This window comes from Euphorbia lathyris, chromosome 8, assembly GCF_963576675.1.
Source record: "Euphorbia lathyris chromosome 8, ddEupLath1.1, whole genome shotgun sequence".
NCBI classification, from domain to species: domain Eukaryota; kingdom Viridiplantae; phylum Streptophyta; class Magnoliopsida; order Malpighiales; family Euphorbiaceae; genus Euphorbia; species Euphorbia lathyris.
In genome coordinates, this window is record NC_088917.1 from 13,533,291 (window position 1) to 13,677,469 (window position 144,179).

A 144,179-nucleotide genomic window follows, 5' to 3' on the forward strand; every position below is an offset into this window, starting at 1 on the left:
CGACATCCACAATTTGTATACACAATTTGTTGAAGGAGTTTATATAATCTCGAAGGGATTCATTCGCCTTCTGCTTTAATTCAAAGAGCTTCCTGGATTTGACCACTGGAGGGATACAGCCAGCGAATTTAGCACAAAACTCTCTGCTTAGTTGGTCCCCAACTATCTATCGAGCCAGGTGGTATTGATTGGAACCAGCCATAAGCGGGGCCTCCTAACGTGGTGACAAACATTTTGCACAGCACTGGTTCAGTTGCACGGTTGAGGCAAAGCAATATTCGGTATTTTCGGACATGGGCCTCTGGGTTGTCAACACCCGTGTATATGGCGAGATTTGGTATTTTAAAATGCCTATCCGTTTCCTCTGCTTCAATCCAAGCCGTGAAGGGCGAATCTCAATTGGCGAACGGATTATGTCTGGCATTCTCCTCATTCATGCGAAGCACCGCAGCTCGAACTCTGTCGTCAAAATTCTTCGGATCTGCCCTTGGGCGACCCCTCCGTGGAGATCTGCTTGGAGAAGATGATGAACTAGATCCCGAAGATGGATCTGAAGGTGATCGTCCACCACGTCCGCCTCCGTTTCCACGTCCGCCACTTCCTCCACCTCCACCTCCTCCACCCAGGGGAGCCTGACCGTTACCCCCTCTAGAGCCTCCCGAAGGAATGTGTCCATCATTCCTGTGGTGTGGTGGTGGTGGTGGCGGCTCGCTTGGATGTGGCGCGTCTACTGGCCTTTTGCTTTGTCTACACCCAGTAGATGGGGGTGATCTGCCCTTGCGGGAGGATCTCGGTCTTCGGGGCGAGGGCGATTCGGACCGCCTACTTTTCTCTTTTCTACGCTTTTTGTGTTTTCACCCTTCCGATCCACCCAAGGAGAGATTTGACCGTGGTCGCCTTGGGATACCTGATCCGCCCAGATTGATCCCATGGCTAGTAGATCCACCAGCAAGAGTTTGATTTTTCCTTTGACTTCCTCCTGCGCCAACAGGGAATAACTCTCGATTGATCGGTCGTTCTCCCAACGCCGCCGTGGTAGTTACTATAGATTCTGTATTGTGGGCTTGGAGAAACGAAGAATTATGTGCGTTTGGTCCTAGATTCATCTGGGGCTAAGAAGATATCATAGATGAAGGCGCTAAGCTCCAAACCGGAGGAATGGTCATGAACGACCGTAGGCGGTCACCTGTTTTAGAGCCAAACTTTTCCCCTATGGCTTCTGCACACATGTTGATGAATGCGTCCGGGGGCATACTACTTTCAGCTTGTGTTGTGGGAACATTCGGATCAGTGCGGCCAGCACTAGTTATTGGCGGTGTTTCAACCCCTGAGGAGGGGTTATGATCTCCATTTGTCATATTTCTTCTAATCGTGAATGAAAACCCTTTATTTGTTTAAGGATTCCACGCTCACCGCACCAATTGATGACAAGTAGAGAAATTCTGATCAACTTCCGTCCCTGTGGGGGCGTCGTTGGGTTCGACGGGGGGAAGCTCCGATGCCAAAGTCAGTAAGGAAGAACAAAAGGGCAAACTGAATTGACCAAGGGTAAGGGAATGTGTGTGTGTACCTAGATAGCCTGAGACGTAGGCTATATATAGCTAGAAAGTTGTAACCTTCAGTAACTAGAAAGTCTCCATTAATGTTCCATTAATGGCGGTTACAAGTTATCCTTAAACTGGCGGTTAGCTAATTGATAGCTCATTAATGGTCTTTATGGCTAGGTCGGCTCAGCCGTTATAATGGCGAATGAGTGTTCAAGGAGATTCGCCTCATAGGTTCGCCAGCGGGTCTCCTTTGATGGGTCCTTGGAGATCCGGTGATCCGCCAGTCGGATCTTGTCAATACGCGGCGTTTCCTTAGGTGAATATCCCCCTTAGTCCTCGGGATAATATCTCAATGTTATCATCCTCAATACCAAAGGCTTTGAGGCAAGGTTCCGGGGATTACCCCATACCGACACCAAGGTGGCCAAAGCATCCGCTGCCTGATTCTGTGCTCGAGGAATGTGATAAAAACGACACTCGCTGAATCTCTGTGCCAGTCCCTCCAATTGGTCTAGGTATGGGCGCAACCTTTCTTCCCTTACTTCCCAGTTTCCCTGTGCTTGTTCGATAATCAGTTTTAAGTCGCCCCAGATTTCAACATATGATGCTCCTAGTGTTGCTAACGACTCTAACCCGTAGATGCACGCTTCATACTCGGCCATATTATTGGTTAGAGGGAAGGATAACTTCTTTGCCATTGGGACCCTTTCTCCTTCTGGTGAGATAAGTAGCACTCCTACCCCGGCTCTATTTGAGTTAACCGCTCCATCGAAGAACATTTTCCACGGTATAACTTCGATTGCGTTCAAGTGCTCATCGGGGAAATCATAGTTTATCTCTTCCTCTTCCGCATTTAGAGGCTGATTGGCCAGAAATTCTGCTACGGCTCTCCCCTTAATAACCTTTTTCGTTACATATTCGATGTCAAATTCGGACAAGAGCAACAACCATCGGGCTAGCTTCCCTGTTAGAGACGGAGTTTGGTACAGATACTTCACGGGATCCATCCGGGAAATAATGATCACTTTGTAAGATTGAAAATAGTGCCGCAGTTTCTTTGTTAACCATACTACTGCCACACACGTCTTTTCGATCATGTTATACTTAAGCTCGTATTCCAAGAACTTCTTACTCAGATAATACACCGCGTGCTCCACACCGGTGTCCCCTTCTTGGGCCAGCATTGCCCTAATAGATCGCTCCTCGATTGCTACATAGAGGAGAAGCGGTTTTCCAAGTTTAGGCGGTTTTAAAACCGGTGGATTAGACAAATAGTTTCGGACACTCTCCAACGCTTGCTGGCACTTATCATTCCAAACCGTGGGTTGATCTTTCCGTAGCAGCTTAAAGATAGGCTTGTAGACCGCAATGAGTCGTGATATGAACCGACTGATATACTGAACCTGTCCCAGGAATCCTCTCACTTCTTTCTCATTCTTTGGCACCGGTATTTCTTGTATGGCCTTTACTTTATCGGGATCCACCTCAATCCCATTGTTACTGATCACATAGCCTAAGATCTTCCCCGATGAAATGCCAAAGAAGCACTTCTTCGAGTTCAATCTTAGCTTGAATTCTGCAATTCGGGCCAAAAACTTCTCAAGTGCAGCAAAATGCCCCTCTCTCGTCTCCGACTTGACCATCATGTCGTCCACATAGACTTCCACCTCTTTGTGTATCATATCATGGAACAGTGCCGTAGCCATTCGTTGATAAGTTTCCCCGGCATTTTTCAAACCAAACGACATTACCCTATAGCAGTACGTTCCCCACTCAGTTGTGAACGAGGTCTTTGCCTTGTGCTTTTCTGCCATCTGAACTTGCATGTAGCCCATGAAGCCGTCAACATTCGTGTGCAAGACGCTCGATGATGCACTGTCGATTAATACGTCGATGTGAGGCAATGCGAATTCGTCTTTGGGGCAAGCCTTGTTGAGATCTCTATAATCGACGCACATTCTCACTTTACCGTCCTTCTTCGCGATTGGCACTACATTTGCGACCCAAGGGGGATAGTCAATTACTTCGATGAACCCTGCTTCTAACTGTTTCTTCACTTCCTCTCTGATCTTATCCGCCCATTCCGGCCTTATGCATCGGAGTTTCTATTTCACGGGATTAACATCGGGGTATGTTGGAATATGGTGAGTTACAAGACCTCCCACACGGTAGACTTAGCTTGTGTTTTCTTCAACTGCTCAAGGACTTGATCATCGGGCTTGGGAGCCGATCCTTCTCCCGCCTCAGTTTCCACCATTGGTGCCTTCCCCTCGGCCACTCGACCTGATCTTGTCATAACGGCAATCTCCGGCTCGTCATCAAATTCATCCCAAATATTAATAGGAATTCTCCGATCGGCATCCTCCTCCTCCGAGGAACTTTCCCAAATGTCCACAACCATCAGATCCATTACGTGAGGGACGTTTGAGTTCAAATAAAAGGGATCCACCGATCCATACATGGCCCAGCCTATCAACTCATCATAGTCCCTAAGGGACACTCTGTTCATCCTTCTTGCGCCATCGGAATTGCGCCTCTTTGTATGCACATGAGCTGCACCTTATCACTCATTGTCTCTTGACACTGCTCATAGTGGTACCTCCACCTCCTAGCGTAATCCACAAACGGTTCCTCGGGGAATTGCTTGATCCTATCCAGATCGTCCAGGGATCCCGTCCATGGAACATACATCTCATACCTCGACACAAACGCATCCCGAAGAGGTATCCAATGACCCATTTCTTCCTCTGATAGGCATTGGTGCCACAACAAGGCTTCTCCCATGAGAGTTTCCGAGAAGTGTTCATGTAACTCACATTGAGGGAACCCAGCGTCATACATATGATTGCAGAACAAACTTGCGTGCTCCACGGGATCCCGATATCCGCCATACTTGGGCATTGCCAACACCGCCTCAGGTGTTTCATAAGAGGGTGAGTCCGGTGTTTGCTCCGCAAGCATCCATACTGTATATTCCTTAATGAATCTCTTGGTCATTACGGCCCAATCGCACTTGATACGCATCGGGAGAGACATATACCACATCAGCGGCTCCCCCATCAGTGAATTGCAAAACAGACTGGTGATCTCTTCTTCGTTAAAACCCAAAGGCCCCATGGCTGACAAGTAGAAGTGAAGGTGTTCCATCTGATCCTTGTTGCCGTTATACTTACTGACAGTTGGCAACGGATGCTTAATAGGCCCAATTTGCAGCGTAAAACACTCTGCGGTCCTATCCTTAGCTTTCTTGTACTTCTCTAGGAATAAATCGGACAACTGTTCCCAATCATGCTTGCAGGAGTCAGGCAATGAGTGGAACCATCCCAAAGGCTCGCCTATTAACGAATGGTGGAACCACTGAGCAATCTCATCCACCCCAAAGGATTCAACAAACATATCATGCACATACTCACGCAAGTGCACATCGGGATTCTCTCCTCCACTGAATAGACTCAATTCTGGCACAATAGTTCGAGACGACCCTTCCTCGGTCTCTTCAGCACTATCTTCATCATACGGTGCTCCGCCATCTAACCCTTCATCCATCGGTTCACCCTCCTGCTCCTTGCCAAGGAAGGACACATATAAACCATTTCCAACATTACTCTTCTCATCGGAGTCCAACAACTCCTCTTTATTTTCCCCGAATGATTCCATGACTAAACTTGCTCCGAGCCCAGACCCGATCATGCTCACCCTATGGTTAGGTAATGGATTATGCCTAGTGGAAGGGTTCGCTGACGAAGGATCAGCTATCTTCTTTTCCTCAATCAAATCCTGAATCTCGTGTTTCAGTCTCTCGCAGTTCTCAATAGTGTGCCCATAATTACTGTGGAACTCGCAGTATCCCCTAGCTTGCATTGACGGCGTAGGCGGCGCTTTGCTATAAGGAGTGAGGGATTTCAACAGCCCCTTTTTCTGCAATCGTTCGAAATCTTTTGCGTAGGTCTGATCAAACTTGGCGAACTGCCTCTTCTCGATGGCATTAAGATCAAGCACTTTCACTGCGGCCGATTCTGTACTCACGCTTGGCCCTCCGACACTATATCCAGACTTTGTCTACTTGGTATAAGCTTTCTTCGGCTCTCCGTCCCCCTCGACTGTCAAGGCGCAGCTATACATCTGATTAAAATCGGTAAAAGGCATATACCGCAGCTCATTCTTAATATATGGCAACGTGTTGCCAATTACCATTCGGATCTGATCCTGCTCAAGCGGCTTTTGCTTCATAACTGCCGCCTTGGCTCTCCACCTCCTCACAAAATCGTAAAAAGACTCACTAGTTTGTTGCTTAGTGCTTTCCAGCTCCTTTAGAGTAACCTCAAGCATAGTGTTGAAACTATACTGAGCGATAAATGATTTCGCCAACTCTTTCCAATCTCTCTTCGTCACCAATGGCAACACGTGAAACCACACGAGGGCAGCTCCCTCCAGATAGGTATTAAACAGTCCCAGGACTTGATCCTCAGTCATGATCGTTTGTTTCATTACTGCAACATATTGATTCATGTGGGCAGTAGGATCCCGAGTTCCATCAAACTTCTTCATGTCAGGGAGCCGAAACTTCAAAGGCAAAGCAGTTGCCGATAAACAATTCTTCAAATTATAAAAGTCCTGACTTCCGGAGCTTCCCCCACGCAGATCCTGCACCTCCTGAGTAATGTGCTGTTTCCATTCCTCTTCCTTAGCTTTCTCCTTCTCAAGCTGTTTCTGGATGTAATCCTGTTAGTCATCCTCGTTCCCGAAGCGGGGACCAGTGTTCACTTCATTCTCAGCGTGCTTACTACCACTATTGTTATCCTTCAACGCCAGCTCAGCTAACTGGGCCAAAATTGCGGCCAACTGATCATTAATGTTGTTCACAGAATTTTCTAATTCAGCCACTTTTTTGTCGGTCGCAGACATACTGGAAGAAGACTGAGTATACTCGGACGAAGGTGATTCAGAAGCCACAACTGCCGATTCGAAACTGTCAATCTGTAGCTGATCAAACTGCCTGACTAGCCGGTTACTCTCGCGAAACCACAACCGCTTAATGATGAAGTCTGCGTGGACAGCATCCATTAGTATGTATGCATGATTCGTGGTGTGTGCGTTTATTTATTTATGGATATATAAGATAAAAAGAACAAACGTCAGTCTAATTACACGTATCACAACATCTCTCTTCCACCCTTATTCCTCCACACACTCGACGGTCCAAGTCTCTTTCCTAGGATTTTGGTTTGGGGCTCACATTGCGGTCCAGGGGACGCGTGATGCTGATGATTATTGCGGAAAAAGGAAAATCATCCATCAGACAATACAGTTTGTTTTGACGTATCAACGTTCAGTGACTAAGATATCGACCAAATGGATTGTCCTTTCGAATAACTCGTCTTTTGTTATTTCGCGAGACGCATTAGTTCGGGTTTTGACACCCTTTGAGCGCATCTCGGATCTTAGACGTGGTACGAGTTATTCTTTTTAGTTCAATCGTTCGTTATTGACAATGACTCGTTCCCTTTTATTCGCGTGGGTTCGTGTCTCGATTTTTGGATTACGACGGGATCTTTTGGATCTATCGAGAGACGTAACCACGTGTTCGTTTAGTGATGAAATCACTTTTTGGATTTTATTTTAGGGAACGGACTCATCGCGTAACGTGTTTGTTTTTAGCGTTAAGAATCCGTTTGCTCATTTTGGCTACGTGAGAAGACAACGAGTCTTATTTGAGCGCACGGTAATCTTTCGGCTAGCCACAAATTTTTATTTCTTCCAATTTACGGGATATATCATCCTAGCGTGGTTATAGAGAATCAATATTTCATTGAATCGCATGCTTATTCGAAGCAGGGATATTACCGTTCTTTTTCATTTAGGCACGAGTTAAGCAAACCGCATGTCGGGCCATACTTCTTGTAGTTTTGGTAACGGTCGAAATGATCGAGCCATTAGGCAAACCCACAGTCTCGTCCATATGGTGCGATAATGCGGTTTCTTAGCTTAAGTCGGCTTCGTGATTTTAAACGGCGTATATACCAGTTCGAGGCACGTATTTAACGGCATTGGTTCATTTTATTTAACTACCCTTGGGATAGACATATATCGTAGATACGGAATGATTTTGGTCGTTTGTTTATTTTTGTTTTTCTTAGTCACTTTTGCGGATACATCCATTTCTCTTAAGAACAACACAAGGCATAATGTAAGAGCTCACTTTTTATTCGGAAGGGACGGGCCACGTTTATGAACCTCTTTACGTTACAACGGGGTCGTTCAAAACAGAAATGTTCTTCGTTTTCGTTTTGTCATAATTTTGCTTTATCCCAACGTATTTTAAAGAATGTGAATAACGACTATCGTTAATAGAGTCTTTTGAATCGAGATATAACTATCCTTAATACCAAACTGATTCACACTAATACATGCTTATGTCATAACGCATTTCCTGAACATGTGCCTTCTTCGGGACACGGAAAGGGACCAGGCGGGTCGCACAAGTCCATTCATACGAGATGACTAAGTCTTCTTTAGTTCGAATCGTTTCGATGCTTTGGGGTAGTTTATATATCCGTTTAAGAGTTATATTAACGCATCGCTTCATTTCCTTTACATATTTTAGGATTTAGACACGTATCATTGCAATTTGAAAACACGAACTGATTCATTTATCACATCAAAAATATTAACGGGTAATCCTATGGCAACTTTTAAGGCTACTATATGCTGACACGGCTGATCGCGGGACCTCACAGGACCGCACAAATTCGCCCCTAACGAATGGATGGGGACCCTTTGGCGCCTTACTGTAAAGGGGAACTTACACTAGCCTCTTTCGAGCGACGAATGGACTCTCGCTAGAGGTTTCGTGAAAATTACCCAAAAGGTTTGCAATAATGCGTATGAATGCATACGAAAAGAAATAATACGATTCGTCCCCGTTAAGGGCTTAATACACGCCTTCCAGAATCAAATTTCTCGCTTCCCCAGTAGAGTCGCCACTTGTTAGACAAGGTGCCGACGGCCTCGCCCGGGTGGACCGGGGGGTGGACACCTCATGGCGACGTAAGCGGTGATTGGCACCGAAAGCAACCAATCGTGGAATCAAGCTGCTCGGCAGGACCGGAGCTCGGAGTATGGAAGAGTCGCCACCCACGAATGGGAAAATGAACACCGATCCCTTGCGGGAGACCGGTGAGGGTTCGGGAAACTTAGGTACGGGCCGAGAAGACTAGCTCCTTTCCGGAGAAAGGCTACTAGGCACCCCGACATCGCCCGATTATGAACCACCGGCCTCCTACTCAGCGTGTTAGTCGATAACGGACTAATCGCATATTTCTTTAAGTTTAAAATTCATTTGAAACCTTTTCTTTCTCGCTTTGAAAACCGTTTTGAGCATGTCTTTAAAAGCCACTTTAGTAAAGAATCACCCATTTTGCATAAATTTAAAATACATAGGAGAGAGAGGGGGAGAAGAAAGAATTGATTTATTCACAATGTGATTTTATGCTTTATATCGTATATTACATCTATGCTAATCTCACTCCCAAAAAAAACGAGTTTATTTACATGGTTCGTACCTTAATCGCCGTTGGAACGATTTAGGTACGTTTCAAAGCCCTGTTAATGATGATCCCTCGAATCGCCGTTGGAACGACTTGAGCGTTTGAAAACGTTGAGCAAATAGTTTTAATCTAAAAACGTGATTAAGCATACAAGTCAATTTATTTTGTAAAAAACCATTTAGTTAGGAAAGCAATTCAAAACTTCATTATTTACAACGAAACAATTTACAATGTTCGCTTAATCCGTCGTTAGAACGGATTAAGGTTTCAACACGTGATGTTTTGGAAACGGTTTAACAATGACAAAAAAAAGTTATTTACACTTTAGGAATATCTAGAAAAACTCTTAATTTACACAAACAACTTGAAATCTCTTTTTGTCTTTTATTTTCCCCTTTTCACTCAATTAACCTTCACTTGAACATAATTACAACAATTAATGAATTAAATCTCAAATTCACCCAACTCAAATACATTTGAAAGAGTATATATATAAGTATGAAAATAGAGTAAATATACATAGATATACGTATGTACAAAAAATGAGTAATAATGCCCACTAAAACAAAATAGAGAAAATAATACACATTAATAAGTAAAAATAGTGATGAAAATACTACTAGGTATAATATGTTTTTATTCTAATTAAAAACATGTAAAAAAAATGAATAAGATTCATAAATAAGAAAATAGTATTTAACCCCTCCAAAATGGTTCATGATAAGTATATATAGAAAATAACCCCTAATAACCCCAAAATAACAAATATATATAGTTTAAATGAATTAAATGGAAAATCAATAAATGTACATATAATCTTATCAAATCAAATTAATAAAAAATAATATCTAAACATGTTAAATAAATATATCCCAAAAAATTAAAAATAATTTGAATACATATATTACATAATTATACATGTATATATCAAGGACCAAAAGTCTAAAAGTTGAGAAAGAAGGACAAAAACAGCTTTTTTTACATTTCAGCAGCTTTTCCGACGGAAATTCCGTCGGTAAACTGCCTTTTGTGACAGAAAATGGAAAATAACAGAAACAGTACCTAACATTCCAGATTTGTTCAAACACTTTAAATTAGATCTATTCTATCGTTTTGGACCTCCGAACTACCCAAATAGGATCATAGTCTATAACGGAGACTCCTAAAACGATGTTTTACTTTTAAAACGTTATCTAGAAATATCTTCAAAACTTATAATTACAACATTTCTTAATCCCGAACTACCTTTGAATCGGATCACGGTTCATATTGGGATGTTAAAACAAGGTTTTTTATTTCAAAACAAAACCGAACGTTTATTTAATACGAGACAAAAATTAAATAAATACGGAAGATTAAATAAAACGTGATAAATAAATAATTAACTAAACAAATAAAATTATAACATAAAAATAAATAAACAAAGAAAATAAATTAAATAAAATAAAACGAGTCTAGTCCTCGGATAATACATCAAGATTGGTATTGACAGTTGAAGTCGGTTGATTCCCCGAATCGTGATTTTCCGGTGTTTTTGTGTTTTCGGTAAAATATTTAACTTTTAGGAATTTTCAAATTTTTAGGAAAAAAAATGTTTTTTCCCAAAAAAATCACTTTCTCTCTCTAAAAAATGTTTTAGAGTGAGAAGCTCTCAAAATTCCTCCCCCCCTCAAATGCACGGGGATCCGTGCCTTTTATAGGCACGGATCCCAAAAAAATTTGGGCGTAGCCCAAAGGGCGTCGGGCTATGCCCAAAAATTTTGGACCTACGCCCCAACCAGCGTTGGGCGAACGCCCAACTTGGTTGGGCGTGCGCCCAACAGACGTTGGGCATTCGCCCAACGATGTCGGGCATTCGCCCAACGGACGTCGGGCGTTCACCCGACGGGTGTTGGGCGTGCGTCCCGCGCTGCCGGGCGCGCGTCCAACTGCCGTCGAGCGCGCGCCGGCTGCCGCTAGGCGCTCGTCCAGCGCCGCTGAGCACCCGCGAGCCGTCCACTCGACGACCGCAACCCCTACAGACCCTCTCGTGATTCTTATTATTATTTTTGCTTTAAATTATCGGAACCGACCGCTTCAACCGTCTTGTTATGGGTTTTCGTCACAGGTCCTCCGACTCGGTGTCTACACTAACCCTGCAGGAAAAGACAAGCAGCTGATTGAGGATGATCCATACTCAGCATCTGCTGACCAAGAAACAGCCGCTGAGTCACTACCTCAAAGGCTGACCAAAGGTAAAAGTGAAACCCAAATTGTTTTCACTGACCAATCTACACCTGCAGAGATTGTTGAAACACAACCAGCTCAAGACATCACTCTACCAAAAGAGATCAGAATACCAAGAGGACACTCAGAGAGTGCCATTCTTGATGCTGCTGAAAACACCCTGATGACAAGAAATCAACTCAGGAGATACCTCAGCAACATAGCATTCGTCTCAGTTCAGGAACCAAAGAACTTCGCTGAAGCTGAGTACGATGAGTTCTGGATGAATGCAATGCAAGAAGAACTTGATCAGTTCAGAAGAAATGAAGTATGGGACTTAGTGCCAAAGCCAAGAAGCCAGAAGACCATAGGAACAAGATGGGTCTTCCGCAACAAGCTGGATGAACAAGGGAACGTGGTCAGGAACAAAGCAAGACTTGTAGCTCAGGGCTACAGTTAGTAAGAAGGTATTGACTACGGTGAGACCTTCGCCCCAGTGGTAAGGCTAGAGGCTATAAGAATTTTATGTGCGTATGCAAGTTATATGAACTTTAAATTATTTCAAATGGATGTTAAGAGTGCATTCCTTAATGGAGTTATAAACGAGGAAGTCTATGTTAATCAGCCTCCAGTGTTTGAGGATCCCAAGTTCCCAAACCACGTTTATAAACTCAAAAAGGCTCTGTATGGTCTCAAGCAAGCACCACGTGCTTGGTATGAGAGGCTGACCAGTTTCCTGCTGACTAGAAATTATGTCAGAGGTAAATCTGATACAACCTTATTCATCAAGAGGAAGGCTAAAGATACCCTACTGGCTCAGATATATGTTGATGACATTATTTTTGGTGCCACTAACGAGTCAATATGCAAGGAATTTAGTAAGCAGATGCAGACTGAGTTTGAAATGTCAATGATGGGGAAACTCAACTTCTTCCTTGGACTTCAAATCAAACAAGGGAAAAATGGCATCTTCATCAGTCAAACTAAGTATGCTAATGAGATATTGAAGAAGTATGAACTTGAGAACTGCAAGTCAATATCTACCCCTATGGGCACTGACACTGTCCTCTGCGCTGACGAAAATGGTAAGTCAGTAGACAGCAGATTGTACCGAGGTATGACTGGCTCTCTACTCTATTTAACTGCTAGTAGGCCGGACATTCAGTTCTCATTATGTTATTGTGCTAGATATCAATCTAACCCTAAGGAATCTCATTACATAGCTGTAAAAAGAATCCTTAGATACTTGCAAGGCTCAGTGAATGCAGGTTTGTGGTATCCCAATACTCATGATTTCACATTTATTGGATACACTGACACTGACTACGGACGAGACAAGCTTGAATGAAAAAGCACCTCAAGAGGATGTCACTTCCTTGGAAGCTGTCTTGTGTCCTGGTTCAGTAAGAAGCAGGCGTCAGTAGCCCTGTCAACCACTGAAGCTGAGTACATTGCTGCTGGAAGCTGTGTTGCTCAAGTCCTATGGATTAAGCAACAGCTAGAAGATTATGGCGTTCAGACTAAAACAATTGAAGTCAAATGTGACAACAAGAGTGCCATTGACCTATCAAAGAACCCAATCCAGCACAGCAGGATGAAGCACGTCAGCATAAGACATCACTTCATCAGAGATCATGTACTCAAGGGAGAGATCAAGCTGACCTATGTCCCAACGGATGAGCAGCTTGCTGATATCTTCACAAAGACACTGGCTCGTGAGCAATTCAACATACTTAGAGAAGCCATTGGTATGTTTAATCCTCTTCAGTAAATTCCAAGTATAATATGTGATACATGCATGCTGAGTTGATTACCATGTTGAGTGATTTATGCTAAATCAATATCTATTACATGCTGAGTAGATATACACACTGAGTGATTAAACACACGAATTATTCCTTGCGTAGAACTAACTACTCAGAACATTAAACGTTTGAAATCCTTAACACTGAGTAAAGATCCGTTGCAAAATTTAATGCAAAACACGCAAATTAAATAGCCACCTAGGATGACATAAGCGCAATAATTAGAATATACATGCGCTGAATGTGTCATAAATGCCAGAATCTTTATCGATTGAGTATCTCGAGGTCAAACGGCCACCTCAACGCTTCAGATCAACTCGACATCTCTATAAATAGTGGACGAATTCCCACTCTTACCTCTTTACGCTTAGAAATTTCTGGTATTCAAATCCTCTTCTCTCCAAAATTCCCAAAACTTCTCAAATTTCTCTGAAAATCATGTCGGATTCTCAGAATCTCTCCAGAGGCTGTTACAACAACGATAACCGCTCCGATGAAAACCCTCAATCTCCTGCTCAGCAGGAACATAGTGAGACTCCCACCAAGTCTCAAGAAACTAGTCAGCGTGACCACTCAAAGGTCACTACACCGAGGAAGAAAACCAAGGCTGACCAAGCCACCTCCTCGAAAGGGAAGCAAAAGTAAGACAAGGCAAAGAAACCCGTGGAATGCACCTACTCTATAGTCTACGAGAGTGTGAGGGGATATAAGGTTGACCACTCTCGATGGTTTTCAAAGGGGTTTGTGGAAGCTGACCAACCCTTCTGTGAGTGGATCACAAAGAACGACTAGACCGAGCTGTTCTCAGTTCGAGAAGCTACCTATCCTGATTAGTGAAGGAATTCTACGCTAACCTAAGAGTCGCTGATGATAACCGGGATTACATGGTCACCAAGGTTCGAGGGAAGGATATCTTCATCAACCCTGCTTACCTTGCCTCACTGCTCAAACTGAAAAACGAAGGAGCTCAACTCAGAAAATCAGTTGACCAAGATAAGATTGAGTACTCCGCTGAGTTCTGTAAACCTCCTGGTCATGTAGGGGAAATTTCGAGTACCTCCATGGGTCAACATCAAAAGATGGCCCACTACATACTGACCAATTTCCTCTTCCCTAAGGTCAACTCCACCAACTCAGCGACAAACTTTGAGCAGTGCTTCATCTGTCACATGCTGACCTATAAGCCGATCAACATGCCTGTCTTTATAATCGGTGGGTTTCAAAGAAGTACTGGAACCCTTAGGTTAGGCTCCATTATCACCAGAATCCTCAAAGATCACCGGGTGAGCTTGGTTGAGGAAATCCACACTTGGGGAACAGAAATCACTGCAGCTGCATTATTTGGTCTATTCTACGATCAACCAATTGTGTCCAAGAAAGGAAAAAGGGCCGCTGCTCAGGAAACCAAAGGGATGCAGACCAGAAAAGGGAACAAGGGAAAGCAAGGTCAAGCTGACAAACAGGACAGGAAGAGAAAAGCCGTTCAAACCTCTTCAAAAGACGATGCTTCTCCACCGAAGAAGGTTCGGTTTGTGTCCAGAGGAACAAAGCCTCAAGTTGCACAAGGTCAAGCTGAGCCTAAGTCGGCAGAAAACCTCAAATCCGGGTGTCGCCTCATCAAGAAAAGACACAAAATACCTTATTCCCTGTTTGCTGATATAATTTTTGAATTTGCCCCCAACAGAAGCACGCAGAGTAAAAGTCATCTTGATACTTCCAAGGGTCTTGCTGCTTATTTTGTTTGTACTAAAAGTTTTTCAGTCATCATATAAAAACTTCTTAAAATTAATTGGATTTTTTGGAGTGTTTCTTCAATATATTGAAGAGAATGGCAAGCTGAGCCTGAGGAAGAAGGAGAAAAAGAGGACACTGATGAGCAACCACTAAGAAAGAAGAAGAAAATCTCTTCTGAGTTAAGTCCCATCAATGCACCTCCCACTGACTTCGTCATTCCTGCTGACTCACACTTTGCACGAAGTCTTGGCATTGACATTGAGCAATCACAGGGTGAACAAGATGAAGAAGAACTAGGTGGTCAGTTTGATAATGAGGAAACAGTGCATGATGAGCAACATGAGCCATCAGATGTTGAACAACATGAAACAACCTACACTGAGCAGGTTGAAGAAGAAGAAGCCGAGCCAACAACAAAGGAACACACTGATCAAGGGGCAACTTCACCCACTGACTTTATTGAGTCCATTCCTGCTGACCCCTCTCCTCAAAAGACTAAGAAATTAAGGAGACTTAAGAAGAAGGCACACAGATCCCTTGTCATTGACCTTATGAGTGACTCACCTCTGCGGGATCAGATCACTGACCTATCAAATATGCAATTTAAGTTCTTCTCAAATCCCATTGAGTCTCCACCAGAGCAACAAGAAAAGCAAGCCTCTGTTTCTAATCCTAAGGAACATGCCGACTCAACTGCTCCCCTAAGCCAAGATGATCCCGAGCAAGTGCTCGAAGTTCCTGATCCTCAACATGTTGAGCCAGCTAAGGAAATACCTACTCAGGTCAGTGCTGAAATTCTTCAACCTCCTCAAACCAGTCAGCTCCAGTCTGACTCTGAGCAAGTAGATAATTCTGCCGATCTTTCTCTTCCACAAACATAAGTGCAGAATATCATCCAGTTAGCTCCTGCTAGAAATATCCACTCAAGACCATCCGCTGATCATGCTGGCACTTCTAATATTGAGCAGAACCAAACACCTCCACAATCCGGTTCTACTCGTATTCCGGCAACTGAGCCAAATAATGATGGATCCTACTCTTATTTGAATGCCTCTGAGTCTGGTCGAAGAATCATTGACTCAGCTCACGGTCTACTCCAGGACCTCCATCAAACAAATACCGATGCCGCTGGGTCAGTTCCTGTTGAGCCAACTCAGATTTCGTCTGTCACTCAGCTTCTCACAGAAATCAAAGGTCTTAAAGATCTTCTGAGTGTCATGACTTCACTTCAGTCTCAACAGCCCAGACAGGAATCAATAACAAAGCTGGCCGAACTCCAGCTGACAATGGTCAATCACATGAACTCTCTACAAGGTCAACTTCATCAACTGTCAGATGCGAACACAATGTATGCAACTTCTGCTGAAGTTCATCAACTCTTCAACCAGCTTCACACTAAGCAAGCCAGAACAAATGAGCAACTCTCTTCCTCCTCCCAATGCTCCATTGAGCAAATTAGTGAGGCTGTTCGTCTACTCAACTTGAGTAAGGAAGAGATTGAAACTGACCAACTCAAGACGAATGAAATTCTGAAGTACTCTCGAGTCACTTTCAACCATGTGCGCCACTCAAATGCTCAACGTCAGTATTTTGACTCAACTTTGCTAAAGATGTTTCATCAAGCCTTTGCCATGCTGACTGACAGTATAACCTGGGTTGGAAAGTCTCAAGCATACATCCTGAGTATGCTCAGTGCCTCGGCTATCAGGATTCCACGTTCTGTCTTGGATGAGGGTGTTCCTGTTTTTGATGGCATCAATGAAAGCACGCGCAGGCTTAAGGCATTCTCTGGCCGCTTAACTCGTGCTGCCATTGACGACACCTTCATTCCTCCTCCTTCCGATGGTGGCAAAACGGGGGAGAAAGAACAAGCTCAAAGAACTCAACAATCAAGGGAAGTATCAGGAAGTCAGCAGAAATTCAAGGGAAAGGGAAAAGCTAAAGAGCATGAAGCCCAACTCAACTACAAGAAAAAATAGCTTGGCTAGGATTGCTAGACTTAGATTTAAAAAAAACACTTGTAGTCTTTCCCTTATGTATTTTGTTGTGCTGACCCTGAATACAAAACTATGCATGCATCTACCTTTTCAAAATTGACTAATCTTATGTGATGCTTACTTATGTTTTGTGATAAATTCTAACGCATCTTCATTAAATCAACTGTGTTAATTGTCTACATTGCTCTATGATTGTATGCTGTGTTGATCTATAAGTTGACCTCTTTTATATGTCTTCTTAAACACATTGAACAAAGACATACTCAGCGCTCTCTGATATCTAAATCTTCCGCATAAACTGAGTTAAAAAGAATATGTTCCATGAGCTGACCTAGTTCTGAAAACTGACCTTAGACTTACTTGATTAAACCTTGAAATGTTTAAAGTAAAACTAAGTCAGTAGCTCAACCCTTACGGGGGAGTATCCTGAGTAATATAAGGTCAACTATCATGGGGGAGCTCAACACTGAGTTCTTCACTGAATATTTTTGCCAACATCAAAATGGGGGAGTTTGTTGAAACACCTTTCCACATGATTTTGATTTGACAAAATTATTTAAGTAATTGATAAAAAATATTCTAACACATCAAAATTTAAATGCTTTGATTTATTCACACTAATATGTTTGTTCAATGTTGAGTTTATTGATTTATAAGACATTAAGATAAAAAGCCTAAAGGCCCATAAGTGGAAGTCAAGCCCAAGTCAACACATCAAGACCTCACGGCCCAAGAAGATAAAACGCAGTCGTATCAAGTGAAACGACGACTCAGCATGAAGAAGGATCGAGAAGCCTTCTAACAAAAGCTTCAAGAGGAAGCTGCTGAGTTGAGCGACAATGCAGTCAGGTTAGTGGGAGAACAGAACCAACTTATAGACAAAGTATTTCTACTTTGGGTAAAGTTCAGAAGGCACAGGAAGTTGTCTGGAAGACTTTGCCGTAAATGTCGAAACATTCTGTTTATCTGACGAAAAGCTGCTGAGCACTGCCGTAGACAGAAGATGCAAGAATCTCATTGGCCAACGACACTGAGCATATCCTGAGTGACAACGACAGGAAGCTGTTTGCCTCCAACGGTTATTTTGAAATTCGAAATTACCGGTGCTTGAAGTGTCACTATATAAAGGCCTCTCAATTGCTTAATTCGATGCAGATCTTCAATTAGTCGAAACGCTGCCCAAATTCATACTTGAAGTTCTGTGAGAAAAGCAAAGCAAAATCTTACACCAATTTCCAATCATTGTGTAAAAGTCTAGAGTGATTTCAATCATCTAAAGTGTCTTAGCAATCGTTGTTTAGGACAAACACTTTATCATTTCTAGAAGAATAGAAAGGAGAGGCTGAGTATTCGGTTATAGTACTCAGCGGTAGTTATAAGAGTGAGTAGAGGTATAGAGGAAGGTACTCTTGTATACTCAGCTTCTATTGTAAAAGGTTTCATGCTCTACCTTTAAAGAGCTCAGTAGAGAATTCAAAAAGCTCGGAACGCGTTCCGGGGACTGGACGTAGGCGAAGAGGCCGAACCAGGATATGTCTGCTGAGTAACATATTTCTAACCCTTAAACTCCTTTATATATTGCTTGCTATAAAACTGACTAAGTAACGAACTCACACTGAGTTGAGTGCACTAAGAAGCTGAGTTCAGGAATAGACTCTAAGTGCTATCTCCTGACTCAAGGAAAGAAACAGACTTAGTCACAAGTTGACTAAGCTTGTGTCTTAAAACTACTTAGCGCCGCTGTGTAAAGCTTTTCTTAAGAAAAGAAGTCAGCCTTAACGTGACAAAATTTTAAATAGTTCCTACCCCCCCCCCCCCTTGGAACTAACCTTGTCACGTTATAAGGGACCAACAAGCTCATCCTCAACTGCTTTCAAACCCTTGTACCCACTTCTGCAGCTGATGCAATTTACCACTTCTATACCTGAATCATCACATCAAAGCGCTTGGATTTAAGCTAAAATGGACAATATCTATATGACATTAACAACATAAATGGTCCAAAATTTACTCAACAAATTACATGTCCATGAGTTGGTCCTGGGGAGGAGTTAGAAGAGTAGTCCAGTGAACTTCAATCCCCAATTTATTTGTACATCTGAGTACTTCTTTAACCATTTTCTAAAGGCAAACGCTATATCTTCCGCTGATGGTTTTGGGGTTGTTTCGGAGGATGGTAAGTTTTCGGTATCCCTCGTGGAACTTCCCCAACCATTTTCGCTACATCGGACATTTTCTGCCTCTGCTCAGGAAATACACTCTCAGAGCAATAACAAACCATCATAACAAGAATAACTGCAAATCCGAGAACGCAACCGGTTAGTACAATCCATCATAAGAGCAATAACTGCAAATACGAGAATGTAGCCGGTTAGTACAATTCCGAGTATTGCATATTCATTTAGTTTATTCAGTTTTCGTGATCGCGATGGTTGAAGAATTGGAGGTTGAAGTGGAGAAAATGCACTTTCTGATGAAACATTGTTACCGGAAAACTCCGAACTTGGAGGCAAAACTCCGGTGAGATCATTGTTTGATAGATTAAGAGATTGTAAACTAGGAACATCTATATCAGGAATAACCCCTGAAAGAGAGTTGTTTGATAGGTCCAAAGCTTGCTTATCTTCAACTGGTTCAGCCATGGTGACTCTAAAGAAGAGAGTTGCAACGAAAATGATCAAAATATTCATTTTCGAAACACCAAAATATCTAATATAAATCCTGCTCAAATCTACATGAATCAAAGGAAAATATGGATCAGAATTAGGCAAACTAACAGAAAAAATAACGGGGGACCTAATGTTTACGACCAGGAGTAATTTTACCTCTAACATCCAAAATGGTACAATTTTACCCATAACGTTGACAAGATGGGTCAATTTCACACCTCATTATAAAACACAAATATTTTGTTTCTTATTTTGCACCAATTGCATATCCGTTGTTTCTAAAAAAAAGTTTTTATATTTTTGTGATTTAATAATAGAATTGAAAATTAATTTTCTAAAATTTGATGAAATATTTAAATTTTTTTGTCCAACTCGTGCAAAATGTAGTATATTTTTTTAATTTTTATTTTATTTTTTCACGTCTAATAATATGTTTGTGATTTGTTACTAATTAGTGACAAAATGACGCACATATAAAGTGTAGATGAGAAGATTCATTACTGAGAAGACAATTTAATGAATTATTTGTCAAATTGATTCAATTTATCAATGTTAGGGGTAGAATTGCTCTTAGCTACCAACATTAAGAATAAAATTGCACCATTTTAAACGTTAAAAATAAAATTGCTTCTATCCCTAAATTTTAGGGGTACTTTTACATCTTATCCCAAAATAATATACAAATTGTAAAATTTCTAAAAAAGATTGATTTTAAAACTTAATTAGTTAAAACTAGAAACTCAATTGTAATTAAATAACCTTTTACTGTTAGTTACTGTTGGCACTAAAAGAAAATACCCTTTTTCTGACAGAATGTTGTCGGAATGTAAACTTTTCTTTGTTTTATTTCTTTTATAATTCATGTTTAACTTTATGGGTTAGGCTATCTTACTTTGTTTTTAACAAAGTAAGCTTTACTTTGTTTTTTTTTTACCATTGGATGGTGGAGTGAAAAATTCATCCAATGATGAAAATTGACAAAGTAAGGCTTACTTTGTTAAAAACAAAGTAAATATAGCATCTACCATAAAACTTAATAACTCTTAAATACTAATTTAAGAAAGTAACTTAAGTAACTCTAATAGTTACAAGTTAATTTAATGGGTAAATAATTTATTAGTCCTCTAGTTTTTATTTAACACACTGTTTAGTCCCTTTATTTTGAAAAACACATTTTAAAGTCCTTATCTTTTACCAATATTAACCTTGTGGTCCTTTTATCTATTTTTTTTAATTTTTAACCGAGCATATCTTAGCTTTTAGGACAACCACAGTACAATATAAGTTGACCATATTACCCTGTTATTATATATATATCTGTTTATGCTAAAATATAACGATTACAAGTCTAAAAACACTAGACAAAAGGACAAAATGGTTAATATTGGCAAAAGCTAGAGACCTTATAATGTGTTTTTCAAAATAGAGGGACTAAAGAGTGTATTAGGTAAAAAATAGAGGACTAGTAAATTATTTACCCTAATTTAATTTGCCAATAGTTACTTGTTGACTTTTAAAACACTCTTACCTAACTATTTTGATAGGCGACAAAAGTACAACAAATTAATAAATTACAAAGGAACATGAAATTTTATATTCATAAAATTTTATAATAATGCCTGAAATTGACCAACTTGCCAACGTTAGGAGTAAAATTGCTCTTCGCTACCAACTTTAGCGGTAAAATTGCACCATTTTAGATGTTAGGAATAAAATTGCTCATGGTTGTAAACGTTAGGGATATTTTTACACCTTATCCCTATAATTAATAAATTATACAAAAATGAAAGAGGCTTCGCTCACTATTCTTCTGTGCTAATTTAAATATAGATTAAACTAAATTGATAAGGACTTCACCTCAAATTAAAAATATTGATTCTCTTTTCTTCTCTCCTTCTCTGCAACTCATTGACCAATTTTTGTTTTTGTTAAGATTAGTAGAAGGGGTTCTTATATATACTATATAAAACAAAGTAAAACGTGTACGTTTTGTTATCTTATCGTAATAAAGGAATTGATTTAATGACATGTCGGTTAAATTCTTCGAATTAATTGCATTCTTCATTTTGGTTTTAATTTAGTATTAATTAAAATTAATTTAATCAGCATAGCTGGGATGTTCACCGCTTACTCTTCTTCGCTAACCAAATTTTAATAAAAAAATTACAATTAATTTAATATTAATTACAATTTATAATTTTTTGAATTAATTGTAATTTACTGTTTTTTGGGGCTAGCATTAATTGCAATTAATTTAATATTAATTGAAATTTATTTAAATGATTATTTTCATTGTAAGGAGTTTTTGATTGAATAAAAAATTGATTTCGCTTTTCCAAAGTTCTGTTGAATTTTAAAGGTTATTCGTGCACTAGATCAATGTCCTTTAATGTGTTCTTGTTATTCCTATATCTCTGGTATTAGTAGAATCAACATATTTATAGAAACATAACTTTATAGCATTCAACTGAATCAACAGACTGCTAGCAAAACCAATTAATTCTGTTCTTGATCTCTCCATGACTCTCTGTCTCACTTTGATTTTTTTTTGTTTTTGGGCCTTTTTTTCCTTGAAGATCACACAATTTTCTCTTTAGAACCACTCACCTTTGGTTAAAATGCATGAACGGCCACTGAAGTTTTATACAAAGCGGGTGAGGTTGATTTTCTTTTGATAAAATTACTTAATTTTATATTTGATTTCAGTAAAATTCACAAAAATATTATTCATTCCCTTTCAAAATAATTGTCAAATTTTAAAATTTTTTCTTATTTCATAGGGTTTAGGTACAAAAATACCCCTAATGTTTTGAGTCAGAAGCAATTTTACCCGTAACGTTTAAAATTGTATAATTTTATCCTAACGTTGGAAGCCAAAAGCAATTTTAACCCTAACATTGATAAAATTGGGTCAATTGGAGAAATAATTCATCAAACTGTCTTTTCGGTCATGAATATTGTCATCTACACTTTACACATGCGTCATTTTATCAATAACAAATCACAAACATATGTTGGGATGTGAATATATATATATACACCAAATTTATAAATATTAATCTCCAATTCTATTATTAAATTATAAAAAACATGAACTCTTTTTTTTTATAACGAATTGATATGCAATTGGTGTAAAATAAGGAACAAAAATATCTGTTTTTATAATAGTGTCTGAAATTGACCCAAATTATCAATGTTATGGGTAAAAAATGCATCATTTTAGACGTTATAAATAAAATTGCTCATGACCCAAAACATTAGCTTTATGTAGCAAATAAATGTTAGTTGTTGGCTGATTATATTAGCGATTATATGGTTACCTTTTTTATCAACTGATTTAACTAAGTAATTGTGTAAACTTATTTAGTACAACTTTACAAATAATGACATTGTAAAACCTTTATTTGGAGTTTTAGAGCTAAATGGTAGTAATCAGGGAAAAGACAGTTTAATTTCTATGTATATCACAATGTAATATTAAACCTAACATTTTCTATATGATGTAATTTTAAGTTTTATTAACAAAAAAAATGAATATTTTTTTCAAGTGCCATTCTGCAATTTTCAACGTTTTGTCCACTTAATAAGACTTGAAACTATACATTTTCTATTAATGAAAAAACTCATTTTTCATTAATGAGATTTGAAATTGCACCATCTGATAAACGTTAGATTTAAGATTTCAATGTTAGATACTAAATTTTCCTTTCACCAATAATCATAGGGCTTAAATTTGTAACTTATCCCAAAAAATAAGGCTGTGAATGAAAAGAGAAAAAAGTTATGGGTCTAGGGAGTAAAACTTTAGAAATAATAGGGGCAACAAGGTGAAAATACAAGTTCTTTTTTTCTCATGAAAGGAAAAATTTATTGAAGAATAAAGAAACAAAGTTGAGGTTGGAATCTGATTCTTGTTAGTCTGCTTTGTTTGTTGGAATCTGTCTTTTTCTCTTCTCTTTTTTTTCTTTTTTTTTTCTTAAGCCAACTGTAATACCTGTCACCCTATGAAAAGAGGGGAGAGTGACAGCTTATCGTAGGATGTCTACGTGGCATCAAAGATTTTACACGTGGTGTTGTTCTGGTAAGTATGGTCCCATGAAAGATCATGCCACCAATAAGATTGCTTGCTATTAAAACAATCAGGAAACAAAATAATATATACACATATAGTTAGAGAGAAATTCTAAGTTTTATGCGTAAGTTTATTAATCTTGTTCTTTCGAATCAAGAAATTATTCAAAAGGTAATAGGTATGGATGATGATGATAATCAAGATCCAAATAATAGAAACTTTATATAACATGTTTGTTTAAAGAAGTTTTTTTTGTTGGTCTAACCCTTTTATTTATATATATGAAATAACAGATTAACATAGGCTCTGATATCAATGTAAGAAAATAGACAGTCTAGACACAGCGGAATAATAAAATTTTATCTATTTCCCTTTTCCAAGATCTGTTAATTGTTATTTCTTATAAAGAGGGATAGAATGAAATACCTTTTCTGAAGAACTATCTACAGTTGCAAACGAAGTGCCCACAACTCTTAATCTGTATATCACGAACAACAAAAGAAACAACACATAAAGGAAAGACGGTTAGTAATCAACCTTAATAAATAGCAATCGCAATGACTGCCTCTAACAGAATCGATACGAGATCAAAGAGAGAGTAAGAAAGATTGTAATTAGCCGAGACGGTTTCGGAACGGTTCCTCTTGCCTCCTTTTGTGTTGGTCGAAATTTCTAGGCTAGGGAGTCTATTATAGACTTCTCAAAACCCTAGTCCTAGTTGTGTTAGGTAATTAATTAATTAGAATCTTATTCGGAATAGGATTACTAATTAGATAATTAAATAAACATTTTATTATTATCTAAATAATAACTAATTATATCTAGATAATTATTATTAATCAAATTAATAATTTAATTATTATTAGGGATAATTAATTAGAGTTTCAATCGCATAAAACTTCTAATTATCAGATAATCCTTTAATTTAATTTATAATCATAATCTAATTACAATTATTAAATCAAATTAATTATTCCTAATATAATTACAAATTTTGGCCCCTATGTTAGTGTCTCACTAATTATGCTTTTGTCCTCTGGTTCCAAGTCCCATATGCGACCCATTAGGTTCTTTATTGCCACTAGCCGTATATATCCTTTGAGATTAATTCGTCACGATTAATTCAACATATATATAACGGAGTACCGTCGCGAGCTGTTACTAGTAGAACCTATGATATTCCCCCAGAGCAATTAAGAAGTCAGGTTGATAATTGACGTTAACCTTTCCGTATTAGGTACAGTATAATACGATCCTTCATCAACTATATCCTTTCGGTCAATTCCTTATAACCATGGAACGTGTCAAGGTTACATATAACGAAGAGTCCGGTTTTACTTGTACAGGTTGAATTCACTCTGAAAAATAAGTTAAGTGAAATGTTTATTTCTACTCTTAACTCTATCACCTTGCAAGGATTTCAGTTAATTCACCACAAGCGGCCATTTGGATATATCTCCCACTTATCGGGAGTGACGAATGCTCAATCTGACATTAACTATTCTACAATTACTTTGTGTGATACCCAACCCTGCTCTCACACATCCCAGGCTCTCACCTGTTGGATCGTGCTCGCAGAATCAAAGTATCAGACTCCATAATCCAGAATCACTAATTAACGAATGTTTGAGTCTGAGGATTAGTTATACCTACTAATACCAATGAGATGAACAGTTGACACTTTTAGATAAATTAATCCATGCTGTTATCTCAACTCGGGTCCTAATCCTAATGAACTCCTTCACCAGATGCATGTAACTGTCTAGATGTCTAAATATCTAAAGCTTGTGAGATCAGCTTTCTGTCTCGATAGAAAACACTGTTACATGCAAGTCTCAACAGTAATATAGGGTAAATTTCATCAATGATGTACAACCTTTGCCCTATTTCACACTTTGGTGTACAACCTTCAATTTGTCTCACTAATATGTACGACCTTATAGATGACCTCCCATTATGGTGTACAACCGGTTAAAATGATCGGTCAATATTTGGTCAACGCGCCATCTCATCATTTTTTAACTTCCAAAAAATTGAATTGTGAGACCACTAATTAAAATTACTTTTATAACCTTTTGTTTTCCCCTAATTAAAAACCCATCTTTCTTCCTCCCCCAACTTCTCACTCTTCCACTCTTTGTAACTCCTCTCTCTCTCCACTCTCTTTATAGTATATTCACTCTTCCACTCTCTATAACTCCTCTCTCTCTCCACTCTCTCTATAGTATATTCTGCCATGTGCAAACCCAATTCATATTGAAACCCCAGATTCATATTGCCTGGTTTTAGTGATCAAATTTCACACCTATCTAACCCAATTTCATCATCTTCTCTTTTACCTGTATGCGGGAGCTATGTTGTATCCTCCACTGAAGATGTTAGAACGTCGGAGATGTAAACACTGCCTTCGTTTCGGACCTCTACTCCACTGAAGAAGCTATTATGGAACGTCCGAGATGCAAACGCCGCCTCCATAGCGAACTTCTCCTCCACTAAGGACGTTGTTGCAGAACCTCGAAGATGTAAACGCCGCTTCCGTATCGAACTTCTCCTCCGCTGAAGAAGCTGTTGCAGAACATGGGCGATGAAAACTTATTTGAAATTAACAAGGGTTGCTGGATATAGAAAATAAATGCAAACTTATTTGAAATTAATAAACTTAACATCTTAAAAAAAATTAACAAAAATCTCAAAGTAGAACTGGTTAAAAAAAATCTCAAAGTAGTTGATTGATTGAGAGATGTATAAAAATTAACAGAAATAAAAAAAAAATTTATTTGTTTTATATAAAAACAAAAACAAAAACTTAAAAGATGAGTAGAAAAAAATGCTTAAAATCTGTATGAAACCAAAAAATAAACATTCTATGGAGAAATGTTTCCAGATCCACTCAAGAAAAGTAAATTTAGAGAGAGATGAGTGAGAGAGAGAGAGGAATACAGGAAAAGAAAAAAATTGAGAGATGAGTTGTATAAGGGTATTTTAGTAATTATATTAGGAATAAGAGTATTTTTATAATTGTAGAAAGAGTGGGTCCCACTTTTTAAATGAGTAGGATAAAAAATGATGAGGTGGCGCGTTGACCAGGCGTTGACCGATCATTTTAACCGGATGTACACCATAGTGGGAGGTCACCTATAAGGTCGTACATATTAGTGAGACAAATTGAAGATTGTACACCAAAGTGTGAAATAGGGCAAAGGTTGTACACCATTGGTGAAATTTACCCCAGTAATATGTCAACCACTATAACATATTACTTGACTTGGGTTAACTTTAAGTTTATTGATCTTGTTATAAAGTATAGTCTCACTTCATGCTTGTATGAACACTCTATAACTGCTTAAACAAACTTAGGATTACTTCCTTTATGAAAGATTTGTGTCTTTATATATAGTTACATTTTAATGCTATATATCTGATTAAACAAATGATTAAATAAACAATTATTCATTAATATTTATATCCTAAAACAATTGTCTTTAGGACACTAAACTCCAACATTCTCCCACTTGGACTAAAGCCAATTGTTTCTGAAAACATTCCCATAAGCATTCGCATGACTATCATGAACCTTTTAGGGTAAGGCATTCTTTTAAATGGATCTATAAGATTGTGCCTTAGTGGGCACTCTTTTAATTCTCACATCTACTCTTGTTGTTATCTCTCGGAAGAGATAGTAACGGCTGGAGTAGTGTTTGGACGTATTATGAGACTGCGGGCCCTTAGCAAGAGCAACAACCCTATTGTTAATCTCATTAACAATGTCAGGTACCACGCCTAGTTTATTGATGAACTTCCATTCCAAACTTCCTTTTAGCTGCTTCCGAAGCTGCTACATATATGTATACTCTGATTTAATTTACTGGCTCGGTCACGATTTCCTACTCGGAACTATTCCAGCTAACCGTACCTCGTTCAGAATAAACTTGTATTCTGTAAAATTATCTTTATCTGTTTGATGACTTATATCTGAAAGTCTCCAACTTTCAATTTATCATCTCCATATACTCGAAACATATCTATAGTTATTTTAAGTACCTAAGAATGTTATTGACAACAATCCAGTGACCATCACTTAGATTGACCTATAATCGACTTTGTCATGCTTAAAGCAAAAGTGATGTTAGGTCTAGTGCAAAAACGCTTTGACGACTTTGTCAACGTATTTAGACTGGGAGCGGTCAAGCAGTCTTCTCAATCTATCTCCATAGATCTTAATCCTTAAGATGTAAGCTGCTTCTCCTAAGTCTATTATGGAGAATTTTATCTGATAACCAAAATTTTCACCGATTGCAGTATAGCTACGTCGTTCCCATTAGTAGAATATCGTCGACGTATAATACTAAGTAAACGACCAAACTCCCACTAGTTTACATGTAAAGGCTCATACGAGCTCCCACTAGCTTACATATATAGGTTTACAAGAGCCTTCTCATAAGTCATAGGTTTATCGTCTAACACGTGAACCTCTTTGTCGTCTCCCACTAGAAATCCAAATCTCTTTGGGATTTGATGAACTCGACCAGACCTATGAGTTAGTAATGTCACCAGTGTCTCATCTTATGAGACAGATTCGGGTTCCACCATCGCTTCCGCTATTTCAGCCAATCCTTCTTCTTGAACTTCTTCAAGTTCAATCACGCTTTCTACTTGTGTTTCTAGAAGAAACTCTTTCTTTAGAAATACAGCGTATTTGGATACTATTACTTTCGATCATCCGAATGATAGAAGTAATATCCTATTATTTCTTTCGGAATTCCAATGAAGGAATATTTATCAGATTTAGGGTCTAACTTAATCTGATGCTATGTATTTAACATGTGCTGAACACCCCTAAATTCTCATGAAAGAGAAATTGGGTTTCTTTTCCAATGAAAAATTCAAATAGAATAGAACTTGGTGTTTTGTGGATACTCGGTTCAAGGTAAATAGGGCGGTTTCTAGGGCGTAGCCTTAGAACATCTTTGAAAGAGAGGTTGTGCTCATCATGGATCGTACTATATCTAATAGAGTACAATTTCTCCTTTCAGAGACATCGTGGTGTATACAGAGGAGTCCATTATGAGTGAATCCATATTCATTTAGATAATTCAAAAAATCATTTGAAAGATATTCTCTGCCTCGATCTAATCAAAGTACTTTAATAGTCTTTCCTGTTTGATTTTCTACTTCATCCTTGAAGCATTTGAACTTTCTCAAAAGCTTCTAACTTATGCTTCATCAAGCAGATGAATCAATATCTGGTATGATCATCTTATGAAGCTAATGAAGTAACTGAACCTTTCTCTTACTTGTGTTGACATATGACTACATACATCTGAATGTACTAGTCCTAGAGTGTCTGATACACATTCTCCTTTATTGCTAAAGGGTGTCTTTGTCATCTTTCTTTTAAACAAGACTTACATGTGTTCATTGATTCAAAATCAGCTGAGTCCATAAGCCCATCTTGATGCAGCTTAAACATGTGTTTCTCGTTTATATGGCCTAGGTGACATTCCCACAAGTAGGTTGAATTATCTATCTCTTAATTCCAAATGTAAAAGCACCATCCTGACCTTTCTCCTAGAGAAAGTCTAAGTACTTCTTACAGTTCCTCTTCCAATTCCTTTCTTTACCATATTGGTGGCATTCCCTTCTTGCTTTTATTGACTTGGGTTTAATGCATTTGTTCTTCTTGGAATCTTTAGAATTGGGAAACTTCCTTTTCTCTCATGAGATCCCTCAATAACAAGTGCTGACATCACTTTCTTAAGATTTGGGCTCAACTGACTTGAGCATATTCAGAGCTCTTCTAGAGAGGTCTCTGATTTTATTCATCTGACAGTTCGTGATAAACTTATGAATAAATCTCTGGGAGGGATTGCAGAACTAAGTCGACACTTAATTCATTATCCATTACAAATCCAATACTAGAAAGCTTTCGTGATGTAGTCAATCATCTTGACACAAAGTGCCACAATAGAAGAACCTTCTTGCATCTTGGGGCGAAACAATCATCGCTATCTCATAGCTTTCGAATTTGAGTCTGTTTCTCAAAAAACCTCCTCCAAGTGCATAACCATGGAATACGCATCCATGTTCTCATGTTTCCTTTGTAGCTCTAGTGTCATAGCTGCAAGTATGATACATCATGTACGTTCGTCATATGATTGGTGCTTCCGATAAACATCAATCTTCTTGACATGAACATCATCAACAAGGACATTGGGTATCAGCGTATCTTAATACATACCCAACCTTTTCGAACTTCAAAAATATTTTGATGATGGGTATCTATGTATCTTAATACATACCCAATCATTTCGAATTTTCAAAACAATTTTGAGTTTGCCAAAATAGTTGGTGAATTTTGAACTATTCAATTTGTTATCGGTTAAAATATTATGTAGATCCATTTTAGATATGATGATTCAGAATATTTACTTTAACTTGAGAGTGAGATAGAGTGACAGATGTTATTCATTTGTTTTAATGCATTTCAATTTAAATATAGGACTTTAGTTGTTTAAATTGCTCCCACTATTTTACCAAATTAATAACCCTCTATATTAATTCGAAGAATTTTACAAACTCTTTAGTGAGCTAGGATCCTATCTCATGAAGCTTACCTTGAATGACTCAAACAAGTTCACTCCCCTTAATAGGTAGATTCGTGTAATCAATCACATCAATCATGTGATTCCTAGGTTGTTGGGTTACTAACCACATTAGTAACTAATATGTTTTACTATTAATCCCAACCATATTGCCCAATGGCTTTAAATAATCCAGACGACTCGCCCAATTACTCTCAGCCACTTTAAGTCATTAACCTTATATATTCGTGAAAACATTTTTCGAGAATTCAGGTGTTATCCATAAGACCCAAAGGCCCCCAGATACTGCCGGCTGAATTATAATATTAGGGGGGCAACTGATTTTATAACTTGCTTATTGACTTAACTTTTGTTTAGTGAGAGATTTTTATTTTAAGTCTCATAATCTAACCTAGTTTTGATTTGCTTTAGCATACATCAGACACATACAATTTACATTGGTAGTTATGGACATATCATCTAAATTATTCCGTCGAGCCATAAACGGAATAAAAGGTCAACCCTAGGGAAATACTAACTATTACATATTTCTCCTTCAGGTCCTCCGTCTTTTCCTTGGCGCCTTGATTTACAACAATATTTAATTTCTATACTACTTTAGAATACTTCAACTAATTTGAAGAGATTTAGATGAGAAGAGAAATACAATAGAGAGTAGATAAGGCAGGACTCGCATGTCCTATTTTCAAAATACCAAGAGACTAAATAACAATTATAGAGGGGTCTAAATATGTCCATAACACCAAACATGCAAAGACTCAATTAAATAAATTTAATTGGTTGATTACACAAACTATTTATGTAATATTTTATTTGTGCTCAATTATTTTACCAAAATTATTTAACGTGTTTAATTCAACCGTATCACATACAAATAATTAAACATCAAATAACTTTGCAAAATCAATTCCAAAACACAAAACTTTTAAGACGAGATATTATAATTTATTGTGTTTAATCATTTTACCAAAACCGTTTAACGTGATTAACTAATACATCAAACATGATTATTAAGCACAAAAACCGGTTTGCAAAATCAAATTAAAACACATATAATTACCATATCCTTTTATTAATTATAACAATTATGTATTAATAAACTTATATGGGCTGATTCATTGTTCCAAACTTTTAATTTTGTATCAATGAAATAGTTCATCTAATTAACCGTATCAAATAACTTTAATTAGACAACTCAATTCAGTCTATACAATTTTAAAATAAACAACGATTAAATCATGTGGATTAATTAATTATATATATATATATTTATATTAGTTTTCTGAAACAAAAATATTTAGAAATATTAAAAACAGAAAATAAACGTTACGGGGGACGAAAACGGGGTTCGTCCCCATCGCAGATCACATCCGCGACATTGGATGTGTTGCTGCCAAAAATAAGCAGCAAAGCCGCCCAGCTTTGATCTTGTAAGTCGGACACAATAGCTATTATGCTACTGTATCCCAAACTTACAAAACCTTTCTTTTATTTATCTATTTGTTTATTTAATTTAAAAGGAGTACCTTAATTAAAACAATTTATTTAAGAACCCACAATTTAAAACTCTTTTCAAAAGCAAGTGGCATGGTTTACGGAAAATCGAAAACTCTTTTCAAGTTGTTTATAAAATTCGAAATAAGGGTTTACGAGAAAACTAAAGTAACCCAAGCAATCCATATATATACATATATACAGATAAAACCTCTATCTAGGAATATATTTGGGATCGAACTATTTGTATAATAATTGGGAGGTTATTATTAAATAGAATTCGGTATAATAAAAAATTTCAACACATATAATTTTAAATTTTAAATAATACCACTTGAAATTGGTTAAGGTTATCATAGGCATACATGGTTTATATATAATGTATAACAATAGACATTAATGGAATAAATTAAATATTTAGAATTTCAATTTAGAGTTTAGGTTTTCAATATATAGATAATTGAAAGAGTTTTATGGGAAAAATATAAACATCAATGAAAATACTAAATATTTATAATTTCAAGTTGTAATTTGGGTTTCCAACTCGTAAATAATTTCAATAGTTTTTTTTTAATATTTTATGATTTAGTTTGAATTCTTAATATATACATATAAATATATAATTATTACTATATGGAGACATAATTTCTAAAGGTGGGACTTGAAAAGTGTATAACAAATAACGTTTGGGAGGTTATTCCTATTTATAACTGGCCCAAGTTGGGACCGAGTTTTTTTTATAACAAATAGAGGTTATTCCTATATAGAGTATTCCTATATAGAGGTTTTACTGTACATATACAAATTTATATTATATATATATAACTATTTCCAATATATATCCCTAATTAATCGATTCTAACCGTTTCGTTTAAATCGTTTAACAAAATCAAATTTTCAAAGATTAATCTAATTAACTCTTTTAACGATTCAAACGGTTGAAACCCTTAATCCACAAAACATGTATATCACATATACAAACATCGTTTTAATCAACCGTTTAATTCTACAAATCCCTTTGTTAATTAATCGAATCATAAAACATCTTAATGTCATCTTAACCATTATCAAATAATTGAAATCTCCATTTATCTTTAGATTAATTAACTAAACTGATTTATTAATTAACCTAACTATAAATTTCATTCAATCTGATTAAAACCCTTTTATTTATATATATGAAATAACAGATTAACATAGGCTCTGATACCAATGTAGGAAAATAGACAAGTCTAGGCGCAGCGGAATAATAAAATTTTATCTATTTTATCTATTTCCCTTTTCCAAGATCTGTTAATTGTTATTTCATATAAAGAGGGATAGAATGAAATACATTTTCTAAAGAATTATCTACAGTTGCAAACGAAATGCCCACAAGTCTTAATCCGTGTATCACGAACAACAAAATAAACAACACAGAAAGGAAAGACGATTAGTAATCAACCTTAATAAATAGCAATCGCAATGACTGCCTCTAACAGAATCGATACGAGATCAAAGAGAGAGTAAGAAAGATTGTAATTAGCCGAGACGATTTCGGAACGGTTCCTCTTGCCTCCTTTTGTGTTGGTCGAAATTTCTAGGCTAGGGAGTCTATTTATAGACTTCTCAAAACCCTAGTCCTAGTTGTGTTAGGTAATTAATTAATTAGAATCTTATTCGGAATAGGATTACTAATTAGATAATTAAATAAACACTTTATTATTACCTAAACAATAACTAATTATATCTAGATAATTATTATTAATCAAATTAATAATTTAATTATTATTAGGGATAATTAATTAAAGTTTCAATCACATAAAACTTCTAATTAATATTATCAGATAATCCTTTAATTTAATTTATAATCATAAGCTAATTACAATTATTAAATCAAATTAATAATTCCTAATATAATTACAAATTTCGGCCCCTATGTTAGTGTCTCACTAATTACGCTTTTGGCCTCTAGTTTCAAGTCCCATATGCGACCCATTAGGTTTTTTTATTGCCACTAGCCGTATATATCCTTTGAGATTAATCCATTACGATTAATTCAACATATATATAACGGAATACCGTCGCGAGCTGTTACTAGCAGAACCTATGATATTCCCCCAGAGCAATTAAGAAGTCAGGTTGATAACTGACGTTAACCTTTCCGTATTAGGTACAGTATAATACGATCCTTCATCAACTATATCCTTTCGGTCAATTCCTTATAACCATGGAACGTGTCAAGGTTACATATAACGAAGAGTCTGATTTTACTTGTACAGATTGAATTCACTCTGAAAGATAAGTTAAGTGAAATATTTATTTCTACTCTTAACTCTATCACCTTGCAAGGATTTCAGTTAATTCACCACAAGAGGCCATTTGGATATATCTCCCACTTATCGGGAGTGACGAATGCTCAATATGACATTAACTATTCTACAATTACTTTGTGTGATACCCAACCCTGCTCTCACACAACCTAGGCTCTCACCTGTTGGATTGTGCTCGCACAGAATCAAAGTATCAGACTCCATAATCCAGAATCACTAATTAACGAATGTTTGAGTCTGAGGATTAGTTATACCTACTAATACCAATGAGATGAACAGTTGACACTTTTAGATAAATTAATCCATGCTGTTATCTCAAGTCGGGTCCCAATCCTAATGAACTCCTTCACCGGATCCATGTAACTGTCTAGATATCTAAATATCTAAAGCTTGTGAGATCAGCTTTCTGTCTCGACAGAAAACACTGTTACATGCAAGTCTCACCAGTAATATGTCAACCCCTATAACATATTACTTGACTTGGGTTAACTTTAAGTTTATTGATCTTGTTATAAAGTATAGTCTCACTTCATGCTTGTATGAACACTCTATAACTGCTTAAACAAACTTAGGATTACTTTCTTTATGAAAGATTTGTGCCTTTATATATAGTTATATTTTAATGCTATATATCTGATTAAACAAATGATTAAATAAACAATTTATTCATTAATATTTATATCCTAAAACAATTGTCTTTAGGACACTAAACTCCAACAAAAATGTACCTGCGAAGTTTGTCATCCAATCAGCTGCCTGATTACCTTCCCTGAAAACATGCTTTAGTTGTACTTCCCAATTTCTATCTATGAGTCTCTGACATTCACGTATTATCCATCCTAAGAGGTGGTGTACTTCAGCCGTATTTTGCAAAAGAAGGATAGCTGGTGATGAATCAAGCTCGACTTGTACTTGTGTGAAACCCTTAGCCCAAGTCAAACAAAGCCCAAAGCATAAATTCCATAATTCTACTAACAGCGCCGAACAAATTCCCAAATTGACTAGGAAGCCCCATTTCCCCTCACCTGAATGTCACTATTCCAATGAGAGTATTTGTAAAAAAAATTGAGAATGACTTCACTTAAATTAAATTTGTAGTTTTATTGATTTTATTGAAAGAATATGGAGTTTAATTATCTTTGCGAAACATACCCAAACTTTTATAACATTCTGTGTGTTTTTTACTGGATTATTAGGCTTTACCCTTGCTGAGTTGATCCTTTGTTTGGAGTATTTTTTTTCTATAAAAAATTATTCCATTGGATCTGGTTAGAAAATATTTCTCTAAAAACGGCTATTTGGTTAAATATATATATATATTTTTTACGATTTTTTTTTGGTAGGAACAGGAAAAGAAAAAAACGAAAAACCAAGGACCTAGCCTGGGATCAGCCTAGGGAAGCTAACCCCTACCACATCTTCCATAAGAAGAGAAGAAAGATAATCAGGAGGATAAGAAAAGGAGGTGATGCCCAACGTCCCCTCATGGCCAGCAGCCGCCAAACGATCCGCAACCCGGTTTTGTTCTCTGAATATATGGTTGAAATCAATGAAATCAAAGGAAGAGCAAAACCTTCTAATACCTTTGATAAGATTTTGGCTATTTAAACAAATAGCATTTTTTATCGGAAATCATTTTGATAGCCTCAAGGTTGTCAGATTCTAGTAAGAAAAAATATTTTTTACGATTTAATTACTCAAAAGGTATTTCTGTCAACTATTGCCCAAAATCTTATATAAGAATTTTTTTAAATTTATTATATTATAAAAATAAAATTAAAATTATATTATTGAATTTTTGCTTTATAAAATTTTGATTAAAATTTAAATTTGATCTTACTAGAAAACGTTAGGGTTAAATTTACACAATTTTATAACATAAAAAAAACATTTAGTGCATTATTAACGCATGAACTTGTGCAAATTTAATCCTAACGCTTCAAGCGAAGTGCAGATTTAGTCCTAACGTATGAAATTGTACAAATTTAACCCTAACGTTTTAAACGAAGTACAGATTTAGCCATAACGTATGAAATTGTGCAAATTTAACCCTAACTTTTCCAAGCAAGATCAATTTTAACTACGCGCTACCGAAAATTTGAAAAGACTTGTTGGACTGTTATTTAGTTACATCAGACCTTCTAAACCAGTTCTTCGATAAATTGAAGCAGTTTCATACATTTTTTTGTAACTATATTAATAACACAGTAAAATATTTTAGTAAGTTTCAAAAAAACTAAACCTTCTACGTATAAATTAATCACAATCTTTTTTGAAATTGTCTAAAATATTTTACTGTGTTATTAATGCACTAAATATTTTTTTTGTTAGTAATGCATTAAATATTTAACCTTAACATTTCAAGCGAAATGCAAATTTAGCCTTAACGTATGAAATTGTGCAAATTTAACCTTACCGTTCCAAAATAAAATCAAATTTAAATTTTAATCAAAATTCAATCAACATTAGTATAATTTATATTATATATTTATTTTTATAAAATAATAAATTCAAGTTTTTTATATATATTTGTTTGGAAAGTGGCGTGAAGCCATTACTAAGTAGTTGACAGTAGTTAACTCAATACTCATACAAAAAAAAAAGGATTCAAAGAAACACTAAATTTGTTTAAGTTCTTTCAAAGTTTTTTTTTTTTATTCGGTTTTCTTTCATAGTTCGCTTGTTTTTTATGTTGCAATTGCATTCACTCGTCTAGGTTGATTAGATACTTTTTAGGTAGTATTTTCCCAATTAAATTCTGCCGCATATATTAGAATTAAAACACGCTTAGATCTTCTCCTACCTTACTAAATAATACATTACAGAATTGTCCAATCTGTCTTTTGACTTAATCTTGGTTAAGTTGTGAGTTCGCTAAGCTAATTTTAGTACAATAATTTGTCACGCGACTTAAAAATAAATTCTAAATTTAATTTCAGTTAAAATATATATGAATTAAAGACGAAACTGGAACTTGTGGCCCAATGATTGAATCTCACTATTGACGTGGAGCATAATATAAGAGGCTATATCTTCAGCCGATGGTGTTGGGGTTGTTTCAGAGGATGGTAAGTTTTCGGTATTCCCTCGCCGAACTTCCTCAACCTTTTTCGCTACATCGGACATTTTCGGTCTCTGCTCAGGTGTCCTTACTGCACAGTTCATACCTATTTGTAACGTCATAAGAGCAATAGCTGCAAATCCGAGAATGCAGCCGGTTAGTACAATCCCAAGCATCGTAGATTCACTTAGTTTATTCAGTTTTCGGGATGGTTGAGGAATTGGAGGTTGAAGTGGAAGTGCAAGAGGAGAAAGTGCACTTTCTGATGAAACATCGATACCGGAAAACGCCGACTTGGAAACCTCGAAAGCGAACGAGGCAAAACTCCAAAGAAGAGAGTTGCAACGAAAATGAACAAAATATTCATTTTCGAAACACCAAAATATCTAATAAAAATCCTGCTTAAATCTACATGAATAAAAGAAAAATATGGATCAGAATTAGGCAAACTAACTGAAACTATTACAGTAAAATAATGTACAACTTGTAAAATTTCTAAAAAGGAATGATTGTAAAAACTTAGTGATAATGTGCAAAAGTACCCCCTAACTTTTATAGTCAGGAGCAATATTATTCTTAACGTCTAAAATATTGCAATTTTATCCCTAACACTGGCAGCCAAGAGCAATTTTATCCCTAACGTTGTCAAGTTGGGTCAATTTTAGAAATAATTCATTAAACTGTTTTCTCGGTCATGAATCTTGTCATCTATATTTCACATGTGAGGTGAGTCATTTTATCACTCATTAGCGACAGATCATAAACATATGATTAGACGTGGAAAAGAAATTAAAAAAATTTAAAAAATATACTATCTATTTTATGAGCTGGATAAAAAAATTCAAAATATTTCATCAAATTAATAAATATTAATCTCCAATTCTTTTATTAAACCACAGAAAATATGAAATATTTTTCTTTAAACGAACTGATATGTAATTTGTGCAGAATAAAGAACAAAATATCTGTGTTTTACAATAATATCTGAAATTTACCCGATTTGTCAACGTTAGGGGTAAAATTGCTTTTGACTGCCAATGTCATGAGTAAAATTACACCGTTTTAGATGTTAGAGATAAACTTGCTCCTAGCTGTAAACGTTAGTATTTTTGTACCTTATCCCTAAAACTTAACTAGCAACTCAATTGTAATTAAATAACCTTTTACCGTTAGTTATTCTTGGAATTAAAAGAAAATACCCTCGTTCTGATAGAATGCTGACGGAATGGAAACTTTTTTTTGTTTTATTTCTTTTGCAATTCTTGTTCTTAATTTTTAGCTTATACAATATAACTATTTATACTACACGAAAATTATAACTATTAAAAACCTAATAAATAAAATTTAATAACTCTTAAAGACTAATTAAGAACGTAATTTAACTTCTCATAATTAAAGTAACTTAATAACTCTTAAATACCAATTTAAGAAAGTAACTTAAGTAACTCTAATAATTACAAGTTAATTCCAACAGTTACTTGTTGACGTTTAAGACACCCTTACCTAACTATTTTGATAGGTGATAAAAGGACAACAAATTAGTAAATTACAAAGGAACATGAAATTTTATATTCGTGAAATTAAGAAAAACGTGTAATTTTCTCGGAAACTGAGTATATGAAAGAACTTGGTTATAATGACATCTGGGTTTCATCAAAAACTTGCATATGGTCCATTCCCAATCATAAAAAAAAAACTAAAAATCACATTCAATCATAACCATTTCTCTGTATCATTTTTTCTAAGAAAAACATTTCAAGTCTCTAATCATTCTGACTTTGATGGATTGAGTTCCTTATATTTTAGGGTCAATTACATGAATATCATAATTAAGTACAAAATTACAATTAAGTCATATCACCAAATTTAATTCTTAATACGTCATTATTCTTTATATATTATGATTTTACATCATAATTTAAAAATTCTAGATTCCAATTCATAAATAATAAATCCTATAAAATATATTCTAGACTTCTAATTCATAAATTCTAATCCTTAAATATATTAAAAGTACTGATTTTAACTAGATTGATATAATCCAAAATTATGACTTGACATAGTTGTAAATAGTTTTTAAAACATGAATTTCTGTGTTATTTTCCCTATATTTTATCTCAATATATCAAACCTTTATGAATATTTAATTCAATTAAAATATCCTTACTCAATTCATCATAGTATGAAATTATATTTTTTAAATTTATTTGTAAGCAGATCTCACGCATATATGTATATGTATAAATGATTTAACGGTTAAAAGATACAAGAAATTGGATGGTAAAAAATATAAAATTTCAAATGCAAATGAAATAAATAACATTTAGTATCTGAATTTTATATTTAAAACCGAATATATGGTCATCAAGAGTTTAATATAACAAAAAATATTTAAAAAAAAAATAGAGACTTAATATATCAAAATAAAAAATAAAAAGTTCAATTCATCAAAATGAAAATGTTCATGGAGAGATATATATCCACTTAGAGCCAGTTTGACATTGGTTTTCCAAACCCTAAAAACCGAATTTAGTAAATGTAAAATTGCTTCTCTTAAATGCTACTAAAGCTGAGAAAGCTAAAAATAACATTTGGCAAATAAAAAATTGTTTTTCTTAAACATTGGGAAAATTGTAAACGATGCATTTAGAAGAAAATATAATATATAAGAAAAGTTGAACTTTCACTAAAACAATGATAAAGTAATGGCCTTTAATTTTAAAAAGGTCATATCATAAATAATTGATTAAGCCATTCTTCTATGCAAATTTAAATATATACAGTATTATTGATAAAGGACTTTACCTCAAATTAAAAATATTGATTCTCTTTTCTTCTCTTCTTCTCTGCAACTCAATGGCGAAATTTTGTTTTTGTTAAGATTAGTAGGAGGGATTCTTATATATACTATATAAAACAAAGTAAAACTTGTACGTTTTGTTATCGTAATAAAGAAATTGATTTAATGACGTTTCAGTTAAATTCTTCAAATTCATTGCATTCTTCATTTTAGTTCTAATTTAGAATTGATCACAATTAATTTAATATTAATTACAATTTATAAGTTTTTGAATTAATTATAATTTGCTATTTTTTAGGGTGGTAATTAATTTAATATTAATTGTAATCTATTATTTTTTAGGGTTTTAAGTTTTTGCTTATTTAAATGATTATTTTCATTGTAAGGAGTTTTTGATTGAATAAGAAATTGATTTCGTTTTTCCAAAGTTGTATTGAATTTTAAAGGTTCGATAATGGGTATTCATTCACCGGATCAATGTTCTTTAACGTGTTCTTGTTATTCATATATCTCTTATATTAGTAGAATCAACATGTTTATAGAAACATAACTTTCTAGCATTCAACCGAATAATTCTGCTGCATCAACAAAGAATGTCAAGAAGATGAACTAAGAAGTGGGCAAAAAGCTCTCATTTGTTTGTGATATTTTTTAAGAGGATGAGTTCGAACCCGTAACCTCACACCTCTGACTTTAGATGTATACCAACTGAGCTATGCTCCTTAGGTAAAAGCTCTCGTTCTTTATTGCTGAGAAACATATATGTTACATGCCTTTAAGGCCAAAAATTAGTTATAATCCAAACTCTCAAAAAGAGAAAATAACTAACTTACAGCCTGTAAAAGTGTAAATACTAAAATACCAAAAACATAACATTTGTTTACTAATATTGTTAGGAATAATTGAAATTACGATAAACGAAAATAAGCAAACACACAAGAATTGTTTACCCAGTTCGCCACTCAATATGAATGACTACGTCTGAGGGCACTACCAAGCCAGGATATTTACTATAATGAATGAGATTCGGATTACAGAGAAATAGGTTACATTTATACCAGTTGGATCGCTGCAGTTGGGCACATCGCTTCAGTTGGGCCTATATATATTAGTCTCCATAAGCCCAACAATCTCCCACCTGGAGACTAAATCCGTCCTCTGATGGTAGTGCCATGCCTTTAACTTAATTACCAAGGCCAGCTGAAGCCATACATAGCTTCAGCTTCTCTAAGGTTACAACCTTAGTCAACATGTCTGCAGGATTCTCTGTGCCTGGAATCTTCATCAACTGTAATATCTTCCTGTCCAAGAGATGTCGTATGTAGTGATACTTCAACTCTATGTGCTTTGTTCTTGAGTGAAAGGCGGGATTCTTTGCCAAATGAATGGCACTCTGACTGTCGCTTTACAGAATAGGATCCTTCTGCTCCTTTCCCAACTCACGCAAGAAATTCTGCAACCATACCATCTCCTTACTAGCCTCAGTCACTGCAACGTACTCAGCTTCTGCAGTAGACAAAGCCACCACCTTCTGCAGCTTTGAAGCCCAAGAGACAGCAGTACCACCCAATGTGAAGACATATCTGGTTGTACTTCTTCTCTTGTCAAGGTCACTAGATGCCAAATCTGCATCCACATATCCTGTCAACATAACTTTCTTGCCCTCAAAACATAGGGCCTGTTCAGTGGTTCCCTTCAGGTATCTCAAAATCCACTTTACTGCTTCCCAATGCTTCTTACTAGGGTCTCCCATGAAACGACTAACAACTCCCACATCATGTGCAATATCCGGCCTTGTGCACACCATTGCATACATCAAGCTGCCAATTGCTGAGGCATACAGAGTTCTCTCCATCTGGACTCGCTCTTCTCTGCTCTTGGGTGAGTCATGTTTAGATAGCTTGAAATGGCTACCCAAAGGAACCGTAGCTGGTTTGGCATCTTGCATGCCGAATCTAATCAATACCTTCTTGATATACTCAGCTTGTGAGAGATACAACTTTCCAGCCTTCCTATCTCTTTCAATCCTCATGCCCAGAATCTGCTTAGCTTCTCCGAGATCTTTCATAGCAAACCGCTCAGATAACTGCTTCTTCAGTTTTATCACTTCTCGAGCACTCGACCCTGCAATCAGCATATCATCAACATATAACAGTAAAATTATATAGCCTTCATTCAATTTCCTGAAGTAACAACAATGATCAGCTTCACTCCTCACGAACTCAATTTCGTGCATGAATCCGTCAAATTTCTTGTACCACTGCCTTGGAGCTTGTTTCAGACCATACAAGCTCTTATTCAACTTGCACACAAGCTCAGCGTTATCAGACTCATAGCCCTGAGGTTGCTTCATATAGATGTCTTCATCTAAGTCCCCATGAAGAAATGTCGTTTTTACATCCATTTGCTGCAGTTCCAAATCTTCTGCAGCAACCATACTCAACACTAAACGAATAGTAGTCAGCTTCACCACTGGAGTAAAAACGTCAGTATAATCTATGCCATACCTCTGTTGAAATCCTTTCACGACCAGCCTTGCCTTGTAGCGTTTGCTACCATCAGCCTCTTCTTTGATTCTGAAAATCCACCTGTTTTGTAGAGCCTTCTTACCCTTTGGAAGCTCAACAAGTTCCCAGGTGCCATTGGTCATCAAGGAATCCATCTCATCATCTATTGCAAGCCTCCACTTGCTCGCATCCTCTCCACGAGATGCTTCCAAGTAGCTTTCTGGTTCACTACTATCTGTCAACAGCATATAGTTGCTTGTAGGTGTGTACCTGTCAGGTGCTCTACGCTCTCTAGTGGATCTGCGCAGTGTAACCGGTGGAGTTTGGGGTTCTTCTACCTCCTCCACAACTGTCTCCTCCACAACTACCTCCTTGCTCCCACCAGAATTCGTGATGTCTAGTTCCACGACCTCTGGTCCTGCATCACCAGTATCAGATGCGCCCAGACTATCCTTGTACATTATCTGCTCGTTGAAAACAACATCCCGACTGCGAATAATCTTCCTGTTCTGACTGTCCCAGAACCGATATCCGAAATCATCACCACCGTATCCAATAAACGTGCACTTAATAGACTTTGCATCTAACTTACTTCTCTCAAGAGGAGCAATATGAACATATGAATCACATCCAAATACTCGTAGGAAGGATAGATTTACCTGTTTGCCACTCCAAGCCTCTTCAAGAATGCCACTCTCCAAGGGACTCGATGGCCCTCTGTTGATCAAGAATGCTGCAGTGTTAACTGCTTCTGCCCAGAACGTCTTCGGAAGTCCGCACTTCAGCCGCATGCTTCTAGCACGCTCACACAGAGTTCTATTCATTCGTTCTGCAACTCCGTTCTCCTGAGGAGTTCCTTTCAGAGTCTTCTCCATGCGAATTCCATTCTCAGCACAGAATTCCTTGAATTCTCTAAGCTCATACTCTCCACCATTGTCAGACCTCAAGCACTTTACCTTCAAACCTGTCTCATTCTCAACCAGGGCCTTCCATTTTCGAAAGGAATCAAAAGCATCAGATTTCTTTCTCAGAAAATAGATCCACACTTTCCTGGTGGAGTCGTCAATGAGGGTCATGTAATACAAAGCTCCACCAAGAGATTTCACAGGTGCAGGACCCCATAGATCGTTGTGAACTAACTCCAACTTCTCTTTCTTCAAAGTTCTGCCACCCTTAGAGAAACTGACCCTTTTCTGCTTCCCAAAGATGCAATCCTCACACAGCCCAAGATCAGCAGATTTCAGACCCGGCAACAGACCCTTTGAATACAGCACTTTCATCCCCTTTTCACTCATGTGACCAAGACGACAGTGCCACAAATCTGCATTGACATTCTCCCTCACGACATCAATGCTATTGAAAACGTTGTCTGTTAAATACAACGATCCAACCTTCTCACCACGGGCAACCACCATGGCTCCTTTGGTCATTTTCCAAGCACCACCTGCAAAGATTACACAATAACCTTCATCATCCATTTGCCCGATTGACAACAGATTTCTCTTTAGGCCGGGAACATGCTTTACTCCAGACAGTTTTATCACAGATCCATTCGGGGATTTGATCGAAACATCTCCCTTCCCTACAATCTCCAAAGGCTCATCATCAGCAAGATAAACCTTTCCGAATTTCCCAGGGGTATAGTTTTCCATCAAATCTGCACTACTACATGAATGAAACGAAGCTCCTGAGTCTAATACCCAAGACTCCAGAGGACTTCTTACACTCAATACCAGGGCTTCTGCTGCTGTTTCTGCAGTTGACTTACTCAGAATCAACGCATCACCAAAATCCTCGCTGGTTGAATTCACTGACTTTTCCTTCTGTGGTGCCTTACATTCACTCTTGTAATGACCATTCTCATTACAATTCCAGCACTTGATGTGACTCTTGTCCTTCACAGGTTTCCCTCTCCCTTTGGACTTAGACCTGCCACGATTCTGCTTTGACCTGCGATCTGACCTACCCCGATTCTCTACATTCAAGGCTGATCCTGATGTGGAACCTGACTCTTTCCTGCGAATCTCCTCGCTTATAATCAAGTCTCTGACATCATCAAACCTAAGTTTTTCTTTCCCTGCTGAAGCACTTAGGGCAGTAACCGTGCCGCTCCAACTCTCTGGTAAAGAAGATAACAGAATTAAGGCTAATACCTCTTCGTCGAAATCAATATCTACAGAACTTAATTGAGTGATTGTCATATTAAAATCATTCAGGTGCGTCGCCACTGCTATATTCTCCGTCATCTGCAGATTAAACAGTCGCCGAATTCAGATGAACTTTGTTTGCCATGGAAGGCTTCTCGTACAACGAACTCAAGATCTCCAACATCTCCTTCATGGTCTTTGCCTTCACCGTGTGATGCGCCACGTTTCTGGACAGCGACAGGCGAATAACGCTCATCGCTTTTCTGTCCAATAGCTTCCACTCTTCATCATACATATCCTCCGGCTGCTCACCCAGAGGCTGGTACAGATCTTTACCGTACAGGTAATCCTCGATCTGCATCTTCCAGAAACCGAAATCCAAACCATCGAATTTCTCCACAGGGGTTTTTCCATCTCCCATCGTAATTACCCTCGCTCTGATACCAGTTGTTAGGAATAATTGAAATTACGATAAACGAAAATAAGCAAACACACAAGAATTGTTTACCCAGTTCGCCACTCAATATGAATGACTACGTCTGGGGGCACTACCAAGCCAGGATATTTACTATAATGAATGAGATTCGGATTACAGAGAAAGAGGTTACATTTATACCAGTTGGATCGCTACAGTTGGGCTCATCGCTTCAGTTGGGCCTATATATATTAGTCTCCATAAGCCCAACAAATATATCCTTTAATACTTTCCCTCAAGCTGATGAGAGAACCGAAGAGGATGCTCTCAACTTGCTAACATGATATTCGTATTGATTGACTAGCAAAATTTTGGTAAAATTGTATGCAACATGTGATTGAGATGGAACATACTCAGTTTGAATAAGATCGGACTTGATTTGATCACAGACAAAATAACAATCAACTTCAATATGTTTCCTTCGTTCATGTAGAACATGATTGAAAGCTATAACTAAAGCTGCCTGATTATCACATTTAAGATTGTTGGAGGCAAAAATTGCAGACCAAGATGTTTGAGAAGATTAGACAGTCAAGAAACTTCACAAGTTGTGAGAGCCATTCATCTATGCTCTGTCTCAATAGATGAATGAGCTACCACATGCTATTTCGCATTACATGAAATTGGAGAATTACTAAAAAATATATGAAACCTACAAGATAAAGGCCAATAAAATGCCTTGATTGATTGTGCCTACAAGATAAAGCAAAAGACTTTTTGTAGTATGCTAGTGGGATTTTGCACAATGAAGCAAATGTTGGATATAGTAATAGCAAGATAGATGAATTTGCCAACAAGGCATTGATAAAATTAGGGATCAAGTAGTGGATCTTCTTTGTCCATAGTAAGTTTGAGATGACTATCCATGGGTGAGGACAAAGGTTTAGAATGGATCATAAATTACTCTACAATGATACCTTTGGTGTATTTGTGTTGAACTAGAAAAAAGGTTGAATTAGATATATTAACCTCTAGACCAAGGACATATATAAGGGATCCATATCTTTCATGTGGAAAGCTTGAGCAAGCATAAATTTAAGATGATCAATGGCAGTTAAACTATTGCCATAAATAAGCAAGTCATCAACTAAGGTAAGATAAGAGTTATAACAGTTGAAGATTGATGCACAAACAAGTTATAGTCAAAGATGTGATAAGCTTTAGCATCTTGCCAATATTGTTTTACTATATAGACAGATATTTATTCTTCACATTCATTTTCAGATGTTAACATAATTCAGTATCACATTAGGAAACACCAAATTCACTGCATAATTATGAAAAAAAATTCAACATCACAAATGCATTCTTCTAGTTTGGTCATAAGCCATATCCATGCTTCATTATTTCATTTGGTCCAATCCCAAAAACAATGAGATAAATTTGATTATTACCATCTTTGCAAATCAAAATGTACAATGTATCAAGAAATTTACCTTTTAAAAAAGCTTTGTTAGCACATATAACAGATCAAATATATTCTTTAAAAACTCTAAGTGAAGGACCCATAGAAATGAAAAAGTACTTAAAGCGATCATCATCATCAGTTTCAATATGGGTAATTATACCTAGATTAGTACTCTTCAATGTCTCACAGTAGTCCGATAATAACATGTATGACTCTTTCAGTGTACAACATTGAGCTTATAATGCCTAATTTCTTGCTCTCCAAACTTGCATGTAAGAGAGGTTAATTGTTGATCTTTCTCGAAATTACAAATAATGTCCTTTGATCGATATACTATATCATCCTAATCAAACTTCTTTGTTAATAGTGTGCTTGCAACATGTTTTTCCGCTTTTTTGTGATGTGGTAATATTTGATTTCTAGAACAAGTGTGTTGGTCCATTCTATCACTACGCCAAAAAGCTCTTCAGCCGACGGTTCAAAACCATCGTCCCGTAAGAAATAAAATTATCATGGGACTCGATGCCATCTGATGGACCTTGATGGACCTTCAGATGACAGTTGGATTCTGTCATGTGAAAGCACGTCATATAACATAAGCCTATTAGTAAGCTGTCATATTACGCGTATTATAATGACAGCTTATTTATTATTATCGTCGCCTACAGGGTCATTGCATGACATCCTAATAATTAAGAACGACAATGAGATATATAAAAAATTGACATATTGATATTTGTGATTATAGTTTGTATAATAATTTGTCGTTTTAACTTGTTTCGGATGACATATGTCTTAATCAATTACGTCAATGGATTTATTTTCAGATGATAAATTCATTTATTTTTGTGTCTTTCTATTCTTGTTTAAATGACATTTTTTAATTAAATATGACTTTTTGCTTTCTTCTTCGAATGAATTTCTCATTTTTACCTGAATAATGAGACATACTTAAATGAACATGAAATTTTATATATCAATGGTTTTAAATTAATTAGAAAACAATGCTTATAATATATTTATATCTGTACAAATAAATCTCTGAATGTAATATAAAAAATAAAAGCAATGCATATCAAATGAACAAAATCGATCTTGATATATCTGCATATCTTAAAGTCATTATTGCAAGTAATCCCCAAATCTTAATATCCGCAAAACAAAAAAGATGTCACTAATACATAACATCATTTCACAAAACCCTAAACGCAGTACCCTTTCCCCTTCCACGACCTTTCACTTAGTCACCCTCAGCCCAGTATAAATATGAAGCTTTTCACTCGTTAAGTTCTACCACATTTTATACATGCAGACCTAGAAAACTTGCACTGTAATGGCTACCATTGGACGTGTTCAGAGACTGGTCTTATTGGATCTTTACATATTGTACCAAGGGAACCCAGGGTGGCTTATCGCCATCGAATGTATTACTGTCAATCCATATTTTCTTCTTTCTTCTTGATTTCATCTTTCTTCCTCTAATGATTCTTTGATCTTTGATGCTAACAGGTCATCTGGATGAAAACATATTACAATGGGGAGTCAAGATCAGAAACCCCAATTACACCCCTATGAAGGGGGTGTATTTCATCTCCGAATCTGCTTTTGGAGTTCCCAACCATACCTCCAATAGTGATAACAACTTATCTCATTAAGATATATGACCCTACATGATATTTTGTGTGTATATATATATATATATATATATATATATATATATATATACTAATCAAATTATCTTCCTAATATCAGTTTTACTTAAGGATTAGGATTTATCATCTTAATGTGGCTCATCAGGGGATGATTTCTCTTCCCCAGCTCCTTTCTTGCTCCTATCCCACTACCACGGTTAGATTTGCCACAATTTATCTAATTCTTTGTTACACATTTAATCATGTTTGAGATCTTTAATCTATGCATTTTGTAGTTGATGTGTCATATACATGCAGTGCTAATACAACCCTTTATTGAGGTGTCATTTCTTGCGCAAGAAGTTGCTGAGCAATACCTCAACAACAGGGGAGATTATGATTCCACTGTCAGGAGATAGACTGAAGAGTATGCAAAAGGGGTATGAGGGAAAGCACTAAGCAGTTCTACAACTCAAAGGTTAAGTTCCCCTTGGTTTTATAGTGAAAATGGAGAACTCGGATGCATTTGGGTTTGAACATTTAATTTGTTACATCTGTAACAATTTATATAATGCAAATGCTTGTCGACCTCAAAAGTAACATTTGAATAACTTTCATCCTCTCCGGGCCAATTATTTTCCCTGAAAAACTAATAGCAAAAGTCGATCAAGATCTAAGTCTTTCAAATTATCCTAAATGAACAGATCATCATTGAGAGAAAAAGATGTGAAGCGACAATAAACTAAGACCGATCTTGTTGAAGGTGGTGGAATCATCTTCCTAAGAGATATGCTCTTCAATTTTCAGGTTTATTTGACTTATTTCTCACCGTATCTACATGGCTTTTCAATTGTTTCTTCACTTTCTCTGTTGTTTGTTTTGTCATTAGGTGTTGTTTAATTTGTTTTCGATTTGTGAGTTCCTTTACAATCTTTGCCATTTGAGGATTTACTAACAAAATAGCATCCATTCTTATCAATTGAATATATGTCTGCAAAACCAGTTTCATTAAGAAAAATAGCATTACAAGCCTATGAATCATGAAGTCGGTACAACTATAAAACTCTGTTCTCATTTATCATTTTTTTTCTTCTTCCTATTTCCACTTGAATCTCTTTTTTCTTTTTGTTCGATGATTGACTCTTCCCTCTTTAACCTTTTCCAACTCCTCGATAACATCCGCCATTGTTGCTGGACGAGCTCCAAGATTTTCATTTATACTCTTCATTACTAGTTTCGTTATGTTACTAGTATCACCATCACTGCATCCCTCTTTCATTTTTTTGGGACTGCATGTCATTGTCTTCGTCGTTCGCCTTTTGCTCTTACCACAATATTATCGTTGTCTCAACTTGATTTTGCCCTTTTCCTCGAGCCGTCTCAACTTGATTTTGCCCTTTTCCTCGAGCCGTCTCCTTAACCGTGGTAAGCTTTATCGGCTTCAGTAATTGGTGGCCCTTCCTAGTGGCTTCTGTAATCCTCAGTCTAGTACTAGCAGAATCAATATCGCAAAGCGACATTCATCTAATTAAATTTAGTTACGGAGTTTTATTTTCTAAAAGCAAACTAATGCTCGGCCCGGGCGAAAGAAAGCACCTTTCTTTTTTCAATCCCGTATTGCATTATCTTTTTAAGACTTTCGTAAGGTGGGACAAGGGATCCTTTAGGGCATCACTTATTTGTGAATATAGTTTTGGAATAGTTATGTTACCGCTTATTATGAGAGCATGGGATGATAAATACAAGGTAGATAGATATATATATAGTTTTGGAATAGTTGTGCTACAACTTATTATGAGAGCAGGAGACTATGAAATAATAGGTTCGGGGAAGGACACGGCTAGAAGAAAATGACAAAATCAAGTCGAGATAACTACAACATTATGGTAAGAGCAAAAGTCGAACGACGAAGACAAGAACATGTAGTCCAAAAAAAAGAGGGATGAAGTGATGGTGAGGCTAGTAACATAACAAAACTAGCAATGAAGTGTATAAATGAAAATCCTAGAGCTCGTCCAGCAACAATGACGGATGTTATCGAGGAGTTGGAAAAGGTTAAAGAGGGAAAAGTCAATCATCAAACAAAAAGAAAAAAGAGATTCAAGTGGAAATAGGAACAAGAAAAAGAAATGATAAATGAGAACAAAGTCTTATAGTTATACTGATTTCATGATTCATAGGATTGTAATGATATTTTTCTTAATGAAACTGGTTTTGCAGACGTATAGTCAATTGATAAGGATGAATGTTATTTTGTTAGTAAATCCTCAAATGACAAAGATCAGAGAGGAACTCACAAATCCAAAAGAGAAGAAATCCAGTAACAAAACAAACAACAGAGCAAGTGAAGAAAAAATTGAAAAATCATGTAGATACGGTGAGAAATAAGTCAAAGAAACCTTAAAAATGAAGAGAAAGAAACCTTAAAAATGAAGAGCAGATCTCTCGGGAAGATGATTCCACCACCTTCAACAAGATTTGATCGGTCTCAGTTTATTGCCGCTTCACATCTTTTTCTCTCAATGATGTTGTGTTCATCGACTTTTGCTACTGAACTAAAGATCAATTTTAATTGTCCAAGCCGAGTCCAAATAAACCCAAGCCTGTCGACAAGTCTAGTTTTCATAACACTGATAATGAGTTGCTTTATTATTTGTCGGGTCTTAATTGGTTTGTTAGCTTTTCACGAGCTTATAGAACATCCGCTCACTTTGTATTTCATATGAATTAAACATAAAATATAGAAGGTTTTTAATATCGTTGGAAATTCTAGTCCCTGAATGTCCGCAACGGGGATCCCTAACTAAATACCTGAATATAAAAAAACTAGAAAAATATATAGGTAATTTAGATAAACGAAAATAAAAATAAAAAGATTGAGTTATAACCTAGTTGCAACATGGTTGCTTTCAAACGGAATATATTCTAAAAATGAATTAAGATCTATGGAGCACCGATACGGGTACACGTACGGGTACGACAAGGTACATTTCTAAAAAATACGAGATACGGGTACGGCGGGGATACGACAAATTTCATATATAATTATTAATAATATATATCAATTATAATGAAAAATTTAAAAGATATATAAGTATATAAATCACATTCATATAGTCATTATATAACCACAAATAACATCTATAATATTAACTGACAGCAAACAGAGATTGAGAAAGACAGAACACACCACGAACAGAAATGAGTCGAAGTCAATTTCCAAGTCCAAGTCGAAGAAGCCGAAGTCGGACAGAAGAGAAAGAGAGCAAGTTATGCGATTAGAACCAGGAGATTTCAATTAGGGTTCGTTTGAGAAGGAAGACTAAATCAATTTCTGTGGGTTATTTTTGTACCCGTATATTCTCAAACAGTGAGTTAGTGGGGGTGGGGTTAATTTAAGTTTTTTTTTAAATTTGTAATCCTTATACTTTCAAAGTTTTTCTAAAAAAATCCTTAATGTATCCCCGAAGTATCCCGGCGTATCCCCTAATTAAAAATGAAAAAGAAAAATGGGGATACTTCCCAGCTGTATCCCTGTTGTATCCCCATACTCGGAGTATCAGATACGTGTACGGTGACCTCCGAGAAGTATCGGTGCTTCATAGATTAAGATAGATTAAGTAAGACCTTTAACTAGGTTGGTTTACGGAACCTATGCAATTAGGAGTAGAAATTATAAAATAAAAAAAAAAATTGAAAGTTAATAAGTAATGCATGCACCGGTGATAGGAATTCCCTGCGAGGATGGAAATCTTAGATAATCAAAACCTTGGAAACCTTAAAAAAGTAAAGAAATTAAAAAGTTAAACGGGGATGGGGACACCCCGCGGGAATGGGGATTTCTCGCGGGGCGGGGATGGTAGCCAAAATTTTCCCCATATGTTATTCGGGGCGGGGACGGGGAATCCCCGATAGACCAATGGTCGGGGATGGTTAATGCAATCCCCGCCTCGACCCGCCCCGTTTACAGCCCTAATAATAAGGCAGACTGGACAAAAACCATAACCATAAATTAAAAAAGAAAAAAGAAAAGCAGTACCTTTGGGTGCAAGATTATGTAGAGTCTTGTAGATCCAAATCATAAACAACACTAAATTTTTCTTCTTCGAAACAAGATCCAATCATCTTTACCAAGTTAGGATGACTGAATAGACAAGATGTCGAAGTAGAGAAATTTCATCCTGAAATATGAGGCAAGTAATGTGTGTATTAAATATGAATTCACAAAAAAAAAAATTCCAAATCGAAATTGACCGATGAGATTCTCCTTTATAAGAGAAAACCCTGATATCATTATCTTCTGCAATTGAAGATTTAATAACTAGGACATTGGATAGAAATTAGGATTGGAAACGAACAACTTAAAAGGCATACTCTCTTTTTGACAAAATGTTGAATCCCCCTAGCATGCTATCAACCCTTTTTAAGTCGAGAAGTGGACTCAAGTTAGGAATATACCAAATCCTTTTTACATTATATTGCATTTTAAAGCAGCCAAAGAAATTGTCAAAGAAGCTAAGTTTGATGAACCAAATTGTTAGATCAAGAGAAATTATCCTAGAAGTTATTGAAAAGCACTTGAACAAATTTCGTAACTTTGGTGAAATTTCATCGTGTTATGGTCATCCTAAAAATGACAGAAAATGTGCAAGGTGCAAATAAAGCAATAGATTCTTGTATGGCCTTAGCCACAAAAAGGCAATGACTAGTCTCCGTTTGTTTTCAATTTTCGGAAATGCTTTTTGCCTTTTAAGTCCATTGAGGTAGAAAAAAAAGTTTTTGGTCAAAATTCAAAACAGTCGCCTTTCTACATAAAAATCAACTAATATCAGTCTATCAGTAACAGCACCAGAGGAACACGTGAAACAAACAGGCCCTCAAGCAAATTGAGATGCAAATAAGGCTTTCAACTCTCACCTTCCTAAACAATAAGTCTTAACACAAGTGTCTTCATTCTTAAATCATAACTTTAGACATTTAGAAAACTCACAATAGTTTACTGATTTGTAATACCTTTTACCTAAACCAAAATCATAACTTTTAGGAGTCTTTTCTAATTCAAATAGGAAAATAGTTGAATAAAATCACTAAAATAAGAAACCCAATTCACATCCTCCGATGTTTTCACACAGAAAATCACAAAAAAAAGAACACAAACAATAAAACAAATAATAAAATATGAAACAATTGAAGAGATATTAATGGTTACCTGAATACCAGAACGAGAAGTAGGCCTCTTAATGGTTACCTGCCAAAAGCCCCTTCCTCCTTTACCGGCCATATTTCGTCTAAAATATCACCGGAGAAAGACAAAACAAAACTCAGGAAACAAGATCCGCAAAGACTTTACAGCACAGATAGCAAAATGAAATTGGAAATGATATACAAAATTAGGCTAGCCAGAAACGAAAGCCTCAACTCAAGAAGCAAATAGAAAAAATAAACTAGGTCTAATTTAAAGTGCAGAAAAATTGAGAGAGAGAGACCTAAGAGCTGAAGTTGAAAGCCAAAAGAGGGAGGAAAGTGGATTCTGAATATTCTTTATATATATTTGGAAGCCAGATTTTGAATTTTGAATCTTGGAAACTATAATTTGGGTGGGAAGCTCCATGCTCCTTTTCATTTAGGTGGGTGCCAAAAGCCTCTTACCTTTAATCTTACGTGAAGACTATCAGAACACGCAATGTTTTAAAAACCAGATCGAACATCGAACCGGTGGGACAAAGGGTTCAGGGGTCAATGGGTTCAACTGATTGACCTGGTTCAACCGGATGACATCATAAATAATATATAAAATAAAATTTTAACAAGAGAGGCATCATCAATACACCACATCACAAATATAGATTAACAATTTAAAGAGTTATGTGCAGAAACAAAAGCAAACATTCACAAAACAAACAGAGATTATATACACATTTGAGGCATTTAATTGAAGGATATACACAAACAGAGGTTATATCAGTAGGAAATGTTAAGGATATACACAAACAAAGTTTAAACAACTATACTTTTCAAACTAACATACTAATGAAAATAATAGACAGAAAATTTGTTATCCTCACAATCTAATTTTGGAAGCAATAATAATAATAATAATAATAATAAAACACTGGTATTAACAATGGACACACAGAAGACTTAGATGAAATCCATCAATTTAGAGAAGAAAAGCAAATGGTTGCCGGATTTACGAGTAAGAAATTACCAGGGAAGACTGAGTGACGCCGAGCAGATGGAGTGACGCCGCCCTTGCTGTGGTGGTCGGTTCTGAAATCGCCGGTCAGGGAAGGAGAAGGAAGAAGAAATAACGAAATGAAGGGATTTGTGGAGAAGGAAAAATACCCAAAATCAATTTCTAGGGTTCCGTAGCTTTTTCTGGAGAAGGAAGAAGAAACGAAATGAAGCGATTTGTATTTGTTTGGTTTGGGTCTGCCAAAATTAAAGTGGGATAAATTCTTAATTGGTCCTCAATTTTTTTTTTCATCAAAACCGGGTCACCGGGTTTGTCCCGGGTCGCCGATTTCACCCGGTTCTTATGGGGTCACTGGCAGTGACCCCTATATAGACTAACCGGACCATATGCCTGGCCGGTTCTCAGTTGAACCGGTTCGACTTGCCGGTCTGGTCCGGTTTTAAAACCATGAGAACACGGAAGCAGTACGAAAAGGGAAAAGACAGAGAGACAGTTTGGACTAGGGGGTGCATCGGTTCGGTTTAATCCGTATTTGGTTCACTATTTTTAACAATTCGGTTCAGCATCGATTTTAATTTTAAGTGTATTTCGGAATTCGGTTCGGTTTGACAAAAAATATATAAAAAAAAAACCAAACCGCACCGAATTACACCTATTTCACATATTTTTTTTCCCTTCCATCTCTAGACGAAACAAGTTTCCAAATTGAAATCGACGGATGAGAATCTCCTTGCCAAATCTACCAATGGCAATGGCATCAATCAGTTCGTTATAAGAGAAAACCATGATCTCATTATATTCCCCAATTGAAGATTTGATAACTAGGACATAGGATAGAAATTAGGATTATGAGCATAATATTGGAAATGTACAACTTAAAAGACATAATTTCTTTTTCACAAAATGTTTGAATCCCCCTAGCATGCTATCAACCCTTTTTAAGTCGAGAAGCGGACTCCGGTTGTAGGAATATACCAAATCCTTTTGACATTTTATTGCATTTTAAAAAAGCCAAAGAAATTGTCAAAGAAGCTAAGTCTGATGAACCAAATTGCTAAATCAAGAGAAATTATCCTAGAAGTTATCGAAGTTATCGTAAAGCACTCAAAACAAATTTCACAACTTTGGTGAAATTTCCTTCAATTATTGAAATAATACTACATCAGTTAAATATAAATCAATATTAAAAGGGCTAAACGGGAAAAACTAACAATACTCAATGGCAGAACCGGTGGCAGGGGGCTCCGGCCCCAAGACCTGGGCTGGCTCCGCCCTCTGTTCCTAAAGGTTTGCAGCATAGCCTTAGTAAAAGAAAAATACAACGAATTCCCAAGGCAGTATCTGGGGTTTCATCACAAATTCAAGATATGTGCCCGTGGAGGTTTTTGGAAAGAAAACATAAACCCGTTTTTTTATATTTTTTTAAAAGCAGAAAAATTAAGATGCATAAAAAAGACAGCTGAAGTGATTAGCCCTTTAAGAATACGGATAAGATATCAAAATAGGCCTTTTTGGATAAGTATTAATTTAGGCTTTACTTATAAAATAGCACCAATGTAGGTTTAACGTTCACAACTTAGGTTCTTTGTTGGTCGTTTCTGAGGGTCGTATTCAAGACACAGCAATGTCAAATTGGTAATTTTAATGGCATCATTGAAGTGAAAATCTGGTTCTAAACTCCAGGGTTTGATGCATCAAGGAAGACTTAAATTTACCAAAACAAGAAACTGAGTTATTCTTGGCCAATTCATAAACAAGTTGCACAATAACAGTGCAGTCACCAGAGTTTTCGTAGATTCTTTTGCTTATTAAAGACAGTAGAACAACACCATAAGAAAAAACATCACATCTATAAATGGACCTGCATATCAACATTTACTCATCCATTGAGAGGTTCCAAAATTGAAATCAGATTTAAACAAACACAGTTCATAAAGATAATAAAGTATGATGATACTTAGACTAAAATGACACAGTTTTTAAGCAAACGGAACTTGAGACTATATTGCAAATTACTTAAAGAAAAGAAACCCAAACAGAAGCAAACATTTATTTACAAAAAAGGAGATTTAGATAGAAGGGAAGCATAATAATAGGAGGATGAAGAAAGAAGACACACAATTGGAATATATATAAGTTAATAACAGAAGGCTCTTTGCACTCATAGAATACAGATGCTACTCACAACTCCTAGAATAGAAGTAAAAAATAAGGCTCCTCTTTTTTTCTAGGCTCTTGGATTACCTTTTGCTTTCACGTTTGACAAAACAGGTATCAGTGGACTTTTTTTTTTTTTTTGTTCAAACAGGGAATGCCGGGTTTTTTTGCGACCTAAGAGATGTCTGAGGTTTTTGGCTTTGCTAAAAATAAGGACCTCAAAGTTGAAATTTTCAAAGACTTATGATATTCTAAAAAACTTTAATTCTTCAACTTTTTAAGTTTGTTGTTTGGTAAAGAGAGAAAGTGAAGATTTAAATGTAGAAAGCTCCAAAAATGATGATTTCGGAAAATAAAATTTAGTTCCCTGTTAAATGTGGTACTAAACAACTTTAATGATTATTAAAGTCCGACAAGAGGATATGCTGCTCCCGAACTGAAAGTGAGAAATTTTTATATTCTAAAAGCATTGGCAGCCAAATAACTAATTCTTTTTTTTCTTTTGCAAATGATGAAATAGGCAAGGTGGATGAAACAAAGGGGAAGCAAGCAGGCTTGAGAAAAAGGAAAAAGAGCAATATCGAGCAAACATGATGGGAAGATTGTGCTAAGAGCAAAAGAGAAACAACGAAGACAATGACATGCGGTCCAAAAGCAACTCAAACATGGATAAAGTGAAAGAGGAAATGTAAACATAACAAGTTTAGCACTAAAGTGTGCAACTATAGTTTGATGCCCCGAGAACAGGAAAGTTTTTCACGATTTTAGAGTTAATGTTGAGCTTGAATTCCAGCTTTTCAATTTTTTGACAAGCCGGAGTTAGAACAGGCTAAAGCACGATTGGCTATGCTAGATTAGGCCATAGTCAAATTTGACACTTATAAAATTAGTCTTATTTAAAATGTCATGTTAGCTGACCCGAATCGTTTCGGGACTAAGGATTTGTTGTTGTAATTCTTTTTCCATGAGCCTGCTTCAGCCTACAGCTACTGGTCTAAATGTAATGACTTTTTTCTCACAGTTTAAGTTTTTACTAAAAAGAAGTGCAAAAATAAATAAAAGTTAAATCCTAACTAGACAAAGTTTTGGATTCTTCCTTATTCCACCCCCAAATTCACACTTTTCAGCTTAAAAATACAAACATATATACAAAAGACCAGAAAAAGAAAGAAAAGCCTTACCTTTCCTCATTGTCTCCAATGGCGGATGCCCTTCTTCTTCTCTCTCTCTCTTCCCCAAGAGTCCAAAATCAAGGAACTAAACCTGCAAAGATCAAGAGGCAAACCAAAACCCATCATTTTCATGTTTTTTTTATCCTTCTACTACAAAAAGGGAACCTTTCAATGAACTTTTTAACACATACCATCATCATCCCTGTCTTGATTCCATCTAATTCCCCTTCAATTGCCAAGAAGAGGGAAAAAAGATTAAAAAGAGAGAAAGGAAAAATTGACACAAAAACTTGCAATAAAGCCAAGAATCCTACCAGTGCATCAGGAGATTCTCGTCCAATTTGTTTCTAACATTGACAATGACATTGTCATTAGTGGTCACGTTATAGCAATAACCTGCAAATTTATAAGCAATTACTAGCAGTTCTATATCATTGCAGTATTTATAAAAGCTCAATGTAGTATAGCAGCCGAATCTGGTACATTCATAGCTTAATTGTAAACGCATAGCAGATCTGAAGTTAAAGATTGAAACTTGAGAGAATATGGAACTAATCCATCCCTTTTTAAATGAAGAATTAAGATTAAAAAGACCAATAATTCCATTAAAAGAAGTTAAAAGAAGAGCAAGTACGGAGAGAATAAGAGACCTCAAAATTATAAGTTACTACAGGATCTGCAGCAGAGCACAACTTCATAACCAAGAAAATGTAGATAGGAAACAAGCCAAGGAACTTACTCCAAGCCATTATTACTTTTTGAACTCTTTCCAGAGTGATTTTAGTACAAGCCAAAAAATGAAATTGAACCCACAATTGGTAATGTTTATGGTTGCAATTTACATTATCAGGTGGAGAAGAGGGAAAAGAAAGAGGAAGAAGGAGAAGACAGCAAGCAGAAGCTCTGAGAAAGGGAAAAAATGAGAACTTGGTATATTTTAGCAAAAGGAACTTGAGCCTATATTGCAAATTACTTATAAAAAAGAAACCCAAACCGAAGCAAACCATTTTTTTCAGCTTAAAGGTACAAACATATATACAAAAGACCAGAAAAAGAAGAGAAAAGAAAAGCCTTAACTTTAATCTTCAGAATTTACTTCTCTTTGGCCTCATTGTCTCCAATGGCAGATGCCCTGAAAGTCGTAGTAGTGCTAGCACCTCTAACTAAGAAGAAATTGAGCTGCTAACCTAAGACATAGACATGTTTATTATAGATTCATAGATAGATCCACAGATAAAAGAAGTAATAAACAACAGAAGAAGAAGAAGAACTAAATCAACGAGCAAAACCTGCAAAAATCTAGAGGCAAAACCAAAACCCATCATTTTGCATCAAAGCAGGCCAAACCAAGCATTTATCTCACTGGGTTATTTTCAAGTTTTTTTTTAGCCTCGAAAAGGAGAATGAGGTAAAGTCTGGAACTTTACTGAATCTTTTCAATTCTCATTAACTGTTGAACAAAAGCTTACATAATGGAGTAATATACTATGGAAATTAGGATTGTTGCACAAGAAAATAAAGGACAATAGATGGCAATAAAGGACATTGGCAGTTGGCTAAGATGGCTCCTCTACATCCTTTGACTGAATGGTACTGATTCAAAAATGGGGCAAATTGCTTGTGATGCTGTACACCTGGCTGTGATGGAGCTCATTCTAGAATGTTGTATTGGTATAAAGACCAAGAGATCCTAGAAGACTAAAAAACACTTTGTTGTATCATTGAATAAGACCTAAAGTGCAAATTATTAGAAACATTCGTTTTCCATGGCCTCACATATATATTTTAGGATTAAGGTGCAAAAATACTCCTAATATTTTGGGTCAGGATAATTTTACTCCTAACATAAAAAATGGTGTAAGTTTACTCCTAACGTTTGTAGCCAAGAGCAATTTTACTTCTAACGTTGATAAATTGATTCAGAAATAATTCACCAAATTTATAAATATTAATCTCCAATTCAATTATTAAATTACAAAAGACATGAAATCCTTTTTTTAGAATGAATTGATATGCAATTGGTGCAAAATAATGAACAAAAATATCTGTGTTTTATAATAGTGTCTGAAATTGATCCAAATTACCAACGTTAGGGGTAAAATTGCTCTTGGCTACAAACGTTAGGGGCAAAATTGCACCATTTTAGACGTTATGGGTAAAATTGCTCCTGACCCAAAACGTTAGGGATATTTTTACACCTTAACCCTATATTTTAACATGTGTAATATAAATCCATACAATTATAAGAGGTTTTACTATTTTAATTATTACGTTGGACCACAATATATGTGTCCAAATATAAATTGTGGGTCCTCCGAGTGATATAGAAGATCCGGTGTTTAATATAAGAACTCGAGTATGAAGCTCTTAGCCTGTTGATTGAAAGCTTACCATGGGTTGAGGGTTTTCTTTTCTCTTTAATGTAATATTCATTTGTTTAATATAAGTGCAACTTTTAGGAAAAAATAAAAATATAAGAACGACTTAAAGTCTTAGTTGTGCTTTAGATAAAACTAAAAGCTTCTCTCAGGCTAAAGCCTTCATCTTCCTTTTCTTTTGTTTTATTTCCTTCATTGTTAAGCAGCAACCTTCTTTGTTGTCTTTGATACTGTCCGCGTGTTTGGTCACTCGTTTTTTGGTCACTCGTTTAAGGGATGCTTTTATCTGTTTAGTAAATTTCATAGTTAAAAAGTACAGGAGTTAAAAAGTAGGGTAAATTTAAAAAAAAAACAAAGGGTTTCATTTTTTTTTCCAGGAAAATAACTGTCTTTTTTCTTTTTAAATACAGGACTGTGGTTTATTCCGTTATACTATTTACGGATTTCGTGAAGATATCGTTTATTTGTTGACGTTGCTGAATGGCAAATATGAGTTTTTAAAAAATTGGGGTAAATTAAAAAAAAAACTCTATAGTTTCACTTTTTTTTTTGCAGAAAAAAAGATTGTGGTTTTTTCTTTTTAAATACAGGACTGTGATTTATTCCATTACACTATTTACGGATTTGGTGAAGACGTCGTTTATTTGTTGACGTGACTAGGCAAATATGAGTTTTTTAAAAAATTGACTATAAAAAGCCTTGAACAACCATGTGAGATTGCGCTCATGTGAGATTTTATAGTCAATGTTGTAGCCACAAAATAGTTATAAAAAATCTATTGGTCAATATTGTAGATCCAAAATAGTTATAAAAGATTCATTGGTGAATTTTTTTAAAAACTCATACTTGCGCTTTAGCTACGTCAGCAAATAAACGGCATCTTCACCAAATCCGTAAATAGTATAACGGAATAAACCACAATCCTTTTTTCTGCAAATTAAAAAAGTGAAACCACATGATTTTTTTTTAAATTTACCCATTTTTTTAAAAACCCCATATTTGCCCTTCAGCCACGTCAGCAAATAAACGGAATCTTCACCAAATCCGTAAATAGTGTAACGGAATAAACTACAGTCCTATATTTGAAAAGAAAAAACACATTCCTTTTTCTCAAAAAAAAAAATTGAAACCACATAGTTTTTTTTAAAAAAAATTTACCCTAAAAATATAGCTTCTAATATAAAAGTAGAAAATCTTTGTTTTTTTTTAAGAAACGAAGGCTTTCAAATAAACTAAATGGAGCTTATATCATGAAACTGTTTGAATCAAAATTAAAAGTGCATTTTATATTGATATCTAACACGGTGCATCAAAATTAACAGCAGAATTATCTCTTCCGCCAGCGACAGAATCATTTAAAAAAAAATTAGTAAGATAGTATGCGATGTTTTTTCTAATCGCAATAGCATGCGATGTTAACTGTTGTAATTTTATAGGTACTTATACTTGCGGCTTTTATCACCCTTGAAATTCTAGCCGTTTTTATAATGATGACGTACTAAAATATATTTATGGTTTTTGGAAAGTATTAATTTAGACTCTACGTTTAAAATAACATTAAGGCTTAACTTTTTAAAAAAAATACAAATTTAGATCTCGACAACGGAACGTAACACGCCATTTATATTATTCCCTTAAATTGATACTTCTCAAAACCAATAGGTCTATTTTTGTACCTTATCTCTAATCTCTAACAAAAACAAATGAAATATAAATGCTTAAAGCAAAAGCAGATACGACACTTTGTACCAAACAAACAAAATCAAATATGAAGAAAGAATAACAGTGCACAACATTCATGTGACCCAAAAAATCTGTGTTACACGTGTCTTAAAATGTTATTATATAATTCACAAAATACAAAATAGATTAAAACATATTAAAAAAAAAATCTTACTTGTTCAATTATAAAACTTTTTCTTCCCTAAAATTAGAATTACATACCCTAACCTTGGTCCAAAACTTTTTTTAAGATTCGTAACTTACTTTTTTTACAACCGAGTGATTAATTGATTATATTTAACGCAAGTTCAAAGAGTTAACTGAACATTTTATGCAAATTCATGAGGCTATTAGAATATTTTGAAAATTTAGAAGGTCAATAAAGCATTTTGAACAAGTTCAATGACAAATGATGTACATATATAAAAACTGAAATATATATATTTATAAATTTTAATATTTATTTAAAAATTGTTCTAATCTTTTGAGATGGGGTTAAATTTTTATATTCAATATTTTTTAATGTCTTGTTAAAAATAGATACTAAAGTTAATATATTTAATTTATTTTAATCATAATAGAACATAAAAACATAAATCCAATGAAATTTCATCCCTTCATGTACGGCTGTAATCGAGCCGAGCCGAGTTTTGGCCTGTTCAAGCTCGGTTCGCTATAAAATTAACGAGCTCGAACCCGAACCGAGCTTGCTATAAAATTAACGAGCCGAGCCCGAGCCGAGCTTTGGCTTGCTCAACGAGCTTGAGCCGAGCTTCGAGCTTGTTTCGAGCCCAAAATCCTCTTTTGGACTTGGTTCATTAAGAAAATTATCTAACCATGAATTGTTTGTGAGTAAATTGTTATTTATATTTGTGAAGTTTGTTATGTTCTGCCGCTGACCTGACTACCTTGTCGCTCAACTCAGCAGCTTCGTCTTGAAGCTATTTTGATGAAGACTTCTTGATCCTTCTTCATGCTGGGCTGGCGTTTTACTTAGTACGACTGCGTTTTGTTTTCTTGGGCCGTGAGGTCTTGATCTGTTGACTTGGGCTTGACTTCCTCTTATGGGCCTTTAGGCTTTTTATCTTAATGTCTTATAAATCAAATAACTCAACATTGAACAAACACATTAGTGTGAATAAATCAAAGCATTTAAATTTGATGTGTTAGAATATTTTTATCATTCACATAAATAATTTTGTCAAATCAAAATCGTGTGGAAAGGTGTTTCAACAAACTCTCCCATTTTGATGTTGGCAAAAATATTCAGTAAGGAACTCAGTGTTGAGCTCCCCCATGATAGTTGACCTTGTTTTTTCTCAAGATACTCCCCCGTAAGGGTTGAGTTACTGATTTAGTTTTACTTTAAACATTTCAAGGTTTAATCAAGTAAGTCTAAGGTCAGTTTTCAGAATTAGGTCAGCTCATGGAACATATTCTTTTTACTCAGATAAGTTATGCGGAAGATTGAGTTTAGATATCAAAGTACGCTGAGTATATCTTTGTTCAATGAGGTTTAGCTAAGAAGACATATAAAAGAGGTCAACGTTTAGATCAACACAGTAGACAATCATAAAGCAATGTGAACAAATAACACAATTGATTTAATGAAGATACGTTAGTGTTTTAGCACAAATCATAAGTAAGCATCACATAAGATTAGTCAATTTGAATAAGAGATGCATAAGTTTAGATTGATGGTCAGCAGAACAAAGTACGTCAGAAAAAATATACAAGTTTAAAAACTAAATCTAGCAAATCTAGCCAAGCTATTTTTTCTGTTGACTTGGGCAGAATGAAGATCTTTGGCTTTTCCCTTTTGTTTCTGCTGACTACCAGATGCTTCTCCTGTATGCTGAGTTCTATCAGCTTGTTCTTTCTCCCCCGTTTTGCCAGCATCGGGCGGAGGAGGAATGAAGGTGTCGTTGAGAGCAGCACGAGTTAACCTCACAGAATATGCCTTAAGCTTTTTCGTGCTTTCATTGAGACCATCAAAAACAGGAACACCATCATCCAAGACAGAACCGGGAATCCTGACCGAGGCATTGAGCATACTCAGAATATATTCTTGAGACTTTCCAATCCAGGTGATAATGTCAGTCAGTATGGCATAAGCTTGATGAAACATCTTAAGCAAAGCCGAATCATAAAACTAACGTTGAGCATTCGTGTGACGCGCATGTTTGAAGATGGATTGGGAGTATTGCAGAAGCTCATTTGTCTTGAGTTGGTCAGTTTCCATCTCTTCCTTACTCAAGTTGAGTAGACGGACAACCTCACTAATTTGCTCAATGGAGCATTGGGAGGAGGAAGAGAGTTGCTCGTTGGTTCTGGCTTGTTCAGAATAAAGCTGGGTAAAGAGGTGATGAACCTCAGCAGAGGTTGCATACATTGAGTTCGCAGCTGACAAGTTTTGGAGTTGACCCTGGAGAGAGTTCATGTGATTTACCATTGTCAACTGGAGTTCAGCCAGCTTTACTATAGATTTCTGCTTGGGCTGTTGAGACTGGAGAGATGTCATGACACTCAGAAGATCCTTAAGACCTTTGATTTCGGTGAGAAGCTGAGTGACAGAGGAAAGTTGAGTTTGCTCAACATGAATTGACCCAGCAGCTTCGACATTGGATTGATGAAGGTCCTGGAGTAAGGCTTGAGCTGAGTTAATGATTCTTCGACCAGACTCAGTGGCGTGCAGGTAAGTGTAGGATCCATCAATGTTTGGCCCAGATGCCGGAATATGAGTAGCACCAGAAGGAGGAGGTGTTTGGTGCTGTTCATTATGTGAAGTGCCAGCGTGGTCAGTGGCTGGACTTTTATTTTGACTACCAGTAGGAATTGACTGGTTGATATTCTACTCTTGAGGATGTGGAAGAGGTTGATTGGTAGAGTCATTTAACTGCTCAGAGTCAGGCTGAAGCTGACTAGTTTGAGGAGGTTGAAGAGTTTCAGAACTGACCTGAGCAGGTTTTTCCTTTGCTATCTCAGTATGTTGAGCAACAAGAACTTCGAGCACTTGCTCGGTATGAACTTGACCTTGAGTAGCAGTTGAGTCGGCATGTTCCTTAGGTTGAGAAACAGAGGATTGCATTTTCTTCAATTTCGTTAGAGAAGGCTCAGTGTTCTTGGAGAAGAATTTGAATTGAAGGTCAGTGAGCTCAGTAATAGGATCCCGCAGAGGTGAATCATCTAGAAGGTCAATAACTGGAGATTTATGAGCCTTTTTCTTGAGGCGTTTGAATTTCTTAGCCTTTGGAGGAGAAGGGTCAGTAGGAATGGAGTCAAGGGACTCAAAGGATGAATTTAACCCTAGGTCAGCATAGACTTTCGCCGTTGGCTCAGTTTGTTCTTCAACCTGCTCAACATCCACGGTCTCCTCAGTGTGAAACTGACCTCCAAAATTACCTAACTCTTCCTCTTGGTCAGCAGGTGATTTCTCTAGATCAATGCCTTGACTTCTCATAAAATGTGAGTCTTCAGAGATCACCGAGGCAATAGGGGCTGCGTTGATAGGGTTCAACTCAGAGGATTTCTTGCTCTTCTTCCTCAGAGGTGTTTCTGGAGTATCCTCTTTTGCTTCTTCCTCAGGCTCAACTTGCCTTTTGAGGTTTTCTGCTGACTTGGGTCCATACTGACCTTGCTCAGCTTCAGCTTTCTTGCCTTTGGACACAAACCGAATCTTTTTTGGGGCAGCATCAATGTCTTTGGAAGAGGTTTGAATGGCTTTCCTCTTTCTGTCAGCACGAGCTTGCTTTTCTTTCTTTCCCTCTCTGGTCAACATGCCATGTGTTTCCTTAGCTGCGTCCCCCTTACCTTTCTTGGGTACAATGGGTTGGTCGTAGACCAAGCAGAACAATGCAGCTGCAGTAATCTCAGTCCCCCAGACTTCAATTTCCTCAACCAAGCTCACCTGGTAGTCTTTGAGGATTTTGGTGATAAGTGAGCCTAACTTAAGGGTTCTAGTACTTCGTTGAAAACCACCGATGAGAAAAACTGGCATGTTGATCGGCTGGTAGGTCAGCATGTGCCAAATGAAGCACTAATCGAAGTTAGACGCTGAAGATGTGGAGTTGACCTTTGGAAAGAGAAAGTTGGTCAGTATGTAGTGTGCCATCTTCTGACGCTGACCCATGGAAGTACTAGCGATTTCCCCTGCATGACCGGTGGGTTTGCAAAACGTAGTGGGATACTTAATTTTACCGTGGTCTCTTGTTGTTCTGAGTTGAGCTCCTTCGGTTTTCAGTTTGAGCAGTTTGGCGAGGTAATGAGGGTTGATAAAGATGTCCTTTCCTTGAACTTTGGTGACCATATAATCTTGGTCATCATCAGCGGCTCGTAGGTTAGCGTAGAATTCCTTCACCAACTCAGGGTAGGTGGCTTCTCGAATCGAGAACAGCTCGGTCTAGCCATTCTTAGAAATCCACTCGTAGAAGGGTTGCTCAGCTTCAACAAATCCCTTCGAGAACCAGCGAGAGTGGTCAATCTTATATCCCCTTACACTATTGTAGACCAGTGTGTAGGTTCTCTCTATTGGTTTCTTCCCCTTGTCCTTCTGTTTCGTTGACGATGTAGCTTGGTTAGCCTGGGGTTTCTTGCTTGGAGTAATGACCTTAGAATGGTCATGCTGACCATGTTCTTGAGACTCGGTGGGAGTCTCGATATATTCATGCTGAGCAGGAGATTGAGGATTTTCATCGGAGCGGTTGTCGTTGTAACCAGCACCGAAGAGATTCTGAGAATCCGACATGATTTTCAGAGATTTTTTAGAGGTTTGGGAATTTTAGAAAGGAAGATTTGAATACCAGAAATTTCTAAGCGTAAAGAGGTACAAGTGGGAATTCGTCCACTATTTATAGGGGTGTCAAGTTGATCTGAAGCGTTGAGGTGGCGGTTTGACCTCGAGATAATCGACCGACAATGATTCTGGCATTTATGACACAATCGGCGCATGTGTTTTCTAATTATTGCGCTTACGTCATCCTAGGTGGCTATTTAATACGCGTGTCAGCATTAATTGTGCAAGGGATCTTTACTCAGCGTTAAGAATGTTAAACTTTTGGTATTTTGAGTAGTTAGGTTTACGTTGAATAATTATTCATGTGCTTAGTAACTTAGCTTAAGATAATCACTCAGTGTGTACATTTACTCAGCATGGGGGATTTCATATCATATTATACTCAGCATGCAATAGTTACTAATTTAGCACGAATCACTCAGTATGGTAATCACTCAACGTTTAATTTAAACATAGAATTTTATTGAAGAGGATTAGACATACCGATGGCTTCCCTTAGTATGTTAAATTGCTCTCGAGCCAGTGGCTTTGTGAAGATATCAGCAAGCTGCTTATCCATTGGGACGTAGGTCAGCTTGATCTCTCCCTTGAGTACATGGTCTCTGATGAAGTGATGTCTTATGCTGACGTGCTTCATCCTGCTGTGCTGGATTGGGTTCTTTGATAGGTCAATGGCACTCTTGTTGTCACATTTGACTTCAATTGTTTTAGTCTGAACACCATAATCTTCCACCTATTGCGTAATCCAGAGGACTTGAGCCACACAGCTTCCAGCAGCAATGTACTCAGCTTCAGTGGTTGACAGGGCTACTGACGACTGCTTCTTACTGAACCAAGACACAAGACAACTCCCAAGGAAATGACATCCTCCTGAGGTGCTTTTTCGTTCAAGTTTGTCTCTTCCGTAGTCAGCGTCAACGTATCCAATGAGTGTGAAATCATAAGTATTGGGATACCATAAACCTGCATTCACTGAGCCTTGCAAATATCTAAGGATTCTTTTTACAGCTATGTAATGAGATTCCTTAGAGTTAGATTGATATCTAGCACAATAACATACTGAGAACTGAATGTCCGGCCTACTAGCAGTTAAGTAGAGTAGAGAGCCAATTATACCTCTGTACAATTTGCTGTCTACTGACTTACCATTTTTGTCAGCGCAGAGGACAGTGTCAGTGCCCATTGGGGTAGATATTGACTTGCAGTTCTCAAGTTCATACTTCTTCAATATCTCCTTAGCATACTTGGTTTGACTGATGAAGATGCCATTTTTCCCTTGTTTGATTTGAAGTCCAAGGAAGAAGTTGAGTTCTCCCATCATTGACATTTCAAACTCAGTCTGCATCTGCTTACTAAATTCCTTGCACATGGACTCATTAGTGGCACCAAAAATAATGCCATCAACGTATATCTGAGCTAGTAGGGTATCTTTACCCTTCCTCTTAATGAATAAGGTTGTATCAGCTTTACCTCTGACATAATTTCTAGTCAGCAGGAAACTGGTCAGCCTCTCATACCAAGCACGTGGTGCTTGCTTGAGACCATACAGAGCCTTTTTGAGCTTATAAACGTGGTTTGGGAACTTGGGATCCTCAAACCCTAGAGGCTGATTAACATAGAATTCCTCGTTTATAACTCCATTAAGGAATGCACTCTTAACATCCATTTGAAATAACTTAAAGTTCATGTAACTAGCATATGCACATAAAATTCTTATAGCCTCTAGCCTTGCCACTGGGGCGAAGGTCTCACCGTAGTCAATACCTTCTTGCTGACTATAGCCCTGAGCTACAAGTCTTGCTTTGTTCCTGACTACGTTCCCTTGTTCATCTAGCTTGTTGCGGAAGACCCATCTTGTTCCTATGGTCTTCTAGCTTCTTGGGTTTGGCACTAAGTCCCATACTTCATTTCTTCTGAATTGATCAAGTTCTTCTTGCATTGCACCCATCCAGAACTCATCGTGCTCAGCTTCAGAGAAGTTCTTTGGTTCCAAAACTGAGACGAATGCTACATTGCTAAGGTATCTCTTGAGTTGATTTCTGGTCATCAGGGTGTTTTCAGCAGCATCAAGAATAACACTCTCTGAGTGTCCTCTTGGTATTCTGATCTCCTTTGGTAGAGTGATGTCTTGAGCTGGTTGTGTTTCAACAATCTCTGCAGGTATAGATTGGTCAGTGAAGACAATTTGAGTTTCGCTTTCACCTTTAGTCAGCCTTTGAGGTAGTGACTCAATGGCTGTTTCTTGGTCAGCAGGTGCTGAGTATGGATCATCCTCAGTCAGCTGCTTGTCTTTTCCTGCAGGGTTAGTTTCATCGAACTCAACGTGTACGGACTCTTCTAAGACCTGAGTTCGTTTATTGAAAACTCTATATGCTTTGTTGTTTGTTGAGTAGCCTAAAAAGATAACTTCATCAGCTTTTGAATCAAACTTAGCAATGCTGTCTTTAGTATTTAGAATGAAACATTTACAGCCGAAGGCACGAAAGTATCCAATGTTGGGTTTTCGTCCTTTCCAAAGTTCGTAGGGAGTCTTCTTTAATATGGGTTTGACTAGAGCCCTATTAAGTATGTAGCAAGCTGTGTTGACAGCTTCTCCCCAAAAGTACTTTGGAAGCCTATTCTCACTCAGCATTGTCCTGGCTATTTCAACCAAGGTTCTGTTTTTCCTCTCAACTACCCCATTCTGTTGACACGTTCTAGGAGCAGAAAAGTTATGGTCAATGTCGATGGCTTCACAGAATTCAACAAACTGTTGATTTTTGAATTCTCCACCAACCCGTAGCAAGCCTTAATATAATATACAATCAACCTTACCAAATATTCTTTAACATAATTTAATATTAAATTCTTCAATGAGGCACACAATATAATTCTCAAACTGGTACTGCGGTCTAGAATCAGAATTTTATATTAGGTAGAAGGATTAACCAGATAAAGATAAGTGTGCCGCCCGGAAGAAAGACCGTGGGCTGCAACAGACTTCTAGTCACCTGAAAAATTAAAGGAGTCAAACCTCCCATAGTGAATTAATTATATGCAATGCATGAATAATTTAACATTTATGTCACACACAATAATAATAATAATAATATATAATATAAGTGATCACACAATATGCTTTTCATAAAATTGTCTTATAAATAAATAGATAGGTGGTTTAATACGTATGTTGGACCCTAAACCTCAATACCCAATCTAATAATCCATCAATAATCAGCATTTCACTCATATCCAATAACTGGGGGACCGAGAATAACTCAACCGACCACACACCCAGTTAGTTGGAGGACCGAGAATAACTCAACCGATTCCGTACCCAGACTCACTTAAATCCAAAATCCACATATCATATAGCCTGAGAATATCTCAACCGAGCTTATCCATATATCACAACATTCACAATATTAGTATCATCAATATCCAATAACCCGATAGTACCTGTGCGCACAAGGTCCTGATGCCGCTCACCAGGAAGCATGTCCATAACACGTATTTATCCACAAATAATTAAGTATAATTTATTATAACCAATAAGACACTTTTATAAGTAAAAATAGTACTTTACTTGAAATATCATGAAATCATTTATTATGAATGCAAATGCTAAATTAAAAATGCATAACATATAATTAACTCACAAAGTGCTCCTAGCCGACTTTCCTAATTTTTAGGTACTGCTGCTCCTCTTACCAGTTGAGTATCTAAAAGAGATAACATTATTTTTAGAATTTATATATGTTTAGGGAAATATTAAAATTTATTTTGTCTCGTTTTACAGATTGTCTACTGAAAATTCGGCAGAGTCTCACCTATAAAACGAACACCCTTCTAGTAATAACTAGGGTTAACCCTGCAATAAAATACACTTCTATATAAAAAAAATATTCAAAGTCCAAACCGGGACTCCATAGACTACAATTTATCAACCCAGTTGGACATCAATCATCCGACAGTTCCATAACTGTCAGTAATTCTAATACTTTACTCCCAAAATTACTCATCATCAAACAACGTATAAACATATATACTTATAATCCATTTTCATAATATCTATATCAACCAAATTAACTAACCAATAATCTCAAGAGCATAATTAATTAATTATGCTTAGTCCAATCTCCCTTCAACCTTTATTTTTAAAATTATATATTCTGAATATTTATTTAAATAAGGATCCAAAAATTATTTTTAACCCAACTTAATTTATTTTCCTTAATTTCACCCAACTATATACTTTCGCAATTTATAGAGACTAAACGGTAAAGAATTTGGTCAAAGTCCAAGAATTAATGTTGCTCTAAATAATATTTAGAACATTCTGAAGTTAACCAATATTTTTTTCTACCCTTATTTCGTATATCACCGGAAAATATCACCGGTGGTCGGGATCCGCCTATCGGAAAAATTAAAGTTGATTGTTTTGAGAAATTAATTATACCACTTTGTTCCTTATGATTCCAGGAGTCTAGAATCATTCTCAAAACACCCAAAATCGACCGGAAAGTTAAACTTTGGTTAGATTTCTTACTTTTTCCGGCGTAGCTCCGATTACACCTCAAAACTCCTTGCATGCACCAAAATCTAGTGTATCCATAGGTAAATCGACCCCATGCATGCGTAGCTGGAGTTGAGAGCTTCATTTCGGTATAAAAATCGTGAAAAACGGATTCCGTATGAGGAAGAAGGAGGTAGAAGTAGTGTTTGTGTTTTTAGAAGAAGAAGATGGAGAAGGTCCAATAATGGAGTCTGCGTACAGCTCCTTCATATAATTGATTTTAGCCAAATTTCATATTAATCCCTACATTTGTATTATCTTTTAAAAAATTTCTCTAAAGTAATTATACTTTATCCTTAACTCCTTCTAACTAATTCAATTTAGCAAATAGCTTTTACATAAAATTTTGGATATTACAATTCTTCCCCCCTTAAAGAAATTCGTCCTCGAATTTAAAATTGAAGGACTAACCTCATGTTTGAAATAGGTAAGGATAACTGTTCTTCATCTCCAATTCGGATTCCCAAGTGCACTCTTCCAAGGAATGCTTACTCCACAACACATTTTCCATTGGGATGACTTTTGATCGAAGTTGGCGAACTTGACGATCCAGAATTGCCACTGGTTGCTCCTCATAAGATAAATCTTCACTAACCTCTATCGCTTGAGGATGAACAACATGAGAAGGAACAGAAACATATTTCATTAGCATTGATATATGGAACACATGATGAACTTGTGATAAGTTAGGCAATGCTAATTGATATGCAACTTCGCGTATTCTCTTCAAAATCTCAAACGGTATTGGTAACACTTTGATAAAAAATATAGTCCCCTTCCATGAATACCATATCCTTCCTCCTTAGATCCACATAGCTTTTCTGCCTACTAAAGGCAGTTTGCAATCTTTGACGAATGATAGGAACCTTTTCAGAAGTTATTTGTATTATCTCGGGACCAGTGAGCTTCCTTTCACCAACTTCTTCCCAACATAAAGGAGATCTACACTTTCTACCATATAATGCTTCATAAGGAACCATTTGAATGCTTGAGTGGTAGCTATTATTATATGCAATTCAATGAGAGGCAAATATGTATCCCAATGACCACCAAAGTCCAACACACACATTCTCAACATGTCTTCCAGCGTTTGGATTGTTCTTTCAGATTGACCATCTGCTTGTGGATGAAAAGCTGTGCTAAAATTTAACCTGGTGTCCAAAGCACTCTGGAGTTTTCCCCAAAATTTTGAAGTAAACACCGAATGTGAGCTAACTTTAGGTCTTTATCATTTTCAAGTTTTCTTACTAATGTTGAAAATGTCTCAAAGGTTTCATCCTTGCTACTCAGCAAGATGATCCAAGTGTACCGAGAAAAGTCATCTACATTGACAAAGGAAAATCTCCTACCACCCAAGCTCAGCGGCTGGACTGGTCCGAAGAGATCCAAGTGTAGCAACTCGAGTGGACGCTTGGTTGAGACAATGTTTTTACTGTGAAAAGATTTTTTAGTTTGTTTTCCATATTGACAAGCATTGCATAATTTATCCTTTTCGAACTTAAGTTCTGGCAGTCCCTCAACTAATTGCTTTCTTGCTAATTTGGCCAAGAGGTCCAAGTCTGCTGTGCCATAGCCAGGAATTTTCTTCCTTTGACACTAAGCATACATTTTTTGAAAATTTCTTTTCTAAATTCAGCATAAAGACATTATCAACACGAGGGGTAGTTAAAATTAATTCATTTGTTTTTCCCTCGAGTATTTTACATCCAGTGTTATCAAATATAACTTTTCTACCGTTGTCACAAAGCTGAGCTACGCTCAGTAAGTTATATTTAAGTCCACTGACTAGGGAGACTGACTCAATAGTAGGATTACCACTAACGGTTCCTGACCCTACTATCTTACCCTTTTTGTTGTCTCCGAAACTTACGCTTCCACCTCGTTTACGCACAAGTGCGATGAACTGAGTTTCATCACCAGTCATATGCCTCGAGCATGCGCTGTCAATGTACCACATCTTTGACTTCTCAGCACACCTCAGGCTTACCTGCAATATAGCTAGTTATCTTTAGGTACCCAAGTCTTTTTGGGTCCTTGTTTGTTAGGCTCAGCAGGTGAAACATCATATTTAATATTATGACGGCACACTTGGATAGTGTGCCCATTTTTCCCACAGAAGTCACAGCTGACCTTCCGTTGGGGATATCTCACTAGCTGGTCAGCACCCCAATGCTGAGCATGCCAGCACACCTTTGTGGAGTGTCCTTTCTTCCCACAGAAGTCAAACTGGACATTCCGCTGAGGATTCCATCTCTGCTGACTAGTACTTCGGTACTGAGTGTTCAGAGGAATATTTCTTTTATTCAGAACTTTGAATTGGTTCTGAATAGATGTGATGTCCTTTCTCAGTTTCTTAGAATCTGATTGGACCTCAGAGAAAACCTTGTGCACAGTTTCTATATTGCTGTGCAAAGTTGAGTTGTCTTGGAGAAGATATCGAAGGTCACTGAGTTTGACCTCTTCAATCTCGTCACATCGCCTGCTGAGTGCTCTAACCTTCTTGTTACACTTTTTGATAAGTGTGTAGAGGTCACTCAGGGCATTTATCATTTCATTTCTGAGAAGGGGTAGTGATATTACCTCAGTTGAGTGTGCCTCTTCGTCAGATGCAATGGAGGGGTCAGCATGCTCAGAAACACAAGGCTCAGCAAGCCCGTCAGCCATGAAGCAAATCTTTGCTGACTCATTGACATCAGCTTCTGATGATGATGACTCATCACTGTCACTCCAGGTTGCCACCATTGCCTTCTTATTGTTCTTCTTTTCCTTCCTCAAGGTAGGACAACTTGATTTGATATGGCCAGTTTGATGACATTCAAAGCATGTGATAGGCTTTGAGTTGTCCTTCTTGTACTTGTTGTCGCTGGGCTCAGCTTTGTACTTGTCAAACTTCTTGTAAGGCTTCTTGGAATATTTATCATTCTTTCTGAACAGCCTTTTCATTTTTCTAATGAACATAGCCATTTCTTCATCATCTGTTGAGCTCCCATCAGTGGAGTCAGCTTTCATGACAAGAGACTTTTGCTTCTTGTCCTCAAACTTCTCCTTCACCTCAAAGTTCTTCATTGAGATCTCATGGGTCAGCAGAGATCCAATGAGTTCATCATACTTGTACGTGGTCAAGTCTTGAGCTTCCTCAACAGCAGTTTTCTTGGCTTGCCAGCTTTTGGGAAGACTCCTCAATATCTTCTTGACTTGCTCTTCCTCAGTAAAGATCTTGCCAAGTCTTTTGAGTTCGTTGATTATGTTTGTGAATCTTGAGTTCATTTCAGAGATTCCTTCATCATTCATTTCAAACAGCTCGTACAACCTCATGTGCTGGTTCACCTTGGACTCCTTAACTTTGTTGGTTCCTTCATAGGTGACCTCCAGTTTGTTGTACTCTGCAGCATCTAACGCACAGTGAAGCATGTTTATAGCCGAAGCATGATTTTGTAGCTTCTTGAGGTCATCTTCTGTCCACTTAGCCTCAGCTTTAACAACCATTTGGCCGTCAACAGTTTCAACAGGAACAAATGGGCCTTAGACTATAGAAAGCCATGCACTCATATTTGTTGCCTGAATGAAGTTTTTCATTTTGTTCTTCCAAAAGGTGTAGTTAGACCCAAAGAACAGAGGAGGCCGAGTAATGGACAGTCCCTTAGGAAGAATCTGAGTTGTCTGATTTCCTGGGAGGAAACGAGTGCTGTTCTCAACAATTGTGGGGATCAGCTCAAGATAATTATATCTTGCTCAGTGAGCTTTCAAGATCTGATACCACTTGTTGGTCCTGTGCAACGTGACAAGATTAGTTCCAAGGGGGGGGTAGGAACTATTCAAAAAATTTGTCCGTTAAGGCTGACTTCTTTTCTTTAAGAAATGGTTTACACAGCAGTGCTGAGTAGTTTAAGACACAAGCTTAGTCAACTGGTGACTAAGTCTGTTTCTTTTCTTGGGTCAGGAGATAGCACTTGAGTCTATTCCTGAACCCAGCTTCTCGATGCACTTAACTCAGCGTGAGTTCGTTACTTAGTCAGTTTTATAGCAAGCAATATATAAAGGAGTTAAGGGTTAGAAATATGTTACTCAGCAGACATATCCTGGTTCATCCTCTCCGCCTACGTCTAGCCCCGGAACTCATTCTGAGCTTTTTGAATCCTCTACTGAGCTCTTTAAAGGTAGAGCATGAAACCTTTTACAACAGAAGCTGAGTATACAAGAGTACCTTCCTCTATTCCTCTACTCACTCCTATTACTACCGCTGAGTATTATAACCGAGTACTCAACTTCTCCTTTCTATAATTCTAGAAATGATAAGTGGTTATCCTAAACAACAATTGCTAAGACACTTTAGATGAATAAAATCACTTTAGACTTTTACACAAGATTGGAATTGGTGTAAGATTTGCTTTGCTTTTCTCACAGAACTTCAAGTATCAATTTGGTCAGCGTTTCAACTTAATTGAAGATTGGAATTGGTGTAAGATTTGCTTTGCTTTTCTCACAGAACTTTTCTTCCATTGTCACATAGCTGAGCTACGCTGAGTAAGTTATATTTGAGTCCGCTGACTAGGGAGACTGACTCAATAGTAGGATTACCACCAATGGTTTCTGACCCTACTATCTTACCCTTCTTGTTGTCTCCAAAACTTACACTTCCTCCTCGTTTACGCACAAATGTGATGAACTGAGTTTCATCACCAGTCATATGCCTCGAGCATGCGCTATCAATGTACCACATATTTGACTTCTCAGCACACCTCAGGCTTACCTGCAATATAGCTAGTTGCTTTTAGGTACCCAATTCTTTTTGGGTCCTTGCTTGTTAGGTTCAACAGGTAAAGCATCATATTTCATTTTATGATGACATACTTGGACAGTGTATCCATTCTTTCCACAGAAGTCACAGCTGACCTTCCGTTTAGGATGTCTTACTGACTGGTCAGCACCCCAGTGCTGAGCGTGCCAGCACACCTTGGTGGTGTGTCCTTTCTTCCCACAGAAGTCACACTGGACATTCCGTTGAGGATTCCATCTCTGCTGACTAGTACTTCGGTACTCAGTGTTCAGAGGAATATTTCTTTTATTCAGAACCTTAAGTTGGTTCTGAATTGATGTGACATCCTTTCTCAGTTTCTTATAATCTAATTGGACCTCAGAGACAAACTTTTGCATAATTTCTACATTACTATGCAAAATTGAGGTGTCCTGGAGAATATATCGAAGGTCACTCAGTTTGACCTCCTCAACCTCGTCACATCGCCTGCTGAGTGCTCTAACCTTTTTATTACACTTTTTGACAAGTGTGTAGAGGTCACTTAGGGCATTAACCATTTCATTTCTGAGCAAGGGTAGTGATAATACCTCAGTTGACTGTTCCTCATCGTCAGATGCAATGAAGGGGTCAGCATGCTCAGAAACACATGGCTCAGCAAGTTCGTCAGCCATGAAACAAATCTTTGCTGACTCAGTGGCATCAGCTTCTGATGATGAAGACTCATCACTGTCACTCCAAGTTGCCACCATTGCCTTCTTGCTGTTCTTTCTTTCTTTCCTCAGCGTGGGACAGCTTGACTTTATATGGCCAGTTTGATGACATTCAAAGCATGTAATGGGCTTTGAGCTGTCCTTCTTGTACTTGCTGTTGCTGGACTCAGTTTTGTACTTATCAAACTTATTGTAAGGCTTCTTAGAATATTTGTCATTCTTTCTGAACAACCTTTTCATCTTTCTAGTGAACATAGCCATTTCTTCATCGTCTGTTGAGCTCCCATCAGTGGAGTCAGCTTTCATGACAAGAGATTTTTGCTTCTTGTCTTCAGACTTTTCTTTCACCTCGAAGTTCTTCATTGATATCTCGTGGGTCAGCAGCGAGCCAATGAGTTCATCATACTTGTAGGTGGTTAAGTCTTGAGCTTCCTCAACAGCAGTTTTCTTTGCTTGCCAGCTTTTAGGAAGACTCCTAAGAATCTTCTTGACTTGCTCTTCCTCAGTGAAGATCTTTCCAAGTCTCTTGAGCTCGTCACTACAAAAAAAAAGAGGCTTTTAATGAGAAGAAAAATTATCATTCAAAGTCTAAATATTCTTATGAAAGAGTTTTTAATGAGAATTATTACTCTCATGATGTGTGGGAGATATTGCGCATCCCCGTAGATGGTGCCATGGTGACTGCTGATGCGACTGTTGATGAGCTTAAGGAGTGCGTGATGGATTTGTTTGGGGCGACTCGGGTTGAGTTAGATGCCCGTCATTATGCTTCTGGTGGTATACGAGCCGCTTCCGTCATGGAGCGCTGTGGAGGTGATCGGATTCCTGAGACCCAGGCTATAGCTTGGACGTGGCTGATGCTCGGTTCCACCTTGTTCGTAGACAAGAGTGGTGACCGCATCCGACCTTCTTGTCTGTTAGAGGTGCAGGACTCGGCGGCTGGAGCCGTTGGACTTTCTTGGGGATCAGCTGCACTAGCATATCTATACCGTCATCTTGGTATTGTTACCAGAGGAGATTGCGGGCAGATGACGGGTTGTATGACATTGCTCCAGTCCTGGATTTACGAGTATTTTCCTTGCTTCAGGCCACATCGAGAGGCAGTTACAGTTGATCCGGATCTTCCTAGGGCTTCGTTGTGGCCATCTATATCGATGGAGAAGAGTGATGAGCGGTTGAGAGCATTTCGTGCCCGGCTTGATGTGTTGACAGCAGATGAGGTATACTTACTTTATAATTATAAATACTATTCAATTAAAACAAATTTGTGTATTACTTGTATGTGTTAATGTAATTTTATACATCTGTAGGTCATGTGGATGCCGTATGGCCCTGATGCCATTACTGAGACCCCGAGGACTCTATATTCTGGATGGATACGGTATCGGGATGTGATCGAGCCGTACATGCCGGGGCGATGCCTTCGACAGCTTGGACATGTGCAGACCATTCCTAGACCGATATTGCAGCCTTCTAAGGCTGTTCGCCCGTGGACCAGTTTGAAGTATCGTGTAGAGGTGCCAGCTGTGATGGTGCAGGGTATTTGGGACTCTTTTCCCCAGTCGTCCGTCCTTATACTGTCTGTATTCACTCTAGCACATACTCCATCAGATTGTGAGGATCAGTACATGCATTGGTACACCCGTCACTCACACCCTCGTCTACTTCCGGAGATTGTTGCACCCGGACCGGCTGTTTATACTCGCTCGAACAGTGAGATTGTAAGTTATTTTTGGTTTTCTTGACTGGTCTAGTAATGTGAAATGATATTTACTGAAATGTGAAATGATATTAACCTTGTTTTTTGTTCCTTACTTTTTTACAGTGGGTTAGTCGATTATCTGGCTGGGGTGAAACTGTGCTGGATCACATGAGTCATCTGGACGAGGATGCTGCGATTGTATATAGGCAGTCGTTAGAGGAGATTATGGATGCTTGGCATTTGGCCAAGTGAGTTATGACTGTATTTTGTAGTATTTTAGTACTATTTTGACAGAATTTGGTGGATTGATATTTTAGTACTTTTTTGTGGTATGTTTTGTTATTATTGCAAATTTAAGAATACATTAGAACGACATAAACTGCATAAACTGTAAAAATACATTAGAACGACATAAACTGAAAAAAGACATTACAACGACATAAACCGGAAAAAAAGACATTAGTCACTATCTTCTTCGTACACCTGAATGTTTGGTGAAGATGTCGCTGGTACACCTGACTGTATTGCAAGGTATATCTCTTTCTCCTCTGTAATATTCGTCTCATATTCCACAGGAAAAATATTCCATGGAGCATTTCCTCTATTTCTTGGCCAAGCTCGTCCTGGCAGGTAATCGTTCTTTGAAGCGCTGTTACTCTGTAGTACTCGAACCTCTAATTTATAGCGATCCCAATTTTTCACGATCGAGTAAGGATAAGTTCGATGAACCTCATGAGAAATTTCAGACTCTGTCCATCTTAAAAAGATGATGGAGTTGAAATTTTTTTTAGGGATGATTCCCCTCTGATTATCACGCAATAGTCTGGCGAACATAGCTTTCCAGTCATCAATAGGCATAAACCACTTCAGAAATGTTTGAATATGACTAGGAATATTTCCTTCATTCAAATTGTTCAACCATTCCTCTAGAGCAAATTCAAAAGACATGTAATACATATAACATAAGAACCACAGCATGTGTAGTGAGTATATTGGAAACTCACAAGCAGACGGAAGCTTGAAGCAAAACATAAATGGAAATTCAGGATGGAACATTGTTGGACTCACAAATGTCTCTCCATATACACGAATTGCGTAGTATTGATAATCAAGCATCTTCGTCGTGCAATCAGACTTATTCAAAGTTGAAACTATGCTTTTCTCGGGAGGAAAATTAGGGAACTCGTTGGTAAAATCAGATGAAGCCATTTATGTTTGAGAGTTTTCGTTGATCGTAATGTAAAGAGTAAATGTGGATAACTGAAGTAGCAACATTGTTTAATTTTATAGATGGAGAATATAGACGTTGGAATATAGACGTTGGAATATAGACGTTGGAATATAGCCGTTGGAATATAGACGTTGGAATATAGACGTTGGAATGTGGATAACTGAAGTAGCAAAATTCATCAATATTCACCTGGAACATTACAGAACCACACAAAATTCATCACAATTCACCTGTAACATTACAGAACCACACAAAATTCATCAATATTCACCTGTAACATTACAGAACCACACAAAATTCATCACAATTCACCTGTAACATTACAGAACCACACATAATTCATCAGAATTCACCTGTAACATTATAGAATATCAACCACTAATATCCCCTAAGTTGGGCCAATCTGGTCCACTGTGTCACCCTATCCTGATAGAAGCGCTCCCATCCTACAACGCTTTGGCCTCGGTGCACAAACCACCAGTGTACTATAGGGGGCACCGGAAAGTTAGGCGATAAATTTAAACGTATGTAGTGCTGGCAGTGATTCCCTAAATGAGCTATACAAATCTCACGTGATGGTCTTATAGCAGTCGATGCGGCATACAATGGTAAGATAGTACCACACAACGCTAATGTGTCCCCACCTGAGAAGCCAAATAACATGATAGCAGAATTGTACATGGTAGCAACCGGCCACAAGTCATCCCAAACGATCATCCAATAATCCGGCGTACAACCTGCACCGTCCCAACTTACTCTACGAAGAGCTACATCAACAGTATCAACAAACACTCTTTGATACAAACAACGGTTAGCAATTACTTCATTTCGAATGTGATGCCTAACTGTCTGCCACGCTTCTTCGTCACCAAAAATGTAAGTTGCTACCGTACGGAAACCACAATTTCCATCACCTACAACGTCGTAGTATGATTCGACGTATGGTTTAATTATGCCAACTATTTTATCGGAATGTACGAATTCAGAACCATGATACGTTTTTCCATCTGCATTCATGTATATTAGTGTAAAACAACTCTATATTGCAAAACAGTTATAAAAAAAGTTAGGTTTATCAGATATAATTTACCTGATGAGGCAGCATTATGTACCGAGGATGACGAGCTAATTCTGCCACTTCTACCACGACTCCTAGATGAACTAGTAGAACGAGCCCGTCCACGACGAGTTTCATTATATTCCCAAGAACTCGGCATACGTTTTGTGGATTTGCTCACCTTAGGTCGCCCCCGCACGTTAATTTTGACATCGGGTTCGGTGTACTGAGCTTGATCAGGGTGTAGTTGATCATGGATAAACATTGAAATATTACGCATTACGGATGGGTCGGCTTTAGAGACTTGGTCCACTAAGGACTTAAAATATCGCTGCTCCTCGTTCAGATCATTACGCCCGTCATTTTCATCAGTGTGACCATGATTGATTAAAAGTGTTCTCCAAAACACGTGAACACTCTCAGAACTGATCATTTGTTCCAGATCACAAGCTCGTTTCAGTTCACATGCACATGGTATCTTATGCGATGTTCTCAATACACAACCGCAACGCACGTACACTTCATGGCTCAACCCTCTCATACGCTCTAACTCTTGATTCAACAACTGCAGACAATAATGAGAGACTTTGAATACAAGTTGGCTTAATGGGCGTCCGGTGAAAGTGACTGATTGACGAAGCCGCGACTGTTCAAGCATGTACCTGATACGAAGACAAAATTATTATTAGTTAGTGAAATGATACAACCCTAAATGCAAATTCCAAAATCGCAGTAGAAGAAATTGCAAATACCTTATATTGGTTGCTTGTGATTCAATCTGCTTGTGAACCTTCTGCCATACCGTGTCAAGGGACCCAGTTGCCGTATTGAGCCATTGCTTTAGACTAGCATGTTCGCTCTCCACTCGACAAGTAGTTGTGTTACCAAAATGTAGGAACTCCTTTGTCCAAGCAACAACAAACTTCTCCTTATGCACCAACCACGTCTCCTCAACATACGAGATAACTCCTTTGAACCTGCTCATCTTTTCCTTCATCATCATAAGATTGGTCTCGTACTCCTCAATGGTTAATGATTCTAATATTGTTCTCCATTTGCCATTCTTGAATTTAGAGGCAAGGCCTTTATCTCCAATGATTCTATACACACGATCTTCCACATCCTTATTAATATGCCAAGTGCATAGCAAGTGCGCTGCTTGTGGAAAAACTTCTTGTATCGGCTTTAATAACCCAAGCTCCCTGTCACTAACAACAACGGTCGGGTTAAGATCATCCCCAAGCAAAATCTTCAGCCTTTGCAAAATCCAACGATAGCTCCCTTCGGTCTCGTCTTTAACAATAGCATACGCTATCTTGAAGTTATTATTGCATGGCGTCATCCCAACAATCTCAACAAACGGCATTTTGTACTTGTTTGTTTTGTACGTTGAATCAATGCCGATGTACCAGTGGTAAGTCCTGAACATATCAACTGACTCTGGATGTGCCATGAACACATGCGTTATCACACCTGAATCAGCCTGTGTGTAATTGACATATTTGTTCTCCACAGCAATATGGTAGAATTGACTAGCCAGGTCTCTACCTTCAAACGCGTCCCTCCTCATTTTGTCCCTGTAATTATATATGTGTTTAATTACTGAGTTGTCCTCTGGGTGTTTTTCTTTAACTGCTGCTAAAATAGCACAAGGCTTTGCTTGAGCTGAAGACATATCACGCACAATTTGTTTAGATGCGATACTGAGTCCGCTCATTTGCCGACTTCCCTCTGGATACATACGCATTGTATGGTTATGCATTCCAGTTAACCCAGCCTTAGCCTTTATCCCCCATCCCGAAAGGTCTGCATGTTGATAGGCTTTAATCTGAAATTTACATCGGCACGCTTTAGTTTTACTTTTCCTAATTGCAGGATCTTCATCATTTTTCACAACACCTCTATATCGTTCACCCCGTGAACAGCGCAACAACTTCTGTTTACCCCCATTTTTGTGCGAAGATATTACAAGCTCAAACCCATTCTGAATAGCTATCTTTTTTGCCCAATCAATAGCATCCTGACTGGTGGGGAAAACGGTATCCGTTATAAAACGCGAACTATAATCAGTGTTATCGGGGTTCCAATCTTCTATCGGTACCTGAATATACGAAAAATTTACATTAAAATTACAAAAAAAAAATACTTCGGGTCTATTTCTCCCGTTCGAAATTAGTTCGGGGCAATTTCTGTCCACTTTTGCCTGAACGGGCAGGCTACCCGTTCCACCATAGGTGGAAACGGGCAGCGCGTACTGCCCGTTCCAAAGGTGGAACGGGTGGCGCGTACCACCCGTTCCATGGGTGGAGCGGGTGGCGATTACCACCCGTTCCATGGGTGGAGCGGGTGGCGATTACCACCCGTTCCTTAGGCCGATCGGGTAGTTCATCCGATCGGCCTAAGGAACGGGTGGTAATCGCCACCCGCCCAGGCAAAATTCGAATAAAAAAAAATAAAAAAATGATTAATAACGTTTTTAATTCTCGTAATATTACCTCGTGTTCGAACTTTGTCTTCGGGAATGTTTTGATCCATTTTTTTCAAATCCGGGATTTGTGCTCGGGAGAGAAAACTAGAGAGAGTTTTTAAGGTTTTAGGGGGGAAAAAAGTGGCAAGGGTAAAATGGTCAAAACAGTGCGGTGAAACAGAAATTAAGGGCGGTATTTAGCAATACCCTTTTCTAATCCTTGGTTTGAGTATACAATAATTATTGCTGCTACCAACCAAAAAGGTTTTAAAAAATTTCATTTGTGAAATGATACAAACCAATCAATTAATTACATGTTGCTACCAAACCGACAAAAGAAGTAATGAAAAAATCATTTGAGAAATAATAGAATTTTTTTTTTTTATGTAAAGCAAAATCTTAGACCATGAAAATGAAAAGAATAGGAACATCACTATTGTATATTTAAAAAATCCACATGTTTTTCATTTATTTCCATATATATAATTGTCTTAGCCAGAATACAGAAGAGCCGTTATTTAGGGAGAGTGGAGAAGAGCAGTTGAGAATATCAGGTGGATGCAATTTAACCTTGTTTCTTTAGAAAGAAAGAGAATTTCTCGAAAATGTTCAAAAATTATATTTTTAAAAGACTTGATACATTTCCAACCCTTTGAAGGCACATATGCATATTAGAGCATCCATATCCATAGTGTTAAGTAACATCAGACCTTCGACCTTTCTTATTTATCGGATGTTGTTCAGGATTGTTGTTTATTTTTACAAGATTTGGAGTCTGCTTCAATCTCTTATGTTCGTCGATCAGCGAACCTCGCAGCACATTTGCTTGCAAAGTCGGTTAGTTCTTGTTCTGATCTCGGTGAGTGGGCATGTCCTCCATCGTTTCTTTCCGATATACTCGCTTTTGATATAAGTTAATTCATTCATTCTTTCAAAAAAATAAAAGTAACAATTTTTTTTTTGTTAATTATCACTTCCACACCGTTAGAAATGTTTGTTACTTCAAATTTTGGTAGAGTCTACTTGTAATAAAACAATATACATTCAGTCAATTAATATACAATTAATAATTTTTTACCCAACGACATAATTAATTCTATACTTATAACTAATCACATAAAATTATTTAGGGTTAATTACATATAAATGTCATGTGATTTCGCTGATTTGCAGATGGGTATTTGTGGTATTTTTTTTACAAACGCAGCCTTGTGATTTGTAAAATTTTGCATTTTGGTTCACTTTGTCAGAATTTGGCCGATAACGACCTCGAAATGAAAATTTTCAAAAGTTAAATAATCTTTTAAGCAACTTTAATTTATCAACTTTTTAGATTTGAGGTCATGTAGGTGTTGTTTTTATGAGAGATAAAGTTAATGTTTAGAGAGAGAAAACTCAAAAAATGATGATTTTTAAAAATTAAAAATGTGGTTCCATAGTAAATATGATACTAAACAACTTTAATTTTTGAAATTTTTTATTTTGTGGTCGTTATTGCAACCATAGAGTTGGGTTTGTAAAGAAAAACACCACAAATACCGATCTGCAATTTCGTGGAACCACATGGAATCTACTTGTAATTAACCCAATTATTTATTTAACAAAATAGTTAATTCAATACGTATTATTATTTTAATAAATTAAATAAATAAATTATTATTATGAAATAAATTAAAATTATTGATTGATTAATTATTTATTATTTAAATAAAAAATATAAAAATGATCCACCAAAAATATATATATAAAAATGAAAAAAAATCATTAGAGAAACATTCTTTGAATAATTATTATTAATTGATTAGAACACGACTTACATACGATAAAATAACATAATATTCTACGGTAATCATGCATTAAGCTCGGTGACTCTGAAATGTTACTATATGTGTTCGACCAGATCGAGTTTAATATTCATATGGGTGGCTTTACTGCGTAGCTATAAATCTCATGTGAGGTAAGCCGAAAAATCAAGAGCAGGTCTTATCGAAGGTCTTCAATACTGACTGGTACACATACTTCTAGAGGATATGTTCTGGAGTAGAGGTGTCGCTCATCTTCGACAATCATGTTATGCAGTATAATACAAGCTTTCATATTATCATGGAGTTTACTTTGGTCCCAAAGCCTAGCTGGTCCACAAACATTTGCAAAACGGGCTTGGAGTACCTCAAATGCTTGTTCGACATGCTTCCTTATACTCTCGTGCTTCTATTTGAAAGTATCGCATGTGAAAAGCTTTTCACGAATGCAGCCCATTCGGGATACATATATACCATCTGCCAGGTAGTATCACATCTTGTACATCTTGTTGTTGACAGTGTATTGATCTTATAGAGCTTCTCCTTGTAATTTGTCTCAAAAAAATGTGATATGTTCAACAATTAAAGTCGTTGTTCGACCTAGCAACACTAAAGAACGCCTGCCAAATCCATAGATCTTATGAAGCGACCGTTTCAAGCATGATTGTAGGAACTCCATGATCTCCTCTAGTGTATCCAAGCCCATTGCATGAAATCAAGACATCCAAGCATCCTAGGGAACCCATAGGTTTCATCGTGCATTTGAAATAAACGATCGACATCAGCAGCATTTGGCTTCCTTATATAGACTGCTCTGAACACCTCGATAATAGTACAATAGAATTTTTCAAGGCATTCTAATGTAGTATACTCAGCAATTCTGATATACTCATCTTTATGATTAATGGCTTCTCCATAGGCAAGCATGCAAAGCGCCGTTATGAATTTTTGAAGTGGAGTAAATATTTTCTTCTTTATTGCATCAACTCTCTGCTGGAAATACACTGTGTATTCCCTAAGGCCTCCACAATACATACGAAAAACGGTATACTCATGCGAAACCCTACTATCATAATATTCAGTCTAAGAGAGACAAAACAGTTGTCTCCTTCTGACACCTCTCTATGCCGCCCTCTCTATCTCAGTCGTTCGTTCTTAGTTTGTAAACTTATCATTTTCATCTTCGCTTAAGCTTGATGTGGGTGATTTGTGACTGATAATACGAGATCATGGTGATCCGTTCCTCCACTGCAATCTTCTCAACAATTCCTACTCTACAAGAGGTAAGTCTTAAATTCGTATTCGTATTCGTATTGGGATTATTATGTGATGGTCCCTTCATTGGTATCAGAGCCACAAATCTCATGTTCTGGAAGTTCTTGATCCGCGAACATGAAGATATTCATTGTTTTATTGAAAAAATTAAGATAATAGTTGTTTTGAATTTATAATTGGTGAAAACTTTTTTTTGGATGCGTTTTCTGCTTGTTTAAGAGGTTTAATGAGACTATAATCACTAAAAGAGATTGATTTTAGCGATTTAGGTAGTTTCAAATTGGAGTCTATATTGGTCTAGTCTCGGTATAGGGTTCCAAGTGTCGTATGGACAAACGAACCACACCATTATGACTTGAGACTCTAAAAACCATGGGATGAGTGAAATTTGGGAATCAAATGACGGTGGGAAGCACGTGATGCCTTGCGATTGGCCTATCATGTGCAGCATGGCAAGCCCTTGCCCAACCTGCACGCCACGTGGTGCACATGGACCTCACACATAGGGCGCATGGAAGGCGCATGTCGGCATGTGGGGGTAGTTTCTGAACCTCGTTTTGCCCCAAATTTCTCCAGACCCGATTTTGCAAATTTCCCTTTTTTGTGTGTTTATTTAATTTTTTTATAAACAAAATATTTATTGTTTATTTTCTAAACATTATAAAATTATTTAAAATTTTCAGAATATATTTTTAAATATTCAGAAATTATAAAAATATTTTATAAAAGTTTCATAATATCAAAAATAATTTTGGAGAGTTTTGAAATAATCAAAATGTCTTTTTGCTTGATAAATGTGTTTGTATAAGTACTTTAACACTTTTGCTCATTACTTTTGATAATTATAGCTACTGTGAAAAACACTATCGTGGTTCCTCGGACTCCTACATAGTTTGCTAAATTGCGAAACTTGGGAAAGGAGATCAAGAATTACAAAATGACTTAATATATCAGGTGGGACGATGTCGATACAATTGCGCTTCATCTAGTTAAAATGTAGAAACCGATTCAAAAATTGTTTACATGTAGGTGGTTTAACTCGAGCGCAGAACCACAACCTTCCTTTCAATAAGTTGTAGAAATCCTTTTTAGCACCAAAACTTAGACATTTTCTCACTGAAAGTTGGATGGAAGGATGGATGAACTACGAAAAATCAATGATTGTCTTTATGAGTCGGTTGGACAGATTGTGTGTTACAACTTCAGAAATGATGCTAAAACTTTCCCATAACCTGAACAATATTACTAAAAATTTGTTTTTTACTATAACATCGAAAATCACATGCAAGGACGAATCTAGGGAAGCTATGGGGGTTTGAGCACTAACTGATACCCGAAAAATATCGAAAATTTCATGAAAACTATATATAGAACTTTAAACTTTTTATATTAAAACATCAATTTAGCACTCATAAATCACAAAAGATCACCATAAACACCTCTTATCACTTAATCTCAAATCTATCATTAATCACATTTATAGTACATGTTTTTTTAACTCTGTCCCGCCTCACCCCAACAACAAGCTGTATATAATTTCACGCATTTATAGCAAATAAATATAATATTATTTTTTATAAAACAAATTATATTTTTGGACTGTTAGAAAAAAATCAACTAAAGTATTAGTTTTTGCTTGCTAACTCGCAGGTTAATGATCACACATTGATTTATTGACTTCCCAACAAAATAAGTTATTGACTTTTACTTAAGTTAAAGAGTGGCAATGTAGTGGGGGAAAACCAAAAAATATGGGATCTGAACCGACGCATTAGAAAAAAACCGAAATTTTTAGATGCATGATTAGAGTAGAAAGGTTTTACTTCCGAAGACTAAGTTTGGACGGGAGTATGTGTTACTATCCCCGAACCGTGAAAATCTCTGCCCGAAAAAACGACCCGTGAGGATACTCAAAAAATCTCCGAAACATAATATAATATATTATATATATCAACTTGATACAATCAATTTTAATAGCAAAAAATTATTAAATTTGGATCAATTCGTCCAAATTTACAACTTGGAGGTTGACTTGATACCCAAACTTTAATTTGAGTTAAAGTTTCCATTGAAATGTAATTTGTGTAAAAAGATTTTTATTGAAAACACCGGTTTATTACTTTTAAGAATATCCCTAGATCAGACTCGAAAATAACAACAATAGAAATAAATTGAATTGAAAAGATAACTTATTAATTTATTATGAATCGAATCAAGTTAACAGAGAAGAAGAAGCTTGGATAGCATTTTAACTAATTTGGGTTACGGGTTGTCAATCTTTTCCTCAAACTTCGTAGGCTTGTCAGACCCTGGGGCGCTTCAGCCGCTGGTTCTTCTCGCTGAATCCTCGAATAGAGATCGTTGAATCCACTACAAAGTGTAAACTCATCTTCGAACAATAGTCAAACTCTAAAGGACAACTATAATAACTACATATTGTATCTCAAACTATTTACACAACTTGTAACTTTATAACAAGTTTGTGTAACAAAACTATGAACTAGAACAACCAACTGAACAACATTAATTCTGAATTCCTTCCTCTATTTATAATGTTCCAAGAGGTGTGTTTGAAGGGACGTATCCGTTGGTGAAGAGTCGCCTCTATCCGGATGAAAGAACGCGTCGTTTGGAAATTAACAGATGTAAAATGTGCCTTGCAAAGTTTCTATCTCTGTGGAGATTTCAGGAATCTCTACTGCGGCTTTGGATTGAGGGAGAAAGTGGCTGATTTCGCGTTACTGTGCATGAAGAACGCGTGTCGCGATCGAGATTATGGGAATCTCGGTCGCGACAGACACTTTGTGTCACTTCCTTAATTTGATTCCATCTCTGACGTGGCTTCTGAATCTCGTACACGTCTTTTAGTGAAAACATGATTTCTTACTCGTACGTTTTTGCTCCGTTTTAGCTCCTATTTGGATTTTTCCAAATAATTAACACCTTGCACACAAATAACAAATACCAACGTAAAATCTTAACAAAATAATAAAATTAATATATATTTTACATGAAATTAAATACATTTATGCATGATAATTTAGGTATATTGCGGGCTTATCATGTTTTTCTTTTAATTGTTTTTTTGTTCCTGTTTTTTAATTCATATGAGGAAAAAAAAAGATTAGAACACTCTTCCTGCCTTGCTCTGACCTTTTTTTCCAAGATTCATTCACCGACTAACTGAGTCTATCGGTCATAAAATAATGAAATGAGTAAAAAAGTAGGAAGTGTAGTGTATAATATAAAGTTTTTATGTAATCGATAGTGGTGTATAAATTATATAGAGATAAGATATTAAAATAGTCTCGAGATTTTTAGAGAATAACTATTTGGCTCCACGATAGGGGTCAAAAACTCCTATATTTTAGTACGGTTTTAGGGATTGTTTTGTATTTTTTATTATCTTTTTATTTACTTTAATAGCAATTTGTCATTGTTTTGTCAATTTTAGGTTTTGAATTACTTTTTTAGCATTTTATTAAATATTTCTAACTTTTGCCAAATATTTTGTCACTTTTAATAAATTAATCTCTATATGTTATTTTGAGTTTTATCTGTATCCAAAATTAAGAAATTAACCTACAAAAAATAAATCAAATTTGACTTGGTAATTAAAAAGGATTTTTGGTAGGATAATTAATTAATGGGTTAATTACAAATAACTACCTTGTGGTTTGGCCGATTTGCAAACATTTACCTGTGGTATTTTTTTTGCAAACGCAACCCTGTGGTTTGCAAAATTTTGCATTTGAGTTCACTTTGTCAGAATTTGATCGATAACGACTTCGAAATGAAAATTTTCAAGAGTTAAAATAATATTTTAATCAACTTTAATTCTTCAACTTTTTATGTTTGAGGTTATTTAGATGTTGTTTTTTTTATGAGAGAGAAAGATAATGTTTAGAGAGAGAAAACTCCAAGAATGATGATTTTGAAAAATTAAGAATATGGTTCCATAGTAAATATGATACCAAACAAGTTTAATTCTTGAAAATTTTCATTTTGAGGTCGTTACGGTCAAATTTGGCCAAGTAAAAAAACATGTAAAATTTTACAACCACAGGGTTGTGTTTGCAAAAAAAAAAAAATTACCACAGAAACCACATCGCAAATCGGCCAAACCACATGGTAGTTATTTGTAATTGACCCTTAATTAATTTTGGGTGAATTATCTAAATAATATTTTACGAGATTATGTGCAGATTTTTAGAGATAAATGTAAAGATTTTTAAGGATCAGAATCAGGATGTTTTTCTGACCAGATTCATTGGACTCGGCCTTTCTGACCAGATTCATTAAACCTACTCAAGAGTTCAAATTCAAATAAAAATACTGCATAATATTTTGGCAGATATTTAGGGATTATCTTTAGGATTTTTGTATTTAAATAATTGGATTTTCCATTCCAGAGATTAATTAGTTTTTCATTAAAATAGCTTTTCATTAATTAGTCTTTTATTAGAATAGTTTTTTATTAACTAGTCTTTCATTAGAATAGCTTTTAGTTTTTATTATAAATAGCTTTCATTAGTTAGGAATAATAAATCTTCCACCTTGAGAATAAAAAATTATAAATAATCCATTCTGCCATTAACATCTGAGAAAGCTCCCTTTTCATCCATTCCACAAATTCTCAAGTTCATCCACGCCAAGTTCAGGAAGATGACCGCTTGGGTTAACAGGTTTCAAAATAGGTTTTTACCCTTTTTATTTATGTTAACTTTTAGATCATTCCTATGAATCCTGAATTGGTTTTAACCTTGTGACAATTTTCTTACATCTTTAATCAAAATATTCAATTTAGTTTAGTTTACATGTTTATGAGTTTTTAATGTCTGTCTAGCATATTGATTAAATCATTCAATAATTCAAATATAATCTAGGTTCATATTACGAGTCGAAATTGATTCCCTGTAATCAAAGAACCTATGAAATTGACAACTTCATAGTTGGTAAGACCCAAATTGCTGAACCTTAGAGCTAGTTTCGACTTGACAAGAGAATAACGGACTAGGGACTCTAGAAGGATAAGTAGGTTTAATCTTTAAGTATGTCTATGCCATATTGAATTTCTTGTGATCATAAATCGAATGATATTTGAATATTTGTTTTATCGTACCATTATTATTTTCACTTTTGCGAATTTATGAATTGCTTTGGATTATATTAGAAGTAGATTAATTTAGAACAACAACCCTTCAATCTAAACCCCCATCGCCTAGATAACATTAGAAGGCTAATAGTTTGGTACTTGCAGTATAAATCTTGTGGATTCGATATCTGGACCTGTCCAGATTTATTACTTGATAATGACGAGGTACACTTGTCCCTTGGTGAGTCCTCGAGTAACAGCTCGAGAGCGCATCACACATATAAAACAGCGCATCACACATATAAAATAGACACATAAGATGATTGTGCCATGAAAGCCCAAAGAAATTGTGAATTAGGTGGAAGCTTGACATGACGCTTAAGTGTGAAGGAGTTAACGGTACAATCATTTGATATGTAAATTTCTATCAGTGAGACTTTTAATTGCATCTTTTGATAAACATTGAAATTAAAATTGTACTATTTGATAAAAGTTGGGACTAAAATTGTACTATTTTGATAGTTAACAATAAAGTTATTTTAAGACTAAGGAAGGAAGTTTAAGTGTAAAAAAACAAAACAACACAAAACACACTTATTAATCAATTTATAAACAAAAATAGGGAGAACAATATGACAATGTTTGACAAATTGTTGTTAACGGTTAGCTGATTACCTTTTTTATTAGTTGATTTGACTAGCTGATTGTGTAAACTTTTTTGGTAAAACTTAGCAGATTACTAATAGTTGTTTGTGTAAAATGATAAATAAGGATGTGATAAACCATTTATTTAGGGTTACAGGGTAGTAATAAGGATAAAAATGTCCTTAAAAAGAGAAAAGGCAATAAACTAATTGAAAAAGCTACTAAAACCCGTTTTTTCAAAATTAGCTTTTGAATCTAATAAACTCTTTCAAACATCTCTTTACTAAACACTACTATTAGAATAATTTTTTTTAGCTAAAATGGGTTTTAATTATTTAATTAGAAATTTTACACATAAAAAAAGCGACAAGATAATAATAATTTTTTAGCTTTAGGTTATTATTATTTAATTTTGGTTTGTTTTGAAATGATTATTTAGTTTTGTTTGTTACATCAAGACTACCGTATGATTATGAAATATAGTTAATAATATAGTTATTTAATTATTTGTCATATATTATTTATGAAACAATATTAAATTTTAGGAAAAAGTATGAAAAAATTGTTTTTGTTACCCAATTTGTAAATAGAAGTATGTGGTTTAAAAGTTTGCAAATAGAGGTTCGTGGTATGTTTTATTTACAAAACAATATATTATAATTACACAATTAAGTTTCGATTACAACCAAATGCAATTTTATTTTAAAAAGTTTATTCTTACATATCGACCAAACACAACCCCTACAGAATAACTCCTTAAATCGAAACAATAAATTATATAGTGGAGATTTTACGTTTTTTACTAATTTGACAGTTTATAAACTAAATTAATATTTAAATTCATTTTATAAAGTTGCAATTTGATTTTGGCATCTATGTTATGTCAATATATAAATGTAAGTAAAAAAAAAAAACTAAAAATGATCTTGATTGTCATGAGAACTTAATAGTGTAATTTTAAATACTTTGTTTTATAAAAAAACATGCCACATACATCTATTTGTAAGCTTTTAAACCACAGACTTCTATTTGTAAATAGAAAAAACCACAAGTATTCTTTTTATACTTTGTTCTGAATTTTATATGTAAAAATACAAAAAGCTACATAGGACCTCAAAAATACTGGAACCATCCATGTGTATGGTCTCCAATTATTGGGTTAGTTGCCGAGTCAGAAGCCCATGCAACAAAGGTTTTTGAAGTGTGGGAGCAAACTATGGTTGGGTCAAAATCGATGTTTAAGTGTAGTAAAACACTCGATCAATTTTTATGCACTACAATTAAATAATGATTAAAAGAATCAAAACAATGACAACAAAAATTAAAGACTTAACTTCGATGAAGCAAAGAGTAAATTATATCCATAGTCATTTTCACGGTATTATCACTAAGTTTTAAAACGTAACATAAAATTTATTAAATTTTATATTTTCTTAAATTATAACCACTAAACTTTAATTAATATTTAAAATGATATTTGATGATCTCAAAATCGAAATGTTTAAAAATTAAAGTTCAATTAGGACCAATAAAAATATGGACATGTGGTCTAAAAAAAGCAAAAGATAAACCATGAAAATAGGGATGTGTGCTCCAAAAGGGAAGTAGCTTGAAAAAATATACTCTCGGAAGCTCATTCAACAATAATTCAAGAAGTGATCCGAAGAATTGAAAAAACTTAAAGATATTAGTTGTTTTTTTTAAAGAAAAAAAAGCAGCTGTTTCAGAATTTTACCAAACATTTTCTTTTACTGTTTAATATTGAAAACCCAAAAAGCAGTTCCGAAAAATAGAAACAAACGGATACTAAATCTTTAAACTATCCCAAATCGGTCTTACTGTTCGATCTAGGTTTGCTGTCTCTGGCGTGTCAACGGTAAACGCTATTACCAGAGTCTAGAGAGGCGCTTAAGGACAACCATCGAGGCAAGATAGGGGGCTTCGATTGCAAATATTAAACCAAATGGATACATTGTTTCACTTTTTATAAATCAAGACAATGATTTAGTATTTCATTCAAACAGATATATTTTATATGGTATAAAATTCAAGTTGGTCCTTAAATTATTTCCTGAAAATCAATTGGATTTCTGTGCTGCAGAATTAATCAATTTAGTCCTCAACCTTTGTCAAAATCAATGGATAATTAGCAATTTGTATAATGTCTCCAAAAAGTCACATAAATTTAATTTGTCTTAATAAACTCACTTAAATTTGTTTTTTATTCTAATAAAGTCAGTTTGGACGTTTTCCAATCATTTTTTCACCGGAGTTGATTACTTGACATCTCATCATCACGTTTGCGCCAATGGTCATACTAAAAAATGTAACTAGACATTTTAATTGACAATCGATATACCACATGAGTTAATTTGTGGTTAAAATTTTAATTGACAATTTCTATTTACTTGAATTAGTTTGTGGTTCATTTTTTTTTATTATTATATCATATGACGTTGAGACATTTGATTAGAGGTCACATAATCAACTCCGGTGAAAAATTGATAGGAAAACGTCCAAAATGTCTTTATTAGGACAAAAACCAAACTTAAGTAATTTTATTAAGACAAATTAAACTTTTATGACCAGTGGCGGAACTAAACCAAACTAAGCCAAGACTAAATAATAATTTTTTTATAACGTTAAAAATATTATATCACGTAAAATTTAATAATTTTTAACACAATAATTTGGGGGTGCTAATTTTAATCGTGTGGTTGACGGTAAATTTTCAAAGTCTTGCCCGTAAGGGCTGGGCAAAATTTTTTTTAGCATGAATATTAAATATGTTTACTTTTTTTAATGGTAAAGACATATTAAAAATGAATTCAAAAGTGTTATCAAAATAAAAATAAAGAGTCCATTTAAATTAATTAATAATGGTAACATGTTTTTATAATTATTGAAAAATAAAATTAAAATAAATAAAAACTTCTTAAAAGAAAATAAGATTGGAGGGAGTTGAACATAAGACCTCTCAAATAAAAACAAGCATCTTTAACCATCTCATCTACCTTTAACCGTTGAAATAATGTTACATAGAGTCAATATAATTCTCTCCAAAATATTATCAGACACCATTACTAAATTTTTTTTTTCTAAATTCTCTGGCGGCCTGCCGGGGCTCGAGCCCACCCCAACCAGGGGCGAATCCAGGATTTCTCCCCCATGGGACAAACAATACAACTAAAATAATTTTTATCCAAAAAATAATAATTATAGAAAACCAGAGATCAAAGCTCAAGTTCAAGTAAAATAGTAGCAGAAATATAAAATCAAAATTCAAGTAGGAGCAAAAAAATATCAAAGCAGAGAGGCAAATATCGGAGATGGAGTGTCGGACCAACGATCAACGATCCGACTACAGAGGGATTGGCTGCCGATTTTGATTTAATCTTAGTTAGGATTAAGAATTTCAATTTAGACTTAAGAAGAAAGAGGGATTGAGGAAGAAGAGCTAAAGAGATTAAAGAGAGTAAGAGAGACCAATGGTTTGTTTATGACCTATTTAGTTTTACATTTAAATATTTATTTTTTATTTTTTATTTTTGTTGTAAACAAAACGACGTAGTTCTAATTAAATAAAACGACGCCGTTTGACTTTAAAATGGAAATAAAAAAAATAAAAAGAAAAAATTAAATCTAAAATCATTCTTCATCTTCAATTATAGAACCAGTAAACCCTAAACCTCCATCGATGAAGGAGGGCAAAACTCTAAAACTTCAAAATTAATATCTGGATTTTTAAAAAATGCAAATGTCCCAATTCCCCCATACTGGATTCGCCCCTAACCCAACCCCCTAGTTCTGCCCCGGTTTATGACTTTTAGAGATATTGTTCAGATTTTACGACCATCATACTAATTACCCCAAAATCAATTTGTTTTTTTCTATTTAATAGTATTTTAATGATTTATTGATTGTAATGACTAATAGAAAAAAAAAGAAAACAGATTTTTGGGTCATGTGAATGTTGTGCCCTGCTCTTCTTTCTTCATATCTGATTTTGCTTGTTTGGTACAAAATTCGTATCTGCTTTTGCTTTAAGCATTGGTATTTCATTTGTTTTTACAACCGCTAGAATTTCAATTATCCAAAAATTACAACAGCAGTTAGGGATGTAAATGGGGTGGGGATTATCCGTCCCCAACGGGTAATTTTCGGCCCGTTTTATTATGAGGCACGAACGGGACGGGGATAGAAAAGGGTATCCCCGTCCCGCGGGGATCTCCGAATCCGCCTCGTATTGTGCCCCGCAGGAATTTTTGACGGATTACCTGTTTAATCTCCGATAACATATTATTAATCATAGAAAATAAAAAAAACGCATAGAAAAACTTGAACCTATGATTAATCTGATTCAAAATACCTCTATTTCACTCTATATCTATTTGTTCATCATATTCTCTTATTTTCTTTCTTTTTTTCCTCTATTCTTTTCATTTATTTATTTTTTCATATATTCTTTTAAACTTTAAATGGGTAAACAGGGATACCCGCGGGGTCGAGGATTCCTCGCGGGACGGGGACGGGGATGAATTTTTCCCTTGTTTGTTTCGCGGGGCGGGTATGGGAATTCCCCGTTTAGTCGGGGAACGAGGATGGGAACTCCAATCCCTGTCCCGTCCCGCCCTGTCCCGCCCCATCCCACCCCATTTACATCCCTAACGGTACTTAACATTGCTTGCTATTTCACTATTTTTCTCTTCCCGCCGGAGAGACAATTTGGCCGGTAGATATTAATATGAAACGAACCTTTAAGTTTTTGGTTTTAGCGGTTTATGACATGGGGTAAATTACATTTATAACTGAATTTTGTTTTTTAAAGTTATGATCACTGAATTTAACATAAAAGTAACTTAATTTTACACTTTTTAACATAACCACCAAATTTTAACCAAATTTTCAAAATGACTCTTACCGACTTTAAAATGAAATATCTAAGAATTAAAATTGTTTAGAATAACATTTATCATGAAACAATATTTTTTATTTTCTAAATCACTATCTTTGGAACTTTCTCTCTAAAAATTCACTTTCTTTTATACCAAACAATCTATAAATGACTTCAAAATAAAAATTTTCAAGAATTAAAGTTTCTTTCAATATCATTAATTCTTAAAGTTTTTTATTTTAAGTTTTAAAACCGGGTTAGAAAAAGAAAAGTTCAGTAGCCAAAGGTGTAATTTATCGGTAAGAGCATGCACAATGCAAGTATCACTTTTTTTTTTTTTTTTTTTTTTTTGCAGAAACCTCACATTTTTAAAAATAATCTAATATACTCAACCACATCTTCATTAGAGCAACTCTAGTGGTTGTATTAAGGTACCAATTTATAATTTTACAGAGGCCTCCAACCACTAGAAGCACTAAAAATCAAGTCGTCCGAATCAAGCGACTCGCTTGATCCAGCGACTTGCTTGCTAAAAATCCACGAGAGGCATACTATACGCGCCTCATGAAGGGAGAAAGACACGCTTAGTGCCTGTAGTGTAAAGAGCAGATCGTAATCTTCAATCACGCATGTGGTGCATTGAAATGATATTTATTGTGAAAGTTTTGTAATTAAAAATGGCCCACCACTAACCTTTGTCTCTGCTTAATATATTTTTTAATCAAAACTAAAACTAAATGTATTTTAGTTCTTTTTTCCTGCTCCCCTTTTAAATATTATTGGTGTTGTTCAGAGTTTAAAAATAAAAAATAACACATATTTGAGTTCAGAGATTAAAAATGAAAAATAACACATAAATTTCTGGCCATTGTTCATAAATTAAAATTTCTGATCATTTTTCATAAATTAAAATTTTAACTTTTGAGAATTAAAAATATAACCCAAATTTCTATATACTTCTATCTTAATTAATTAAAAATAAATAAAATATAATATTATATAATATATGGGACTCATTGAATTGTAGTGTGAATGACTTACCATTAGAGAGAAGTTTGATATAAATTGTTTTGAAAGGGAGAGTTGTTATAAATGGTGATGTGGAATGGTTGGAGGGTGTGCAACCCTCCAACCATTAGGGATGCTCTTACCATGATTTTAAAAACCGGCCCGGACATCAAACCGGTGGGACAAAGGGTTCATGGGTCAATGGGTTCAATCGGTTGATCCGGTCCGGTTGAACCAGATGATGTCATAAATAATATATGTATTTTATATATAAAAAATAAAATTCTAATAAATTAAACATGACAATCCATACACCAAAATATATCAAATTAGTTGGATACAATATTCAAGACTAAAATTAAATGAAATCTCAAATCAACATTACAATAATTCAATAAAAAAGACGCTTATCAAATCACTCATTTCTTCCATAATTCATCCAATCTTCATCATCAACGTTAATTTCAATATCATCATCATCATTATCTTCATCCGGTATCACCGGCTCATCTCCATTTACTAAATTAACAAAATCAATATAACAAAATCAAGATAAAATTTACTTAGAAATAATAGTTTATATTTAATATTTAAAAGCAAACCTTCAAAAGGAATAGCTTATCTTCAGTGTTTGGTGTTGATCCAGTGGTTTCCATTTCTATAAAAAAAATTGATAACATTGACAAACTAAACAAAAACAAAAATCAAGCCCTCACGAGCATACACATTACAGAAACAAAAAGCAACAAGAGAGAACCAAACAACAAGAGAGATAACCTTGAACAGAGTCGGAACAAACCAATAAAGAACATAAATCAATGACATATTTAAAAACTTAGAGAGAATGAACTACATATTACAAGTTAATGAACAAACCAAGAATATCAATCCTTCAAAAAAAAAAAAAACTCAAGCATTAAAAAAAACAAACCAAAAATAAATATCAATCCTTCAAAAAAAAAAAAAATCAAATATTAATTAAACAAAACAAACCAAAAATATCAATCCTTCAAAACAAATCAAGCATTAAACATAAATAAATTAAGGAACAAACTAAATATTAAGCCTTCATAACAGACAAAAATTCAAAGAATTTAATTTAATAGGAACAACTTAAGAAACAGAAAAAAAAAAGCATTCACAAACCCGGAAATCGCCGTGGTGGTCGGTTCAGAAAGGAAGGAGAGGAGAGTTGCTGTCGCCGTGGTGGTCGGTCTAGAAATCGCCGGCCGACGACGGAGGCAGACGCAGCAGCAGCTGATGAAATCTAAAACCCCCAAATCGCAGCAGCTAGGGTTCGTAGGGAAGAGAAAGAACGAGTCGCGGAAATGAAGCAAATTTGGTCTGCTAAAATGAAATAAGTGGGCTAAGTTAGAAATTGGTCCCTGAAAGTTTTAATTTTTTATAACTAATACCCCGCCACAATTAAATCAGCAGCATTTGTTCAATTTCGAAAAAATTGAATAAAAACCGGGGTGAAATCGGGTCGTCGGGTTGATCCCGGGTCACCGGTTTCACCCGGTTCGAAGGGGGTCACTTGCAGTGACCCCTATATAGTGTAACCGGACCAGATGCCTGGCCGGTTCCCGGCTAACCCGGTCCGACCGGTCGGTCCGGTCCGGTTTTTAAAACCATGGCTCTTACTTCTATTTTGTATCATTTTTCTATGTAGGTTTTACTTGTCATAAAAATTTTACACACTTCAAATAAACTATTATTTCCATGCACCAAACAATTAATCTAATTATTTCATAATTCAATTTAAATAATTCAATTACTCAATAAATTAGTTAAAAAAATAAATATCAATTATATCCAAAATTATTTTCCACCGAAATATTTAATTAAAAAATATAATTAATTGTAAAAATAACATGTATCACAAACGATATCATACGCTAAAAGAGAAGTATTAATGTGTTAATTAAAAAAAGGTAAATAATTTATTAGTTCCCGTTTTTTTACCTAATACAATGTTTAGTCCATCTATTTTGAAAAACACATTATAAGATCCCTATCTTTTGTCAATATTAATAATTTAGTCATTTTGTCTTGTTTTTTTAGATTTTTAACTGAACATATCTTTAGCTTTCAGGATAGCTACAGTAGATACAAAATGATTATGTTACTCTGTTATTTTCTAATTGTCTGTTTATGCCAAATATAACGGTTAAAAAGCTAAAAAAAATTAGACAGAAGGATCAAGGGGTTAATATTGACAAACGATAGAGATCTTATAATGTGTTTTTCAAAATAGAAGGACTAAACAGTGTGTTAGGTAAAAAGGAGGGGACTAATTAATTATTTACCCTTAAAAAATACAATTAATATTAAAATACAATTCAAACTAACACAATTAAGGAATACATCTGGATATTTCTTCTTGAGGTAGGCGCACATAAGATCATATCTTTTCTTATGCTCTTCATCCATTCCGGCTGAACCCTTATTAATAAATTCAAAATTTCTTTGCATTATAACATGGTCATTTTACTGTGCCACTGCCCTAGCCATTGCCATTTTTTTTATTATGCATTTTTTCAACTATATCAATAAGTGTTTCATCAATCTCTTCTTCTATTTCTTCTTCTTCGTCGTCGTCTTCATCTTGAAGATCGATAGCACCTCCATTTGGCGAGTCAAGATTTGGTGACTGTGACCCGGAAAATGAAATTCTTGAACTATTGAATGAAAGATATGGATCATTATAACCCGAATTTTGGAGGTGAAAGTTCATCGGTTGACTATCGTTAAATTGGATCATATTGGCGTAATTGATATCTGGATGGAAGAAATTGTGAGGGTTTGACATAAAATGACCATAATTATGAGGAAATACGGGTTGTGGAGAACCTCCCATAGGAGATATTTGCATATTCGACGTATTTCGATTTGACATTTGGAAAGGATTAGGGTGTTGCGAATCGGAATACTGATTATTCTGAGAGGACTTTTTGTTACGTTGACGTTTATCCATACCTCTAAATATGTTTGGTAATAAAATTTGCAAGATATAGCATTTAGGTGTGTTTTTGTATATCTAAAATGAATTGAGTATTTATAGAGAAATTTTTAAAAAAATATAGCTGTTATAGTTACCATTATATATATATATATTTATTTAATTTTTTTTTTCCAAAATTATATGCAACGGTCATTTGGACTTCAAATAAAAAATTCCTTTTATTCCCTCATTCAAAATTATATGCAACGGTCATTTGGTCATTTGGACTGTCAAACTCGTTTTCCTTTTTCTTCCATTTCTTCACTGTGGAAAGCTGCAACTTATTAAAGGGTAAATTACATCCATAGCCACTCAACTTTACCTATTTTAATATTATGGTCACTGAACTTTACGCTTTTAACACCAGTTAGTAGCCATTCAATTTTAACTAACTCCTTAAAGTGACCGTTGACGACCGTTAATGACATCAAAATGAAAATATTCAAGAATTAAAATTGTTCAGAACGATATTTACCATAAAACCATATTTTTTATTTTCCAAAATCACATTTTTGGAGCGTTCTCTCTCTAAAAATCAATTATCTATCATAACAAAACAACACTTAAATGACCTCAAAACGAAAATTTGCAAGAATTAAAGTTCCTTAAAATATCATTAACGCTTTGGATTTTTTATTTTTAGGCCGTCAACAGTCGTTTTGACGCATTGAGTGGCCACCGGTGTTAAAAAGTGTAAAGTTCAATACCCATACTATTAAGAATTGAAGTTCGATAGGTATAATGTTAAATGGATAAAGTTCATTGGCCAAAGGTGTAATTTACCCACTTATTGAAGTTCAGTAACTGTCAAGCTCTTTTTTGTTTTTCTTCCATTTCTGTATTCTAGTATTTTGAAAGCTGCAACTTATTAAATCGCCATTTTCAGAAAGTGTGGATAAAAAAAGGTCGGTTTCTGTAGCAGCAGGATAAAAAAAAAAAAAAAAAACTTGAAAATAATCCAGAGAGATAAGGAGAAGTGAAACCCACTTCCATGCTTGATCTGGTGTGCTTTGATGCAAAATGATGGGTTTTCAATAAATAATTAATTATTTTGTTGAATAAATAATTTATAAATAAGGGTTAAGGTGCAAAAATACCTCTAACGTTTTGGGCTAGGAACAATTTTACCCATAATGTCTAAAATGGTGCAATTTTACCCCTAACGTTGGAAGCCAAGAGCAATTTTACCCCTAACGTTAATAAATTGAGTCAATTTGAGAAATAATTCATCAAATTGTCTGCTCGGTCATGAATCTTGTTATCTACACTTTATACGTGTGTCAACTTATCAGTAACAAATCACAAACATTCGTTGGAATGTGAAAAAAATAAAAAAATAAAAAATATACTGTTGTTTTGTACGAAATTTTACAAAAAATTCAAAAAATTCACCGAATTTTATAAATATTAATCTCAAATTCTATTATTAAATTATAAAAAACATGAAATCCTTTTTTTACAACGAATTGTCATGCAATTGGTGCAGAATAATGAACAAAAATATCCGTGTTTTATAATAGTGTCTGAAATTGACCAAATTTATCAACATTAGGGGTAAAATTGCTCTTGGCTTCCAACATTAGGAGTAAAATTATACCATTTTAGACGTTAGGGGTAAAATTGCTCCTGATCCAAAATGTTAAGAGTATTTTTTACACCTTAACCCTATAAATAATAAACAAGTTCAATAAAACCAATGAAAACAGGGATATATGTGGTCCAAAACAGAAACAATGAAAACAAGTACATGTGGTCCAAAAGCAAAAGAGAAAGGTCTAAAAGCAACTGAAAAAATGTACGTTCCGAAGCTTTATTAACTTTATTATCTGTTTTTAATAAGATATTAAAAAGGCTTAAAGCCCAATCTGACCCTTAAACTATCCTCTCATAATCAATTCAATCCTCATCCTTTCAAAACCATCTATCATCATCCTATTCTATTCTTCGATCTCCAATCAGCTCCCTCCCTTAAACGCTGTTAACTTTCTCTTCTAACAAAACATGAAATGCTGAATATTAAATGAAAAAAGCACTCATCCTGAAGCCTAATTATTTATCTGCATTTTTTCCATGGACTCATAGTTCCATAAATGTTTATTATTATTTGCTTGTTGACAAAATTGCAAGGTGAGGATTATGAATTATAACTTATAACATGTGAAGAGAGTTCACATTAGATTTTTTTTTTTTTTTGAATGGAGAGAGATGAGCATGAAAAGAAAACAAAAGCAAAAGTGGCTTTTAGATACATAAATAAATAAAAGGATAAAGCGTAAAAGTACTTTTAATGTTTACGGTCAGGAGCAATTTTACTCTTAACGTTTAAAATAATGCAATTTTATTCCTAACATTGTCAACCAAGAGCAATTTTATTCCAAACATTGTCAATTTGAGTCAATTTCAGACATTATTCTGCACCAATTACATATCAGTTTGTTTTAAAAAACCATTATATATTTTTTGTGATTTAATAATAAAATTGAATATTAATATTTTTAAATTCAGTTGAAATATTTGAATTTTTTTATCCAACTCGTACAAAAGACAATATATCTTTTCTTTTGTTTTAAAAAAATTTCACGTCTAAAATGACTCATATCTTGAGCGTAGATGACAAGATTCATTATCAGTTTGATGAATTATTTTTAAAATTGGCTACTAATGTTAGAGATAAAATTACATAATTTTAGACGTTAGAAGTAAAATTACTCTTACTAATATGTTAGGTGTATTTTTACACCTTATTCCATAAATAAGTAAGTAAGAATTTGTAATGATGGGACCCAAAAAAGAAGCTAGGTTAAATTTATTGCTAATTCCCTTTTTCACGGAGCTGAGTTAGTTGAATGATTGAGGGTGGGGTTAATTGCAGAGAGAGGGGTTAATTGGAGATTTGAGAAGAGGATAGGGAGGTGATTGATGATTTTAAAAGGATATGGATTTAATTGATTTTGGGTGAATAGTTGAAGGACTCACTTGGGCCTTAAGCCTATATATATATATAATGGTAACTATAACAACTATTTTTTTAAAATTTCATTATAAATACTCAATTCATTTTAGATACACAAAAACACATCTAAATACTATCTCTTCCCAATTTTATTACCAAACATATTTCGAAATATGGATAAACGTCAACGTAGCAAACAATCCTCTCAGAAAAATCAGTATTCCGATTCGCAACACCCTAATCATTTCCAAATGCCAAACCGAAATACATCGAATATGCAAATATCTCCCATGAGGGGTTCTCCACAACCCGTATTTCCTAATAATTACGGCCATTTTATGCCAAACCCTCACAACTTCTTCCACCCTGATATCAATTACGCCAATATGACCCAATTTAACGATAGTCAACCGATTAACTTTCACTTCCGAAATTCGGGTTATAATGATCCGTATCTTTCATTCAATAGTTCAAGAAGTTCATTTTCCGAATCACGGTCGCCAAATCTTGACTCGCCAAATGGGGGTGTTGTCGATCTTCAAGATGACGAAGAAGAAGAAGAAGAAGAAGAAGAAGAAGAAGAGATTGACGGAACACTTATTGATATACGGGTTGAAAAAATGCATAATGAAAAAATTGCAATGGCTAGGGTAGTGGCACAACAAAATGACCATGTTATGATGCAAAGAGATTTTGAATTTATTATAAAGAGTTCAGCCGGAATGGATGAAGAGCAGAAGAAAAGATATGATGTTATGTGCACACACCTCATGAAGAAATATCCAGATGTATTCCCGTGTTAGTTTGAATTGTATTTTAGTATTAATTGTATTTTTTTAATTGTATTTTAATATTAATTGTATTTTTTTAAATTAATACTTCTCTTTTAGCATATGATATCGTTTGTGATATATGTTATTTTTACAATTAATTATATATTTAATTAAATATTTTGGTGGTAAATAATTTTAGATATAATTGATATTTATTTTTTGAACTAATTTATTGATTAATTGAATTATTTAAATTGAATGATGAAATAATTAGATCAATTGTTTGGTGGATTGAAATAATAGTTTATTTAAAGTGTGTAAGAATTTTATGACAAATAGAATCTACATAGAAAAGTGATACGAAATGGGTGTAATAGAGATGTGGTTAAGTGTATTAATTTTTTTTTTTTGAAAAAGATGGGGTTTTGGTGAAGTGAGAAAAAAAAAATGATACATGCATTGTGGATGCTCTTACCGGTAAATTACACCTTTGACTACTGAACTTTTCTTTTTCTAACCCGTTTTTAAAACTTAAAATAAAAAAAACTTTAAGAATTAATGATATTGAAAGAAACTTTAATTCTTGAAAAATTTCATTTTGAGGTCATTTATAGATTGTTTAGTTAGGAAAGAAAGTGAATTTTTAAAGAGCAAGTTCCAAAGATGGTGATTTAGAAAATAAAAAAATATGGTTTCATGATAAATGTTATTCTAAACAACTTTAATTCTTAAATATCTCATTTTAAAGTCGGTAAGAGTCATTTTAAAAAATTGGTTAAAATTTAGTGGTTATGTTAAAAAGTGTAAAATTAAGTTACTTTTAGGTTAGGTTTTGAAATTCAGTGATCATAACATTAAAAAAACAAAATCCAGTTATAAATATAATTTACCCCATGTCATAAACTGCTCAAACTAAAAACTTAAACTGATAGTTAAAGGTTCATTTCATATTAATATCTACCGGCTGAATTGTCTCTCCGGCTGGAAGAGAAAAATAGTGAAATAGCAAGCGATGTTAACTCCCGTTGTAATTTTTGGATATTTAGAGCATCTCAAGGAGACTCTTAGTGCATTCTCTAAAAATAATATAAATAATTGACTCTTAGTGATTTAAGAGTGACTAAGATATATAATCTCCAATCATGGTTGTCAAAACCGGACCGGTTAAAAAACCCGAAGAGCTAAAGGGTTAAGGGTTTAAGGTTCAATCCGGGTTGAACTGGGGTTAAACCGGAATTAAAAAATCCTATAAAAACTAATGATTTAAGTTTTGTTTTTGGTTTGAAAAAATGATTTAAGTTTTATTTAACCTATTAATATAATATATCTTGAAATTTATGGATTAATTAAGATAATAATCTCCTTATTTGATAATTGCACAATTTTGATTAGATTATAATTTTAATTGGACATGGCACAAATTCATTCAAAGCTTTAAATGTGTTTTTCTTTTTCAAATGCATGCAGGAATATATTAATTATTACTAGTTCAAAAAAAATCACTATTATTATTTATTGATAATATTATGTTGATGACTTGTCAAAATTAATGAATTTGAATTAAAATATTCTCTTTTAATTGGATTGCTAATGGATTAATTAATGTAATTTGAAATTAATTTTTTATTTCAGAAAAAATAATTACAACTTTTACTAAACCGTTCAGAAAAAAGAAAGAGGAAGAAGGAAAAGACAGCAAGCAGAAGCTCTGAGAAAGGGGAAAAAATGAGAACTTGGTATATTTTAGCACTTTCTAGAGGGGAGGGAAGTTGAAGGAAACGGCTATATTTCACTTTTTATGAGGAGAAACAGCTCCTGCGGATCAAGGCCGATCCTGAGATTTTAGAGGCCCATGAGCGAATTATCAAATAGTGTCCTAATAAATAAGTGCAAATAAAAAATAAAGTAGAAAAACAATTGTATAAAAGAAGATTACTTAAAAATGACACTTTTTTTTGTTTCATTTAACAAACGATCTAATAAAAAACATTTTATATTGCTTTAAGTATTCAATTTCTTATACAAAATGATGTATACGAGCATTTCTAGATGCAAATTTCTCAAATTTAATAAATTATAGAATAGTTCTAATAGATTTTATGTTCTTTAGACATAAAAGCATGATAACAGAAAAATTAAAAACCAAATATAAAAATCACATCTGTTAACGGGCTTTAGCGGCGTTAAGTTCTTGAAATTGTAAATTTTTTTGATACGTTTCTCCCAAATTGCCTCTAAAGACCAAATAAATCGGAATCTAATAGTTTCTCAAGTAAAAAAAAAGAGGCTATTAGCAATTGGAAGTTTCACTGTGAGGTGATCAAAGAAAAAAATTGATATATAGCTGATGAATTCAAGATGAATGATAATATTACCGTTTAATATTCTTTGAGATTGAAGTGTGATTAAAGAAGAGAGATAAATTATAAATTTTTATTACGATTGACGGGTGTGAGAGATAATTATAGAAAGATTCTGAAATAAATTAGGGAATTGATGACAAACGTTTTTATTAGAAAATTTGGAAAGAAATTGAAGTAAATTAGGGGATCTGGAAAAATTATTTATAACTTATACCAACGTTTTTAATCAATTTTTTTTAATTTAGTCTAATGCGAACCTATTTAATTTGGAAAGACTAATTTGGAAAGAATCTAATGCCAATTAAGTATATTATTTTTAATTTAATTAAGTATAATTTAAAAGCATATAATAATACTAATACATTACTATAATTGGGGCCTTCTTATCCCTGGACAGGCGCCCCTCCTGCCCAGGCTCAGGGACGGGCCTGCTGCGGACACTTTCTTGACAGTCAACACATCCTTCAATTTAACAGGAATCAGACATGGGCCACTCAGATAGTCTTTCATACTGTCCGCGTGTTTAGTCACTCGTTTAAGGGAGGCTTTTATCTGTTTAGTATATTTCATTTTATGTTTACATTTAATAGTTAAAAAGTAGTAATAGTTTTCTACAAAAGTAATAGCTTTCAAGTAAACTAAACGGAACTTATATCATGGAACCGTTTGAATCAAAATTAAAGGTTCAGTTTCGTATCGTATAATTGATTTTGTATCGTGTAATCGCATCGGTTTCACAGTTTCGTGTCGATTTCGTGTTACATCAATGCGCAATTATAGTGTTTGAGTTTAGCTAAATAGGTAATATGTCATTTTTGGATTGACACGAAACTGACATGCAAATTTTTGGATTGAGTTAGGGTTGATATACTAACCCCAAAACGGCACGAATATTTAAAATTATTGTTATTTTCTTTGGTATTTTTACATGTCACTTTATTAATAAAGATAATAAAATTATAATTATTATCTAGAAATATGATTCGAACCTTCTAAATTATTATAAATACATTATATGACCTACTAATATGATATTAATTATTTGAAGTTAAATTAATTTTTTTTAAAAAGAGACCAATATTAAACTTTTCCCTCAAAGTCCACCGAATACATACTTAAAAGTATGTATAGCTAGCTGAAACCCATAGGTGATCTACCGGTTTCAGTAATTTTAAAAAAAAAAATTAAATTAAGAAATCGGTAGCTAATCTACCGGTTTCTTTACAATTTGAAACCAGTAAACTAGCTGTCGGTTTCAATCCTAGTTAAAGGAGCCTTATAATAGACAAAATCTTTAATCAGAACCCTTATGAGAATTTATTTCTAAAACATGGAAATCTAATTATTGATTTTCAGGATATATAGTTTAAGGATGAATTTGAACTTTATGCCAAAATATAAAAGGTATCCGTTTGAATGAAATGTTAAAAGTTGTCTTGATTTATAAAAATTCAAACAATGTATCTGTTTGATTTAATATTTGCAATCGAAGCTCACCATCTTGGTTTGATGGTTGTCCTTCGGCGCCTCTCCACACACTGGTATTAGCATTTACTGTTAACACGCTAGCCAGAGACTTTTTTTTTTTTAGTGAAAATGCAAATAAAAATATGAAAAGGAGCAATCATTAGGTATATAATTATTATTTTTGAGGAATAAGGAATCAATAAATCAATGAATCAAATCGGAACAAATAGTGTCATGCAACCAGAGCGGAGCAATAAAAGCTATAAACTCACTAGTATTGGAAAAGGCATATCGTGCAACGACATGAGCACTCCTATTCGCTAGACGCAGAATAAGAGACACTTTAAAATCGTGCCTTGTACCTAGAATAATTTTACAATTCTGGATAACTGAACCAAAGTCCGACAAATCGGAACCCAAAAAATAAATACTATTAACTACAGAAAGAGAATCAGATTCAAAAATAACGTCTATGCAATTTAACTCAACTGTCCAAAAAATAGCCTCACGTAACGCCAAGGCCTCCAACATACGCACGTCATTGATTAATGTACTCCTGCACGCCATAAACGAACCATCAGAGGACCGGAGAAGTTCTCCCAACCCCCCCCGGGACTCGCTGACCCGAAGACCGCGGCGTTGCAGTTGATTTTCACAGCACCAACAGGTGGTCTTATCCAGTGCTTCACCAGTTCGGAACGGCTGGAGGCAGTACCTCCTGTAGCTGCCGAAGGAATTGCTGCGTGTAGACGCCTATGGCCGTTGGTGACGTTCTCGACTCCCTCACCGCTAGCGACGCCACTGTCCCTGCTCCTCGATACCAGCAGCGGCACGGGACTAACAACAGACGCAGGAAGAGCAGAAACAGGATCCGCTGGAGCTGAAGGCGCTCGCTTATGAGCAGAAATTCGCAACGCCACGCCATCCTCCAGACCAGCCGTAAGCTGAACAGAACCAGCAGCAGCACTAACAGAGGCAACAGCATGAATACGATCTGGATCCGCAACAGGAGCACGAACAGAAACAACAACAGGGCCTGATGAAAGAGCTTTGTGACGTGAGAGCTGCGCCACTCTGATAGGTACCGAACCACAAGGAACATAGCTTGAGCTGGTAACTGAATTTATTAGTGTCCACAACCGGATGATATTATCAACCAAGTAGTGCATAAAAATTGATTGGTTGTTTTACTCTATTTGAACCTCGATGTTGATCCAACCACAATTTGTTCCCATACTTCGGGAATCTTTGTTGCATGGGCTTACGACTCTGTAACTGACCCGATAATTGGAGACCATACACATGGACGGTTCCAACATTTTAGAGGCCATACACAACTTTTTTTTTTTTTTTTACATATAAACTTTAATATTATTTCAGAAATAATAAATACCAAATAATTAAATAACTATATTATTAACCACATTTGATAGTCATATATAAATCTTGATGCAACAAACAAAAATTATTTTTGGCTGCCAACATTAGGGGTATAATTGCACAATTTTAGACCTTAATGGTAAAATTGTTTCTGACTATAAATATTAGAGGTATTTTTGCACCTTATCCTATTATAAAATAAAAAATGTGTTACACATTAATAAAAATAATTTATATAAAAAATAAAAAATTTATTGAACGCAACAAAACTTTGTTCTTCCGGTAATAATATTGTAAAAATATAAATAATGTTAAAGAATAAACATATTTTGTGGAAAGTTTAAAAAAAACATATTTTTTGGAAATAAAAAGGATAATTTTGTCAATAATAAATAAATACAAACAGATGTTTATGAAAACCCAATAACCAACGTCCATTTTCCTCCTGTAAAAGTCCTCCGGCTATAATAAATTCAGTCGTAAGGACAACAAGAGTCATCCGTGTTAAGTTTAATCCAATGAATAGAGGGGATGAAGATCATTTCTCGTTCGGGTTCGGAGTTACTATTGTGTCCATGGTATCATTTGAGACCAATAGAGAAAAAGTCTTAATTGTGTCGATAATTTCTCTATTTTCCAAGCTTGAAAATGTCAAAAATCATACTGTATCCGTATGTATCCATATCCTTCGTTTCCATGGGTGCCACAAGGAGATAATGAATAGAATATTCTATCTGCTATCCCAATTACTTTTATCTCACTGCTTCAAATTCTTCCACAGCCAAGTATCAACATCCATAACAAAAAATTCGTTATCCTCATTCACTATTGTAAACACAGACCATATCTTCCGACTCTCGGAGCAGTCTTTAAAAGCATGGAGAGTAGTTCCGAACAAGTGGTGAATACATGATCTATTGGTTGGGGGGCGGATTTTACATGTGCGTGTATAAATTATTCTTTTTTCTGCATTGAACTTGTTCAAATTTTTTTTTGTACATATACATTTTATAATTTGAGTGGTCAAGAATCAATTTTTAAGTACCAAGGTAAAACTTCTCAAAATTAAGCTATATTGTGTTTAAGATTCTTAATCTGTAAAAAAAAATCGGACTAAAAAAATTAGAAATTTGGATTTAAGAAGAGTCTAACATACCAAAAAATTTAGAAATTTGGATTTAATAGAGGGCCTAACCGACCAAATAAAATTAAAATTTTGGATTTATAATAGAAAAAAAATAGAACTTTAGATTTAGAGTTTGGTCAAAAAAAATTAAAACTTTAAATTTGAAGAGGGAACTTGGGTCAATTTTAGAGGTGTTAATTCAGCACCCTATCATAAAAAATAGAGATAAAAGAAACTAGAACCACTATAACCTCAAATTTTATAGAGACAACAGACGGAAACTACATAGTTTAAATTGGGCCATTGATTATTTCCTTCCATATTAGTTGATCTATAAAAATTCTCGTTTTATCTAGTTTAATTGCAGCTATTTGAAGGCAATATTCCACTAGGAGCCACTTCTCAATTTCGATCCAATTTTAATCCCCTTTAATTTTCGTGTAATAATCCACTATTGAGATGACCTGGATTTTTGGGATGAGTTGGACCCAATCACATAATCTGAAATCACCCAACCATCCATGGTTCCACAAGCTTTTTTCTTTTCATCCTCCGAACAACATAGAAGACCCAGTGCTTAATATAAAAACTCTTAAGTTCAACGCTAATTTCTTAAAAATGATGACATTTTTACACTTCCTTTTTATATTTTTAAATATAATTTTCATAAATTAAAATTTAATTCATAAATTAAGATATTTTGAGTTCAACATGATAAATATTTTATTTTTTTATAATATTATGAATTTGAACTAAATCTTACGATTCACAAATCAAAAAGTGTAGATTTCGGTCCACGAGTCGAATCTCGTCTTGGCAACTATGCCTAAATCTTTTTTTTTTAAGATAACAATTAAATGCTTGTTTCTGTTTGGGTTTCTTTTCTCTAAGTAATTTGCAATATAGGCTCAAGATTAAAATTGATGAAAATTTATAATTAGAAGTTTAAAATAAAAATTTGGACTCATTTTAGACATAAAGTGTCATATTATTTGATCATCTTTTAAATCTGAATGGTATTATTACTATTAGGGGTGTACGTGGTCGGTTAACCAATCCATTAAGGTTAATTTAGTCGGTTAACCATTTAATCGGTTTTTTAAAAACACTAACCATACACTAGTCCATTAAATTCAGTTAACCACTAATCGGTTAACCAATTATTTTGGTCGGTTAACCTTTTATTTCGGTTTCTAACCATTAGTAAATAAAAATAAAAATAAAAATAACAAAAGAATTCTAATTTTTATTGTGAGGGAGACGACGAGTCAATGACGAGTTAAAGAGATTATGAGATGGAGATGTACGTGCATTATGATCCCTCAGTTTTGATTCCATTAAATTGTTTTGTCCCTATATCAAATCTCCGTCTAAAAATGTGTTAAAGAAAAATTAAAAGGATAAAAAAAATCAAAATGCCCCCAATATAACTTTTGACTATAAAGTTTTGGAAAACAAGTAATAAAATTGTATCCTTGTTTCTACATCCAGAAACATAAAAGAAAAAAAGCCGCATAAACTGAAATTAAAGAGACAGTAACAAATTAATTGAGAGTTATTTACATATTTTTTATCTCATTTGATATTAATATTTGATAGAAGGACTAAACCATTAAAAGTGAAAAAATTTAGAGACCTTATAATTAAATAGTGGATTGATTAATGAGTTATGAAAAACTATAGGGACTAAATAATTGTTTACCCATATAAATAAATTTATTTATATATTTTTTAATATTTAATTGAGATTCGATCGGTTTCGGTTAACCGCGGGTTTTGGAATAAAGAAACCGTAACCATAACCATTATTTTTAAAATTAAAAACCGTATACTAGTCTATCGGTTTTGGTTAACCTTATTTTTGATTTGGTTTCGGTTTGGTTTTTTGGTTTTTCGGTTTTCTGGATCTTTGTGTGCACCTCTAATTACTATATTTACAATAAACGAAAAGTAATACGTATAAATAGTAAAAAATAGAGCCCGTTTTGGCTCTAGCTTGACCTATGCACATGGCCGACCTGTTAATTGGTGTATATGTTCTGGGCCTGACGGAATAACTTCAAAATTAGTAAAATCTTTATAAACAACTCATATAGCTTTTTAGGCTTAAATTCTTGCATAGGTGATTAAAATCATAGCACAAATAATAATCAATAATCAATTTTGACGAAGATTTTAGACTGAAACACTATTCAATCCATTTAGCTATATGTAATATAAAATTTTAGATTATATCATACTCGACTAATTTTTAATCGGTCAAATATACGTTGCAATTCTAAAGATTACAAAAACAAATCAGACTAAAAACTCATATTTATAACGAGCAAAACAAAAAATTGTGCATCTTATTAAAAAAATATACTTAAAAGTTTAAAATAGGAATTTTTAGACTTAGACTATCATATGCTCATCTTTTAAATCTAAATTGGTATTATAACTACATTGACAATACAAAATTTGAATTCCTTTTTATCCTGGAACTAAACGGGTGCACTCCTAAACCTATGACTGATTAGTCCTGTTAATTGATGCATATGTGCTGGCCTGACGAAATAAATTCAAAATTAGTAGAATCTTTATACACAATCTATATAGCTTTCCATGTTTGGTAGACGGTGTCTACTTTGGGATTCGGTTAGTGCAATTGAAGACAGTCGGATCAATCTGGTCATCGGGGACTTTAATGCGGTTACAGGGGCTCATGAAAAAACTGGTCATAGCCTGTCTGCTGTTAGCTGCAAGGAATTTCGTAGTTTTATAAACAATAATGGTCTAGTTGAAGTGGCTACTACAGGTATGCATTACACTTGGTCGAATGGTAGATTTGGCGCTGAACATGTTGAAAGCAAACTTGATAAGGCCTTGGTATCGGAAGAATTTGTTGATGTTTGGGATTCTGTCAGCTGCACTGCTCTATCGCGCTATCATTATGATCATAGTCCATTGCTTCTTGTTTGTAAATCGGGTTTGGCTAGACCATCTCGTTTTCTTTTTTTATCCATGTGGACTACTCATCTTTTGCTCAGGGATCTGGTTTCTTCGCATTGGCAAAATGCTTATATTTCCTTGCCGCCGGCGTAATTGCTTTTCCATAAGTTGAAAACGTTACGCCATAAACTTCGGGTTTGGAACAGAGAAGTCTTTGGAAGGGTTGAGGCCAATATTGGATCTGCAAACTTGCGTCTTGCAAACATTCAATAGGCGATATCTTTACAGGGGATGTCTGAGGATAACCATGCGCAGGAGGCAGAAGCAAAACGGGATATGGACCTCCAGCTTTTCAGGCAGGAGCTGCTGTTCCGGGATAAAAGTAGAGAAAAGTGGCTTAACGCAGGGGATCGTAATTCGAGTTACTTTCATCGCTCGGTGAAAGGAAGAAAAACTCATTCTTCGCTGGACACTCTTATGATTGATGGCATTTTGGTTCATGATGAAAATCTCATCTCTCAACATGTTGTGGATTATTACTCCAATCTTTTCACAAGCAGCAGGCTACATGTCGAACATGATGCTATTGCAGGGGTTATCCCTATTTGTGTTTCTGATATGGACAATGAGTCTCTTACGCATCGCCCTTCAATGAATGAGATTCGGTCGGCGATTTTCAATCTGAACCGAGACAGTTCCCGGGCCCTGACAATTTTGGGGGTGTCTTCTATCAGCATTTTTGGGATATTATAAACATTGATGTCTGTAATATGGTGGTTAGCTTTTTTGACTGTGGTCTTATGTTGCCAGGTATAAATTCCAGTATTATGGCTCTACTTCCCAATTCTGCTAATGCCAATGAGATTCAGCATTTCAAGCCAATTACTATGGGCAATTTCAATTATAAGATTATTTCAAAGATTCTCTCTGACAGGCTAGCGCCTATTACCTCCCGCATTATGTCTAATAACCAATTCGGTTTCATCACGGGTAGAAGTATTCATCATTGCATTGCAGCAGCTTCTGCGGGGATTAATCTGCTGAATAAAAGCTGCTTCAGAGGTAATATGGCTATGAAAATTGATATTAGAAAAGCTTTTAACACTCTTGATTGGAATTTTCTTTTGGCTGTCCTTGAAGCTTTTGGCTTTTCTCTTCAATTTAGAATCTGGATTTTGGAAATTCTTCATTTGGCTCGAATATCTATTGCCATTGGAGGAGGAATCAAGGGTGTTTTTGGTTGTTCTTGTGGTGTTCGATAGGGCGATCCTCTTTCTACGATTCTGTTTGGTATTGCGGAGGATTTCTTTAATCGGTGGCTGGCTAAGCTGGTGGAGGAGGGTCAGTTTCAGCCGATGACTTACAGTAGACAGACGCCTGTAGACACCGGGGTCGGAGGACCGATGAAGAAAAATTATAAAAAGAGATCCGAATCAGTCGATTAAAATAAATGATGAGTCAATAAAAATAATAAATAAAAAAAACGTCGTTCAAAGGAACCGTGGAGACCGGTTTGATCGAATTCGAAAATCGAATCGAGATGATGGGCGGATCGGTTCCGCGAATGAAATCTTAAACCGTCTCGCCAAGTTCGGAGTATTTCGTGTCATTTTCTTATTAATTCTATTATTAATAAAATTTCGGGTCAATAAGGGTTTTGTTTTAAAACTCGAAAAATAAAAAGAGAGTTTTGTAAAAAGACCAATTTTATAAAAGCTAATTTTATAAAATCGGTTTTGGTAAAAATATTTTTGATAAAAATCATTTTTTAGTTTTGGTTAATTTTAGGAGTATTTTATATTTATTTTCCAATATAGGTATAAACGCGGCCCCTGACGGGGCCGGTATTTACGTCACGGGCCGTTGGACGGCCCGTGACGAGGACTGGGCCGCCCAGGCCCAGCCCCTGCACTTGGCATTCGGCCAAGTGCATTTTGGTGCACTTGGCATTAATGTTACATAGGGTTTATTAAAAAAAAAATAATAATAAAAAATAATAAAAAATAATAATGATAGCATTAATAATAATAATAAGGGTAAATTTCAAATAAAACCTCTGTGGTTTCACTAATTTTTAGATAAAGGACTGTGGTTTACTTTTTGTCAAAACGAGGATTGAAGTTTCGCACTTGGATTAATGCTATTAAAATCATCTTTAACGACCTGAAAATGAAAATTTTCAAGAATTAAAGTTGTTCAATTTCATATTTTTTATGGAACTACATTTTCTATTTTCGAAAATCATCTTTTTTAGAACTTTCTCTCTCTAAACATTAACTTTCCCTCTCTTTACCAAACATCATCTAAACAATCTCAAAATAAAAAAGTTGAAGAATTAAAGTTGTTTAGAATATTAGTAGTTCTTAAAATATGTCATTTTTGAAGTCGTCAAGGGTGATTTTAATAGTATCAATCGAAAAAGTCCTTATTTTGTTAAAGTTGAAAACTTCAATCCTCGTTTTGACAAAAAGTAAACCACAGTCCTTTATCTGAAAATTAGTGAAACCACAGGGGTTTTATTTGAAGTTTACCCTAATAATAATTATAATGATATATATTAAGCCAAATTAGCTTACCCTTGGCTCCAAGTTAAGAGTAAGCTAATTTAGCTTTGCTTGGAGCCTACCCTTAGTCTCCAAGCCAAAGCAATCTTAATTGTTAAGGCTCCATGCCTATAAATAGGATGGAGCCTAATGCATTGAGGGGAGGAAAAAAAACCCGAACCCCTGGAAAAATTCCCTGAGACCCGAACAAAACAAAAACACAAAAAAAATCCGACTCAAAACACTATCAATCGACTTGATTTGGCATTCCTATTACCGATTGAGAGGTAATAATCTGAGGAACTAGACCCGTTTATTTATTCATCTCTTTTTATTGTTTGAATCTATTTATTTATTTGTTTTTTTACACTTTTATTGTTTAGATTTGTTAAGTTAATTTTTTGTTTTGCATTTGAACAAGTATTTGGTTTTAGTTTTGAAATAAAAACTTCGTTTTGGATCCCAATACGAACCGTGACCCGATTCAAGGGTAGTTCGGGATCCAAACGTCGTAGATCCGTTGTTTTATAAATGTTTTGAACCGTTATTTTCAATAAAACGTCGTTTTAGAATCTTCCGTTACAAACCATGACCCGATTTGAGGTAGTTTGGAGGCTAAAATGATAAAATAGAGTAGATCTAATGTTTTTGATAAAATCTGGAAACTGTTGGACTATTTCTGTAAATTACCGTTTTCTGTCACTAAAAGCGGGTTACCGACGGATTTTCCGTCGGTAAAGCTGCTGGAACTTAAAAAATCCATTTTCCCAACTTTTTTCTCATCTTTTTTACATTTATTCTTGTATAGGTATATGTATAAATATGTAATAGGATTATTAAAATTATTTTCAAAGTATATGACTAGTAATAACTTACTATTGAATACCTATTTTGTATATTTTGGTATGATTTTCATTAATTTGGTTTTATGAAGGCTATATGTATATATGTATATTTTCCTTTTATTGTTTTGGGTGGGTTATCCTCCATATATTTATTATGTATAAAAACTATTTTAGTTTAAATATGGTTTTCTTATTTATAAACTTTATCCATTACTTTTTACATATTCTCAAGTTAAAATAAAATGTGTATCATATCTAGTATTATACTTACTACCATTTTTACTTATTAATTCATATATACATTATTATTTTACCTTTTTTATATAAGTATTATTATTATTTTGCCATAGTGTATATTCATATAAATAAGTATATTTATTTCCTCTTTTTTGATTTTCCTATATATATATATATGTTTTAAAAAGTATTTGGGTTGGGTGAATTTGGGTTTAATTAGTAAGTGTTGTAATTATGTTCAAGTGAAGGTTAATTGAGTGAAAAGGGGAAAATAAAAGACAAAAAGAGATTTCAAGTTGTTTGTTTAAATTAAAAGTTTTTCTAGATATTCCTAAAGTGTAAATAACTTTTTTTGTCATTTTTAAACCGTTTCCAAAACATCACGTGTTGAAACCTTAATCCGTTCCAACGACGGATTAAGCGAACATTGTAAATTGTTTCATTGTAAATAATGAAGTTTTGAATTGCTTTCCTAGCTAAATGGTTTTGTACAAAATAAATTGACTTGTATGCTTAATCACATTTTTAGATTAAAACTGTTTGCTCAACGTTTTCAAACGCTCAAGTCGTTCCAACGGCGATTCGAGTGATCATCATTAACAGGGCTTTGAAACGTACCTAAATCGTTCCAACGGCGATTAAGGTACGAACCATGTAAATAAACTCGTTTTTGGGAGTAAGATTAGCGTAGATGTAATATACGATATAAAAGCCTAAATCACACTGTGAATAAACCAATTCTTCCTTCTCCCCCTCTCTCTCCTATGTATTTTAAATTTATGCGAAATGGGTGATTCTTTACTAACGTGGCTTTTAAACAACATGCTCAAAACGGTTTTCAAAGCGAGAAAGAAAAGGTTTCAAATGAATTTTAAACTTAAAGAAATATGCGATTAGTCCGTTATCGCCTAACACGCTGAGTAGGAGGCCGGTGGTTCATAACCGGGCGATGTCGGGGTGCCTAGTAGCCTTTCTCCGGAAAGGAGCTAGCCTTCTCGGCTCATACCTAAGTTTCCCGAACCCTCACCGGTCCCCCGCAAGGGATCGGTGTTCATTTTTCCATTCGTGGGTGGCGACTCTTCCATACTCCGAGCTCCGGTCCTGTCGAGCAGCTTGATTCCACGATTGGTTGCTTTCGGCGCCAATCACAGCTTACGTCGCCATGAGGTGTCCGCCCGGGCGAGGCCGTTCGGCACCTTGTCTAACAAGTGGCGACTCTGCTGGGGAAGTGAGAAATTTGATTCCGGAAGGCGTGTATTAAGCCCTTAACGGGGACGGATCGTATTATTTCTTTTCGTATGCATTCATAAGCATTATTGCAAACCTTTTGGGTAATTTCTGCGAAACCTCTAGCGAGAGTCCATTCGTCGCTCGAAAGAGGCTAGCGTAAGTTCCCCTTTGCAGTAAGGCGCCAAAGGGTCCCCATCCATTCGTTAGGGGCGAATTTGTGCGGTCCTGTGAGGTCCCGCGTTCAGCCGTGTCAGCATATAGTAGCCTTAGAAGTTGCCATAGGATTACCCGTTACCATTTTTGGTGTGATAAATGAATCAATTCGTGTTTTCAAAGTGCCATGATACGTGTCTAATCCTAAACTATGTAAAGAAAATGAAACGATACATTAATATATACTCTTGAACCGATATATAAACTACCCCAAAACATCGAAACGATTCGAACTAAAGACGACTTAGTCATCTCATGTGAATGAACTTGTGCGACCCGCCTGGTCCCTTTCCGTGTCCCGAAGAAGGCACATGTTCAGGAAATGCGTTATGACGTAAGCACGTATTAGTACAAATCGGTTTGGTATTAATGATAGTTATAGCTCGATTCAAAAGACTATATTAACAGTAGCCGTTATTCACATTCTTTAATAGGTTGGGATAAAACGAGATTATGACAAAACGAAAACGAAGAACATTTCTGTTTTGAACGACCCCGTTGTAACGTAAAGAGTTTCATGAACTTGGCCCGTCCCTTCCGAATAAAAAATGAGCTCTTACGTTACGCCTTGTGTTGTTCTTAAGAGAAATGGACGTATTCGCGAAAGTGACTAAGGAAATAAAAGAAAAGCAAAAATCAACAAAAGACCAAAATCATTATGTATCTACGATATATGTCAATCCCGAGAGTAGTTAAAGAAAATGAACCAATATTGTTAAATACGTGCCTCGAACTGGTATATACGCCGCTTAAAATCATAAAGCCAAATTAAGAAACCACATAATTGCACCATATGGACGATACTATGGGTTTGACTAATGGCTCGATCATTTCGACCGTTACCAAAACTACAAGAAATATGGCCCGACATGCGTGTTTGCTTAACTCGTGCCTAAATGAAAAAGAACGGTAATATCCCTGCTTCGAATAAGCATGCGATTCAACGAAACGTTGATTTTCTATAACCACGCTAGGATGGTATATCCTGTAAATTGGAAGAAATAAAATTTTGTTGCTAGACGAAAGATTACCGTTCGCTCGAATAAGATTCGCCGTCTTTTCACGTAGCCAAAACGAGCAAACAGATTCTTGACGCTAAAAACAAACACGTTACGCGATGAGTCCGTTCCCTAAAATAAAATCCAAAAAAAGTGATTTCATCACTAAACAAAAACGTGGTTACGTCTCTCGATAGATCGAAAAGATCCCATCGTAATCCAAAAATCGAGACACGAACCAACGCGAATAAAAGGGAACGAGTCATTGTCAATAACGAACGATTGAACTGAAAGAATAACTCGTACCACGTCTAAAATCCGAGATGCATTCAAAGGGAGTCAAAACCCGAACTAATGCATCTCGCGAAATAACAAAAGACGAGTTATTCGAAAGGACAATCTGATTTGGTCGACATCTTAGTCACTGAACGCTAATGCGTTAAAACGAATTGTATTGTTTGGTGAATGATTTATTTTTCCGCAATAATCGACGGCATCACGTGTCCTCTGGACCACGATGTGAGCCCATACCAAAATCCTAGGAAAGAGACTTGGACCAACGAGTGTGTGGAGGAATAAGGATGGAAGAGAGATGATGTGATGATTGTGATTGTTATCTAACATTTTCTTTCTCTTATTGCGATCTAATTACGCGTTATGTACGATTCTCGTTAACTAGTTTGTTCGTATGGATTTATATCTTGTTGTACATCAGTCGAGTCAGATTTAAGTTATAATGCATTCCATGCTTAACGAATCATTGCAGTCATACCATATGGAGCGTTGCATACTGACCAAATTGTGTGCAACCATTTTAGGTTTCGTAGACTTAGGACGTGTTTATTAGGAATGTGAGAAAGAGTCGACCCTAGCGTCGCGTGTCCATCAGGAGGCATACCAGTTATGTCGTGACGTATCCCATACATCTTTGCCTTATCGTACCTATGTGTTGGGATGCATCCTATGCGTCCTTGACACGTCTCATGCGTCTTCATCATGTCGTTTGTATGCTAGCTAGGAGGCATGTCCATAATGTCATGATGCATCCTATGCGTCTTCGTCTTAGCATGCTTTGCGTACGGTAGCGTACCTCGTACATTTCTCTAGTATCCTAGGCACTAGTCAGAAGGTACAACCCTTATGTCGGGGCATATCCCCTACGCCTTCGTTTTGGCATACCCCATATGTCGCGGCACCTCCAATATGTCCTTACCCTATCAAGAGGCGTACTGTTCTCTCGTGACGTATCCCATATGTCCTTACTGCGTCGTGTCATCACACGTCAACCCGTCAGGAGTCCCACCTGTCACATGATGACATATTCCTTGTGTCTTTACTTTGTCATACCCCGTAGAAAGTAACACACCCCATGCATCTTCCATTAATCATTCAGACACCGATCAAGAGGCGTACCGGTTATGTCATGACGTATCCCATATGTCTTTTTCCTGTTGTGCCTCGTATATTGTGGCCCTTTCCTTTTGTCTCTACCATGTCATTACACACCGATCAGAAGGTGTACTATATGTGTTATAACGCATCATGTGTATCTTTGCCTCACCCCTTACGCCAAGTGAGGGGCATAAGCTTCATGCCCCGTATGTCATGGCGTATCATGTGCCTTTTTCACCGTGTTATATACGTTAGATGAAAGGCATACCATTTGGGCCATGACGTATCCCATACGTCCTTACCTCGTCCCACCTTCTACATCGTGAAGTATCTCGTGCGACTCCATCACGTCAGCTATACACTGGTCAAGATGTGTACTCGATGCGCCACTATGCACCGCGTACATCCGGGTATTGTCAAGGTCGTACATCGCGATAGGTCGCGGATGCGTCTTCCATATCGGATACACTAGTCTAAAGCCATACCCTGTATATGACGACCTAAGTTCTCGCCTTGATAGGTGCCTAACAGAAGACATACCCCGTATATCACAATGTATCTCGCGCGTCTTTACCATGTCTCGCATGCCCGTCAAAAGGTCCACCCGCATGTTATGATGTGTCTCATATATTAGTCCGGAGGAGCATCTTTAGACCCTGAGGTATTCCCTATGTCCTCGTCGTGTCATACTTTGTGTGGGATATGCCGCACACATCTTTATCGTCTTGTTTATACAATTAGGGGGTATACCCTGTGCATCGTAACATCCCACATACGTCTTTGCCACAATGTTTAAGTCATTTGGAGACATGTCCCATGTGTCACGACGCACTCCACCTCCCTCTATCATGGTTAGGAATATTGTTCGTTAGATATGCATCCTTGCGGGATCCAAACTGCTTGGTGGCCATACCTTGTTTGTCATAACATTCACATCGTGGGGCAGCTTCCGTTCACTTTCCGCATGGTCGACTCGAGACACACTATGTGTGTCGCCACGTCGCTGACAACATATCGATAGTTCAAAAAAAAAAAAGATGTCACGGCATCGGTTCCCCCGAGACTCAAATTAACCATTCGTCACATGTCTCCTACACGTCCTACTTACGCCTCAAGACATACCCACGGATGTCGCCACGCTATACACAATGCCCAGGTGATTCCAAATTACGTTGTTTTATTATCCGTGCCCCTCATCTCGTAAGTTGTCATCATGACCCTCGTACTTTAAGACATGCCACGTATGTCGGCGCTCCGCGCATCTATACTCTAAAGTTACGTGGTTGTAAGATCGGAACCTTAGGGTCGAGTGAACTGTTTCACACGAATCTCACTTACCTGTCGTCGTTCGCATCCGGGGGATGTAGTCTATACATAGCACCTCCGTATTTCAGAGTTGTGGACAATGCCCTGAGCTCCAAAACGAACCCTTAACTCGTGTGTTGTCCACACCTCCCATTTGTACCTTTAGGTGTGCCTTGTGGGTCGTCATGGTGCCCCCTCGTATTTACATCGTCCCACTGACCGGACCCCAGGTTCACATTGACCTTCGGGCGCACATTTCATACGAAGTCATCGCGTCACATCCGCACTTTAACTGGCGCCTTATGTGTCACCTCGTCACATCTAGTAATTCCATGCGTCATTGTACTAACCTCTTATCTAATAGGTCATCCTCATGCCCCATTGGTACTCTCGATCGTACCTTGTATATCGACACGTCATTGTACTAAGGTGACCCGCGCATCCTTGGCCTTCTTGAGACACCCCGTCACATCTTCAAAACGGCCAAATCAATGAGACATACCAGATGTGTTGTCATTTATCGTAACACGTCAGTATTCCAAACATCTGATATTGGTGCTTCAAGCACGTATCAGCTTTCGGTGCATATCCCGTGTGTCACCGCTTGCGCTTTAGTCATACGTTGGGCCTGGTCAAAACGTGCCCCCGCATGTCGCCTTGTCATCGGCAATATTCGTAGTCCACGAATAGGTCATTAGGCTATCCAATTCTAGACTGACCTTTGACACGCGTTCCATATGCCATTCCTCGTGCCTTACTCACATATCAAAGGCTGAGTCATTTATACCATCCAGTCAGGGTTAAGCTTGGGGCACACACCCCCATACGTGGTTTGGTACGTCCCGCTCGCATGTCAAATTTCGAGTCATTCATGTCATTGAGTTCAAGTCGAATCTGGGGCAAGTTCATATATGCCATCACGTGCATCTCGCTTACATCTCCAATGTCGAGTCATTTGTATTGTCAAGTTCGAGTTGAACTTTTGGCACGTACCTATCATATAGAGTGATTCATGTCGTCGAGTCCAAGTCATACCATTAGGCACGTACCCTATGGGCCGTCTCGAGCATCCCGCTCATACCTTGACACACTGAGTCGTTCATATCATGAGGCTCCTATCAAACTCTTGACGTACTCCCCGTAAGTCGTCACTCATGTCTTGAGTACGCCTCAAACAATGGTTTGTTTATATTGTCAAATCCTCGACACGCTCCCCCTACATCATTGGTACCGTTGTCCATGCGCCCCCAAACTCAGAATTGCCTTATTCACGAGTCTGAGACATATGCCCTATGTGTCGCTATTTGGGTCTCGCTCGTATCAGTAGTATCGAGTTGTTCGTACCGCGTCTAAGCCCAACATCTGGCACTTACCTCGAAGGTCTTGGTTTGCACCTTCGTTGCTCCGCAAATTGTTCATAGTGATAGGTTCCAGTCGAACTATCGATGTCTACCCTGTGTGTCATTGCTGGTGTCTCAAATATCGGTGATGGACCAAATACGTCATAAATATCCACGTAGGATCTTTAGGGATTCTCATAAAACATATCGTCATCGGGATTGAGTTACGAAACAAATTGACCTTTGACACATACTAGGTAAGTCGTTGTTTCCATTTCGTTGGTACCTCGATCGGATTAGGACACCCCTCATTCTACCAAACGCTCCGATGTCCGCAAGTTCATCAAGATATTGATATCTCTATCTTGAGTTAATCCTTGGACCGCACCCTGCGTGTCGGTATCGTGTCTAGCTGACACCTCCAACGTTGTTAGGAGGTACCTCTTGAGTCATCTCTGTGCTTCATCTATACCCAAAGTTGGTCAGATAATACGTGTGTCGTATGCGTACCCTATTCGTATCTCGTACCTAGCATGTTGGATTTCCCCCGCGACGGTCGAAATCCCAAAATCAAGCCATCACATCGTTCGTGAGTTGTGTATAAGTCAATCGTGGGGGCACATCAAGTGTGACTCCCATCATGCCTTTTGGCTACCTCTAAGGCATACCATGTACGTCATCGTACTTCCTAAATGTACCATGTTTCAAACCACTCTGTCATGATACTAGTGAGCCAAGTAGGAATTAATAATTGGCACATACCTCGTATGTTGACATATGCATCCTATTCGGACCTCGAGTATCGGGTATTCCGTGTTCATTGTCCTGTTAAAAAATACCCATCATTGTAATAGTTGCTTTCCAAGAGAAGCTGACAATTGGCGCACATCACGTATGTCACTCGCGTCTTCCTTATGCCTTAACCTGTTTGGGGCACACCCCGTGTGTTACCACTTTCTGCATAGCACCCCAAGGTTCCGTTGGTACGTCTACGTATTTGTATCTTGGGTTTAAACTAACCATTGACCCACACCCCATATGTGGTGGTCTCGTCCCGCTGGCTTCTAGTTTAGGACACACCCTCTATGTCGGCCTGTTTCAGGAAACTTGTGTTTCCTAGAAAGACGGTTCCCTGCTATCAGTATCGATTCCAAGTAAACTATGGACAAGTGCCCCGCATGTCTCCGTCATGGTCTGTTTAAGTCTCGAACATACCATGAGCATCACATCAGCCCGTGTAACGCCTTGTATCTTCGAAGTATGTCATCACAACCGATGATGACAATCCCTCACATGCACCTCATGCATAGTCGCTTATGTTGTTTTTTTAGGTCGTGAGTCGTGTCGATGTACCAAGTATGTTATTTCCCCCCACTCATGTCGCTACCCCTCGGATGTATCTACACGTCACGGATATCATCGGGGTACACTCTCATCTACCTAGCATCCTAGGAAATTTTACTTATCACGAGGGTCGTCTCAATCTCACAAGCGTCAGTCGTGTCGAGCATCATTCAACATTGCACATCTGGTAAAGCATTGCAAGGTAAACTCGTAGGGTTCGTACTAATGTGTGCATAACAGTTGAAATGGTTTCAGGCATCCGCACTTCCAAACAGGTAAGTTAGCACAGACGACCGAAGTGTTGCCGACAGCTCTAGTAAAAAAGGGGTTTAGCTCTATTCAAAATCGTGTTGTAAGAAATAAAAGCGCACACCACGAATCATGCATAAATCATACATCATCGATAGGAGGCACAAGTAGATAGCTCTGGCATTCGCATCATCAAAAATTCATAATGCCTAAAAAGCTCCACTCACCCATCTTTTCTCTTTCCTTATTAGAAACCCAACTCATGGCCCAATCCAGCAATTCAAACCACAATCTTGAGAGCCGTGTGCAAGGGGCTTTAGCCAAATACATCTTTTCTGATGAGTTCAAATGTGCTCTTAATGATCCGGAGGCTACTAAGAATGATGGGGTCGAAAATTCCCGGGAGATGATGGGAGATTTCAATCTCAGAGCAGAAATCGAACGAGTTCTTCCCGATGTCCTTGCTTCAGATGAATTCAAGATAGAGTTGAAAAGGTTGGTCCGGGAGGTCCTGAGTGAGTCACTGGTTGCGGAAATCCCGAAAGCTGCTGTAGAGAAACCTATGTTCCAGTTCGCATCACAATCTACCCCACAAACATTCACTCCACTAAGGGTAGCCCCACACCATGTTTCAAGAACACAACAAGCTCCACACCATCGGGGACATGAGATTGCCAGGGTTGTTCGCCCTCCATCACCCGCTCAGTATAGAGGGGAGGGAAGGGAGTTCTCCACTTTCACCCAACCCTTATTTGAAGTGTTGGAGGGTCTACGGATGCACGACATACTTCATCCTCTACCAGCCACGGGAGGTCAAACCACCGAGTTAGTCAAACGCAGGGGCTACTGCCACTTTCACCAGAAATATGGTCACGAAACAAGTACTTGCATGAGGTTGAAGCATGAAATCCAAGATCTCATCGAAGCTGGAAAGATAAGTGATCCAGATCCTTCTCAGCAGATGAAGCCTTCGACTGGTTCCTCGAACGATGAAGTCTACAATGGATCAGGATAAGCTAAAGAAGAAGTTCTCGAGATTGAGGACACTTATGAAGTGGAAGAACCTGAAGCTTCCTAAAGTAGCATGAGAGAGAGGATTGCACTTGTAGTCTTTATCCTTGTCTTTTATTTTATCTTCTATTCCACAAGATGTTACGAACCTCCTTTTGAATTCAATGAAATTTCATTTCCGCAAATTTTGTCCTAATTATATGCATTTACATTTGACATTCACCTAATTGAGATATTCCCGCTTCTTATCATGGCACGGACGTAAGCTCTAAAATATACTTATTGCTCAGCACTTAACCACTGAAGAGAGAAAATTGAGAGAGTAAAAAAAAAATCATGAGAAATGGTTCCATGGCTCTACGATGATAAGTCGGGCGTAGACCCATCAAACAAAGGGTTCTCACCGGCTTGTGCCAAAAAGAAGACCGAGCGACAATCAACAAAGTCCAAAACGAGAGAAAAAGAAAAGAGAAGGAGGAGCAAGCGACAGGCCCCAGAAACCATGCTAGCACTAAGGCACCGACAAAAATTTCTCCAAAGGGGACACAAATACATGGGTGCACCACTCAGAACAAGACGGGGGCAACTGGCCTATCAGCGATAAAGGACCCTATTCCAGGATCAATGAAAGGGTTTAGGTCTATGATGACTCAAAGTTAAAAAGGAAAAAAGAAAAAGGATGATGCTAAAAAGGCCCAAGGGCAAAGTCAGCCAATCGGAAGTAAAAGAAAATTATTCAAGTAAAAAGCAGACGTGACTAGCCGAGGAGCGTCAAGGTGACAAGAGCGGTTGACATTGCCCAACAAATGGGTGATCAAATGTACGAGAAAAGCTTACTTTGGCAAAGAAAAATCAAATACGTAGTCGAATGAAGGCAAAGACGGCGACGAAGTTTAGAGCTACGATCAATCTCAAAGGAACCAAGGAATCTTTCTCATCAAATACGTAGTCAAATGAAGACAAAGGCGGCGACGAAGTTTAGAACTACGGAACCAAGGAATCTTTCTCATGAAAATTAAAAAAAAAAAGAAAAAAGAAAGAAAATCCCGATAGGTTGAAAATCCGCAAAGGACGGCCTATGCAACAATAAGGGACACCCCAATAAGCGAAAACCCCATGGGGCGCTTATTTGAAAATTCCGGGGATAAAAGGAGAGAGTTAAAATAACTGAAATGTGAAAACCCGAAAGGGCATGCTTTGGTAACAGTGGTTGATAAACTGAGCAGTAAACAATTCAATGTATCTTTGTGAAGTGCTTTATCTAAGCTAGACGATTGCATTTGCAATGAAAACACCCGCATCAATAGACACCCCATCTCAACTAAAGTCGCCTCGACACCCATGAACCAATCCAAAATCTATATAAAAAAAGGGTAATTAATTTATTAGTCCCTATATTTTGACAAAACACACTGTTTAGTCCCTATATTTTCAAAAACACACGGTAAAGTCCCTAACGTTTTTCTCAGTGAACTGTTTAGTCCGTAACGTTTTTCTCAGTGAACTGTTTAGTCCCTGCCGTTAGACTCTCATGAAGATTCTGTTAGTCAATTTGGATTTGCGTTCTTCTTTTCCTTTATTTTTCCTTTCCTTTAAACTCTAATGCATCTGAAATCAATTTTGAGTGTTCTTCTTCTTGATTTTCTTCTTAATCGTTCAAATTCGTAATCATTGGGTCTGTTCTTTTTCTTGTTCTCCATACAAATAGCTTCTTCTTCTAAATTGGATTTCCTCTTTTGAAGTTTGAAGGTAAATAGTAAAGGGTAATTTCATCATTTCCGAAGTCATAAACGGTAAAAAATCTAACAAACAAATGGAAGGACTAAACAGTTCACTGAGAAAAAGGTTAGGGACCTTACCATGTGTTTTTGAAAATACAGGGACTAAACAGTGTGTTTTATCAAAATATAAGGACTAATAAATTAATTACCCTAAAAAAAACTAAAAAAAAAGACTATTCTTCTCTCTCATGCTCCATGAAGTTTTGTTCCTCTGCTCCTCTGTTGTCCTCTCAAGAGTAAAACTTCGACCGAAGCGTCTCTCCTCCATAACTACTCCCGAACGGCAGTATCCCTAGCTTAGTGCACATGAAATCTCACCTGGAGTTGGCAGGGGCATGCGCTCGCATCAACTTCTAATCTACACCAAGACGGTTACTTCAATCGGGGGCACGACCATGCAATCAGATCACTGTCCATCCCACTCCGGAAGTTTCTGCATCAACGAAGGCATCGGGCATGAACTCATCGCCAAATGCTCAGCATAGAAGCGGCTCGTAGATATGAATCCCCTGTGCTATCTGGTATCATTTACAATCAAGAAAAAAAATTGAACAAAAAAGAGTTGGATTGAAAACCTCAAAAGAGGCGATCCAAGCAAAAGGAGAGATAGAGAAAATCGGTGAGATATAGAAAAGATGAATTGAAAACCCCTAGGGGCGGTTCATGCAAAAGGAGAGATAGAGAATATCAGAGAGATCCCGTTGAGTTGAAAACCCGAAAAGGGCGGCTCAAGCAAAAATTAGGGAAGAAACGAATGCGTCAATCTTTGGTTAAAGGCGAGAGCCCCTTGACACAAGCTCATCAGCACCAAATCCCCATCCTTACAACCCTCGTTTTCAAACTTATCCTTGCCCTCATCCTTGCGCACCTGGGGTATGGCCTGAAATATCATTTCTCGATCTTAAGCTACCAAAATCCCCCAACCTATGAAAAGGGAATCCATTCAACCATCTCATCCACACATACATAGTTTGCATACACACATGTCCATACATCCGCATAAAGAAAAATGCATAGGCCACACTTACATACATTCAAACACTCGCACAATCACCTGCACACACACACATAGGTGGTTACACGCATCCATAAACTAGGCCACATTCACCCATCTATATGCATCACTACACACCTGCGGTCGATTTAGAGACCGAGGTTGCTTTTGAGCCATTTTGCATGTGGTCGATTTAGAGACTAGGGTTGCTTTTGAGCCATTTTACCCACGGTCGTGGACCAGGGTTACTATTGAGCCATTTTGCCTGCGGTCGATTTAGAGACCAGGGTTGCTATTGAGCCATTTTGCCTGCGGTCGATTTAGAGACCAGGGTTGCTTTTGAGCCATTTTACCCGCGGTCGTGGACCAGGGTTGCTTTTGAGCCATTTTGCCTGCGGTCGATTTAGAGACCAGGGTTGCTATTGAGCCATTTTACCCGCGGTCGTGGACCAGGGTTGCTATTGAGCCATTTTGCCTGCGGTCGATTTAGAGACCAGGGTTGCTTTTGAGCCATTTTACCCACGGTCGTGGACCAGGGTTGCTATTGAGCCATTTTACCCACGGTCATGGACCAGGGTTGCTATTGAGCCATTTTGCCTACGGTCGATTTAGAGACCAGGGTTGCTATTGAGCCATTTTGCCTGCGGTCGATTTAGAGACCAGGGTTGCTTTTGAGCCATTTTACCCGCGGTCGTGGACCATGGTCGCTTTTGAGCCATTTTACCCGCGGTCGTGGACCAGGGTTGCTTTTGAGCCATTTTACCTGCGGTCGTGGACCAGGGTTGCTATTGAGCCATTTTGCCTGCGGTCGATTTTAGAGACCAGGGTTGCTTTTGAGCCATTTTACCCGCGGTCGTGCACCAGGGTTGCTTTTAAGCCATTTTGCCTGCGGTCGATTTAGAGACCAGGGTCGCTTTTGAGCCATTTTACCCACGGTCGTGGACCAGGGTTGCTATTGAGCCATTTTTACCCGCGGTCGATGACCAGGGTTGCTTTTGAGCCATTTTACCCGCGGTCGATTTAGAGACCAGGGTTGCTAGAAAGAGCCATTTTACCTGCGGTCGATTTAGAGACTAAGGTCCCCAGAAGGAGCGTCCGCCGGCAACCGATTCAGAGGCAAGGACGGGACAACCAAAGTGAAGATTGAAGACAAGGCAGGAGCGTGCGACATGGAGATCAGGTATTTCTCCTCCCACTCTATATGTGTCTTTTACTTTAATATGTTTCACATTGCATGTGTTGTATTTACAAAAATGGTTTTCGAAAAAGCACACACGTCACTGTCAAAAATAGAAAGTAGGGGCAACTGTAGACACCGGGGTCGGAGGACCGATGAAGAAAAATTATAAAAAGGGATCTGAATCAGTCGATTAAAATAAATGATGAGTCAATAAAAATAATAAATAAAAAAACGTCGTTCAAAGGAACCGTGGAGACCGGTTTGATCGAATTCGGAAATCGAATCGAGATGATGGGCGGATCGGTTCCGCGAATGAAATCTTAAACCGTCTCGCCAAGTTCGGAGTATTTCGTGTCATTTTCTTATTAATTCTATTATTAATAAAATTTCGGGTCAATAAGGGTTTTGTTTTAAAACTCGAAAAATAAAAAGAGAGTTTTGTAAAAAGACCAATTTTATAAAAGCTAATTTTATAAAATCGGTTTTGGTAAAAATATTTTTGATAAAAATCATTTTTTAGTTTTGGTTAATTTTAGGAGTATTTTATATTTATTTTCCAATATAGGTATAAACGCGGCCCCTGACGGGGCCGGTATTTACGTCACGGGCCGCCCAGGCCCAGCCCCTGCACTTGGCATTCGGCCAAGTGCATTTTGGTGCACTTGGCCAATACCAAGTGCAATGTTACATAGGGTTTATTAAAAAAATAATAATGATAACATTAATAATAATAATGATATATATTAAGCCAAATTAGCTTACCCTTGGCTCCAAGTTAAGAGTAAGCTAATTTAGCTTTGCTTGGAGCCAACCCTTAGTCTCCAAGCCAAAGCAATCTTAATTGTTAAGGCTCCATGCCTATAAATAGGATGGAGCCTAATGCATTGAGGGGAGGGAAAAAAACCCGAACCCCTGAAAAAATTCTCCGAGATCCGAACAAAGCAAACACACAAAAAAAATCTGACTCAAAACACTATCAATCGACTTGATTTGGCATTTCTATTACCGATTGAGAGGTAATAATCCGAGGAACTAGACCCGTTTATTTATTCATCTCTTTTTATTGTTTGAATCTATTTATTTATTTGTTTTTTACACTTTTATTGTTTAGATTTGTTAAGTTAATTTTTTGTTTTGCATTTGAACAAGTATTTGATTTTAGTTTTGAAATAAAAACTTCGTTTTGGATCCCAATACGAACCGTGACCCGATTCAAGGGTAGTTCGGGATCCAAACGTCGTAGATCCGTTGTTTTATAAATGTTTTGAACCGTTATTTTCAATAAAACGTCGTTTTAGAATCTTCCGTTACAAACCATGACCCGATTTGAGGTAGTTTGGAGGCTAAAATGACAAAATAGAGTAGATCTAATGTTTTTGATAAAATCTGAAAACTGTTGGACTATTTCTGTAAATTACCGTTTTCTGTCACTAAAAGCGGGTTACCGACGGATTTTCCGTCGGTAAAGCTGCTGGAACTTAAAAAATCCATTTTCCCAACCTTTTTCTCATCTTTTTTACATTTATTCTTGTATAGGTATATGTATAAATATGTAATAGGATTATTAAAATTATTTTCAAAGTATATGACTAGTAATAACTTACTATTGAATACCTATTTTGTATATTTGGGTATGATTTTCATTAATTTGGTTTTATGAAGGCTATATGTACATATGTATATTTTCCTTTTATTGTGTTGGGTGGGTTATCCTCCATATATTTATTATGTATAAAAACTATTTTAGTTTAAATATGGTTTTCTTATTTATAAACTTTATCCATTACTTTTTACATATTCTCAAGTTAAAATAAAATGTGTATCATATCTACCATTTTTACTTATTAATTCATATATACATTATTATTTTACCTTTTTTATATAAGTATTATTATTATTTTGCCATAGTGTATATTCATATAAATAAGTATATTTATTTCCTCTTTTTTGAATTTCCTATATATATATATATATATATGTGTGTGTGTGTTTTAAAAAGTATTTGGGTTGGGTGAATTTGAGTTTAATTAGTAAGTGTTGTAATTATGTTCAAGTGAAGGTTAATTGAGTGAAAAGGGGAAAATAAAAGACAAAAAGAGATTTCAAGTTGTTTATTTAAATTAAAAGTTTTTCTAGATATTCCTAAAGTGTAAATAACTTTTTTTTTGTCATTTTTAAACCGTTTCCAAAACATCACGTGTTGAAACCTTAGTCCGTTCCAACGACGGATTAAGCGAACATTGTAAATTGTTTCATTGTAAATAATGAAGTTTTGAATTGCTTTCCTAACTAAATGGTTTTGTACAAAATAAATTGACTTGTATGCTTAATCACGGTTTTAGGTTAAAACTGTTTGCTCAACGTTTTCAAACGCTCAAGTCGTTCCAACGGCGATTCGAGTGATCATCATTAACAGGGCTTTGAAACGTACCTAAATCGTTCCAACAGCGATTAAGGTACGAACCATGTAAATAAACTCGTTTTTGGGAGTAAGATTAGCGTAGATGTAATATACGACATAAAAGCCTAAATCACACTGTGAATAAACCAATTCTTCCTTCTCCCCCTCTCTCTCCTGTGTATTTTAAATTTATGCAAAATGGGTGATTCTTTACTAACGTGGCTTTTAAACAACATGCTCAAAACGGTTTTCAAAGCGAGAAAGAAAAGGTTTCAAATGAATTTTAAACTTAAAGAAATATGTGATTAGTCTGTTATCGCCTAACACGCTGAGTAGGAGGCCGGCGGTTCATAACCGGGCGATGTCGGGGTGCCTAGTAGCCTTTCTCCGGAAAGGAGCTAGCCTTCTCGGCTCGTACCTAAGTTTCCCGAACCCTCACCGGTCTCCCGCAAGGGATCGATGTTCATTTTCCCATTCGTGGGTGGCGACTTTTCCATACTTAGAGCTCCGGTCCTGCCGAGCAGCTTGATTCCACGATTGGTTGCTTTCGGCGCCAATCACCGCTTACGTCGCCATGAGGTGTCCACCCCCCGGTCTGCCCGGGCGAGGCCGTTCGGCACCTTGTCTAACAACGCCCTTCCCTTTGCATCTTTTGTATGCGGATGACATGTTGTTATTCTGCAGGGCAACAATTAAGAATATGAAGTGTATCAAGGATCTCTTCAATTTTTATGCTGCTACTTCGGGTCAATCAGTAAACTGGGATAAATCTGAGGTCTACTTTGGTAATTCAGTTAGTGCTCATCATCAAAGCCGGCTTATGAATATCCTTAGAATTCGGAAGGCTAATCTCCCGTTCAACTACCTTGGCGTTCCTCTTTTCCAATGAGCGCTAAAAACTAGATTTTTGCAGCGCATGGTTGACCGCTTTCTATCTAAATTCAGCCTTTGGAGAGGGAAATCACTGTCTTTAGCTGGTAGGCTAACCCTTATCAATTCTGCTTTAACAGGTGCCCTTATCCATTCTTTTATGATATACAAATGGCCAATGTCGTTTATCGTTAAGATTGACAAAGCTCTTTGGAACTTTCTTTGGTCGTGCAATATTGATCATCATAATTTGGGTACGGTTGCTTGGCATCTTTGTTGTCATCCTCAAGATTATGGGGGGCTCGGAATTAAAAACATTGTTATTTTTAACTCTGCCCTTCTCGAAAAATTCAGTTGGGAATTAATCCAAGGGCAAGGCTTTATAACTAAGCTTCTGAGGGCTCAGCTTCTCTTTCATTCGGGTCTGCCTAGCCCGTACATTTTTAATTCTTCTGTTTGGTCGTTTGTGAGACGGGTGTATAATCAGATGAGAAAGAATATGGTGTGGTGGTTCGGGGATGATTCAAGATTAAATTTCTGGACAGACTTGTGGATTTCGCCTCCGATTGCAATCCAATTAGACATCCCGATTAAAGTTCAGCGCAATCTCCTTGAAATTGTGAGCAACTTCCATTCGCATGATGCTTGGATTAATTTGGAGCGTCTTCCTGATCAGGTGCAGTGTCGGATTCTGCAAGTTCGCAGCAACCGGAATGGCACTGACACTTGTATTTGGAAGCACTCTGTTTCAGGTAACTTCTCCACCAAAGAGCTTTACAGCTTTTTTGTTTCTGATACAGCTGTTCCTTGGCATCGTTTTGTTTGGAATTCATTTGTTCCTCCTCGGCGCTCGGTGACTTGCTGGTTAGCGCTGCACCATAAGCTCTTAGTTCAAACGAATCTTCAAGCTTGCGGTTTTTCCATTGCTTCAAGGTGCGAGCTATGCAAATGTGACGTCGAAACTTTGGATCATCTGCTCGTTAATTGTTGGGTGGTGAGGCGTATTTGGAAGCTAGGTTTCGACTTGTTTGCGGTTAATCGCTGCTGGGCTGCTAATTTTCCGGACCTTTTCCGTTTTATTCATACGGTTAGGTGCAAGCCGAGTAATCGTAATTTCTGGATATTTGCAACCATTACTACTGTTTGGTTCATATGGTCTACTAAGAATAGAGCGATTTTTGAATAGGAGCTCCCCTCAATCCAAATTATTTGTGTTAGATTTCTGTATTTCATCAACGAGGCTAAGTGGTCCCTCTCTTCTATGAATAAGCCGAGGCCCCCACTTGAGCCGGATTACATGATAGTCCATTGGAACCCGCTGCCGCCGTATTGGGTAAAAGTTAATACGGATGGCGCAGCGAACAAAGCGGTTGGAGTTGCCGATGCTGGAGGCATTTTTAGAAATAATCAAGGTTTTGTCATGGGTTGCTTCGCCTTTAAAATCTCTGAGTCATATACACATATCGCGGAGTTAATGGCAATCATATTTGCAATTGAAACTGCTTGGGAAAGGGGTTGGCATACCTTGTGGATTGAATCGGACTCGAGCTATGCAGTAAAAATGTTAACTGTCAAATCTTTTGAGGTTCCATTGAAGATTAGGCAAGATTGGCTTGGTTGCCTATCCCGCTACTCGGCTATGCGCTGTCACATCACTCATATTTTCAAAGAAGGTAATCAAGCGGCTGATCTGCTTCCCTGTTTTGGTAAATCTTCGACTATGATTAATTGGTGGTCTTCTGCTCCACATTTTTGTCAATCTTTTGTTTTTGACGACCTTTGTAATGTTGCACACGTTTGTTTTCTTTAATTTTCTCTCCCCTTGTAATCTTTTCCTTTATTTTAATAATATTCCGGGTTGTCTAAGTGTGTTAGGGGTGCCAACCTAGTTGGGATGTCTGATCTCTTATTTGCGTCCCAATCTTTACTTAAAAAAATATTTAAATTATTGTATAGAAGATTAAAAATAATGTTACAAAGACAACACAAATAAAAATCAAATTTGACGGAGATTTTGATTTGTAGCAATGACAAATTGGGCATATTTTGGACTGAAACGCTATTCAATCAATTTAGCTATATGTAATACAAAATTTTGGATTATATCCTACTCGGCTAATTTTTATTCGGTCAAATATATGTTGCAATTTTAGAGATTACAAACAAAAAGGACTAAAAATTCATATTTGTAACGAGCAAAACAAAAAATTGTGTTGTATTCAACATATGTAATTTTAAAGAGACTTCTTGATTGAATAAATTCATATATTTTTTCATTCAACATTCCAAATTAAATAGGTAATATTATTTAAATAGAATAAATGGGAAAGACGTAAGACTACAATAAAAAATAATAAAAAATGCACGAAACTAGTTTTAATATAAATTACAAAATAGTATCTTTACTATTATTTTAAATGGATTAAGTTACAAATATGCATATACATAATATGAAACAAAGTTGTGCAAAGTAATGTTTGTAATTATTAAAACATATAATTTTGCCAATATTCGGTTTTACATCCTTGTAATGAATTGTTAGGTTAGATTTACAGTCTCATTTCTTTGTATAAACATCAAATAATCAAAAGTTCATGTAATTTATTCAATTAGAGACTAGAATGTCCTAACAAGAAAAGTTAAGGGATCGTCATCTCTATCAGCTCACTACTTCTTCCTAAATCTCTCTATGTATTTTATAATGTCATTGCAAAACTATCTGTAATGTCATTTACCCTTTTGGTAGGTCGATTACAAATCTAAAATACATATTCCTTTTAGTCTTTCAAAGATCTCCTCTCTCTAGTTGATTCTCTACTTATAGTATTATTTACGCGAGAATAAGAAAAATAATATTCACATATTGTTTAGAGGAAATGACCCACATAGAAATGTCTTTGATTGTATTATTTATTTTCTTTAATTGTAGCAAAGTAAAGAATAGTACATACACTTGAACAAATTTTGGCGTACACAAATAACTTTGAAGAGCTGATTGGATCCGAAAGTTTTTCAATTATCTTCAAATGGCACATTAATTTACAACCAGTCACAATAATACAATAAAAGGAACCAGAAACAAAGACAATATATGGTATTCTTGTTTAATATTTTGGTTGGATAATACACTAAAAAATTTCCTTGGAATTGTTTACAAATATATATATAGAGAAGAAGAAAATTTCTACTGCCAGTAGACCATGTGCTTTTGTGTAAAATGAGTGCTAATTTAGAAATGATACTTAAACATTTAAAATAGAAATTTTTTAGACTTGAAATATCATATTATTATCTTTTAAATCTAAATGTGTATTATAACTACATTTACAATAAAAAACTTTTTTACAAAATTTGGATCCTTCTTTATCCTGGAACTCAGCGGTTGCACTCCTAAACCTATGTCCAAGGTTAGTACTGTTAATTGATGCATATGTCATAACCTAACGAAATAACTTCAAAATTAGTAGAATCTTTATGCACAATCAATATAGTTTTCTTTGTTTAAATTGTTGTATAGAAGATTAAAAATAATTTGACTGTTATAGAGACAACACAAATAAAAATCAATTTTGTCGGAGATTTGAGTTGTAGCAATTACAAACTAGACAAATTTTGGACTGAAACACTATTAATTCCATTTAGTTATATGTAATATAAAATTTGGGATTATATCCTACTCGGCTAATTTTTAGTTGGTCAAATATAGGTTGCAATTTTAAAGATTATAAACAAAAATGGACTAAAAATTCATATTTGTAATGAGCAAAACAAAAGATTATGTTGTATTCAATGTGTGTTGCATCACATCCTCCGCCCGACATGAGTTGCATTTCGGTCAAATTGCCAAGGGCGTCCCAAGAGTAAGTGGCAAGCATCCATCTCCACCATGTCGCAATAGACCTCATTTCGGTACTCCCCAATCTCAAGAGATATCCGACACCTTTGGATGACTTTCATCTCCCCAACATTCTTGATCCATCCCATAATATACGGGCTAGGATACACCTCAATACTCAACCCGAACCTCTTGGCCGCGGTGTCATTGATGATGTTCTCTTGACTACCACTGTCAATGATAACATTGCATTTCATTCCTTGCACAAGGCATTGAGTATGGGACAGTTGGTGCCTTTGATCCGCTTCCACTCTAGTAGAGACCAATAATCTCCTCCCCACGTGTATATCCCGGCCACCATCATACTCCCCATCCTCCTCATCATTAATCGGGTCGTAACAAACATCCCTCTCATCTTCGTAGTCATATTCATCATCATACTGTTCCACCATGTTAGCACTTCTTCTCTTGGGGCATTCATTGGAGCGATGACTCGTCTTATTGCATCTAAAACACTTGAATGAAGCTGGTTTTGCATAGGGATTATTGCCCATAGGAGGTTGCGCCGCCCTAAAGGGCCTTACATCCCCATTAGGTGCCTTAACTGCACTAAGGACTTTGGCGTCACTCGAGCTAGTGACACTCTTCCCTTTATTGACTCTTTTGGAAGCTTCTTTTCCACCATAAGTGCTATCACTTCCTCCTCTTTTATACCCATTATGTGCTTTCGCACTTAATTGAGACTCGACTTTCAAGGTAAGGTTCCTAGCATCTTGAACCCGAATCACCATTTGTGTCCTGATTCTATCTTGAATATTATATCTTAGTCCTTCAAGATACCTTAAAGTCTTTTTGCTTTTGGTTACCAACAAGTTAGCACTTACCAAAAGCCTCAAGAACTCTGAGTTGTACTCATCCACGCTCCTAGACCCATGAGCACAGTTTCGTTAGGAGCTATAGATGTACTGTTCATAGTCGGGTGGTAAGAACCACTCCCTCAACATCGACTTCATCCTTAACCAAGATCTTATTGGCTCCCTTCCTCCCCTTCTTTTCCCTTCTTTCACGTGATCCCACCAAACCGAGGCTCCCCCTTTCAACCGGTATGCCACTAACCGAATGTTTTGATCTTTTGGTATTCCTGCATAATCGAAGAACCTCTCCACTTCTAGTAGCCAATCAATGAATCCATCTATGTCAAGTTCCCCTCTAAACGAAGGTAGATCAATTTTCAATTTAAAGGCATCATCCCTATCGAAGTTTCCTCCACACCCGCCCCTTCCATTCAAATCATCTATATATCCCCCTCTCTCATTCCCATTACCCCCATACATGTCATCCACAACATAATTGCTCCTCCCGTGACCACCAAATCAATATCATTCAAAACATCCAAATTCCTAGCATTCAAATGCATAGGACCAACAACATTATTCACATTCCTAGCATTTACACATCTATCATCCACAACATCAACATCATTCCGAATACCCATATTTCTAGCAATTCTAACTTAAAATCATCAAACAAATCGCCATCACTATCACTATCGGCATTTCTAATGATAACGGTGTTAGGATGCCTTACCTCACGAACCCGAGGGTCCATTGGTTGTGGCACATGATTCCTTCTAAGAGGTGGTGTCGGTTGTGATCAGGTTGAGGCTAGATAGGCTCTTCTTATCACCGGTGATGATCTCCAGGTAGTTGTCCTTGGGTATTACGACCTTCCACTTTAAGGCCTTCAATGGCGAGAGTTAACTCTCGGGTACTCGCTTGATGCCTCTCATCTAGCTCTCGAAGCGCATCAGTCAACTGTTTTAGCACGCCTTCTATTTCTTCAAATCTTTGCTCATTGGATCCCATGGCTTCAGATTGGATATGTGGTTGAACCATTTCCGAGAAGAAGTCTCTGGGAAGGGGGACTAGGCTCTGATACCAACTAATATGGATTAAATTGATTTGAAGGTTTTAATCATAAACCAACAAAGAATACAATCTTCTCAAACTAAACTTGAAGGATGAGTAATGCCAAATTGGATAAATCCAAGCTCTCGATGGAGGCTAAAAAGTTTATAATATCAAAAGTTCCTCTTCATTACAAAATAGGTAGACATTTATACCTATCTCCAATTGAAGATGAAAGACTAAAAAGGCCACACTAGGGTTACAACTTAAAGGGCAGCCCTAGGGGTAAGTTAAGGATAAAAAATAGTGGCATTACGGTAAATAATGGACAGTGGCAAGATAGTAAATAAAGGAAGTTCAGCCCTTGTCTCCTCCATTAAGAACTTGGCGAAGAAGTATTCCCATCACTTCCACGCTCCGCGTGAGACACCCCTTGAACTCAGTTCCCTAAGAGTGGTTCCTCTCCTCCCATTCGAACGGTGATCCCACGCTCCGTGTGTTTTAACTCACGCCCCGCGTGATTGGTTCCCTGAACTTAGTTCTCTATGAATGGCTCTCTTCCTCCCTTGCGAACAACGAACCCACACTCCGCATGAGTTGCCTCCTGGCATTTTGGACTATAGATGTCCTCATCAGAAAAGGGCCACCCACATAGAAATGTCTTTGATTGTATTATTTATTATCTTTAATTGTAGCAAAATATAGAATGGAACATACACACTTGAATAGATTTTTGCGTACACAAATAACTTTGAAGAGCTGATTGGATCCGGAAGCTTTTCCAATGTCTTCAAAGGGCACATTAATGGACAACCATTGGCAGTAAAACAATATGAAGGAAACCAGAAACAAAGACAATATATGGAATCTTTCTTTAACATTTTGTTTGGCAAAATTGGAATTGTTTCCAAATATATATATAATAAAAAATTTCTACTTCCGGTAAATCATTTGTTTTTTTGTGTGTAAAATGAGTGTTAATGCAGAAATTATATTTGAAAGTTTAAAATATAAATTTTTAGATCAGAAATGTCATGTGATCATTTTAAATGAGTAAATTACAACAAAAGTACCTAAAATATATCACGATTCACACTTTGGTACATGGATTACATTTCGTCCCAAAAATATACTCCAAGTATGGGTGACTGGACAATTATGTACATTTTTCCGGTTTATGACCAGTCAATGTCTGTTTGACCATCTTAATAACAAAACAGTGGGACCCACCTAATACCCAAAAGCTAGAAATACCTAAATACCCTTAGACAAACAGTAAAAATACCTAAATAACCATAAAGTTAGAAATATAACTTTCTCTCTCTTTCTGTCTTCTCCCTCTTCAGTTTCTCTCTCTTTAGTTTCTCTCTCTTGTGTGTTGTTTCATCCCACTCTTTCTTCTTCCACAATCTCTTCATGTACTGTAATTTTTCATCAATGGCTTCCTAAATACCCTTAAAGAAATTGTTTTACATCTCCTTCATTTAAAAAATCTGGACTGGATGTTCTTCATATTCATCATCAATGGCTGGCCCCAATCAGAAAACCCCCTAATCTCCATTAACAAGTATATAACAAATCAGGAAAAGATGCACAGAACCATCTGAAAAGACCAAATTCATACCTTGTCACAATCCCAAATTCATCTGGAAATAGAAGAATGATCCAACAATTTGATATCTAGCTAAACGATATAGATAGAAACCAACAATATAGAGGAAGAAAGATAGAGAGCGAAACCAACAATATAGAAGTAGAAGTATACAGAGAAAAAGAGGAAGAAGAAACCATAAAAAATTTAGAGAATAGGAAATGGGTTGGTCGTATATAGAGAAAAAGAGGAAGAAAAAATCCATTAAACTCTGAATTCTGATTTTAGAAAATAAAACCCATTACTTCCTTTTTCAAAAATAAAACCCATTGATTCAATTCAAATCTTCATCAAATAATGTATCTTTTCTTAAACCAGTATCTTTGTTTTAATTTAATATTTAGTTGCTTTAAATTCTTGATTTAATTTAATTTAGGAATTCATGCCATTGATCTTTAGTTTGAGAGAAATAGAGGAAGAAGAGAGATAGAGATTAATACTTTGAGAGAGAAATAGATGAAGAAAAAGGAAGAGAGGAGAAAAAACGATTAAAGGGTAATATTGTATTTTATGTTAGTTCACTGTATAGTGAACTACAATTTTTAAATACAACTGGTCAAATTCGTGTTGACTGGTAATTCCTGGTCAGAAATACTAAATTGTCCAGATACCTTTACTTGGGGTATATTTGTGTGACAAAATGTAATTTATGTACCAAAGTGTGAATTGGAATATAATTCAGGTACATTTGATGTAATTTACTTTATTTTAAATCTAAATGTATATTATAACTACATTTACAATTAATTTTTTTTACAAAATTTGGATCCTTTTTTATCTTAAAACTAAACAGTTGCACTCTTAAACCTATGTCCAAGGTTAGTCCTATTAATTGATGCATATTTTTTGGCCTAACGAAATGACTTTAAAATTAGTATAATCTTTATACACAATCTATATAGCTTTCTATATTTAAAGTGTTGTATATATTATTAAAAATAATTCGACTGTTACAGAGACAACATAAATAAAAATCAATTTTATCGGAGATTTTGAGTTGTAGTAATGACAAATTAGGCAAATCTTGGACTGAAACACTATCCAATTCATTTTAACTACATGTAATATAAAATTTTGGATTATATCCTACTCGGTTAATTTTTAGTCGGTCAAATATATATTGCAATTTTAAAGATTACAAACAAAAAGGGACTAAAAATTCATATTTGTAACGAGCAAAACAAAAATTTGTGTTGTATTCAACGTGTGTAGTTTTAGCGTACACATAATTTTGAAGAGATGATTGGATCCAGAAGTTTTTCCAAAGTCTTCGAATGTCACATTAATGGACAACCAGTAGCAATAAAACAATATAAAGGGAACCAGAAAGAAAGACAATATCTGGTATTCTTTTTTAATATTTTGTTTGACAATTATACACTAAAGAAATTTCTTCGAATTGTTTCCAAATATATATAGAGAAGAAGATAAAATCTGGTATTCTTCTTTAATATTTTGTGCAAAATGAGTGATAATATAAAAAAATTATATTTAAAAGTTTAAAATAGAAATTTTTAGAACTGAAATATCATAAGATCATCTTTTAAAACTAAATGGGTATTATAACTATATTTACAATACACAAATTACAAAATCTAGATTCTTTTTAGCCTAGAATTAAGAGGTTGCACTCATAAACCTATGCATAAGGTTAGTCCTATTAATTGATGCATATTTCTTGGCCTAATGGAATAACTTCAAAATTTGTAGAATCTTTAAACACAATCTGTATAGATTTTAATGTTTAAATTGTTGTATAGAAGATTAAAAATAATTCAACTATTATAGAGACAACACAAATAAAAATAAATTTTGTCTGAGATTATGCGTTTTAGTAATGACAAATTAGGCAGATTTTGGACTGAAACACTATTTAATCAATTTAGCTATATGTACTATAAAATTTTGGATTATATCCTACTCGGTTAATTTTTAGTCGATTAGGTCACTGCGTCTTCCTAAATCTCTCTATGTATTTTATAATGCCATTGTAAAACTATCTATAAACTCATTCACTATTTTGACAGGTCGATTACTGTTGAACTATACTTCGAACGATCAATCAACCACACAGATAAACAAAGTTCACAAAGATCACAGATTGGATCTTGAAACAGCAATCAAAAGAATACACACAGAATTTACCCTGGTTCGGCTTAACTGCCTACATCCAGCAACTTCACTAATCAATGGAGATTACAACAAGATTGAAACAGTTTCCTCTCTAGAAACTCTGGTGTTTTCTCAATCCCCAACTCAGTATATCACAGTGTACACTAATGACTTAGTCTAAGAATAATCTCACGTATAAAACTACTTCCCAACCCAGACCTTTTATAGCCTTTACAAGATTGTGAAAATACCCAAAATATCCTTACTCAAAATGTACTAACTCAGCAAGACCTACTGACCAGTGGTAACACAGCAAGACCATGTTGACCTGTATTAACACCTCAGTACCATGCTGACCACAGCCATGCTGACTTGATAACTCAGCATTATACCGACTTGTTGAATTACTTCATGCTGACTTGATTACATACAATTATGCTGACTTGATAACTCAGCACCATTCTTGATTACCCAGCATCATTCTTGTAATAGAAAACAACGACGACTTACAATGCTGACTTGTTGACTCAGCATCATCAGCAAGTGATAGAAAACAACGACTTACAATCTCCACCTTGTCTTTCTAATCACTCCATCAACTAGTGAAGAAAATACACTCAAGGACCACTGACCATCCTAACCAGTTTCAAGCAATGTTCAAATTTATTACTTGAAACAGATTTGGTCAGCATGTCGGCTGGGTTATCCTCAGTTCCTACTTTCACCACCTGAACAGTACCAGTGCTAATCACATCCCTGACGAAATGCATTCTCACATCTATGTGTTTGGATTGCTCGTGAAATACTTGGTGTTTTGACAGATGTATAGCTCCTTGGCTATCACAGTAAATCTTCAAACCATCAATCTGTGTCACTCCAAGTTCCGTTAAGACTCCTCTCAGCCACATAGCTTCCTTTACTGCCTCTGTGACGGCAATAAACTCTGCCTCGGTTGTTGACAAAGTCACAACTGACTGTAGACTTTCCCTCCAACTTATTGCTGTTCCAAACACAGTGAATACGTACCCGGTTTGGGATTTTCTGGTGTCAATGCTACCAGCATAATCAGAATCAACAAAACCTGCTACATCATCCACTAGGGCTTCATCTCCACCAT

At 36.2% G+C, this 144,179-nt stretch overlaps 3 protein-coding genes and 1 long non-coding RNA gene across 17 annotated transcripts; 1 reads left to right on the forward strand and 3 right to left on the reverse strand.

Moving 5' to 3' along the window:
- Positions 1–36,808: 36,808 nt before the first annotated feature.
- On the reverse strand, positions 36,809–71,138 carry LOC136202951 (uncharacterized). Of its 13 annotated transcripts, none has more exons than XM_065993966.1 (10): positions 70,959–71,138; positions 70,069–70,131; positions 62,539–69,420; positions 57,853–58,725; positions 57,730–57,764; positions 57,548–57,629; positions 53,223–53,301; positions 52,053–52,194; positions 39,851–39,891; positions 36,809–37,453 (listed from the first exon to the last, which is right to left on the reverse strand). In XM_065993966.1, exon 3 carries the CDS (start codon positions 65,657–65,659, stop codon positions 64,490–64,492), a length of 1,170 nt encoding a protein of 389 aa, XP_065850038.1. In that variant the 5' UTR covers positions 65,660–69,420; positions 70,069–70,131; positions 70,959–71,138; the 3' UTR covers positions 36,809–37,453; positions 39,851–39,891; positions 52,053–52,194; positions 53,223–53,301; positions 57,548–57,629; positions 57,730–57,764; positions 57,853–58,725; positions 62,539–64,489. The 13 variants fall into 13 exon arrangements, 10 of the variants coding, with proteins under 10 accessions (XP_065850038.1, XP_065850037.1, XP_065850036.1 ...); XM_065993964.1 differs by lacking the exons at positions 36,809–37,453; positions 39,851–39,891 and adding exons at positions 53,663–53,771; positions 54,222–54,391 and having other exon boundaries at positions 47,458–52,194; XM_065993965.1 differs by lacking the exon at positions 36,809–37,453 and having other exon boundaries at positions 39,538–39,891.
- A 6,443-nt stretch (positions 71,139–77,581) lies between these two features.
- On the forward strand, positions 77,582–78,516 carry LOC136203232 (uncharacterized). Of its 2 annotated transcripts, none has more exons than XM_065994334.1 (3): positions 77,582–77,671; positions 77,762–78,172; positions 78,277–78,516. In XM_065994334.1, exons 1-3 carry the CDS (start codon positions 77,606–77,608, stop codon positions 78,403–78,405), a joined length of 606 nt encoding a protein of 201 aa, XP_065850406.1. In that variant the 5' UTR covers positions 77,582–77,605; the 3' UTR covers positions 78,406–78,516. The 2 variants fall into 2 exon arrangements, with proteins under 2 accessions (XP_065850406.1, XP_065850407.1); XM_065994335.1 differs by having other exon boundaries at positions 77,762–78,164.
- A 1,246-nt stretch (positions 78,517–79,762) lies between these two features.
- Positions 79,763–83,598, reverse strand: LOC136203854 (PKS-NRPS hybrid synthetase cheA-like). The gene is made up of 4 exons (XM_065995081.1): positions 83,549–83,598; positions 81,194–82,465; positions 80,475–81,103; positions 79,763–80,391 (listed from the first exon to the last, which is right to left on the reverse strand). Exons 1-4 carry the CDS (start codon positions 83,596–83,598, stop codon positions 79,763–79,765), a joined length of 2,580 nt encoding a protein of 859 aa, XP_065851153.1.
- Positions 83,599–97,920: 14,322 nt separating this feature from the next.
- Positions 97,921–98,969, reverse strand: LOC136203282 (uncharacterized). The gene is made up of 3 exons (XR_010674772.1): positions 98,774–98,969; positions 98,230–98,285; positions 97,921–98,146 (listed from the first exon to the last, which is right to left on the reverse strand). It is a non-coding gene; the product is annotated as an uncharacterized lncRNA (long non-coding RNA).
- Positions 98,970–144,179: the final 45,210 nt, after the last annotated feature.

Bases quoted from the DNA above. Each gene is read 5' to 3' on its own strand.
- LOC136203232 (XM_065994334.1), top strand. From the start codon at position 77,606: ATGGAGAAGAGTGATGAGCGGTTGAGAGCATTTCGTGCCCGGCTTGAT. The intron at 77,672-77,761 runs GTATACTTACTT...ATACATCTGTAG, and splicing joins ATGTGTTGACAGCAGATGAG to GTCATGTGGATGCCGTATGG. The intron at 78,173-78,276 runs GTAAGTTATTTT...ACTTTTTTACAG, and splicing joins CTCGCTCGAACAGTGAGATT to TGGGTTAGTCGATTATCTGG.
- LOC136202951 (XM_065993966.1), bottom strand. From the start codon at position 65,659: ATGCTGACCTACCAGCCGATCAACATGCCAGTTTTTCTCATCGGTGGT.
- LOC136203854 (XM_065995081.1), bottom strand. From the start codon at position 83,598: ATGGATATGGATGCTCTAATATGCATATGTGCCTTCAAAGGGTTGGAA. The intron at 82,466-83,548 runs GTATCAAGTCTT...TTTCCCCACCAG, and splicing joins GCCTTCAAAGGGTTGGAAAT to TCAGGATGCTATTGATTGGG. The intron at 80,392-80,474 runs GTAAATTATATC...ACATGAATGCAG, and splicing joins ACATAATGCTGCCTCATCAG to ATGGAAAAACGTATCATGGT.